The sequence below is a fragment of the Carcharhinus amblyrhynchos genome, chromosome 32 (genome assembly GCF_965287045.1).
Source record: "Carcharhinus amblyrhynchos chromosome 32, sCarAmb.v2.hapA, whole genome shotgun sequence".
Classification (NCBI taxonomy): domain Eukaryota; kingdom Metazoa; phylum Chordata; class Chondrichthyes; order Carcharhiniformes; family Carcharhinidae; genus Carcharhinus; species Carcharhinus amblyrhynchos.
Genome location: NC_137355.1, coordinates 11,220,583 through 11,364,761, shown reverse-complemented (window position 1 = coordinate 11,364,761; position 144,179 = coordinate 11,220,583). Strand labels below are relative to the sequence as shown.

The 144,179-nt window shown below is 47.8% G+C and overlaps 3 protein-coding genes and 1 non-coding gene across 4 annotated transcripts; 2 read left to right on the top strand and 2 right to left on the bottom strand.

The window, feature by feature from the left end:
* Positions 1-57,960: 57,960 nt before the first annotated feature.
* On the bottom strand, positions 57,961-63,350 carry LOC145360758 (zinc finger CCCH domain-containing protein 10-like). The gene is made up of 2 exons (XM_080216161.1): positions 63,151-63,350; positions 57,961-60,043 (listed from the first exon to the last, which is right to left on the bottom strand). Exon 2 carries the CDS (start codon positions 59,984-59,986, stop codon positions 59,069-59,071), a length of 918 nt encoding a protein of 305 aa, XP_080072287.1. The 5' UTR covers positions 59,987-60,043; positions 63,151-63,350; the 3' UTR covers positions 57,961-59,068.
* Positions 63,351-66,181: 2,831 nt separating this feature from the next.
* commd4 (COMM domain containing 4) lies at positions 66,182-86,164 on the top strand. The gene is made up of 8 exons (XM_080216162.1): positions 66,182-66,222; positions 70,774-70,845; positions 73,573-73,638; positions 74,499-74,538; positions 77,083-77,202; positions 79,350-79,430; positions 80,673-80,849; positions 83,138-86,164. Exons 1-8 carry the CDS (start codon positions 66,220-66,222, stop codon positions 83,176-83,178), a joined length of 600 nt encoding a protein of 199 aa, XP_080072288.1. The 5' UTR covers positions 66,182-66,219; the 3' UTR covers positions 83,179-86,164.
* A 6,394-nt stretch (positions 86,165-92,558) lies between these two features.
* neil1 (nei-like DNA glycosylase 1) lies at positions 92,559-120,482 on the top strand. The gene is made up of 9 exons (XM_080216036.1): positions 92,559-93,073; positions 96,721-96,840; positions 102,981-103,044; positions 106,423-106,522; positions 107,328-107,452; positions 109,431-109,458; positions 111,022-111,101; positions 115,899-116,115; positions 120,072-120,482. Exons 1-9 carry the CDS (start codon positions 92,601-92,603, stop codon positions 120,173-120,175), a joined length of 1,311 nt encoding a protein of 436 aa, XP_080072162.1. The 5' UTR covers positions 92,559-92,600; the 3' UTR covers positions 120,176-120,482.
* Positions 120,483-133,441: 12,959 nt separating this feature from the next.
* On the bottom strand, positions 133,442-133,513 carry trnac-gca (transfer RNA cysteine (anticodon GCA)). The gene has a single exon. It is a non-coding gene; the product is annotated as a tRNA-Cys (tRNA).
* Between the last annotated feature and the right edge of the window lie 10,666 nt (positions 133,514-144,179).

Here is a 144,179-nt window from a genome sequence, read left to right as displayed (position 1 = left end):
TTCTCCCCTATGTACTCTATGAACAGTATGCTTTGTCTGTACAGCATGCAAGAAACAATACTTTTCACTGTATCCCAATAAATCAAATCGAAAGACAACAGCTTTTTCTACGACTTAGGCACTCCATCCTCCATGCACCCCGCCACCCCCCCCCAGGGTTGGGGGGGGGGGTGCGGTGGTCACCATCAGAGGGACCAGAACATCCATCCGGCGGGAAGGATAGTGAAAGTTCAGCATAAATGTAACAAGCTTCGGGATTTATTTGCTCCCCGTCCCTGCATATTCTGGATTTGCTATTACACAGGGTGGCTTTCTTACTTGTAACGAGCAGCAGGAGGTATGGAGTCAGTAGACCCATGGTCCAATCTTTGCGTTGACACGTGGAGTTTCTGGAAGATAAGAATGGAATACCAATTGAATTTTTTGCTCAGCTCCATCAGTCCTTAAGGATGAACACAACCGAGAATGATGAAACACAAGGCAATCCTATGGAAGTTGGTAGATGTGCAACTTTGCAATGACTCAGTTTAATCACCTTTCCTTTCGCAAGCAATGGAACGAGGGTCTTGTTGCAATATCAGTTTTGCAACTGGGAAAAAAACAAATGATGCACCAGCTTTCACAATTTCTACAACTTGAATGTCATTCCCAGTTGTCTAACAGGTTTGTTATTGTTTATACACGGCAGCATCACGCAAACAAGAAACGGTTAGGGAAATAATAGAAATTTTGGGGTGGCTACAAAATGAATGTAAGCCAGTCCATCATGCAGCTTAGCCTCCTATAAGACTTAGGAGTAGAATTAGGCCACTCGGCCCATCGAGTCTGCTCCACCATTCAGTCATGGCTGATATTTTTCTCATCCCCATTCTCCTGTCTTTTCCCCATAACCCCCTATCCCCCTTATTAATCAAGAACCTATCTATTTCTGTCTTAGAGACACTCAGTGACGCGACCTCCACAGCCTTCTGCGGCAAACAGTCCTGGTGCGGAGATGCCGGCGTTGGACTGGGGTAAACACAGTGAGAAGTCTCACAACACCAGGTTAAAGTCCAACAGGTTTATTTGGTAGCAAACACCACTAGCTTTCGGAGCGCTGCTCCATCATCAGGGTGAGTGGGGAGTTCTGATCACAAAAAAAAATCAGAACTCCCCACTCACCTGATGAAGGAACAGTGCTCCAAAAGCTAGTGGTGTTTGCTACCAAATAAACGTGTTGGACTTTAGCCTGGTGTTGTGAGACTTCTTACTATGCAAAAAGTTCCACAGAGTTCCATCCTTGACTCTGACTACACTTCCCACTGCCTCAGTCAATATCTGTGTGGAGTTTGCACATTCTCCTCATGTCTACGTGGGTTTCCTCTGGGTACTCCGGTTTCCTCCCACACTCCAAAGATGTGCTGGTTAGGTTGATTGGCCATGATAAATTGACCCTTAGTGTTAGAGGGACTGGCAGGGTAAACAAGTGGGGTTACAAGGATAGGGCCAGGGTGGGATTGCTGTCAGTGCAGATTCGATGGGCTGAATGGCCTCCTTCTGCATTGTATGGATACTACGATTCTATTATTCCATCTACACTTCCTGCTGCCTCGGATAAACAGCCAGCATAATCAAGGACCCCAAGCACCCTGGACATTTTCTCTCCTACCTTCTTCCTTTGGGAAAAAGATACAAAAGTCTGAGGTCAAGTACCAACCGACTCAAGAACAGCTTCTTCCCTGCTGCTATCAGACTTTTGAATGGACCTACCTTGCATTAAGTTGATCTTTCTCTACACCCCAGCTATGACTGTAACACCCACTTATAGGAAAGGCGAGAGTGCAGAATGTAGTGTTAGAGTTATAGCTAGGGTGTAGAGAAAGGACAACTTCATGCGAGGTAGGTCCATTCCAAAGTCTGATGGAAGATGTTGGTCTTGAGTCAGTTGATACGTGACCTCAGACTTTTGTATCTTTTTCCCGACAGAAGAAGGTGGAAGAGAGAACGTCCGGGGTGCGTGGGGTCCTTAATAATGCTGGCTGCTTTGCTGATGCAGCGGGCAATGTAGACAGAGTCAATGGATGGGAGGATGGTTTGCGTGATGGATTGGGCTACATTCACAAACTTTTGCAGCTCCTTGTGGTCTTGGCCAGAGCAGGTGCCCATACCAAGCTGTGATATAATCAGAAGTATTGCTTTTTATGGTGCATCTGTAAAAGTTGGTGAGAGTTGTAGTGGACATGCAGAATTTCCTTAATCTTCTGAGAAAGTAGAGGCGTTGGTAACTATAGTATCGGCATGGGGGGGGGGGGGGGGGGGGGACCAGGACAGGCTGTTAGTGATCTGGATACTTAAAAACTTGAAGCTCTCAACCCTCTCCGCTTCATCCCCGTGATGTAGACAGGGCGTGTTCTCCTCAACGCTTCCTTTGTTTTGTTGACATCGAGGGAGAGATTATTGTTGCCGCACCAGTTCACCAGATTCTCTATCTCATTCCTGTTCTCTGTCTCGTCATTGCTTGAGATCCGACCAACTACGGTGGTGTCATCAGCAAACTTGACAATCGAGTTGGAGGGGAATTTGGTCAGAGAGGTGTGTAAAGAGTACGGTAAGAGATCACAGCCTTGTGGGGCACCGATCGTGAAGGAGGTGTTGTTGCCTATCCTTACTGATTGTGGTCTTTGAGTTAGGAAGTTCAGGATCCAGTTGGCAGAGGAAGGAGCCGAGTCCCAGGCCACGGAGTTTGGAGATGAGTTTCGCAGGAATAATAGCTAACTAATCCACCTAACCTGCACATCTTTGGGCACTAAGGAGCAATTTAGCACGGCCAATCAACCTAACCTACACATCTTTGGACTGTGGGAGGAAACCAGAGCATCCAGTGGAAACCCACACAGACACGGGGCAAACATGCACACTCCACACAGACAGTGACCCGAAGCTGAAATTGAACCTGGGTCCCTGGTGAGGCAGTAGTACTAACCCACTGCGCCTCCATGCTGCCAACAGTGCTTCCTAAAATCTCTTTGATCAAACTCTTAGCGTAGGGTTTTGAGGTTAGTGAGTAAACAGCACTTGCCATCCCCCGTGTCGGCCAACACTCGACCTCCCGCTGCCATTTCGGGCTCACTTCAGCGTTGGTTGGCAGTGGGCGTACTTGGAAGGTAGTCTCACCCATGAGAGCTTCCGCCAATCTGATTGGCCGACAGCTCTCCAACCGGGCCAGGCATAGCACTGCAGAGGCCAGAAGCAGCGCTGTCCCTGGAACTAAGTCCCAGGGGTCCCGGAATGGGACGTCTTAGATAGGAATTAATTGCAGAGTCGGGAGTGGGTGGGGGGGTCAGCTATTAGGGGAGTAAGTCAAAGCTTCAACATTCCAGAAGGGAGGGTGCCCCAAATCTGAGGAGGCCTTCAGACTGAGGATTCCTCCCTCATTCCCGACCCAGAGGGAGAAGTGTTTTAGTCCATTTCCCATCCTACTCACACCCGCTCTTGCCAACCTAAAAACTTCGGCTGGGCGGGAACACTTGAGGGCATTAATAGAGACGATATTTCTCAAAACTGGTGCCCCACAAGACTGTGTTCTCAGCCCCCTGCTGTACTCCATATACGCCTGTGAGACCACATTCCCCTCCAACTCGATTTTCAAGTTTGCTGATGACATGGCCATAGTGGGTCGGATCTCAAACAATGGCGAGACAGAGAACAGGAATGAGATAGAGAACCCGGTGAACTGGTGTGGCAACAATAATCTCTCCCTCAATGTTAACAAAATGAAGGAGATTGTCATTGACTTCAGGAGGTGTATGCCCCTGTCTACATCAATGGGGATGAAGTGGAAATGATCGAGAGCTTCACGTTTCTAGATGTCGAGATCACTAACAGCCTGTCCTGGTCCTCCCATGCTGGCACTATAGTTAAGAAAGCCCACCAACGCCTCTACTTACTCAGGAGATGAAGAAAATTTGGCATGTCCACTACAACTCTCACCAACTTTTACAGATGCACCATAGAAAGCATTCTTTCTGGTTGTATCACAGCTTGGTATGGGCTCCTGCTCTGCCCAAGACCGCAAGGAACTACAAAATGTTGTGAACGTAGCCCAATCCATCACGCAAACCAGCCTCCCATCCATTGAGTCTGTCTACACTTCCCGCTGCCTTGGAAAAGCAGCCAGCATAATCAAGGATCCCACATACCCCAGGCATTCTCTCTTCTACCTCTTCCATCAGGAAAAAGATACAAAAGTCTGAGGACACGTACTAACCGACTCAAGAACAGCTTCTTCCCTGCTGCCATCAGACTTTTGAATGGACTTACCTCACATTAAGTTGATCTTTCTCTACACTCTAGCTATGACTGCAACACTAAATTCTGCACCCTCTCCTTTCCTTCTCTATGAACGGTATGCTTTGTCTGTATAGCGCGCAAGAAACAATGCTTTTCACTGCATATTAATACATGCGACAACAATAAATCAAATCAAATCAAATTGAAAGGTCGTGATCTCTTGCCCGCGTCTATCTGTCCAAGTGTGAAATTGTGTCTGGGTTTGCATGGGTGGGTTCCCGCTGGGGTGGGGGAGTGCGGGCCGGGGGGTGGAGTTAGTTCCTGTCTATTCAATTTTACATTCCCCCCCCTCCTCAAACTTTACAACAGGAATGCGAGCTTACAAGCGGTCACACTTTGATCACAATGACAAGTTTCCTTTTAGCTTATCCTCACACATTCACACTGCTGGCATTTCCTAAACACAATCATGTATCTTGGAAGAAGAATTTCTTTCTAGCCTTGGTTCTGTATTTCCGGAAAAGGTGACATGTGAAGGAATTGGGCTGACAGTTCAGTTGGGGCGTGGGGGACGTGGCGGGGTGGGGTGGTGTGACTTTGCCAAGAGGAAACCAACTCAACCCCAGAAACAACAACCTGACCCGGAGTCGACCAGGTGAAGTGATAGGGCAGGTGTTGCGGTCTTTGACCTCAAGGTCATTGCTGCATCGCAAATTGGTCAGTAAAGCTGATTGATCCAGCACCAAACGGAATCACGTACAGCAACGTTGTCAGGTATATTAATCTCTGCAAGTCTTTGGTTCCGTTCCGCAGAAGATAGATTGTTTTACAAAGGCACGGTGTACCTATCACACCTTGTCACTCTTTTCCTAAGTCTACAATTAAACTTCACCACGGGAACGCCAGCTTACAAGCAGTCACGCTGTGATCACTATGACAAATTCCTTTTAGTCTATTCTCACATACTTCTTTTTCCCATCTGGGGGAACGGTGGCACAGTGGTTAGCTCTACTGCCTCAGAGCGGACCTGGGTTCGATTCCGAGCTTGTGCAGTCTGCACATTCTCCCCGTGTCTGTGTGGGCTTCCTCCCACAGTCTGAAAGACGTGCTAGTTAGGTGGATTGGCCATGCTAAATTCTCCCTCAGTGTACCCGAACAGGCGCCGGAATATAGTGACTAGGGAATTTTCGCAGTAACTTCATTGCAGTGTTAATGTAAGCCGAATTGTGGCAAAATAGATGAACTTTAACAGCTCCTTAAACAGCTTTGTGAGCACTCCTTCTATGTCCATCAGATCCTGGCATTAGTCTTGAACCCAAAGCTTCTGGTGATATCCCCTACGCTACAATATCTCCTGACAAATCAATGCATTATCAGACTTAATATACACTTTTCCTTATGAAATTATGTGAAATTCTAATATTGGTTACATATCCTGAATGAAAAAGTTAAAGTAAAGTTTATTTATTAGTCATAAGTGGGCTTACATTCACATTGCAATGAACAGTAAGAAGGCTCACAACACCAGGTTAAAGTCCGACAGATTTCTTTGGTAGCATGAACTTTCGGAGCGCTGTCCCTTCATCAGGTGAGTGATGCAATGAAGTTATTGTGAAAATCCCCTAGTCCCCAACACTTAGGGAGTTTTCATAATGCGCTCTGGCACCTATTCGGGTACACTGAGGGAGAATTTGGTATGGCCAATGCATCTAACCAACCTGTCATTCAGAAACCGGAGCACCCGGAGTAAACCCATGGAGACACGGGGAGAATGTGCAGCCTCCGCACTGACAGTGACACAAGCCAGGAATCAAACTCGGGTCCCTGGCACTGTGAGGCAGCAGTGCTAACCACTGTGCCACCGTGCCACCCTCACATGTACGCTGCCGATATTTGGTCAATTGCTAAATCAAAATATGCTTCAATTTAAAATTTACGTTGATATTCTTTTTAAATTGTTGATGGAAAAAGATAACACCTCTTACCTCAGCAGGCTAAATCCTTTCCAGACGTCCAATTCTGATCAACGATAAAGCAACTCTGCAAGCTAGGGACAGATCTCCAGTGCTATCTCTCCAAAATGATACCTGTTCCTTTGAGGAGGCTGGCTTATTATTTGCTGGAGGCTGAGTTACAAACAGGTATTGTCGGTGTCATGTTTCAGGCTTCATGACGTTGTCCTTTCTGGTCTTTCTCCTTTGGGCCTTTGAGATACACAGCTAATCACCTTGGAATGCCAGCGAAACTAGCCCCACCACTCCCTGATGTTGACTGACTGCATTTTCCTTTCTTTAACAGGGCCACCCAACTCTTTCAGAAGACATTTTCTCCTTCTCCTTAACCAGGTCTCCATCAGACCGCAGGAACCCTCCCCCCCCCAACTCATTGGGCGATGTATGGAATGTATAGTACCCTTCCAACATCTGACCTCTCTCCATTCAAGGTGTTTTGAGCATCGCCTAACACTTTTCTGCACCCCAACACCCCCCCCAAGTTATTTTGTTTGGATTATTACAAATCGGTGAACACGTAGCCCTCCCCCCATTATAGAATCCCTACGGTTCATCCTGTTGACCTGGGCGGCATGGTAGCACAGTGATTAGCACTACTGCTTCACAGCTCCAGGGACCTGGGTTCGATTCCCGACTTAGGTCACTGTCTGTATGGAGTTTGCACATTCTCCTCGTATCTGCCTGGGTTTCCTCCGGGTGCTCCGGTTTCCTCCCACAGTCCAAAGATGTGCGGGTTAGGTTGATTGGCCATGCTAAAATTGCCCCTTAGTGTCCTGAGGTGCATAGGTTAGAGGGATTAGCAGGTAAATGTGTAGGGATATGGGGGTAGGGCCTGTGTGGGATTGTGATTGGCGCAGACTCGATGGGCCAAATGGCCTCCTTGTGCTCTGTAGGGATTCTATGTTCAAAAGTGCTCAATTGTCACACACTCAGTTCCTCTCAGAGAGGTGTCATTTAGTTGCATCAAGGCTAATTGGCTACTGTTGTAACAATAAAAGGGAAAGGCCCAATAAAATGTTTCCTGTCTGATTGTATTGGCACTGAAATAGCTACACTGAGTGTCCCTTTAAAACGCTCCTTAAAATCTCACTCACCTGCTCCGCATATCTCATTCTGTGGCTGAATGTCAAATACTCTATGGTGACATTAGTACACTAAAGACGTATTTTAAATGTGAAGTTATTGCTGTTCAATTCCTCAAGCTTCTTCACTCTCACGTTAATGGATCAAAAACAGTATGGATTTCAATGCAATATAATGAGGACAATTAAAGGGCGGGATGGTAGCACAGTGGTTAGCACTGCTGCTTCACAGCTCCAGGGACCCAGGTTCAATTCCTGGCTCGGGTCACTGTCGGTATGGAGTTTGCACATTCTCCTCGTGTCTCCGATTTCCTCCCACAGTCCAAAGATGTGCGAGTTAGGTTGATTGGCCATGCTAAGAAATTGCCCCTTAGTGTCCAGAGATATGTAGGTTAGAGGGATTAGTGGGTATGATATCTAGGGATATGGGGATAGGGCCTGGGTGGGATTGTGTTCAGTGCAGACTCGATGGGCCGAAGGGCCTCTTTCTGTACTGTAGGGTTCAATGATTCTATGATTCCCCTCCAGCTAACGGGACCTTATAGACCCACCAAAGGCCATCCCCCCATCCCCACACCGCGTTCCCAGATGTGCAGCCAATAAACAACGTAAAAGGCCAATGACTTCAGCGAGATTGGTAGATTCATGTTTTTAGGTGTCCAGATCACCAACAACCTGTCCTGGTCCCCCCCATGCCGACACTATAGTTAAGAAAGCCCACCAATGCCTCTACTTTCTCAGAGGACTAAGGAAATTTGGCATGTCCACTATGACCCTCGCCGACTTTTACAGAAACACCATAGAAAGCATTCTTTTTGGTTGTGTCACAGCTTGGTATGGGCTCCTGCTCTGCTCAAGATCGCAAGAAAGGTCATGAATGTAGCCCAATCCGTCACGCAAACCAGCCTCCCATCCACTGACTCTGTCTACACTTCCCGCTGCCTCAGCAAAGCAGCCAGCATAATTAATGACCCCACGCACCCCAGGCATTCTCTCTTCCACCTTCTTCCATCAGGAAAAAGATACAAAAGAATGAGGTCACGTACCAACCAGCTGAAGAACAGCTTCTTCCCTGCTGCTGTCAAGACTTTTGAATGGACCTACTTCACATTAAGTTGATCTTTCTCTACACCCTAGCTATGATTGTAACCCTGCATTCTGCACCCTCTCGTTTCCTTTTCTATGATCGGTATGCTTTGTCTGTATAGCGAGCAGGAAACAATATTCTTCACTGTATGCGAATACATGTGACAATAATAAATCAAATCAAAAGCCCCACCTGCGACCAATGGCAAGCCATCTTCACCATGTTGTTATAGAACATTCTAGAAATGGTGGGGTGGGGTTTGGGGTAAAGCCATGAAAGGATTTGGAAACAAGGATGGGAATCTTTAAATAGAGGCTGACCAGATTGGGAATCAGTGTATGTCAATGGGAATCGGGGTTTTGGGTGTACAAGACTGGTCACTGAACACATACACCAGGGACAGCGCAGGGAGGAACCTTCGAACTGAACTCATAGGGTGGGGTTTTCCGGCCATGCTCAATCCGAAACCTGGAAAATCCTGCCCAAGGCCAACTGACCTTTCTACAGTCTGGCTCTCGTGAATTGCGGTGGGCGGAATGGGATAACTTGTCCCTTAAGCATCATGTATCAGAGTTAACAGAATCAGACCCCACAAGGAGAGGCCATTTGGCCCATTGCGATGGTTACAGCTCTTCAGTAGAACTATCTAATTGGTCCCATTCTCACGGTGGCACAGTGGTTAGCACGGCTGCCTCACAGCACCAGGGACCCGGGTTCGAGTCCCGGCTTGGGTCACAGTCTGTGCAAAATCTGCACATTCTCCCCGTATCTGCATGGGTTTCCTCTGGGTGCTCCAGTTCCCTCCCACAGTCTGAAAGCTGTGCTGGTTAGGAGCTAAATTCTCCCTCAGCGTACCCGGACAGGCGCCGGAGTGTGGCGACTAGGGGATTTTTTGAGTAACTTCCTTGCAATGTAAGCCTACTAGTGACACTAGTAAAATAAACTTACCTTAAAAACTCTTTCTCCCCAGTCCTGGAATGGGGTAAGATCAAATATGGACAAGGGGTGAACTTCCCGGGATGAATGAGGATTAAAAGAATGTAAAAGCTAACTGAAGAACTATCTTAAATCAAAGCATGGCAGTACAATGGATTCGAACAAAAGTTGATGCGATACCAGGAAATGTCACGCACAGGATGTGGGAAAATCCCAAGAAAAAAAGTCTTTAAAATAACTTATGTAAGAATGACTTTCCTTCTCTATAATCACCTGATGCTCATATGATCATGGGTGGCACGGTGGTTAGCGCTGCTTACCTCACAGTGCCAGGGACCCGGGTTCAATTCCGACCTCGGGTCACTGACTGTGCAGAGTTTGCACATTCTCCCCATGTCGGAATGGGTTTCCTCCAGGAGATCCAGTTTCCTCCCACAGTCCAAAGATGTGCTGGTTAAGTGTTTTGGCCATGCTAAATTATCTCTTAGTGTCCCAAAATGTGTAGGTTAAATGGATTAGCCATGGGAAATCTGTGGGGTTATTGGGTAGGGGGTCAGTCAGAGAGTTAGTGCAGCCTCAATGGGCAGAATGGCCTCTTCTGCATTGTAGGGATTCTATTCTATCCTATTCTATTCATGAATACCGCAAGCAAACCTGCCTCCAACACCCTCTCTGGGGACTCATTCCAGACTCTAACCAATTTTTTGGGTGAAAATCCATTTCCTTATATTGATTGCATCCTTGTCTTGTACCATTCCCTCTGATATCCGGAACCTCTTGTTGGAATGCCCACTATAAACTGCTTCAGGAACTGGATGTGTGATACCATCAGGGTGCTGCAGAAACCTAATCCTTTTCACATGCTTTAGTTTATTTATTCGTGTCACAACTTAAATTAACACTGCGATGAAGTTACTGTGAAAATCCCCTGGTTGCCACACTCTGGCACCTGTTCAGGTTCACTGGGGGAGAATTTGGCACCGCCAATGCGCCCAACCAGCACATCTTTCGGGCTGTGGGAGGAAACTCACGGAGACACGGGGAGACAGGCAGATGCCTCCCAGACAGTGACCCAAACCCGGGAATGAACCTGCCTCCCTCTCTGGCACTGTGAGGCAGCAGTGCTCATAGAGTCATAGAATCTACAGTGCAGAAGGAAGCTATTCAGCCCACTGAGTCTACACCGACCACAATCCCACCCAGGTCCTATCCCCGTAAACATATTTACCCTCCTAGTCCCCCTGACACAATGGGGCAATTTAGCTCGATCAATCCACTTAACCCGCGCGTCTTTCGAGTGTGGGAGGAAACCAGAGCACCCGACGGAAACCCTCGCAGACACGGGGAGAACATACAGACTCCACACAGACAGTGAACTAAGGCCGGAATCGAACCCAGGTCCCTGGCACTGTGAGATAGCAATGCTAACCACTGCGCACCGTGCTGCCCAACTGCTGTGATCTGGAGCTACGGGCACTGAAGGTCCAGACTCCAATTTCCTTCCAGCACACAGCTGACCAGGAATCTCTCTCCCGCCTGACCTTGCTATGCATTGGAAGGAGGTGTAAGTGGGTACTCACACACTCCTACACCCTGAAGAGGAACTAGAACCCTGAGCTTCTGTCTCAGAGGCAGGTCGGCAACCCACTGAACCCCAAACCCTCCCCGGGGACCGAACAATCCAAAAGTTAACAAAGGACAGGAATAGCCGTAAATCTGTAACAGAGCTTGCAACTGGGCTTGTATTCAAATTGCAGTGTACGTTACCAAATGAAATCGAGCACCTTGTCCGCTAATCTAGCGCTATTATTTATTTGTATAAATTCTGTGCCTGGAGACAAAGGTATATCTCCGATCTATGACACTGTTAGCACACACAATAGGTAAACGCACTCAAACTCTCAGTTTACACAAGGACTTGTACCGCTGCGTAAGACCTGTGCCTTGCAAAGCAACTCTCTAAGTGGCCAGCTTCTGAGGAGCGGTTCCCATTGCAATAGGCAGAAATTGCACCTTCCGATCGCGACATTTCCTACTGCCACGGGGGGGGTGGGGGGGTGTGAGGCTGCTGCGACTCTCTGAGCTGAGAATGCAGCCCCTCCCCCACACTCTACCCATCGCCCCCAACCCCCACAGATCCCCACGCCCACCCTTCCCACCCGTCCTCCCAACCCCCCACAGCCTCCTCACCCCAATCCCTCCATAGACTTTGCAGTCTATCAATAAGAACGGTCACAAGTTGAAGTAGAGCATAATTATTCTGTCACACATGGTAGGAAGGAGGTGGGAGAGTGTTTATCGCTCTATCTAATTTGCCTTTTTTCTGGTTTAAATTTATCTTATTAGTGTCACAAGTAGGCTTACGTTAACACTGCAATGAAGTTACTGTGAAAATCCCCCAGTTGCCGCACTCCGGCGCCTGTTCGGGTTCACCGAGGGAGAATTTGGCACGGCCAATGCACCCTAACCAGCACATCTTTCAGACAGTGGGTAGAAACCGGAGGAGACCCACGCAGACATGGGCATAGCATGCACACAGACAGTGAACCAAACACCCATCAGCCTAATCCACACACCTTTGGAATGTGGGAGGAATCCGGAGCACCTGGGGGAAACCCACAGAGATGTTTCATACAATCTCCGAAAGATCTCTTCCAGTGTTAGAGCAGGATTAGCAGGTGGTATACAATACTCAGAGCAGCAAAACTCTCTGACCCAGAGCTTCTAGGTGTCCAGATCACCAATAATCCGACCTGGTCCCTCTATGCTGACACTACAGATAAGAAAGCCCACCAACATGTCTACTTTCTCAGGAGGCTAAGGAAATTCAGCATGTCCGCTACGACTCTCACCAATTTTTACAGATGCACCATAGAAAACATTCTTGTGGATTGTATCACAGCTTGGTACGGCTCCTGCTCTGCCCAAGATCGCAAGAAACAACAAAAGATTGTGAATGTAGCCCAGTCCATCAGGCAAACCTACCTCCCATCCATTGATTCCGTCTACACTTCCCGTTGCCTTGGCAAAGCAGCCGGCATCATTAAGGACCCCTACACACCCCAGACATTCTCTCTTCCACCTTCTCCATCAGGAAAAACATACAAAAGTCTGAGGTCACGTACCAACCGACTCAAGATCAGTTTGTTCCCTGCTGCTGTCAGACTTTTGAATGGACCTATCTCACATTAAGTTGAACTTTCTCTACACCCTAGCTATGCCTGTAACACTACATTCTGCACTCTTTCCTTTCCTTCTTTATAAACGGTGTGCTTCCTCTGTATGGCACGCAGGAAATCATACTTTTCACTTTACCCAATACATGTGACAATAATAAATCAACTCAAAGCCCTCTGGCGGGGGGGGTGGTGGTGGGGCGGGTGCAGAGTAGGAGTGACTGGAGAAGGTTGCTTAAACAGGATGGGGAAACCTAATTGGGAAAGTCTTTTGGAATCCTTCAGGCTGTACAATTATCTGATTCCATCCATTAGCTCAAAGGGAGTTCCTCGAATCGGGCCAGGCTGCAGCTGATGACTCTTGCCTCTGACTCAGAAAGTTATGGGTTCAAATCCCACACCAGAAACCTGGATGTAGGTAGATAATCAGGTGCAGTGAAAAATCCTCTTGGAGGTGGGTGCCAAATTGTGATGACGGTCAAGGCGAAACAGGCAGCCATTATTCATAACATCGTTAAAGATTATCATTACGATAACCAATCTGATAATTGCCCCATTTCAGCACACAAATAATTACAATTCATTGCAAAATGCAGGTCTCCATAATTTATAGAACAAAGATCTGCTAACTCTCCAGCGCAGCGCAGTGCTGTCTTTCACATGAGGTAATAAACTCAGGCTCAGCTGGTGTAATAAAGATTCTCTTGCGCAGCTCAACTGGACGGTTTTCCATTGCGTCTCAACTGATCTTTGTCCCCTTGACCAGCAGTACTTAAAAGGACGATCTTGCCAACAGAGACTACATTCACGGGCGGCAGAGTAGCACAATGGTTAGCGCTGTTGCCTCACCGTGCCAAGGACACTGGTTCGATTCCGGCCTTGGGTGATTATTTGTGCGGAGTTTGCACGTTCTCTGCGTGGGTTTCCTCCAGGTGCTCTGATTTCCTCTCAAAGTCCAAAGATGTGCAGGTTAAGTGGATTGGTCATGTTAAATTACCCCTTAGTGCCCAAAGATGTGCAGGTTTGTTGGATTGGCCATGCTAAATTGTCCCTTAATTTTCAAGGATATATAGGTTAGGTGGATTGGCCATGCTAAATTGCCCCTTAGTTACAAAGATGTGCTGGTTAGCTGGATTGGCCATGCTAAATTGCCCCTTAGTGTCCAAAGATGTGCAGGTTAGCTGGATTGGCCATGCTAAATTGCCCCTTAATGTCAGGGGGATTGGCAGAGTAAATATGCAGGGTTATGGGGATGAGGCCTGTGTGGAATTATTGTTGGTACAGGCTCGATGGGCTGAATGGCCTTCTTGTGCACTGTAGGGATTCAATGACCTGGTTTACAGGTCACTGGGGATGAGTGGTGAGGTAGATTGAGGAAGCAGGAGCAATTACTTCCTGATAATTACAGGCTGGAAATTAGCCTTTCTTCGATTTGACCTGACTATTGACACATCTTTGCTCGTGACACTGATATTAATGTGTTCAACGCTGGACGGAGGAACGTAACGGAAACAAAACTGAAAGACTGGCATTGATATAGCGCCGTTCACGAGAATGGTTCCAACATGAAAATCTGAACAGTAGGGTCCATGCTCACTTTTCCAATCTCACCTCCGCCGCGTACTTTCCAAAAATATTACTCAGTTAGGACGGTGAGTTCTGTTCAATTCAACACTGGGGACAGACACAGCTGATTCAGTGTCAAATGCCACCTAACCCAAACCCAAAACAATCAAATCGTTCCCATTTCTCTCCCCCTCTGTGCCGAACCCCGATTCAGTGCTTCGAGCTTTTGCTGCTGTGGTTCCTGACATGATGTGGAGATGCCGGTGTTGGATTGGGGCGGGCCCAGTAAGAAGTCTCACAACACCAAGTTAAAGTCCAACAGGTTTATTTGGAAAGCACGCGCTTTCGGAGCACCGCTCCTTCGTCAGGTGAGTGACGATGAAGGAGCTTGAGGCTCCGAAAGCTCGTGCTACCTGTTGGACTTTAACCTGGTGTTGTGAGACGTCTTGCTGTGGTTTCTGACAACATCAACAGATGCAAAGCACAAACAAAAGTATCTGTCCACTGCCCAATATAACTGCGCTGTGAGAAATCTCTCATAATGGGTGGCACAGTGGTTAGCACTGCTGCCTCACAACGCTAGGGACCCGGGTTCGATTCCCGGCTTGGGTCACTATCTGTGCGGAGTCTGCACGTTCTCCCTGTGTCTGTGTGGGTTTCTTCCCACAGCCTGAAAGACATGCTGGTTAGATGCATTGACCATGTTAAATTGTCCCTTAGTGTACCTGAACAGGCACCGGAATGTGGCAACTAGGGGACTTTCACAGTAACTTCATTGCGGTGTTAACATAAGCCTAGTTGTGATACAAATAAACTTTAAACAATAACTCAGTTCACCTGGAGTGTGGCGACTTGGGAATTTTCACAGTAACTTCTTTGCAGTGTTAATGTAAGCCTACTTACAACATGAATACACAAATAAACTTTAAATCGACTAATTTCTCCCTCTCTCTCTCAAATGCTATCATTGCTTTGAGCACAATCCGTGACGAATAAGCAATATTATTTTAAATAAATAATTTCCAGTAATTATGCATAATTGTGCTTACCAACTAATTCACAAAAAGGTTCAACTTCAAATTAAGGTCAACTTTTTCTTCTCAAGAGATGTTGGCAAATCGATTTAGATCTCAGATGGTGCGACTGGTAAATAGCTCTCTGAGTGATACTCGCTTCTTATTCCTGCGTGGAGGGCTGTACTAATTGATTCCCTCTAATATTTATTTGGCAAGGTCCCATGTAATTTTGGGGTGTCAGGTTTCCAGTGACATCCTGCTCCACGCAGCTTAAGGTTATGTTTTGTCTTTGTGTGTTTGGTAATGTTTACAGAGTTCGTTGTTCACGTATTCTTTCATTGATTCTCACTCAGGGGAAGATTCATGGGGTCAAAGTTTCTCTCTTGTGAAACGATTAGTTCACATTTTGCACTGGATGCTTGAGGACTATCTGCTACCAACCAATGCGTATCCTGACCATGTCTAGGCGTTGCCTACTCAGACAAAGGAGGCAGCAGGTATGCTATGGTATGCTGTTAAACCTGAAATGCATTACTCACACCAAATCTCTGCTTGCAATCAGTTACTTACGCATCCTTCCAAACAAATTGATCACACACACACGGTTGAGAAGAAAACCAACTACATTCATTTTCCTTAATTCTCTTTTGCAGGCAACGCCTTAACACAACCAGACAAGGTCCAAGCATACATATACATGCGGATTAATGTACGCATATATACATGCGGATTAATGTACGCATATACACATGGGTGTTAATGTACGCATATACACATGTGGATTAGTACACGCACATACACATGTGGATTAGTACACACACATACACATGTGGATTAATGTATGCACATACACATGTGGATTAATGTATACACATACACATGTGAATTAGTACACGCACATACACATGTGGATTAATGTATGCACATACACATGTGGATTAGTACACGCACATACACATGTGGATTAATGTATGCACATACACATGTGGATTAGTACACACACATACACATGTAGATTAATGTACGCACATACACATGTGGATTAATGTACGCACATACACATGTGGATTAGTACACACACATACACATGTGGATTAATGTACGCACATACACATGTGGATTAGTACACACACATACACATGTGGATTAATGTACGCACATACACATGTGGATTAGTACACACACATACACATGTCGATTAATGTACGCACATACACATGTGGATTAGTACACACACATACACATGTGGATTAATGTATGCACATACACATGTGGATTAGTACACGCACATACACATGTGGATTAATGTATGCACATACACATGTGGATTAGTACACGCACATACACATGTGGATTAAAGTACGCACATACACATGTGGATTAGTACACACACATACACATGTGGATTAATGTACGCACATACACATGTGGATTAGTACACACACATACACATGTGGATTAATGTATGCACATACACATGTTGATTAGTACACACACATACCCATGTGGATTAATGTACGCACATACACATGTGGGTTAGTACACACACATACACATGTGGATTAATGTACGCACATACACATGTGGGTTAGTACACATACATACACATGTGGATTAATGTACGCACATACACATGTGGATTAGTACACACACATACCCATGTGGATTAATGTACGCACATACACATGTGGGTTAGTACACACACATACACATGTGGATTAATGTACGCACATACACATGTGGGTTAGTACACATACATACACATGTGGATTAATGTACGCACATACACATGTGGATTAGTACACGCACATACACATGTGGATTAATGTATGCACATGCACATGTGGATTAATGTATACACTTGCACATGTGGATTAATATATGCACATACACGTGGATTAATTTACGCAAAGCACATGTGGGTTAATGTACGCATATTCACATGTGCATTAATGTATGCACGTACACATGTGGGTTAATGTATGCACATGTGGATAAATGTACGCACATGCACATGCGCATTAATGAATGCATATACACATGTGGATTAATGTACACACTTTCACATGTGGATTAATGTACGCACATGTGATTTAATGTATGCACATGCACATGTGAGTGGACGCCATGGAGGGAACAGTGGTTAGCATTGCTGCTTCATAGCGCCACGGACCCGGGTTCAATTCCCGGCTTGGGTCACTGTCTGTGTGAGATTTTGTTTATGCAGAGGGTGGTGGGTGCCTGGAATTCCCTGCCCGAGTTGGTGGTGGGTGAAGAGACCCTAAACTCCTTTAAAAAAGTACCTGGATCTGCACCTTAAAGCGCCGTAAGTAAACTACAGGGCTATGGGGTGGGGTGGAGTGGGGATTAGAAAAGGCACCTGGGTGTCCTTGGGCTGGCACGGACCAGATGGGCCGAACGGGCTCCTGCTGTGCTTTCACCTTTCGCTGGTTCTATGGAGTCTTTACGAGTTTTCATAAAGAGGTCTGAAGTAGTCACAAGGATGTGGAATTTTATGCCTCCCACCTCCCCCCCCCGCCCCCCACCTCCCCCCACCCCTCCCCAGCCCCCACCGCAGTGTGTTTTTTTGGCAGGGATGGCGGTTAACATCATTGGTTGCCGGTCCTTGCCTCGTGGGGTGGGGAGGGGTGGGGGAGGGCGGGGGTTGGGGGGGGGGGGGACATGGTCATCACCGGAAAATCCCACCAGCTGGAAAATTCAACTCCAAAAAAACGACGGCCGGATTTCTCCGGTACTCCGCGCACCTCCCCCCCTCCCGGCCTCTCCGTCGCTGAACTTGGCGCTCAGCCAAAACTCCATTCGCTGCAGCGGGAACGGAGAATCCCGGGCGAGATCGGAGAATCCAGGCCCATTTTCCCTCTCCGCCGACGTTGCTGAGGTTTTTTTCTTTTCTCCCCAGCATTTTCTGTTCTTGCAATATCCTGTCGGGCACAAAGAAATATTGTCAGTGGATATTTCAAAAGGGTACGTGCAAACAATTAACCGTACACAGTCCCTTCAACTCGCCTAAGCCACATAAAGAATGCTTGCAGTGCGTTGGCTACTGGAGGCAGTATTGTTACAGCTTTTGCAATCAATCCCCAGGTAAAAATAACCATGCTTACGTCTGGGTGTGGGTGAGTAATTCTTGAGTTATGAAAAGAACTCGGGGAGAACCCAATGGAAGCAGAAATCAGAAAATTAGAATGTTATGAATTATTTCAAAGACCAAATGTAGGTAATAAAATTTATCCTTTTTGTGTTGATGACGTATAGAACTGTCAAGGAAACAGCTGAGGAGGAAGCCACAGGAGATAATGAGATAATCGGAAAAGCTGAGGTAAATGGGTGAATGAACGTAAAGAGTAAGGAAGGTTGCAAGTTTCTTCTCCTTCTATTTATTCGGTCATGGGGTGTGGTTATCGTCACTGACTGGGCCAGCATTTATTGCCCATCCCTAGAGTCAACCCCATTGCTGGGGGGGTCACATGTAGGCCAGGCCGGGTAAGGACGGCAGATTTCCTCTCCGAAAGGGACATTGGTGAACCAGATGGGTTTTACCGAAAATCCATAGAATAGAAATGGGCAAGCCACGTAAAACGTCCTGGCATCGGTGGGACTGGAAGACCCCACTGGTAGCAAATGGCAGTGCTGAAAAGCACGCTGCGCTGGTTGATGGTGGGGGGAGAAGTGGAGGAGGGTGTGAAAGGGGGGTGGGGGTGAGGAGGGTGCGGGGTGGGAGCTCTGGAACATCCCACCCAATGCTGCAGATCTCAGGAATTTAGAAGAATGAGGAGAGATCAAATCGAGGTATACAAGATGATAAAAGGTCTGGATAAAGTAGATGTGGAGAGGATGCTTCCCCTTGTGGGGTATTCTAGGACGAGACAATATCGTCTAAGGATAAAGGGGCAGCAAACTTAAAACAGAGTTGGAGGAGAAACTAATTCTCCCAAAGGGTTGTGAATCTGAGGAATTCGCTACTCCAAAGTGCGCTGGATGCTGGGACAGGGAGTAAATTTAAGGAGGCGTTAGACAGATTTTTAATTGAGAATGGGTTGAAGGGGAGAAGGCAGGAAAATGGGGACGAGGAGCATATCAATGGCGGAGTGCACTCATAGAATCCCTACAGTGCAGAAGGGGGCCATTCGGCCCATTGAGTCTGCACCAACCACAGTCCCACCAATCCCCATAACCCCACATTTATACCCTGCGATCTTTCTGATGATGGGGAGATGCCAGCGTTGGCCTCGAATGGGCACAATAAGAAGTCCCACAACACCAGGTTAAAATCTAACTGGTTTAAATTGGTAGCACGAGCTTTCGGAGCACTGGCCCTTCATCGGGTGAGTGTTGACTAACACCGCATCCACATCATGGCTACCACTGACACCACAAACTGCTGGCTCAAAGTGGAGAGGATCTCCAGGAGGATCAGGCATATCAACACAGACATCAAGTTTCACCTGATGGTGGGGCAGTGCTCCAAAAGCTCGTGCTACCAAATAAACCTGTTGGACTTTAACCTGATGTGGTGAGACTTCTTTCAATCCCTCTGACACTAACTGGGCAATTTAGCACGGCCAATCCACCTAACCTGCATCATCTTTTGGACTGTGGGAGGAAACCGGAGCACCCGGAGGAAACCCACGCAGACTCGATGGGCCGAATAATTCTGCTCCTATATCTTATGAATCTAACTGGGTGGCACGGCAACACAGTGGTTAGCACTGCTGCTTCACAGCTCCAGCGACCTGGGTTCGATTCCCGGCTTGGGTCACTGTCTGTGTGGAGTTTGCGCATTCTCCTCGTGTCTGCATAGGTTTCCTCCCACAGTCCAAAGATGTGCGGGTTAGGTCGATTGGTCATGCTAAAATTGCCCCTTAGTGTCCAGGGATGTGTAGGTTAGAGGGATTAGTGGGTAAAATATGTAGGGATATGGGGGTAGGGCCTGGGTGGGATTGTGGTCAGTGCAGACTCGATGGGCTGAAGGGCCTCTTTCTAAACTGTAGGGTTCTATGATTCTGTGACCTTTTGAGATCGATGACCTTTTGTGGGAGTTATTCTGAGCATAAAGTTATCTGGAGAGATCAGATCAGAACAGTGAAGGAATTGTACATTGTTTCAGCATGGTAAACATGTTGGTTTGCCTGAGAAGCGATGCGAACCGCATCACTAAATATGGAATTCAGGCATCACAGGTACAGCATTTCTGGTTTGACACCAATCTTTTTCTTGCTGAGGAAAAAAACGGTGTAGAAAATACTCCGGTTTTCAGACTTACGTGTTTAATGCAGACAAGTGTGAGGTGTTGCACTTTGGAAGGACAAACCAAGGTAGAACATACAAGGTAAATGGTAGGACATTGAAGAGTGCAGTAGAACAGAGGGATCTGGGAATACAGATACATCATTCACTAAGAGTGGCATCGCAGGTAGATAGGGTCGTAAAGAGTGCTTTTGGTACATTGGCCTTTATAAATCAAAGTATTGAGTGTAAGAGTTGGAATGTTATGGTGAGGTTGTATAAGACATTGGTGAGGCTGAATTTAGAGTACTGTGCGCAGTTTTGGTCACCTAATTACAAGAAGGATATTAATAAGGTTGAAAGAGTGCAGAGAAGGGATGTTGCCGGGACTTGAGAAACTGAGATCTTGAGAAATCTCGAACACCGCATCCACATCATGGCTACCACCAACACCACAAACTGCTGGCTCAAAGTGGAGAGGACCTCCAGGAGGATCACGCATATCGACACAGACATCAAGTTTCACCTGATGGTGGGGCAGTGCTCCAAAAGCTCGTGCTACCAAATAAACCTGTTGGACTTTAACCTGATGTGGTGAGACTTCTTTCAATCCCTCTGACACTAACTGGGCAATTTAGCACGGCCAATCCACCTAACCTGCATCATCTTTTGGACTGTGGGAGGAAACCGGAGCACCCGGAGGAAACCCACGCAGACTCGATGGGCCGAATAATTCTGCTCCTATATCTTATGAACCTAACTGGGTGGCACGGTGACACAGTGGTTAGCACTGCTGCTTCACAGCTCCAGGGTCCTGGGTTCGATTCCCGGCTTGGGTCACTGTCTGTGTGGAGTTTGCACATTCTCTGCATGGGTTTCTTCTGGGTGCTCCAGTTTCCTCCCACAGTCCAAAGATGTGTGGGTTAGGTCGATTGGCCATGCTAAAATTGCCCCTTAGTGTCCTAGGATGCTTAGGTTAGAGGGATCAGCGGGTAAAATATGTAGGGATATGGGGGTAGGGCCTGGGTGGGATTGTGGTCAGTGCAGACTCGATGGGCTGAAGGGCCTCTTTCTGCACTGTAAGGTTCTATGATTCTGTGACCTTTTGAGATCGATGACCTTTTGTGGGAGCTATTCTGAACATAAAGTTATCTGGAGAGATCAGGTCAGAACAGTGAAGGAATTGCGCATCTTTTAAGGCTCGCCCATTCCAAGCATGCAGCTAACGCACGGTAAACATGTGGCTTGTTTGAGAAGTGATGTGAACCACGTCACTAAATACGGAATTCAGACATCACTAATCTTTTGAGCTCGCAAATGTGGCACAGTGCCAGAAATAGCCCTGTCACATTGTATATATTACCAAGCTCCAACTTCCCCCAGGTATCATCACATTCCAGTTATCTCCCACAGTCTGAAAGACGTGCTGGGCGAGGTGCTAAATTCTCCCTCCATGTAACCCCAACAGGCGACTAGGGGGAGTTCACAGTAACTTCATTGCAGCGTTAGTGTAAGCCTTACTTGTGACTAATAAATAATCTCTGTCTCTGACTTACTAAAAAAAAATCCAAAATGTTATAGAACTATAGAACACTACAGCTCAGAAACAGGCCTTTTGTCCCTTCTTGGCTGTGACGAACCATTTTTCTGCCTAGCCCCACTGACCCTCACCTGGACCATCTCCCTCCACACCCCTCACATCCATGTACCTGTCCAAGTTTTTCTTAAATGTTAAAAGTGAGCCCGCATTTACCACTTCATCTGGCAGCTCATTCCATACTCCTACCACTCTCTGTGTGAAGAAGCCTCCCCCACAATATTCCCTTTAAACTTTTCCCTCTTAACCCATGTCCTCTAGTTTTTTTTCTCCCCTAACCTCAGTGGAAAAAGCCTGCTTGCATTTACTCTATCTATACCCACATTAATTTTATATAGACCTCTATCAACTCTCTCCTCATTCTTCAACGCTCCAGGGAATAAAGTCCTAACCTATTCAACTTTTCTCTGTAACTCAGTTTCTCAAGTCCCGGCAACATCCCTTCTCTGCACTCTTTCAACCTTATTAATATCCTTCTTGTAATTAGGTGACCAAAACTGCTCACAGTACTCTAAATTCAGCCTCACCAATGTCTTATACAACCTCAACATAACAATCCAACTCTTACACTCAATACTTTGATTTATAAAGGCCAATGTACCAAAAGCACTCTTTACGACCCTATCTACCTGCGATGCCACTTTTAGTGAATGATGTATCTGTATTCCCAGATCCCTCTGTTCTACTGCACTCTTCAATATCCTACCATTTACCTTGTATGTTCTACCTTGGTTTGCCCTTCCAAAGTGCAACACCTCACACTTGTCTGCATTAAACATGTAAGTCTGAAAACCGGAGTATTTTCCACACCGTTTTTTTGTCTCAGCGAGCTCAGCTCTCCAATCTTCTCACACTCTGTCAAATTTTTGACAGTCGGGTGGGGGGGCTTGCGGGAGGTGAGGGTGCTGGGGGAAGGTGGAACCAACGCACGCTGGTGAAACTGGTTTCAGATTGCTCGGGGAACCATTGCGCGGGGCGCCCTGTTCTCCCAGCGTAGGGGGAGACCTCCTGCCACCCCCTCCCCACCCCTCCCACCAGGGACATCAACCCCCCCCCCACCCCCACCCATCATTGGTAGCAGTGTAACCCACCCACCCACCCCATAGCAATCCTCCCAACGTGGCCCCCGACATGACCCCCCCACCCCCAGCTCACACACCCCACAACCCCTCCCTTTGCCAATCACCCCCCGACTTGCGTACCCCCTGCACAGCTCCCTCCACCTCCTTGCATGCCCCCCCTACCAGCCCCATCCTCAGTCAGGCCCTACCCCCTTGGCACTGTCCCGGCACAGTTATGGAGGCCAGTGGGCACTGCCAGGGTGCCTGGTGGGTGCTGCCAGAGTGGCAATGCCCAATGGGCAGTGCCCAGCCATGCCCTTGACCACCCCAAGACTTTACTGGCCTCAGGATGCCCCAGTATGGCCATGGCATCTGGTCCCTGCTATCGGGGGCTACCTCATCAGCAAGCAATCTTGCCGACAAGGGGGAGGTTGAGGCAGCTGTGAGGCTGGAGGGCGGTGAACCCAATAATGGAACTGAAATACAGTCAGTCCGAAGCAAATGGGCTTCATGCCTAAATGGGGGAAGCCAATCCCACTGGTGCAACCAAACCAGGGAGATGGCATGTGGGCATGAACTGGTTTTTAGCCCTGCACTCTGGGCATGATCTTACCAGTAAGAAGTCTCGCAACACCAGGTCAAAGTCCAACAGGTTTATTTGGTAACACGAGCTTTCGGAGCACTGTCCCTTCGCTCACCTGATGAAGGAGCATCACTCCGAAAGCTCGTGCCACCAAATAAACCTGTTGGACTTTAACCTGGCGTTTGTGAGACTTCTTACACTGTTTACCCCAGTCCAACGCCAGCACCTCCACATCATGATCTTACCAGCCGTTCATGCCACTGCAGCGAGGTCAGAGAATTTGGCAGCCGGCCAAATCTCCGTCCACTGCGGCGGGATGGGAAAATCTCACCGGTGTGAAGGCCGGTAAGATTCTGGCCGTTATCTTCCCGGCTCCCCATGTGGGCTGACCAGCATGGCGACCCAGCATGTTAGCACCATCAAAACATAGAACATAGAACACCGTGGCTGGCACAGTGGTTAGCAACAGCCTGGCGTAGTCACACTCACCGGATTGAACCTCACGGGGGATAACGTCCCAGACACCACCGTCCCGACACCAGTATCCCAATTCCTGTCCCACCGACAGGACAGACCCAGCAGAGATGGCGCGCAGCATCGAGTTGGGACGGAGTTGCCCTGGGGGTCCTGAACATTGACCCTGAATCTCATGAAGGTCAAACATGGGCAAAGAAACCACCTGCTGATTTCACAGCATGCTGGCACAGTGGTTGGCACGCCTGCTTCACAGCGCCAGGGATCCGGGTTCGATTCCCAGCTTGAATCACTGACCGTGCAAAGTTTGCACATTCTCCCCGTGTCTGCGTGGGTTTCCTCCGGGTGCTCCGGTTTCCTCCCACATTCTTAAAGATTCATTCCCTGTTTGCTGTGCTGAAGCTAGCCCCGTTTCCGATATTGCAGCAGCAACTGCGCTTACAAACAAATCCCCGATTGTAAAGAGAGTCCTTAAAGATGTGGATCATAAGATTATAGAATCCCTACAGGAGGCCATTCAACCCATCGAGTCTGCACCGACCACAGTCCCACCCAGGCCCTATCCCCGTCACTCTACTAATCTCTCTGACACTAAGGGGCAATTTAGCATGGCCAATCCACCCAACCCACACATCTTTGGACTGTGGGACAAAACCAGAGCACCCGGAGGAAACCCACGCAGACATGGGGAGAATGTGCAAACTCTGCACAGACAGTGACCCAAGGCCGGGGATTGAACCCAGGTCCCTGGCGCTGTGAGTGCTAACCACTGTGCCACCGTGAAGTTGGATTGAAGGAAGTCCTTCCTTTGGAGTAATTGTTTGCTTGGCTAAAAATGATGTGGCCAAAGAGATAGGCCGACAGGATTGGGAATTCTTGCCAAAAGTCTTTCCCTGGTTCACCAAATGTTCCGTCTTGCCCACAAGAAGTGGGCAAAATCCCACTCATAGGGCCCGATTTTACCATTTTCATTCTAAGTGCTGAATCTGGACATAATGCAGATCAGATTTAGAAATCTGCTTTCAGGAGCCCCCATCTCCAGTCCCATTCACGCTGCAGGCAGGGATTAGCACTGCCAGAACAATCGGAGCTCTGAACTGGGCATGCGCAGTTGGGAAAAAATCGGAAAAAGCGCGCACATGTCGGATCACAGAGAGCAGAGAAAGCAGCCCAGGAATGACAAACAGGAGTGATGGCCCCCACACACATCACTGTCCCCTTTAACCACCCATCCCCACTACCCACACACATCACTGTCCCCTTTATCCACCCATCCCCACTACCCACACACATCACTGTCCCCTTTATCCACCCATCCCCACTACCCACACACATCACTGTCCCCTTTATCCACCCATCCCCACTACCCACACACATCACTGTCCCCTTTATCCACCCATCCCCACTACCCACACACATCACTGTCCCCTTTATCCACCCATCCCCACTACCCACACACATCACTGTCCCCTTTATCCACCCATCCCCACTACCGACACACATCACTGTCCCCTTTAACCACCCATCCCCACTACCCACACACATCACTGTCCCCTTTATCCACCCATCCCCACTACCCACACACATCACTGTCCCCTTTATCCACCCATCCCCACTACCCACACACATCACTGTCCCCTTTATCCACCCATCCCCACTATCCACACACATCACTGTCCCCTTTATCCACCCCCCACTACCCACACACATCACTGTCCCCTTTATCCACCCCCCCACTACCCACACACATCACAGTCCCCTTTATCCACGCCCCACTACCCACACACATCACTGTCCCCTTTATCCACCCCCCACTACCCACACACATCACTGTCCCCTTTATCCACCCCCCCACTACCCACACACATCACAGTCCCCTTTATCCACGCCCCACTACCCACACACATCACTGTCCCCTTTATCCACCCCCACTACCCACACACATCACTGTCCCCTTTATCCACCCCCCACTACCCACACACATCACAGTCCCCTTTATCCACGCCCCACTACCCACACACATCACTGTCCCCTTTATCCACCCCCACTACCCACACACATCACTGTCCCCTTCATCCACCCCCCCACTACCCACACACATCACTGTCCCCTTTATCCACCCCCACTACCCACACACATCACTGTCCCCTTCATCCACCCCCCCACTACCCACACACATCACTGTCCCCTTTATCCACGCCCCACTACCCACACACATCACTGTCCCCTTTATCCACCCCCACTACCCACACACATCACTGTCCCCTTTATCCACCCCCACTACCCACACACATCACTGTCCCCTTCATCCACCCCCCACTACCCACACACATCACTGTCCCCTTTATCCACCCCCCCACTACCCACACACATCACTGTCCCCTTTATCCACGCCCCACTACCCACACACATCACTGTCCCCTTTATCCACCCCCACTACCCACACACATCACTGTCCCCTTTATCCACCCCCACTACCCACACACATCACTGTCCCCTTCATCCACCCCCCACTACCCATACACATCACTGTCCCCTTTATCCACGCCCCACTACCCACACACATCACTGTCCCCTTCATCCACCCCCCCACTACCCACACACATCACTGTCCCCTTTATCCACGCCCCACTACCCACACACATCACTGTCCCCTTTATCCATGCCCCCACTACCCACACACATCACTGTCCCCTTTATCCACCCCCCCACTACCCACACACATCACTGTCCCCTTTATCCACGCCCCACTACCCACACACATCACAGTCCCCTTTATCCACCCCACTACCCACACACATCACTGTCCCCTTTATCCACCCCCCACTACCCACACACATCACAGTCCCCTTTATCCACCCCCCACTACCCACACACATCACTGTCCCCTTTATCCACCCCCCCACTACCCACACACATCACAGTCCCCTTTATCCACGCCCCACTACCCACACACATCACTGTCCCCTTTATCCACCCCCACTACCCACACACATCACTGTCCCCTTTATCCACCCCCACTACCCACACACATCACTGTCCCCTTCATCCACCCCCCACTACCCATACACATCACTGTCCCCTTTATCCACGCCCCACTACCCACACACATCACTGTCCCCTTCATCCACCCCCCCACTACCCACACACATCACTGTCCCCTTTATCCACCCCCACTACCCACACACATCACTGTCCCCTTCATCCACCCCCCCACTACCCACACACATCACAGTCCCCTTTATCCACGCCCCACTACCCACACACATCACTGTCCCCTTTATCCACCCCCCCACTACCCACACACATCACAGTCCCCTTTATCCACGCCCCACTACCCACACACATCACTGTCCCCTTTATCCACCCCCACTACCCACACACATCACTGTCCCCTTTATCCACCCCCCACTACCCACACACATCACAGTCCCCTTTATCCACCCCCCACTACCCACACACATCACAGTCCCCTTTATCCACCCCCACTACCCACACACATCACTGTCCCCTTTATCCACCCCCCCACTACCCACACACATCACTGTCCCCTTTATCCACCCCCCACTACCCACACACATCACTGTCCCCTTCATCCACCCCCCCACTACCCACACACATCACTGTCCCCTTTATCCACCCCCACTACCCACACACATCACTGTCCCCTTCATCCACCCCCCCACTACCCACACACATCACAGTCCCCTTTATCCACCCCCCACTACCCACACACATCACAGTCCCCTTTATCCACCCCCACTACCCACACACATCACTGTCCCCTTTATCCACCCCCCCACTACCCACACACATCACTGTCCCCTTTATCCACCCCCCACTACCCACACACATCACTGTCCCCTTCATCCACCCACACTCCTGTCCAGACCGATTGCCACCCCTTTCCCTACCTCCCCGCGCGCCCCCCCCCCCCCAACCCCACGCCCCTCCCCCCCCACTGATCGCTCACAGACTGGCAGCAGGCCCCCCTGCCACCCCCACCCCCCCCCCGACCTGAGATACATCTTACCCGTCTCTCTCCTCCCCCCTCCCCCCCAACACCCCCCCCCCCCGCCCGTCCAACCCCCCTGACAACGATCTGGCCTCACTCATCCGCACCCCCACTCCTCCCCTAACCCCTCCCAGAGAATGGTCTGGCTGCACTGCCCTCCGTCCCCCCCCCCTCCTTCCCCCCCACCGCTGATCTGAGTCAGGGAGCCGTTGGAAACCCGGAGTGTGTTCTTCAGCAGCTGGAGTGTCCCGATTCAGGCTTTTATTCAGCGGGTCCGTTACGGCGCGGTTCTGGATCGGGAAACGCGGGGGTAAAGGGGGGAAATGCCGATAGAGTTGGGCGGGCAGTTCGTTAATTCAATTCAACGCGTTGAATTCGCCATTGCGCCCGTTTTGGGCTCGGAGCGAATCGCTGCCACTCATGCCGGGTTTCGGTACGGTGGTAATCTGTGCGGATCGGGTCAATGGCCTCACGCCCGACTTTGCCATATTTTCGCGCTCGTGCAGTGGTAAAAATCAGGCCTGTAGTGGTTTGGACCGTACACTGCCATAGATGTATGTAGAGATCTGTTGGTATATTTTCCAGTGTCGTTATGAATGTCGTTCTGCTCAGCTTATCTGAAAATCTATATTAAAATTCACTACCAAGTTAAAGGCAAAAGTTTTCAAAGCATTGACGCAGAGGAAGCAGGACAGATTCCTTCAAGAGCACGCACATACCAGAGGCAGGGAAATCCTGCCCACAACCCATCCACACCTCAATCGACTGTGAAATCCTGTCTGCTTTACACCACAGCCTTCCTGGTACAAATTGGCCTCTGCTCACCTGAGGAAGGAACAGCATTCCGAAAGCTATTTTACTACCAGGTAAACCCGTTGGACTTTAACCTGGCGTTGTGAGACTGTGTTTAACCCAGTCCAACGCCGGCATCTCCGCATCACGAGTTGGCCTCGGCAGCCACCTACGTCCCCACCAGAACACAACCAAGCTCCCTAGAAGCGCCGTCTCGAAGGATGAGCAAGGTCTATATGCAAATATTTCTTTTGCTGACAAGAACCCATGGTTCCTGCCTCCTCCCTTCACCCCCCCTGTCAATCTTCCCCCTGCTTTATAGGCGAGGGAATTCTAAATTCCTACTGGCCTTTGTGTGAAGAGAGAGCGAGCAGTTTAGGCCAAAGGGAGTTTCGAAGAATGAGGGGAGATCTTATCGAGGTTTACAAGATGATAAAAGAGATGGCTAAGTAGACGTGGAGCGGATACTTCCTCTTGTGGGACATTCTAGGACAAGAGGTCATCGTCTTAGGATGAGGGGCAGCAAATTTAAAACAGAAACTAATTCTCCCAAAAGGGGTTGTGAATCTGTGAAACTCGCTCCCCCAAAATGCTGGGACAGTGAGTAAATTTGAGGAACGGTGGATAACTCAGTGAGAAAACAGCCCCGTCAATGTGTGAACGATTTGTAAAGAATACTTATTAACTTGAAAGAAGGACGAAAACACACACACACACACACACACACACACACACGGACTGTCTCTCACTTGAGGACACTGACAGCGATACACTGTGGGGCCTGACTTCTACCATTTTCGTTCTAAGTGCTGAATCTGGGCGCAATTCAAATCCGACTTGGAAATCTGTTCTCAGGCGTCCCCGTACGCACTCAGCTTGGAAAAAGAAAATCGCAGGTCTGAATCGTGCTGTGGACAGGGCTCAGCGCACCCGGAACGATCGGAGCTCGGAACTGCGCACGCTCAGTTAGAGAAAGAATAGGACGGGCCGCGAAAAGCAGAGAAAGCGGCCCCGGGGCGAAAAGCGGGAGCGATGGCCCCCACACACATCACAGTCCCCCCTTATCCATTTAAATATATGCAAATACATTTAAATCGCCATTGTGCCCGATTTGGGTGTGAATCAGATGACGGTCATTCCCGGGTCTCGGTAAAGTGGCCGTCTGCACGGACGTGGGTGCGGATCGCGTTAATGGCCTTGCACCCGACTTTTCCATGTTTTCGCAATGGTAAAATAGGGCCCTGTGTTTTATACACCATCGTACTGACCACTCACCCCACACTCCCACTGCAGCGAGGTCGGAGAATTTGGAGCCCAGCCAACTCTCCGTTCCTTGCCGTGAGATGAGAAAATCCCGCCAACATGAACAGCGGTAATATTCCAACCATAATTCCAACCATAAAAAAGCCCAATCCATCACTCAAACCAGCCTCCCATCCATTGACTCTGTCTACACTTCCCGCTGCCTCGGGAAAGCAGCCAGCATAATCAAGGATCCCACACACCCCGGACATTCTCTCTTCCACCTTCTTCCATCAGGAGAAAGATACAAAAGTCTGAGGTCACGTACCAACCGACTCAAGGACAGCTTCTTAGAACAGAATCATAGAAACCCTACAGTGCAGAAGGAGGCCATTTGGCCCATCGAGCCTGCACTGACCACAATCCCACTCAGGTTGTATCCCGTAACCCCACATATTTACCCACCTAACCTCCACATCCCAGGACACTAAGGTGCAATTTAGCATGGCCAGTCCACCAAACCCTCACAACTATTGTCCAAAGATGTGCAGGTTAGGTTGATTGGCCGTGCCAAAAATTGCCCTTAGTGTCCTGAGATGCTTAGGTTAGCGGGATTAGTGGGAAATATGTCGGGATATGGGGGGGTCAGGCCTGGATGGGATTGTGGTGGGTGCAGACTCGATGGGCCGAATGGCCTCCTTCTGCACTGTAGAGTTTCTATGATTCTATTGTGTTGGACTGTTGGAGGAAATTGGAGCACCCAGAGGAGGATGTACGAGGAGAATGTGCAAACCCCATACAGACAGTGACCCAAAGCTGGGAATCGAATCCGTGTCCCTGAAGCAGTGCTAACCACTGTGCCAGTGTGCCGCCCATCAGACTTTTGAATGGGCCTACTTTACATTAAGTTGATCTTTCTCTCCACTCTAGCTATGACTGTAACACTCCATTCTGCAATCTCTCCTTTCCTTCTCTATGAATGGTATGCTTTGTATAGAGCGTAAGAAACAATACCTTTCACTGCATCTCAATGCACGTGACGATAATAAATCAAACTGAATAATTCTACATGAAATTATCCCTTGGTTCCCAAAACTACCCACGTTTTGTCTGAACTCTGAAACGCCCATTTTCCCAAACAACATCCAATGTTAAGTCCAAAAGATGTGTGGGTTAGGATGATGCAAAATTGACCCTAGTGTCAGGGGGATTAGTAGGGTAAATAAGTGGGGTTATGAGAATAGGGCCTGGGCGGGATTGTGGTTGGTGCAAACTCGATGGGCCGAATGGCCTCCTGTAGGGATTCGATGAATTCTCTGAGAGTGAATATTTATCACAACCGCGCTAAAGTGCTCACACTTGGGAAATAATGTTCCGGTTCAGCGTAATGGAAAATGACTGCTTCACTCAGGAGACTATAGCGTGCTAGTGTTGACTGTCTCCCTTCTTCTTCTTAATGTTCCACAGTTATACCATTTCTTTCCCCTTTGATTTTATCCCCCTGTGGAGTCGGCTTTTGGAGGTGCATTTTAATTCCCTTATGCCTCCACTTTGGACTTACCCTCACATATAGGACATAGAAACATAGAACATAGAACAGTACAGGCCCTTTGGTCCTCAGTGTTGTGCCGAGCTATGTCCAAACCCTAGATCAAGCTATCCCCTCCCTATCATTCTGGTGTGCTCCATGTGCCTATCCAATAACCGCTAGAAAGTTCCTAAAGTGTCCAACTCCACTATCACAGCAGGCAGTGCATTCCACACCCCAACCACTCTCTGAGTAAAGAATCTACCTCAGGCATCCCTCCTATATCTCCCACCATGAACCTTATAGCTATTTCCCCTAGTAACAGCTACATCCACCCGAGGAAATAGTCTCTACACGTCCATTCTATCTATCCCCCTCATCATCTCATAAGCCTCTATTAAATCGCCTCTCAACCTCCTCCACTCTAAAGAGAAAAGCCCCAGCTCCCTAGAATATATAAAGTTCTTGTTTCCCACTGATAGGCTAATTTGCATCTCTTCATTTCTCTTAGAGGTTATTTATTAGTGCCACAAGTAGGCTTATATTAACACTGCGATGAAGATATTGTGAAAATCCCCTAGTCACCACACTCTGGCGCCTGTTCGAGTACACTGAGGGAGAATTTAGCATGGCCAATGCACCTAACCAGCACATCTTTCAAACTGTAAAGTTTATTTATTAGTAACAAGTAGGCCTACATTAACACTGCAATGAAGTTATGGTCAGTCGCCACACTCTGGCGCCTGTTCGGGTACACTGAGGGAGAATTTAGCACGGCCAATGCACCCTAACCAGCACGTCTTTCAGACTGTGGAGGAAACCAGGGCACTCGGTGGAAACCCACACAGACACAGGGAGAACATGCAGACACCTCACAGACAACGACCCAAGCTAGGAATCGAACCTGTCCCTGATGCTGTGAGGCAGCAGTGCTAACCACTAAGCCACTGTGCCACTCTATCTCTCCAGCCACCTACCTCTAGCTTTGATTTTTTTTCAAATCTTACTTTCCCCAAGTCTTAGCGCCATACCCAGGGTGGCACTGTAGCAAAGTGGGTTAGAACTGCTACCTCACAGCGCCAGGTTTGATTCCCAGCTTGAGTCATTGTCTGTGTGGAGTTTACACGTACTCCCCATGTCTGCATGGGTTTCCTCCAGGTGCTCCGGTTTACTCCCACAGTCTGAAAGAAGTGCTGGTTAGGGTGCATCAGCCGTGCTAAATTCTCCCTCAGTGTACCCGAACAGGCGCCGGAGTGAGGCGACTAGGGGCTTTTCACAGTAACTTAATTGCACTGTTAATGTAAACCTTACTTGTGACTAGTAGATAAACTTTAAAAACTTCATAGCCTTTGGCCAATCTGTATAAACGTCACAGAATAATTGCTGTAGTTTTGCTGCATTATATGTAATTACAGGTTTTTTTTTTGTAATGCTATTTGGGAGCGTACGCTGAACCCTTTACAGGTATTTCTACCTGTGGGTGTGCTGTGTGCTCCTTTAACCATTAATCATCCAGGTTTTAAATAAAATGTGAGAGACAGTGAAGACTTGGGAATCACATTTGACATAATGGTGCATGAATGAGGGGAAAAAAATATCAGTTGTTGATTTGAATGCTTCATATCTCTGCCAGTGGAGGTGGGGGAAGCTCAAACACTCAAGGTGTATCTTGATGAATGGGAGAGGAACAGAGGGATAGAAGCCGTGAACGGCACAGGCTTGGTGGGCCAAAGGGCCTGCCCATGTGCTATATTGTTCTTTGCTCATTGAAACAAAGACGGAAGTCTGCCTTAGGTGCAGGAAGTTAGGACTAACACTCATTTCAAATTAAGAGATTAGAATGAGTCTTACTTCTGAGATTTGACAGTAATTGCAATTATGTCCCTGCAAAGTCACTGGAAGTTATGATTCACGACACAGTGATTTCACATTCAGACCAACATACCTACAGAAGGCTTAACTCTGCACGCACCCCCATTACACAACTGCACTGCGAACATGCACTTCTCCTGAACTGAACCCAGCTAAAACTGCAACCGGCAAACGCGCTTCACTTTGCCACCCCTGCTTTTCCAGGGTTGCCATGGGAAGATTCCCAGATGGAGCCAGGAATTCCGGATGTCAAGTCTTGCACCCCCCCTCCCCCACATTGCTCCTTTCCTATCCACAGGTGGTCCCAGAGCACTGGGACACCCAACACACTGGATCTGAAATGGCACAGCGGGTAGCGCTGCTGCCTCACAACGCGAGGGGTCCGGGTTCGATTCCCGGTTTGGGTCGCTGTGCAGAGTCTGCATGTTCTCCCCGTGTCTGTGTGGGTTTGTTCCATTTTCCTCCCGCAGTCCGAAAGACGCGCCGGTTAGGTGTATTGGCTAAATTCTCCCTCAGTGTATCCAAACAGGTGCTGGAGTATGGTGACTAGAGGATTTTCACAGTAACTTCATTGCAATGTTAATGTAAGCCTACTTGTGACACTAATAAAACAACTTCATCTCTGTGAACTAATTCTGGCAACGTACGTGTGCACATATCATTTTAAATTTTTATTAATTCCTCCACGGGATGTGGGTGTCGCTGGCTAGGCCAGCATTTATTGCCCATCCCTAATTGCCCTTGAGAAGGTGGTGGTGAGCTGCCTTCTTGAATGGCTGCAGTCCATGTGGTGTAGGTACACCTACAGTGCTGTTAGGGAGGGAGTTCCGGGATTTTGACCCCAGCGATAATGAGGGAATGGCCGATATATTTCCAAATGGTGTGTGGCTTGGAGGGGAAGCTTAAAGCTTATTTATTACTGTCACAAGTAGGCTTACATTAACACTGCAGTGAAGTTACTGTGAAAATCCCCAAGTCGCCACACTCCGGTGCCTGTTCAGGTACACTGAGGGAGAGTTTAGCGCGGCCAATGCATCTAACCAGCACGCCTTTGGAGTGTACATAAGAACATAAGAAATAGGAGCAGGAGTAGGCCATCCAGCCCCTCGAGCCTGCCCCGCCATTCAATAAGATCATGGCTGATCTGAAGTGGATCAGTTCCACTTTCCCGCTTTCTCCCCATAACCCTTAATTCCCTTGTCTATCAGAAATCTATCTACCCGTGACTTAAATATATTTAGCAAGGTAGCCTCCGCCACTTCAATGGGCAGAGAGTTCCAGAGATTCACCACCCTTTGAGTGAAGAAGTTCCTCCTCAACTTTGTTCTAAACTGCTCCCCCCCTGCCTTATTTTGAGGCTGTGCCCTCTAGTCCTGCTGTCCTTTCTGAGCGGGAAGAATCTCTACCTCTACCCTATCCATCCCCTTCATTATCTTGTAAGCCTCTATACGATTCCAACAACACCCCCCCTCCCCTCAGCCTTCTAAACTCTAATGAGTACAGGCCCAGTCTATTCAATCTCTCTTCATAAGCTAACCCCCTCATCTCCGGTATCAGCCTGGTGAACCTTCTCTGCACTCCCTCCAAGGCCAATATATCCTTTCGCAAATAAGGGGGACCAAAACTGCACACAGTACTCCAGCTGCGGCCTCACCAGTGCCTTGGACAGTTGCAGCAAGGCAAGGTGTAGGAGGAAACCGGAGCACCCAGAGGAAACTCAAGTAGACACGGGGAGAACACGTAAGTAGCAATAGCCCCCCCCGAGCCTTGAATCGAACCTGTGTCTGTGGAACTGTGAGGCAACAGAGCTAAACCCAGTGATCAACACCAACTCTGGGTGCAGTGATTTTTTTAAAAAATCTGTTCTTTAGTCATCCTCTTTTGAATTTGGTAAAAAAAACACACAACACATGCAATTAAAAACAGTTTCGTTGGTATGCAAATTAGGGATGAAGTATAAAAAACACCTCACTTTGATGCAAGGAAGTGCAGGTTTGAACTGCACCTTAAGTAAAGGGAAACATGTCACAGCCTCTCATGCTCAGAACTTTGTGTTCACCTGCTCTGTGTGTCTGAATGTCTCCCCACACCTGTCGTGACACAGAGCAGGAGCTGCGCCCATCGCCTGGAATGCCTACCGGCAAATTATACCTGGACAATGACAGACAGAAGCTGCTACTTCCTGCTTTGACACATTCCCCAGAGCAGCAAACTCACACCCAGTTATTTAGAGCACATTCATCGAGCTGAGTCATGGTCACAACGTTTCCAAAGGCATTTTCATAGAATCCCCCCACCGTCCCCCCCGTTTCGACCCATTGAGTCTTCATAAACTCTGAAAAAGATTATCTTACCCAGGCCTACACTCCCCACCCTATACCATGGCCAATCCACCCAACTTGCTCACCTTTGGACCCTAAGGGGCAATTTAGCATGGCCAATCCACCTAACCTGCACATCTTTGGACACTAAAGGACGATTTAGCATGGCCAATCCACCTAACCTGCACATCTTTGGACACTAAAGGACAATTTAGCATGGCCAATCCACCTAACCTGCACATCTTTGGACACTAAAGGACAATTTAGCATGGCCAATCCACCTAACCTGAACATCTTTTGGACACCAAGGGGCAATTTAGCATGGCCAATCCACCTAACCTGCACATCTTTGGACACTAAAGGACAATTTAGCATGGCCAATCCACCTAACCTGCACATCTTTGGACACTAAAGGACAATTTAGCATGGCCAATCCACCTAACCTGCACATCTTTGGACACTAAAGGACAATTTAGCATGGCCAATCCACCTAACCTGAACATCTTTGAAAACTAAGGCAATTTAGCATGGCCAATCCTCCTAACGTTCACATCTTTGGACACTAAGGGGCAACTTAACATGGGCAATCCGCCTAGCCTGCACACCTTTGGACAGTGAGAGAAAACCGGAGCACCTGGAGGAAACCCACACAGAAAGGGGGCCAACATGCAAACTCCGCACAGTCACCCGAGCCCGGAATCGATCCTGGGGCCCCGACGCTATGAGGCAGCAGTGCTAACCACTGCGCCATCAGGCGCTCCCTTGAACTGCATGGTTTACTCGGCTATTTCAGAGGGCAGTTGAGAGCCAACTACATTGCTATGGCTCTGGAGTCACATGTAGGCCAGACCGGGTAAGGGCGGCAGATTTCCTTCCCGAAAGGACATTAGTGAACCAGATGGGTTTTTCCAACAATTGATGATAGTTACCATGGTCACCATGAATGAGGCGAGCTTTATAATTCCAGATTTATTAATTGAATTTAAATTCTACCAGCTGCCATGCGGGATTTGTACTCATCTCTACAGAACATTAGTCAAGCTTTTGGATTACCGCATCAAAAAGAGAGAATAGAACCAACGTTTCGAGTCTGGATGACCCTTCGTCAGATTCGAAATGTTGACTCTATTCTCTCTCCACAGATGCTGTCAAATCTGCTGAGATTTTCCAGCATTTTCCCTTTTTGTTTAAGGTTCCATGGGGAGGGGCGATGGACTAGCGTATTACGGATAGACTATTAATCCAGAAACTCAGCTAATGTTCTGGGGACTCAGGTTCGAATCCCGCCACAGCATATGGTGGAATTTGAATACAATTTTAAAAGTCCGGCATCTGGGGTGGTGTGGTTGCACATTAGTTACCATTTCTGCCTCACAGTGCCAAGGACTTGGGTTCGATTCCCAGCTTGGGTCACTGTCTGTGAGGAGTGTGCACATTCTCCCCGTGTCTGCGTGGGGTTCCTGCGAGTGCTCTGGTTTCCTCCCACACTCCATAGATTTGTAAGTTAGAGTGGACTGGCCACGCTAAATTGCCCCTTAGTGCCAGGGGGATCAGCTAGGTTAAATGCGCGGGGATAGGTCCTGGGTGGGATTGTGGTCGATGCAGGCTCGATGGGCCAAATGGCCTCCTTCTGCACTGTAAGCTTCAATGTCTAAGAAACCGATGACCATGAAACCATTGTCGGAAAAACCTAACTAGTTCACTAATGTCCTTTCGGGAAGGAAATCTGCCATCCTTACCCGGTCTGGCCTACATGTGACTCCAGAGCCATGGCAACGTGGCTGATTTGGGATGGGCAATAAATGCTAACCAACTAGTGACGATTATGTCCCACGAATGAATAATAAAAAGCATCCACTGTATTTTGCCTTTGCCTCTGGATTATTAGTCTAGTGATTTTTACCACTGCACTGTCCAGCTGGTACGTAGGTCTTGATGCTTTTTTTCTGATGCAACAAGACTTAATAACTTGAGATTCCCAACAATAAAATGTAAATATTTCACAAGACACTCTCTGTTGTTGATTACACTGGGAGAGTGGGCACAATGTGAGGGGGAGAGAATTTAAATTTTAAGGTTTTAAACAGCCTTCAATATCATAAAATCCCTGCAGCACAGAAGAGGCCATTTGGCCCATCAAGTCTGTACCAACTCTGACAAGGTTATTTTACCCAGGCCCTCTCCCCGACCCTATCCCCACACTTTTAGCATGGCCAATCCACCTAACTGACACATCCTGGGATGCCAAAGGACAGCCAATCCACCAGGGAGTGTCCATTCTTCTGAATCAGGGTTCCAGTCCCCCCGAGGACCTTATGTCAAGCAGCTGAGGATCAACCTGTAAATCTGTCCATAAAATCACAGTGCAGAGGGAGGCCATTCGGCCCACCAACTCTGCACCAACTTTCCTCAGAGAGTGGTTGGGGTGTGGAATGCACTACCTGCTGTGATAGTGGAGTCGGACTCTTCAGAAACTTTCAAGCGGTTATTGGATAGGCGCACGGAGCACACCAGAATGATAGGGAGTGGGATAGCTTGATCTTTGTCTTGGACATAGCTCAGCACAACATCGAGAGCTGTAGGGCCTGTACTGTGCTGTACTGTTCTATGCTCTAAGTTCCAACAACAAACCCACCCAGGCTCTATCCCCATAACCCCATGTATTTACCCTGCTATTCCCCCTGACACTAAGGGAGAATTTAGCCCCGCCAACCCACCTAACCCGCACATCTTTGGACTGGAGCTTTGCTGGAGCTGCACTCATCCAGGCAAGTGGAGAGTAGAAGTTAAAGTTCATTTATTAATGTGACAAGTAGGCTTACATTAACACAGCAATGAAGTTACTGTGAAAATCCCCTAGTCGCCACACTCCAGCGCCTGTTTGGGAATATTGAGTGAGATTTCAGCATGGCTAATGCACCCTAACCTCCTGATTTGTGCCTTGTGGACAGGCTCTGGGGAGTCAGGAGGTGAGTTACTCATCAGAGTATTCCCAGCCTCTGACCTGTTCTTGTAGCCACAGTATTTGCATGGCTGTACCAGTTCAGTTCCTGATCAATGGTAACCCCCAGGATAAAGTTCATGGAGATGCAGTAACAATGCTGTTAATGGTTTCAGGTGGATTATTGCCATTGCTTTCTGAAGCTTTACCGCTGCCAAGATGGTCAATGGCCTTGTTTATGCCCCATAGGTTGGGCTTGTTCTCCAGCTCTCCCATGACAGGGAAGAGTGGATTGGCATTGAGCTTCTTTACTGGCAATGTTCTCCGTCACATACACTTCAAGGTAATGACAATAAGACCATAAAATATAGGAGCAGAATTAGGCCATTTGGTCCATCAATTCTGCTCCACCTTTCAATCACGGCTGATATATTTCTCAACCCCAACCTCCTGTAACCTTTGACCCCCTTACCAATCAAGAACCTATCTATCCCTGTCTTAAATACACTCTGGTTCCATAGTCTTCCGTGGTATTGAATTCCACAGATTTACCACTGTCTGGCTGAAGAAATTCTTCTTCATCTTAGTTCAAAAGGCCATTTGGCCCCTCGAGCCTGTTCCGTCATTCAAGAAGAACATGGCTGATCTTTCCGTGGACTCAGCTCCACTTACCCTCTCGCTCACCATAACCCTTAATTGCTTTACTGTTCAAAACTTTATCTACTACCCTTGCCTTAAAAATATCATATGAGGTAGCCTCAACTGCTTCTGTTGTGGTTCTCAAACCCATAACCTTCCGACTTAAAGCAGAAGAGATGTTACCTGAGCCATGACTGAGACCAGAAACATTCAAATACAAGGTGGTCCTAACAAAAATGTCAACAATAAGGGCATTTATTGCCTTTATTTACCTTAGACAGGTAAATGGTCATTGGATAAACATATGGATGATATTGGAGTAGTGTAGATTAGATGGGCTTTAGATTGGTTTCACAGGTCAGAGCAACATCGAGGGCCGAAGGGCCTCCACTGCACTGTAATGTTCTATGTCCTAAATTGCAATGCACGTCACTGAGTAAACAGGATGGTTCTCCAGATGGGTAGTGGCTGTGTGACTTATTGCTCTCTCTGTACCAAGTGTAACTTACAGGAGGTATTAAACATTTATGCATAAGAACTAGGAGCAGGAGTGGGCCATCTGGCCCCTCGATAAGATCTTTTCATGAACTCAGCTCCACTTACCCGCCCGCTCACCATAACCCTTAATTCCTTTACTGTTCTAAAATATATCTATCCTCGCCATAAAAACATTCAATGAGGTAGCCTCAACAGCTTCACTGGGCAGGGAATTCCACAGATTCACAACCCCTTTGTGTGAAGAAGTTCCTCCTCAACTCAGTCCTAAATCTGCTCCCCCTTATTTTGAGGCTGTGCCCACATCTTCCCCACCACATTCTATCCAGACCTAAAACCTGCAAAGTAATCTACTCCTCCCATTATTCCATCTGCTTAGCTATGTAAAACCTTGATTAGGCCGCATTTGGACTATTACGTGCAGTTACGGTCGCCACACTACCGCAGGGACATGAAAACTTTGGAAAGGGTGCAAAGAAGGTTCACCAGGTCCTGAGGGCGTTGACTATGAGGAAAGGTTGGATAAACTCAGATTGTTCTCACCGGAAAGACAGAGGCTGAGGGGAGACCTGATAGAGGTCTACAAAATGATGAGAGGCATAGTCAGGGTATATAGTCATAGAATCATAAAAACCCTACAGTGCAGAAAGAGGCCATTTGGCCCATCGAGTCTGCACCGACCACAATCCCACCCAGGCCCTAGCCCCGTATCCCTACATATTTACCCACTAATCCCTCTAACCTACGCATCTCAGGACTTGAAGGGGCAATTTTTAGCACGTCCAATCAACCTAACCCACACAACTTTGGACTGTGGGAGGAAACCGGAGCACCCACACAGACACGAGGAGAATGTGCAAACTCCCCACAGACAGTGATCCGAGCCGGGAATCGAACCCAAGTCCCCGGAGCTGTGAAGCAGTGGTGCTAACCATCGTGCTACTGTGCCATCAGAGGCTTTTTTTTTCCCCAGGGTGGAAGTGCCAATTACAAGGGGGGGGAGCAGGTTCAAGGTGAGAGGGGGAGAGTTTAAGGGGGATGTTGCGGGGGGGTAGTTTTTCACGTAGAGAGAGGTGGGTGCCTGGAACGCACTGCCAGAGGAGGTGGTGGAAGCAGGCACATTGGCAACATGTAAGAGGCATCTGGATGGGTAGATAAATAGGGAGGGATACAGACCGAGTAAGGGCACGGGCTTGGGGGGGCCTGTGCTGTACTTTTCTTTGTTCTCTGTTCTTTCATAATGAAAGGAAAATAGACGTTTATACATTCCAGGTCACATCAGGGAGGAAGGTGAGAATTAGGAAGGATTTTGGAAATCGCTCCTGCTGTCAATGTTAAGTGTTAATCTCTCCCTCAGGAACACCACAAAATAAAGCTCGCAAACTGTTCCACTTTCACCAGTGCTGCTTGCAATTTTAAGATGGATTGAAATTGTAACAAGATGCCTTTTGATTCCTGATTAGTACGTGACCTAAAAACAACACACAATACTTTGGATGAGCAGTGATAACGGCCGATTATATTAACCATTATGTTTAAGTCATAATTAGAGGATATTTGAGAGCGTAGCAGGTTGTTAAAAGTTGGCAGTCACACAATTGGGTGGCACGGTAGTGCAGGTGTTAGCACTGCTGCTTCACAGTTTCAGGGTCCTGGGTTCGATTCCCAGCTCGGGTCACTGTCTGTGTGGAGTTTGCATGTTCTCCTCGTGTCTGCATGGGTTTCCTCCCACAGTCCAAAGATGTGCACGTTAGGTTGATTGGCCATGCTAAGAAATTGCCCCTTAGTGTCCTGGGATGTGTAGGTTAGAGGGATTAGTGGGTATAATATGTAGGGATATGGGGGTAGGGCCTGGGTGGGATTGTGGTTGGTGCAGACTCGATGGGCCGAAGGGCCTCTTTCTGCACTGTAGGGTTCTATGATTCTATGAACCGGCCAACATCTTTCTGTTCTGTCAATGCGGGGAGAGTGTTTTTCATTCGCGATTAACTTACAACCAGGCCGAATGGCAATCAAATCAGCTCCCTTGCAAACAAAAACAAGTGTAGCCATCATTGAACCTAGTAAATTTTTTTCTTAAGTTTATCTATTAGCATCACAAGTAGGCTTACATTAACACTGCAATGAAGTTATTGTGAAAATCCCCACACTCCAACGCCAGTTTGGGTACACTAAGGGAGAATTTAGCATGGCCAATGCACCCAATCAGCACGTCATTACTCAGTATAACACCACCCTCACATGAGCACATGACTCACACCCAGGGTCAATCACATGTCCATGTACATTGGACAGAGACGTGTGCACCAGCCAGCACGGAGACGTTTCCTAGCTTGGACCCTATACTATAGACTTGTAAGTATTCTGAGAGTTAAGTTTAAGTTTGTTTTATTAGTGTCACAAGTAGGCTTACATTAACACTGCAATGAAGTCACCGTGAAAATCACAGTCACCACACTCTGGCGCGTGTTCGGGTACACCGAGGGAGAATTTAGAACAGCCAGTGCATGAGTTAACTAACACATCTTTTGGATTGTGGAAGGGCATCCAGAGGAAACCCATACAGACATGGGGAGAAAGTGCAGATGACATACAGACAGTGATCCAAGCCAGGACTCAAATCCTGGTCACTGGCGCTGGGAGGCATCAGTGCCAATCACTGTGCCACTGTGTTGCAACATGACTTTCCAACTCTTGTACTCAATTCAAAGAGGAAGAATTGTCAATGTATTTCTATTTCAATCCTAATGTTCCCTTTTAGAGCAATATCTATAATATTAAAAAAATCTTCAGGCTGCACGCTCCTCCGTTATAAAATTGCCCTAACTTCCCCACACTAAACTCCACCAGACACAGCTTTGGCCACCCGTTTAATCTGCTCAGGTCTCTTTGTAACTTCCTGCTCCAAACCTTCCTACACACCTTCCAAGATGTTAAGGAATTTAAATCTCTTGTCCTTTAAACAATTTTTAAAAACAATGCTGTGTTTAAAAAAAAGATCAGTGCTTGTTATTTCACTCTGTCTGTTGGTGTAAAGCTGAGGGTCATCATCACAGGATTAGTGCTCCATGACAGGCTTCACAACTTTGCATTATCACAGCAGGTTGCTTGTCAGTTCATGATTTGATTGACAGGTCCAAGTGGTTATAAAGGCTTTGAGGTGGGACTATGGATATAAATGCTTATTTTATAAGGGATAAAAAGTTAAATGTATTCATGTGTTTTTTGTCAATAAATGTTTTTTAAACTAATGAATTTAAAGGGATTTGCTTTGATTTGATTTATTATTGTCACATGTATTAACATACAGTGAAAAGTATTGTTTCTTGTGCGCTATACAAACAACATATACTGTTCACAAGAAGGAAATGAGAGAATGCAAAATGTAGTGTGACAGTCACAGCTAGGGTTTGGAGAAAGATCAACTTAATGCAAGATAGGTCCATTCAAAAATCTGACAGCAGCAGGAAGCAGCTGTTCCTGAGTTGGTTGGTATGTGACCTCAGATTTTTGTATCTTTTTTCCCAAAGGAAGAAAGTGGAAGAGAGTCTGGGGTGCGTGGGGGTCCTTAATTATGCTGGCTGCTTTGCCGAGGTAGCGGGCAGTGTAGACAGAGTCAATGGATGGGAGGCTGCTTTGTGTGATGGATTGGGCTACATTCACAACCTTTGATAGTTCTTTACGGTCTTGGGCAGAGCAGGAGCCATACCAAGCTGTGATACAAGCAAAAAGAATGCTTTTTATGTGCACCTGTAAAAGTTGGTGAGAATCATAGCTGACATGTCAAATCTCCTTAGTCTTCTGAAAAGAAGAGACGCTGGGGGACTTTCTTATCTATAGTGTCGGCATGGGGGGCACCAGGACAGGTTGTTGGCTAAAAACCTGAAGCTTTTGACCATTTCTACTTCATCTCTGTTGATGTAGACAGCCAGGACAGTATGAGTTGGCACTAAGTTAGGAGCATTAAAGAGTTGAAGGAAGGGTCAAAGGGCACAAGTTGGTATAAGTTCTATAAAGGGCAATGGGAACCATAGGTTGGAATGGAGTATACAAGGGGCAAGAATGGGGCATTGGGTGTTTGTGGGAGGTGTCATTCATTTTTCCATATCTTCAAAACTCCATAGCACCGACCTTTCACCCAGGCTGCCATCATGCCCAGTCTTCCCACCTTCCAACCCCTCTCCCCCAACCCCACAACTCCCAATTTCACCCACATCAACCTGAAAATCTGAACTTCCGGGATACTTTATTCCCAGGCCCAGTTTGCGGAGTAAGGAACTGTTCCAAGCTGGAAGCAGAACTTCATAGCATCATAGATTACAGATATATAGAATCATAGAATGCTTACAGTGCAAAAGAGGCCCTTCAGCCCATCAAGTCTGCAACAACATGTGAGAAAGACCTAATCCCATCTACCAGCGCTTGGTCCAGAGCACCGAATGTTCTGGCGTGCCAAGTGCACATCCAGGTACTTTTTAAAGGGTGTGAGGCATCCCGCCTCCACCTCCCTCCCAGGCAGCGCATTCCAGACCCTCACCACCCTCTGGGTAAAAAAGCTTTTCCTCACATCCTCCCTAAACTTCCTGCCCCTCACCTTGAACCTATGTCCCCTTATGACTTCAACTAAGGGGAACAGCTGCTCCTTATCCACTCTGCCCCTCATAATCTTGTACATCTCGATCAGGTGCCCCTCAATCTTCTCTGCGCCAATGAAAACAGCCCAAGCCTATCCAAGCTCCCCTCATAATTTAAATGTTCCATCCCAGGCAGCCTCCTGGTGAATCTCCTCTGCAACCCCCTCCAGTGCGATCACATCCTCGAGTTTTAGTATTGCTATTAATGTTTTGTTTGACACCTCATTGAATACCTTCTGGAAATCTACATAGACAACACCTAGATCACCTTAGAAGTTCTCTTGAAAATAAATTGCCAGAGCAATTAAACATTTTTTTTATTATTCATTTGTGGGACATGGGCATCGCTGGCTGGGCCAGCATTTATTGCCGATCCCGGATTGCCCGAGGGCAATTGAGAGTCAACCACATTGCTGTGGCTCTGGAGTCACATGTCAGCCAGACCGGGTAAGGATGGCAGATTTCCTTCCCTAATGGACACTAGCAAACCAGATGGGTTTTTTCTGACAATGGTTTCATGGTCATCAATAGATTCTTAATTCCAGATTTTTTTATTGAATTCAAATTCCACCATCTGCCATGGCAGGATTCGAACCCGGGTCCCCAGAACATTAGCTGAGTTTCTGGATTAATAGTCTAGCAACAATATCACTGAGCCATCACCTCCCCCACAGCATGTCATCTATGACTCTCACCAACTTTTACAGGTGCACCATAGAAAGCATTCTTTCTGGTTGTATCACAGCTTGGTATGGGCTCCTGCTCTGCCCAAGACCACAAGGAACTACAAAGGGTTGTGAATGTAGCCCAGTCCATCTCACAAACCAGCCTCCCATCCATTGACTCTGTCTACACTTCCCACTGCCTCGGCAAAGCAGCCAGCATAATTAAGGACCCCACGCACCCCGGACATTCTCTCTTCCACCTTCTTCCTTTGGAAAAAAAGATACAAAAGTCTGAGGTCACGTACCAACTGACTCAAGAACAGCTTCTTCCCTGCTGCTGCCAGACTTTTGAAAGGACCTACCTCGCATTAAGTTGATCTTTCCCTACACCCTAGCGGTGACTGTAACACTACATTCTGCACCCTCTCCTTTCCTTCTCTATGAACGGTATGCTTTGTCTGTATAGCGTGCAAGAAACAATACTTTTCACTGTATGTTAATATATGTAACAATAATAAATAAAATCAAATCAAAAGACTATCATCACAAAACTGCACCCTTCGAGAAGCTCGTATTTGTTCAAAAGCAGCATGATGGATTGTGGTAACTTTCTGGAACCGAGGTTACACCGATAGGGCTGACCTTTCCACGCTCCTCAATGAGTGACATTAGCAAATTCTCAGCTGTTTGCAATCGCCTAACCCGTATTTCAAGACTTCACGCACATGCTCATTTGTGACCTTTCCTATTATATATCCAGCTTTATAACATACCCTTGCTCTTGGGCCTGGTGTCGTGTTGGTGTGTGTTGCTGTCACGTCACACTTGGCCAGCTAGGCATCAAAACTTCATGTTGATGGTGAGGACGACTTGTATTTATATAGCACCCTCAAGGCAGAAGCCCTGAAGGTTTCGAGTCCAGATGATGCTTTGATAAAGATTTTACAGCATTCTTCTCTTCTGGTTTCAGATTCCAGCATCCTCAGTAAGTTGCTTTTATTAATCCCTGGCGCTGTGAGGTAGCAGTGCCAACCACTGTGGCACCATGCCACGCATCCACTGTGCTGCTCCCCCCACTCATTAAGGGAGGGCAATAAAAACCAGCAAGGCCCACATCCTCTGAATGAATAATAGAAATGGGATTAGTGTAGACCTGCCAGTGTAAGCTCGATGGGCCGAAGGGCCTCTTCTGTACTCTATACTTCCTCAACTGATAATAGCACACGGATGAAGGCATGTTTCCAAAGCATGTCACAATGACCAAGCAAAGTTGTTCATGTGAATCCGGCAACATGTCAACTATGCATTAAATTGGAGTTAGGATCAATTAGATAAATAATAAAGAACAATGGCATAATAGATGCAGCTACTTTTTTAGAATATGTTGTCTGACGGGTGTAGAATCATGCTTAGCATGTGCCAAAGGTTTATTTGTCTTCCAATCGAGATGGGCCCAACCTACACCAATTTCTTCAGAATCAACAACAGCACATTCCTTCAGAGCAAGCTTGAACAGATTTTTGTGACTTCTGCTCCCAGTGAGATTGTGTGAAGTCTGACACTGATTGTGCTGGTTTAGACTATGCCACCTGCGGATGATGCAAAGTCACTTTTTGTGCCAATCACAACTCAATTATTACAAATAAATCAAGCAACCTTAAAAGCTGGGGACCCGGGTTCACTTCCGGCCCCGGGTGACCGCCTGTGTGGAGTCTGTATGTTCTCCCTGTGTCTGCGTGGGTTTCCTCTGGGTGCTCTGGTTTCTTCCCACAGTCTAAAGATGTGCAGGTTAGGGGGATTGGCCGTGCTAAACTGGCGCTGTGAGGCAGCAGTGCTAACCATTGTGCCACCATGCCGCCCTAGTTAAATACCTCCTGTAAGTTACACTCGGCACAGAGACAGCAGTGAGTCACACAGTCACAATCCGTCTAGCGAATCACTCTCTTCAGTGAAGTGCATTGCAATTTGTTACCTTGTATTAGAATGTTTCTGGTCTCAGTCAGGGCTCAGGTAGTAAGTCTGGCACCTTGAGTCAAAAGGTGATGGGTTTGAGTCTCTCAACAGCAGCCAGAGCGCGAGACCCAGGCTGACACTCCCGGTGCAATACTGAGGGAGCGCAGCACTGCTGGAGGTGCAACTTTTCAGAACTGCCAGCTGGATATAAAAGATCTCATGTCACCATTTCTGAAGAGGATGAGGAGAGTATCTCCTGGTATCCCAGCCAATATTCATCTCAGCGATAATAGAGAACAACGAAAAGTACAGCACAGGAACAGGCTCTTCAGCCCTCCAAGCCTGTGCCGATTACAATGCCCTAACTAAACTACAAAAAAACCCTCCTGCCCTTACTATCCCTCTACTCCCTCCCTATTCATCTACCCATCCAGATGCCTCTTAAATGTTCCTGATGTGTCTGCTTCCACCACCTCCTCTGGCAGTGCATTCCAGGCACCCACCACTCTCTGTGTGAAAAATCCGCCCCAGATATCTCCCTTAAACTTTCCCCCTCTCACCTTGAACCTGTGCCCCGCTTGTAATTGACACTTCCACCCTGGGGAAAAAGCCTCTGACTATCCACCCTGTCTATGCCTCTCATCATTTTGTTGACCTCTATCAGGTCCTCCCTCAGCCTCCGTCTTTCCATTGAAAACAATCCTAGTTTATTCAACCTCTCTTCATATCCAACACCCTCGAGACCAGGCAACATCCCGTTGAACCTTCTTTGCACTCTCTCTCTCCAAAGCTTCCGCATCCTTCTGGTATTACGGTGACCAGAATTGCACACAATATTCCAAATGTGGCCTAACCAAGGTTTCCCAACTCTTGTACTCAAATAGTTCTGGTTATCACCACATATTAGCTGCATTTTCTACATGACAACAGCAAGTGTACTGGAAAAAGGACATCATTGGCTGCCATGTGAACTGTGACATCCTGAGGTTGTGAAAGGTGCTATACAAATGCAAGTCTTTCTTTGATACCTTACCATACACTTACTGTTTCAAACACCGGCTGAAATTCTCAAAAAAATGTGTATTGCAAAAAAATTGTGATTTTGTCCATGTAACTCCATGGCTTGAGAGACCAGCTGGCACAGTGGTTAGCACTGTTGCCTCACAGCACCAGGGAACCAGATTCGATTCCCGGCTTGGGTCACTCTGTGTACAGAATCTGCACATTCTCCCCATGTCTGCGTGGGTCCCCTCTGGTTGCTCAGGTTTCCTCCCACAGTCTGAAAGACGTGCTGGTTAGGTGCAATGTCCATGCTAAATTCTCCCTCAGTGCACCTAAACAGGCACCGGAATGTGGCGACTAGGGGATTTTCACAGTAACTTCATTGCAGTGTTAATGTAAGCCTACTTGTTATTAAAAAAAATAAAACTTTTAGCTCTGTTAGTGTTCTGTATTGCGATTAGCCCTTCACCTTTCTTGCAAATACCAACCAAACACCTTTTCATTTGCCTCAGATTTTAACACAGATGAACTAGCAAGAATGCAGAAAAGATTTACTAGGCTGCTACTGGGACTTGATGGTTTGTGTTATAAGGAGAGGCTTTTTCTCTGGAGCGTAGGAGACTTAGAGATGATCTCATAAAATAATGAGGGGCATAGATGAGGTAGATAGTCAACATCTTTTCCCAAAGGTAGGAGAGTCTAGAAGGCATAGGTTTAAGGGGACAGATACAAAAAGGGGCAGTTTTTTGACAGAGGGTGGTGAGTGTCTCAAACGAGCTGCCAGAGGCAGTAATAGAGGCGGGTACAATTTTGCCTTTGAAAAGCATTGATAAAGTTATGTGGGTAAGATGGGTATAGAGGGATATCGGCCAACCGCAGACAACGGGGATTAGCTCAGTGGTTAAAAACTGGGCAGCATGGACAGGTTGTGCCTGTTTCCATGCTGTAAACCCCTATGACTCTACGATGGACAATTAAACATTAACCTCTAATGATTACAAGGTTGTTTCCACTGGCAGGTGAAACCAGAACTGGGGGGCATGGCCTCAAAATAAGAGGGAGCAGATTTACGACTGAGTTGAGGAGGAACTTCTTCACCCAAGGGGTTGTGAATCTATGGAATTCCCTGCCCCTCTGCGCTCTTCTGTATCTTGCACCTCTCACCTTAAACCTATGCCTTCTAGTTTTAGACTCCCTTACCTTTGGGAAAAGGTGTTGACTACCTACCTCATCTGTACCCCTCATTATTTTATAGACCTCTATAAGATCACCCCTAAACCTACGACACTCCAGGGAAAAAAGTCCCAGTGTATCCAGCCTTTCCTGATAACACAACCATCAAGTCTCGGTAGCATCCTAGTGAATCTTTTCTGCACTCTTCCTAGTTTGTCTGTCTTAAATCTGAGGCAAATCGAAAGGGTTGTGGATCTGTGGAATTCCCTGCCCAGTGAAGCAGTTGACGCTACTTCATTGAGTGTTTTTGAGGCAAGGATAGTTAAATTTTTGAACAGTAAAGGAATTAAGGATTGTGGGGAGCGGGTGGGTAAGCGGAGCTGAGTCCACAAGATCAGCCATGATCTTATTGAATGGTGCAGCAGGCCCGAGGGCCAGATGTCCTACTCCTGCTCCTAGTTCTTATGTTTTTATGACTCTATATGCCTAAACATTAAATACGTCCTCTAAGTTACACCATACAGAGGCAGCAATGACGCACACAGCCACTACCTGTCTGGGGAACCATCCTCTTCAGTGAAGTGCATTGCAATTCGTTAGGGCCATCTTGTATTGAACGTTTCTGGTCTTAGTCGGGGCTCAGGTAGCAACTCTTCTGCCTTGAGTCATCAGCTTATGGGTTTGAGTCCATCAACAGTAGCTAGGCCCAAGCTGACACCTGCAGTACATTACCGTGGGAGTGCTGCACTGCTGGATGTGCAACTTTTCAGATCTTACCACCGTGCCAGGTGGATATAAAAGATCTCATGGCGCCATTTCTGAAGAGGATCAGGAGGGTTCTTCCAGGTATCCCGGCCAATAATCATCTCAGCGATATTAGAGAACAAAGTATAGCACAGGAACAGGCCCTTTGGCCCTCCAAGCCTGCTCCGATTATGATACCCTAACCAAACCTCTTTTCCCTCTCTATTTATCTACCTATCCAGATGCCTCTTACATGTTGCTAATGTGCCTGATTCCACCACCTCCTCTGGCAGCACGTTCCAGGCACCCACCACTCTCTGCATGAAAAAGTTCCCCCGCCCATTTCCCTTAAACTTTCCCCCTCTCACCTTGAACCTGTTTCCCCCCTTGTAATTGACACTTCCACCCTGGAAAAAGTCTTTGACTATCCACGCTGTCTGTGCCTCTCATCATTTTGTAGACTTCTATCAGTGGTTAAAAACTGGGCAGCATGGACAGGTTGTGCCTGTTTCCATGCTGTAAACCCCTATGACTCTACAATGGACAATTAAACATTAACCTCTAATGATTACGAGGTTTTTTCCCACTGGCAGGTGAAACCAGAACTGGGGGGCATGGCCTCAAAATAAGAGGGAGCAGCCCCCTTCTTTCCAGTGAAAACAATCCTAGTTTATTTAACCTCTCCTCATAGTCAACACCCTCGAGATCAGGCAACATCCGGATTAACCTTCTTTGCACTCTCTCCAAAGCTTCCACATACTTCTGATATTATGGTGACCAGAATTGCACACAATACTCCAAATGTGGCTGAATCAAGGTTTCCCAACTCTTGTACTCAAAATAGACCTGTTTATCACCACATGATGGTGAGAATATTAGCTGCATTTTCTACATTACAACAGACGTCATTGTCTGGAATGTGAATTGTGACATCCTGAGGTTGTGATATAATGCAAGTCTTTCTTTGATATCTTTACCATCCATTTACTGCGTCAAACACCTGAAATCCTCAAAAGTAAGTACGTATTGCAAAAAAAAATGTGATTTTGTCCATGTAACTCCATGTGTTGAGAGACCAGCTGGCACAGCGGTTAGCACTGCTGCCTCGCAATGCCAGGGTCTCTGGTTCAATCCCCGGCTTGTGTCACTGTCTGTGCAGAATCTGCACGTTCTCCCCGTGTCTGCGTGGGCTTCCTCCAGGTGCTCTGGTTTCCTCCCACAGTCCGAAAGACATGCTGGTTAGGTGCACTGGCTAATGCTAAATTGACCCTGAGTGTCAGGGGGACTAGTTGGGGTAAATGGGGTTATGGGGATAAGACCTGGTTGGAATTGTGATCAGTGCAGATTCGATTTTGGTTTTGTGATGTTGGTTGAGGGATAAGGTTAAATTTGAAAGCCTATTTATTAGTAGGCTACTGCAATGAAGTTACCATGAAATTCCCTTAGTTGCTACACTCCGGCAGCTGTTCGGGTACACTGTGGAGAATTTAGCACAGCCAATGCACCTAGCCAGCACATCTTTCAGATTGTGGGTGGAAACTGGAGCGCCTGGAGGAAACCCACGCAGACACGAGGAGAATGTACAAACTGCACACAGACAGTGACCGAGGCTAGAATTGAACCTGGGTCCCTGCCACTGTGAGGCAGCACTGCTAACCACTGTGACACCATTTCGCCCCATCTAAATAAATATTAATTATTTATAAATATAAAAAAGACACCAAATAATGTCATGGGATCCATCAGAGAAGACAAACATGGTTCCCGCTTGAAGAACGTATATGGAAAACTACACCTCATACAGCAATCCCTGAATACTGCACTCAACTCCTCATTAAGAAAGCCCACCAACACCTCTACTTTCTCAGAAGACTAAGAAAATTTGGCATATCCACTTCGACTCTCACCAACTTTTACAAATTCACCATTCACAACTCCTGCTGGAGGACTTGAACCCACTACCTTCTAAAACCATTGAAGGAGGAGCAGAAGTAGACCATTTGGCCCATTGAGTCTGCTCTATCACTCAATGAGATCACGACTGATTTAATGTCATAATCATGACACGTATAATTAAGGACCCCACTCATCCTGGACATTCTCTCTCCCACCTGCTTCCATCAGGAAAAAGATGCAAGTCTGAGGTCACGTACCACCCTCAAGAACAAGTTCTTCCCTGGTGACATCAGACTTTTAAATGAACCTACCTACGTTGATCTTTCTCTACACCCTAGCTATTTTTGTAACATTACACTGCACTCTCTCCTTTCCTTCCCTTTATATGGGATGTTTTATCTGTACAGCATGCAAGAAACAATACTTTTCATTGTATACTAATATATGTGACAATAATAAATCAAATCACATAATCAACGTCACTTTCCCACCTTATCTCTATAACCCTCGATTCCCTTACTGATTAAATCAGTATTTCAGCCTTGAATGTACTTCCTGATCCAGCCCACTGCAGTAAAGAATTCCACTGATTCACTCCCCCTAAAAAAGAATTTCCTCCTCATCTGTCCTAAATGGGCGACCCCTGTACTCTGAGATGATGCCCTCTGATCCGAGCTTCTGCCACAAGGGGCAGCACAGAGGCTAGCACTGCTGCCTCATACTGCCAGGGACCCAGGTTCAATTCTGGCCTTGGGTCACTGTCTGTGGAGTTTGCACGTTCTCCCTGTGTCTGCGTGGGTTTCCTCCGGGTGCTCCTGTTTCCTCCCACAGTCGAAAGATGTGGTTAGGTTGATTGGCCGTGATAAATTAATTCTAGTGTCAGCAGGGTAAAAAAGTGGCGTTACAGGGATAGGGCCTGGGTGGGGCTGTGGTCGGTGCAGACTCTATGGGCCAAATGGCCTCCTTCTGCACTGTACGGATTCTATGAAACAACCTCTCGATCTTCTGCCTCAGACAACAGTTCTCCCAACTGAGCATGGAACATAAACTCTACATTTCAAACATACTTAAAATGTAAATTATAAATTGGACATTTAAAATCAGTGGAAGTACATTGACACAGTGAAACATGGATATGCCACAGCCTCGTAAATTGCAGGTGTAATCCCTGGAAGCATTTGGTGAATAGCTCCAAACCACCCACCTCCCAACAACAGCTAATGAAAACTTATGTTTTACATTGCCATCTAGTGACCACACTCTCACACAATACGAAAGCAAAATACTGTGGATGCTGGAATCTGAAACAAAACCAGGTGTATCTCCTGCTCTGTCCCAAGACCGCAAGAAACGACAAAGCGTTGTGAATATGGCCCAATCCATCACGCAAACCAGCCTCTGGTCCGTTGACTCTGTCTACACCTCCCGCTGCCTCGAAAAAGCAGCCAGTATAATTAAGGACCCTACGCACCTAGGACATTCTTTCACCTTCTCCCATTGGGAAAGGGACAAAACTGAGGACATGCACCAATCGGCTCAAGAACAGATTCTTCCCTGCTGCCATCAAACTTTTGAATGGACCTACCTCGCACGAAGTTGATCTTTCTCTACACCCTAGCTATGACTGTAACACTACATTCTGCACTCTGTCCTTTCCTTCTCTATGAACGGTATACTTTATCTGTATAGCATGCAAGAAACAATATTTCTCGCTGTATGTTAATACACGTGACAATAATAAATCAAATCAAAATGCTGGAAAATCTTTTGCAATGTTCTAGTGAACCCCTATGCAAACTGGAGGAACACCACCCCATTTTCCAATTGGGCAATTTATGGCCTTCTGACAGAACACTGAGATCAACAACTTCAGAGCTTGAACTCACACCTCCACCCCGTTTCCACTTTTTTCCATGAGACCATAAGACATAGGAGCAGAATTAGGCCACTTGGCCCATCAAGTCTGTTCCACCATTCAAGCATGACTAATATCTCTCTCGCCCCCATTCTCCTGCCTTTTCCCCATAACCCCAGATCTCCTTATTAATCAAGAGCCTATCTCTGTCTTAAAGACATTCAACGATCTGGCCTCTACAGCCTTCCGCAGATTCCCCACTCTCCAGCTGAAGAAAATCCTCATCTCTGTTTTAAGGGATCATCCCTTTAGCCTGAGGTCATGCCCTCTGGTTCTAGTTTTTCCTACTAGTGAAAACATCCTCTCCAGATGCACTCTATCCAGGCCTCGGCAATATCCTGCAAGTTTCACTAAGATCCTCCCTCATCCTTCTAAACTCCGACGAGTACATACCCCAGAGTCCTCAACCCTTCCTCATCTTTCAGGCTGTTAATTATTGAGTCACAATGCTTACATTAACACTGCAATGAAGTTACTGTGGAATTCCCCCCGTTGCCAGAGTCTGGGTCAATGCACCTAACCGGCACGCCTTTCAGATATGGGAGCATCCAGAGGAAACCTACACAGATGCGGGGAGAACACGCAATCTCCATACAGTGATCTAAGCTGGGAATCAATCCTGGCTCCCTGGTGTTGTGGGGCAACAGTGTTAAACCACTGCTGCACATATCCCAGATTGTGAGGTGGAGGAGATTCCAGACATAGGAAGTGGTGAGGCAGGGAGGGATTTAAAAACAAAAGTGAGAATTTTAAATCAGAGTTGTTAGCAGATGGGAACCAACCAAGTTCAGTGGGCGCAGGGGCGATGGGTGAACTGAACTCAAGGGAGAGGACACAGGCAGCAATTTAGGATTCGCTCAAGTTTACAGAGAGTAAAATGTGGACAGGTAGACGGAAGTCAAGAGATGAGGGATACCCGCAGCAAATGAGCTGAGGAATGGTGACAAAAGGTGAGCCATAATACAGAGTTGGAAATAGCCAGTCTTTGTTAGCATGCAGGCATCTGGTCACAAACTAATCTCACGGTCAACTAGTACAGGAGGACAAGTTTAATTTTACTTATTATTGTCACAAATCGGTTTCATTAACACTGCAATCAAGTTTGCTGTGAAAACCTTGTAGTTGTCACACTCCAGGGGCACTGAGGGAAGAATGTAGCACGGCCAACACCTAACCAGCATGTCTTTTGGGCCGTTTCCAGAGTAAACTCACGCAGACACGGGGAGAACATGCAAACTCCACACAGTGACCCAAACCAGGAATTGAACCTGGGTCCCTGGCGCTGTGAAGCACTACTGCGCCACTGCGTCCTGTTCAAACTCGGGTTTTGAAATGCTGAGGCCTTATAAGTAACAATTTCAACTGAAGGCTTTAACAGACACACGGGACACTTCACTGGACAGTCCCAAAATCAGGATTTCAGTGCAAGTTTTAATTTTGTCCAAAACATTTCTCTATACAACAGAAATTTCAGTAAGAAGGAAAGTGAAGACAATATTCCCTCCTCCTGCCCACCAATACAGACTGCATAACTTGTGGGGACTGATGACACCAAGAACATAACCATTACAAGTTGTAAACCAGTGTTGGAATTTGACATGTGGATTCCCGTTGGAGCGTAATCTATTCATGGGACAACGCAGTTCAACAAAGCATAGATATTTCAACATTCAACAGAATGCCCGTATATTTTTCAAGCAGCATGCGCCTTGGAAATACTTTCAATTAGAAAGATAAAGCCCCATGACAGACTTGGTACTAATCAAATTGGGGAGGGAGGAGTCAAACACACTATACTTCCCTCTTCAATTACAACCATGGTCCAAGCGTTCAAGGGGAAAAACAAGATTTTCTTTCCAACTCTCTCTTCCTGGTAAGATTCAGTGCAGTTCCTGTTTTCAAAGTAAAATCACAGACTACAGCTTTGTTTCCTGTTTTTCTTTGAACCTTGCTGAGATGTAAACATCCGATTAATGCAAATGATCAGATTTCCCTAATGCCTAGTCCAATCAAAGCTGTTTTCAGTTGGGCAAAAATTATGACATAGATTCATAGAGGTTTACAGCATGGAGACAGACCCTCGGCCCAGCTTGCCCACGCCAGCCAGTTTTTTTTTAAACCACTAAGCTAGTCCCAATTGCCCACATCCCTCTATAGCCATCTTATCCACGTAACTGTCTAAATGCTTTTTAAAAGACAGAATTGTACCCGCCTCTCCTACTACCTCTGGCAGCTTGTTCCACTCACCACCCTCTGAAAAAATTGCCCTTCTGGCCTCTTCTGTATCTCTCAACTTAAACCTATGCCCTCTAGTTTTAGACTCCCCTACCTTTGGGAAAAGATGTTGACTATCTATACCCCTCATTATTTTAAAGACCTCTATGAAATGACCCCCATGCCTCCTACGTTCCAGGGAAAAGAATCCCAATCTATCCAGCCTCTCCTTATAACTCATCACAGCCAGGTAGCATCCTAATAAATTCTTTCTACGCTCTAATATACATCTGATGTAACTGTGAATAAATTAATGAAGACATGAGGTTACTGACAGGGTCATTAATCTGAAGCTCAGTCATCTTTCCCCTGGGCACTGAAATAAAGTTTAATTACTTCTTAAAGCATGTGAAAGTTTGAAGGACTTAAAGTAGACAGGCGCTTAAATGGAAAGGGACAACATTATTTTGAAGAATGGAGATATGTAGGAAAAACTGTTGATACTAATTTACCGCACACATCACAACGTACACCATTGAACCATAACACTGGGTAAGCTTTTCTAGTCACAAACATAAGAACTAGGAGGAGAAGACAATTCAGTCTCTCAAACCTGCTCTGCCATTTAATATGATCATCTCCACCATCCTGCCTGCTACCCATAACCCTGCATCCCACAACTAATTAAAAATCTATCTCCTCCTTAAATCTGCTTAGCGTTCCACTGTCCACCACACTCTGGGGCAAAGAATTCCATAGATTTGTGACCCTTTGAATGAAGTAATTCTTTAAAGATATTAAATTTTTGTAGTTTATTCATTAGTCACAAGAAGGCTCACGTTAACACTGTAATGAAGTTGCTGTGAAAATCCCCCTCCGGTGCTTGTTCGGGAGAATTCAGCATGGCCAATGTGCCTAACCAGCTCGTTTTTCGGAGTGTGGGAGGGAACCGGAGTACTCGGAGGAAACCCACACCGACACGGGGGAGAACGTGCAGACTCCGCATAGACAGTGACCCAAGCGGGAATCGAACCTGGGTCCCTGGTGCTGTGAGGCAACAGCGCTATCTACTTTGCGACCTGTGCTGCAAGGGGTGGTGGGGAAGAATTTGGGAGGTGGGGAGTGCATAGTACTGAAAACCCTGTCAACAGAAGTGGGAGCAGAAAATCCCCAATCTGGGCACCAGCAGGCCAGGAATGGAACCCAGGTCCTTGGTGCTGTGAAGCAGCAGCGCTAACCACTGTGCCACCGGGAAACATGTCAGTCAATTGGTGCACAGCAAGCTCCCACCAATGTCAAAATGACCAGATAAATCAGCCTTTTGTGGTTGGATTCCCTGTCACTGAGAGACAAGTGTACCGTCCAGGTCATCTGACCAGTTTGGTGTCCAGCTGGCACCGTGACTACAACAGGCAAACTCAGCACAGATTGACGATCGGATCTGATCCTTTCTGGTTCGTACATCTCTATTACCCCCTTGACAAAGTTACTGTGCTGTCAGGAAAGACACCCAGGCTCAATTTTATACAATTTCCACACCTGACAGTGTTTTTTCACCAGAAATCTGCAACGGTGTCGTGTGTTGTCGACTTGCTTTTCGCTTTCAGTGGCGGGCAATGTACTGTCACCTATTTCAATACAATCACCTCCCAATGCATCTTCCTGGTGATTAGGACATATGCACAAAACCTGAGCCAACAAAAAACACCATCAGTTAATTGCGCACTCACACAAAGACATCTGCTACGCCTCCTCCACAAGAGTTGGATCCATCAATTAGGTTGCTTAGAAAAACAACAATTAACCTCCGAAGCAAATTACATGATGCTTTATTTGAGAAGGGAGGAGCGGGAAGCGGGTGAAAGAAGTCTGCTGGTTGTGACTCTCAAATCTTTTGCCGAATCTGCAAGGTCGCCTCTCAAACCCTGAAAATCACTTTTGACATCAGCAAGCTTATAAGTCGTGGAACAAGTAAAAAGAACACAAAAGGTCACTCAGTCAAAACCCTTCACAAACACTCAAGGGAAACAAACGCTTTGCACATTAAAACGCACAGTTGAATTTTAAATTAAACTCAAAAGCTTGACAAAAGGATCTTCTCTCTTGGAAGACTGCATGCCAGAGATTGCATTTGAACTGAAATCTTCTAGGTTATGGGTTCAGTAAGAATCATAGAATCCCTACAGTACAGAAGGAGGCTGTTCGGCCCATCCAATCTGTCCCAATCATGATCTTGCCCAATCCTTATTCCAATAACCCCACACACGTGCCCTGTTAATCCCCTTGACACCAGGCTTAATTTAGCATGGCCAATCAACCTAAACCGCAGATCTTTGGAGCGTGGGAGGAAACCCACGCAGACATAGGAGAACGTGCAAACTCCACACCATCAGAGACACAAGGCTGGAATTGAACCCAGGTTCCTGGTGCTGAGAGGCAGCTGTGCTAGCCACTGTGCCGCCTCTGCTAAGTCATGACCCAGGGTTAGAATGTAGGGGTCAAGTGTGCACTGTTTAAAAGGAGAAGCAAGGGGAATGTGAGAAATGTACACCTCTTATCAGATTGCACACGTAACCTGCCTGTGGTGAGAGCAGAGGCTCTGGAGATTGGGAGCACTGGGCAACACTTTCTGATCTCCTGGCTGACTAGTGTCAAAGTGCTCATGGTGGCTACTTTGCCCCCAAACCAGGAGAGAACAGGCAATCTTGATGGCAACCAGAATGCAGTTTCGACCTTTACAAGCAGTGGAAAAGTTTAACTGGTATTAAGAGCAGGAATCAAACATAAACCTATCCCGCACAGTGGAAATCTATATATTTAATGTTGTGTGGATCAAAGTTTACAATCAAGCCTGCAAGCGACTGCATAAGAGTGAACACTTGACAAGAAGCTGGAGCAGGATTCTTCGCCGCCATGGCCCTTCAGTGGGGAATGGGTGTGATCCCCATGCTCTGTGATGCCAGGGCGTAGCTAACCATCGGTGTGGTGGCGTGGCTCATGGTGATGCCGGGGATTGTCTGCGTGATGGAGACGGTGACGGCCGCCATGGAGACGGGCGTGGCCATCCCCTGGGCGATGGTCTGGGCCAGGGCCAGCTCGGGGGTCAGGTGGGGCCCGGGTGGAGCCGCGCTAGAGGGGGGTGGGCCGGCGCTGGCTGGCACCACCAGGTCTTGCCGCGGCTGCAGTGCCTGGCTGCTGAGCGAGTTGTGGGCCTGCACGATGCTGTGGTTGTAGGCGGTGACAGCGGCCACGGTGGGTGGGGCCACCAGCTGCTCGGCCGTGGTGGTCAGCGTCACCACCTTGGGCTGGTTGCGGTAGTGGGCATTTTGCTCCAGGAGGATCTCGTTAGTGGCCATCAGGTTGGAGGCGTGCTTCTTGAGCTCCTCCACTCGCTTGCGTAGCATCAGGTTCTCCTCCTCCAGGTAGCGGTAGTCAATCGGGAAAGGACGCAGCACAGCGTGGTCGTAGGAGTCAGAGCGCAGGCAATCCACCCACCGTCTCTTCAATAAGTGGCCGTACTCATCGTATAGATCGGCAAAGGAGGGCGAGCAGGTCTTGTCGCGATGCGTACTGGCGCCGTCACCCCCAAAGTGGAGGAACTTGCACCTGGACCCCCGCTGGCAACCTCCGTACAGGTGGTCGCGGCAGACTGGCACCTCCCCCTTTCCCAGGGGCACCTCGCCGTTCAGGGCGCCGAGCTCCGTCGCTTCGCTCACCTCCGGGTGGTGGAATTTGCAACGCTTGCCCCGTTTGCAGACGTTGCGCATGAAGTCCCTGCAGATGTCGCTGGAGCTGTGGCCAGCCTTGTCGCTGCTGAAGGCATTGTCCTTCTCCGGCATCCTGCTGAACCTTTACCGCTGGAAAGAACAGCAGCGGCTCTTTGCAGATAAGGCAGTCTGGGAAAAGAAAGAGGAATGATTTAATCTGATTTGCCACACGTATTAGAATACAGTGGAAAGTATTGTTTCTTGTGCGATATACAGACAAAGCATACCATTCATAAAGGAAAGGAAAGAGTGCAGGATGTAGTCATAGCTAAGGTGTAGAGAAAGGTCAAACGTCATTTACTGCAGAGCTTACTGAAATAGGCTCGCATTTCATAGAATCCCTACATTGCAGGAGTCCATTCAGCCCATCAAGCCTGCACCAACAACTACCCCAGCCAGGTCCTATCCCAAATATTTACCCTGCTAATGCCCCTGAGACAATAATGGGCAATTTAGCATCATTGTAAAGTGCTTTTTACACCAGCAGACATTGCAAAGCGCTCCATATCTAAGAAAAGACTTGCGGAGTTTCCTCCCACAGTACAAAGATGTGCAGGTTAGGTTGATTGGCCATGCTAAATTGCCCCTTAGTGTCCCGGGGAGCTTAGGTTAGGGGGAGCAATGGGTAATACATGTGGGGTTACAAGGATAAGGCCTGGGTAGGATTGTTGTTGGTGCACATTCAATGGGCCAAATGGCCTTCTTCTGCATTGTAGGGATTCTATGCATTATCACTGTTGCAATCTAAGTTTAAGTTTTTTTTAGTTTATTTACTAGTGTCATAAGTCAGCTTACATTAACATTACAATGAAGTTACTGTGAAAATCCCCTAGTCGCCCCACTCTGGTGCCTGTTCGGGTTACAGAGGGAGAATTTAGCACGGCCAATGCACCTAACCAGCATGTCTCTCACTGAGGAAACCGGAGTACCTGGAGGAAACCCAAGCAGACATGGGGAGAATGTGCAGACTCCGCACAGACAGTGACCCTAGTGGGATTCAAACTAGGGTCCCTGGCGCTGTGAGGCAGCAGTTCTAACCACAGTGCCACCCTGCCACAAGAGGAAGCAGTGAAGGGGGTGCTGAGTGCTGAAAACCCTGTCAACAGCAGTGGGAGCAGAAAATTCCGAATCTGGGCTCCTACAGGCCAGCTCTGTGAAACACACCAGGAATTGAACCCTGGCGCTGCGACACAGCATTGTGCAGCCAGGAAACATGTCCGTCAATTGGCGCACAGCAAGCTCCCGCCAACAGCAATGTCAAAATGACTAGATAACCGGCCTTTTGTAACTGGATTAGGAATCAATACTGGTCTGGCTGCTCCCCTCTTCCTTCATCTCCCCACCCCCTCCCCTCTCACCCCCCCCATCCCTCCTCATCCCCGCTCCCCCACCCTCTTCCACCTCCCCCCTTTGCCCTCCTTCCCCCCTCCCTCTTCCCCCTCCTCTCCCTCTTCCAGCCCTCCTCTCCCCCCTCCTACCCCACCTTTCCCCTCCCACCCCCCTTTCCCCTGCCTCCTCCTCTTCCCCCACCCCCACCCTCCCCTCCCTCTTCCCCCATCCTTCTTTACCTCCCCTCCCTCCCCTCACCCCCCCTCCCTCCCTCCTTCACCCCCCTCCCTCCCTCCTCCCTCCCCCTTCCCCCTCCCTCCCCCTTCCCCTCTTCCCCCCTCCCTTCCCCCTCCTCCCCTCTCCCCTTCTCCCCCCTTCTTCCCCCCCCTCCCCTTCTTCCCCCTCCCCTTCTTCCCCTTCTTTCCCCCTCCCCTCTCCCCTTCTTCCCCCTCCCCTCTCCCCTTCTTCCCCCTCCCCCCTTCTTCCCCCCCCTCCCCCCCCTTCTTCCCCCCTCCCTCCCCCCCTTCTTCCCCCCTCCCTCCCCCCTCCCCCCCCTTCTTCCCCCTCCCTCCCCCCTCCCTCCCCTTCTTCCCCCCCCTCCCCTTCTTCGCCCCCCCTCCCCTTCTCCCCCCTCCCCTTCTTCCCCCCTCCCCCCCCCTTCTTCCCCCCTCCCTCCCCTCCCCCCCCTCCCCTCCCCCCCTCCCCCCTTCTTCCCCCCCCCTCCCCCCCTTCTTCCCCCTCCCTCCCCCCTCCCCCCTCCCCCCCCCTCCCCTTCTTCCCCCCTCCCCTTCTTCCCCCCCCCCTACCCCTCTCCCCTCCCCTCCTTCCCGTCTCCCTCCTCCTCCTACCCCTCCCCCTCCTTCCCGTCTCCCCTCCTCCTCCTACCCCTCCCCTCCTTCCCGTCTCCCCTCCTCCTCCTACCCCTCCCCCTCCTTCCCGTCTCCCCTCCTCCTCCTACCCCTCCCCCTCCTTCCCGTCTCCCCTCCTCCTCCTACCCCTCCCCCTCCTTCCCGTCTCCCTCCTCCTCCTACCCCTCCCCCTCCTTCCCGTCTCCCCTCCTCCTCCTACCCCTCCCCCTCCTTCCCGTCTCCCCTCCTCCTCCTACCCCTCCCCCTCCTTCCCTTCTCCCCTCCTCCTCCTACCCCTCCCCCTCCTCTCCCTCTCCCCTCCCCCTCCTTCCCCACTCCTCCTCCTACCCCTCCCCCTCCACTCCTCTCCCTCTCCCCTCCCCCCTCCTTCCCCACTCTCCTCCCCCTCCTTCCCCACTCCCCTCCCCCCTCCTTCCCCACTCCCCTCCCCCCTCCTTCCCCACTCCCCTCCCCCTCCTTCCCCACTCCCCTCCCCCTCCTTCCCCTCTCCCCTCCCCCCTCCTTCCCCTCTCCCCTCCCCCCTCCCCCCTCCTTCCCCTCTCCCCTCCCCCCTCCCCCCTCCTTCCCCTCTCCCCTCCCCCCTCCCCCCTCCTTCCCCTCTCCCCTCCCCCTCCCCCCTCCTTCCCCTCTCCCCTCCTTCCCCTCTCCCCTCCCCCCTCCTTCCCTCTCCCCTCCCCCCTCCTTCCCCACTCCCCTCCCCCCTCCTTCCCCACTCCCCTCCCCCCTCCTTCCCCACTCCCCTCCCCCTCCTTCCCCACTCCCCTCCCCCCTCCTTCCCCTCTCCCCTCCTTCCCCTCTCCCCTCCCCCCTCCTTCCCCTCTCCCCTCCCCCCTCCTCCCTCCTTCCCCTCTCCCCTCCCCCCTCCTTCCCCTCTCCCCTCCCCCCTCCTTCCCCACTCCCCTCCCCCCTCCTTCCCCACTCCCCTCCCCCTCCTTCCCCTCTCCCCTCCCCCCTCCTTCCCCACTCCCCTCCCCCCTCCTTCCCCACTCCCCTCCCCCCTCCTTCCCCACTCTCCAAGATGGCACCGTTATTTATTACCTCCAGGGAGGCCGATGGAGCCTCAGTTTTAGCCTCCTGTCCGAATGGGTGGAGGGAGGAGAGGGATTCCCAGTTACTGATGAAGGGGTGTGTGTGTGTTGGGAAGGGGGTAACCCGCCACCCCAGCACCTTCTCCCTCCCCTCGGTCGCTCTCCCTGTTCCCGGCCCAACTGCACCCACCGTCCCGGCCACTCCTCCAGCGACAACGAGCAGGCGGGGCAAACTGGTCCTCCCAGCCAAGAGGGGCCAGCGGAGGGGCACTCAGCTCCGCGCCGACAAGGAACGAGCCGGTCCTCCCAGCCAAGAGCGGCTGGTCCTCCCAGGAAAAGTGGTGGAGGTGGTTGTTGTTGTTGCCTGTGCTGTGTGTGTGATCGCAGCTCACTTTCCTCCTTTGCATCCCCCCTCCCAACCCCAGTCACCCCCACCTCTGCCCAAAACCCCTCTGCCCACCCCAATCACCCCCCTGCCATCCCCAGTCATCCCCCAATCTGCCCAATCCTAATCATTCTCCCTCAGCCCACCTCCAGTCACCCCCACTCAACCCCCACTCACCCCCAGCCACCTCAGTCACCCCCCCCCGATCACCCCAGTTACCCCCTGCCCACTTCCAGTTACCCCCCACCCTGCCCATCCCCAATCACCCCCCCTCAGCCACCCCAAACACCCCCTGCCACCCCCCCCCTCACCCCCCACTCACCCCGATCACCCCCTGCCACCCCAGTCATCTCCCGGCCACCTCAGTCACCCCCCCCCTCCATTCACCCCAGTTACCTCCTGCCCACTTCCAGTCAGCCCCCTAACTCTTGCCTGACTTTTCGATCAAAAATCTATCCCACTAAACTTTGAATACATCCGATGGTTCAGCTTCCACTGCTGTCCAAGGGAGAGAATTCCACAGACTATTCCACTGAGATCACGGTGGCACAGCGGTTAGCAATGCCGCCTCACAGCGCCAGGGACCTGGGTTCAATTCCTGGCTTGGGTCACTGTGGAATTTGCATGTTCGCCCCGTGTCTGCGTGGGTTGCCCCCAGATGCTCTGGTTTCCTCCGAAAGATGTGCAGGTTTGGTGGATTGGCCATGCTAAATTGCCCCTTAGTGTCAGGGGGACTAGCTAGGATAAATGCATGGGGATAGGCTCTGGGTGGGATTGTGATTGGGGCAGACTCGATGGACCGAATGACCTCCTTCTGCACTGTAGGAATTCTAAGAAAGTCCTCTATCTACCAGTGACCCATGAGGGAGAGAAAAAAATCTCCTTACTTCTGTCTTAAACATCACTCCTTTCCTAGCTCTGCCCTCCCCCAGAAATGGAAACATCATCTCCCATTAGATGATACATGAAACTGAGGCTTCATGAGAAAGATCCCAGGGCACTATTATGAAGAAGATCAAGCAGAGTTCTCCCCGGCCAATATTTATCCCTCACCCAACGTCATAAAAACCTGATTGTCTGCTCATTATCACATTGCTATCTGTGGGAGCTGCTGTGCACATATTCACTACTCCATTCCTTATAGTAGCAACAATACTTCAAAACTGCACTTTGAGTTGCCTAGTGATGGTTAAAAAAAAACACTTTTTAAACACAAATCTTTTTAAAATCCTCAATAAGTCACCTACTCCAATAGCTCCTTACGTGTCTTGGTTTCAACACTTTCATAGAATCCGTACAGTGCAGAACAAGACCATTTGGCCCAACGAGTCTGCACCCACTCTGCGAAAGAGCATCTTACCCACCACCCCCCTGTCCTGCTATCCCCCCTGAACACCATGCGTTTACCATGGCTAATCCACCTAACCTGCACATCTTTGGACACAAAAGCACAATTTAGCACGGCCAATCCACCGAAACTTCGCTATATATCTCTCCAGCGTGGCTTGTTATGTAAAAGTCACTGTATAAAAGCAGATTGCTGTTGGTTAGCCTTTCAAAAAACAAGTTCAAAGTTAGTTAAAATGATCAAATAAATGGATTAAAATGAAATTAAACAGTGTAAGCGGGAGAGCTACAAAGTGGTACAATACATGCAGTTTGGTTATAATTTAAAACTGGATTCTAGAGAACTCTGCACTGCCTTTTATATACACATAGACAGACAGAAGTTAAGTTTAAATTTTATTAGTGTCACAGGTAGGCTTACATTAACACTGCAATGAAGTTACTGTGAAAATCCCCTAGTTGCCATACTCTGCGATCAGTTCGGGTACACTGAGGGAGAATTTAGCACGGCCAATGCATCTTAACCAGCATATCTTTCGGACTGCGGGAGGAAACTGGAGCACGCGGAGGAAACCCACACAGACACGGGGAGAATGTGCCACCTCCACACAGACAGTGACTCAAAGTGACTTTGAACAACAACATGCATTTATATAGTATCTTTAGTGGATCCCAAGATGCTCTGCAAGAGCGTAATCAGTCAAAGATTGCTGCCAATCATTAATCATAGAATGGGTGGCACAATGGTTAGCACTGCAGCTTCACAGCTGGACCCGGGTTAGATTCCCAGCTTGAGTCACTGTCTGTGTGGAGTCTGCACATTCTCTCCATGTCTGCATGGGTTTCCTCCCACAGTCCAAAGATGTGCAGGTTAGGTGGATTGGCCCAGCTTAATTGCCCCTTCGTGTCAGGGGGACTAACTGGGATAAATGCACGAGGTTATGGGGATAGGGGCTGGATGGGATTGTGGTTGGTGCAGACTCGATGGGTGGAACAGACTCCTTCTGCACTGTCGGGTTTCTATGAATCTCTCCAGGCCATTCGACCCATCGAGCCAAATAAACAGTGACCCAAGCCGGGAATCGAACCTGGGTCCCTGGTGAGGCAGCCGTGCTAACCACTGTGCCACCCTATTAAATCAAAAAGTGTGAGCATAAGCGTAAGATTTGAACGGAAAGGTGGAGTTTTGGTTTGTGCTGCAGCTGTTTGTTTGAAATGAGGAACTCCAGGGAAGGCTATTGGCTGGCCAGCTGAGTACAGCAACCATTGGAAAGCTCACAGTTGGCCAGCTGCTGCTCAGCTGATTGAGAACAAGTTCCTGCTGGAGGAGGAGAGGTTGGAGTGAACATGGTGAGGGAGTGAGGGAGAACATGGTGAGGGAGTAAAGGGGTGAGGGTGGGAATGGGGAATGAGATTGAGATTGAGATTTGGGGGGGTGGTTTGAGGGTGAGGGGGGGGGTTTGAGGGTGAGGGGAGGGGATAAAGGGGGTGAGAGGAGGGGATAAAGGGGGTGGGAGGAGGGGATAAAGGGGGTGGGAGGAGGGGATAAAGGGGGTGAGAGGAGGGGATAAAGGGGGTGAGAGGAGGGGATAAAGGGGGTAGGGGATAAAGGGGTGGTGTGGAGGGGGGAGGTGGGACTGAGGGGGAGTGGGGTGGGGGTGGGGGTGTATTCCGTCACATTAAGTTCTCATTTTGGGTGGCACGGTGGCGCAGTGGTTAGCACTGCTGTCTCACAGCGCCAGGGAAACAGGTTCGATTCCCGGCTCGGGTCACTGTCTGTGTGGAGTCTGCACGTTCTCCCCATGTCTGCGTGGGTTTCCTCCGGGTGCTCCGGTGTCCTCCCACAGTCCAAAGATGTGCAGGTTAGGGGGGGCTGGATTGGTTGCCCTTTAGCGTTCAAAAAATGTGGAGGTTTTGAGGGGGGTGCCTGGGGTAAGATGCTGTTTCAAAGTGCTAGTGCAGACTTGATGGGCCAAATGGCCTCCTTCTGCACTCTAGGAATTCTGTTATTCTGGGAGATGGAGCAAAGTACACTGTGTATCTTTTGATGTTGAGTGCATATAGGGCAGTATGTGTCCATTTACAAAACTATCTTTGAGTTCAGGTATTTAAATCAGATGTTTGCCTGTGCGCGTCTGTGCATAAAAGGCAGTGCAGAGTTCTCTAGAACCTAGTTTAAAATCATTGCCAAAATGCCTGTGTTTGCCCCTCTCCCACTTACATAATTTCATTTTTAACCCATTTAGTTGATCATTTTAAATAACTTAGGAAAAGGAAGGTAACTTGGGAGTCCAAAATTTGACTATTCTGTCTTTAAAGGTGCACTGTCTCAATATTATCATTTTATTATGACTAATTCAGTTCCTTTATAATATATGGAGTGGCACAATGGCTAGCACTGCTGCTTCACAGCACCAGGGACCATAATTCCTGGCTTTGGTCACTGTCTGCGTGGAGTCTTGCACGTTCTCCCTGTGTCTGCGTGGGTTTCCTCCAGGTGCTCTGGTTCCCTCCCACAGTCCGAAAGACAAGCTGGTTAGGTGCACTGGCCATTCCAAATTCTCCCTCAGTGGGCTAGAGTGTGGCAACCAGGGGATTTTCACAGTAACTTCATTACAGTGTTAATGTATGTTTACTTGTGACACTAATGAATCAATTACAAGGACCTGTATCTTTGTGGTAGAGCCACATGGTTTCATGTGATGTACCATTTTAACACATTGTTTTGTGTTTTTGGAATGTTGCATAGAATCAGAGAATCCCCACAGTGCAGAAGGAGGCCATTGAGTCTGCACTGACTCCAACAGAGCATCTTATTCCAGGCCCTATCTCTGTGACCACATACATTAATCATGGCTAATCCCTTGAACTAGCGCATCTTTGGACACTAAGGGGGCAATTTAGCATGACCAATCCACCTAACATCTGGAGGAAACTGGAGCACTCCGAGGAAACCCACATAGACACAATATATGATCCAGTTCAGAAGAGAATTGAACATTTATTCGGTGGGGGGGGGAATTGCAAGCTAGCTGGGAAAGGGCACGAAAAGTGGAATTTAAATGGATAACTTTCAAAAGAGCCAGCACAAGCAATGATGGACTGAATAGCCTTCTATGCTTGAATGGTACATCTATCCCAAATGAGCTGACAATTTCCTTCAGCAACAGTCAGGAAGAACTCTAGCCGCCCTCCCTTCCTGCATTTGTAGACTGGCCATGATCAAAAGGGAGACCTTTCTGTAATGCCTTACCTGACCTCCGAGCTCCCTGGTGTGATTTACAGCCTTTAGAAGCCTTTTGAAATGCGATTGCTGTCATAATGGAGGAAATGTAGCAGCCAATTTTGGCACAGTAAACTCCCATTAGCATTTTCTTTTAGGCATTTGTGGGACATGGGGCAACGCTGACTGGCCAGCATTTATTGCCTATTCCTAGTTGCCCTTGAACTGAGTGGCTTGCTAGGCAGTTGAGAATCAACCACATTGCTGTGGCTTTGGAGTAACTTGTATGCGTCCATGGTCCACCCATATACAAACAATAGTTGACTGGGTATGGATGGTAGATTTCTTTCCCTAAAGGACATTAGCGAACCAGATGGGTTTTTCCAACAATGGACAATGGTTTCATGATCACCAGTAAATTCTTAATTCCAGAATTATTTCTATTGAATTCAAATTCTGCCGTATGTCATGGCGGGATTCGAACCAGGGTCCCCAGAACATTAGCTGACTCTCTGGACTAATAGTCTCGCGATAATACAGGGGCAGAGGGGTTTAGCTTACCATCTCAGCCTTGGGATGACATTGCTGACGGTGCAGCACTCCCTCCCCAAGAAGACAGACCGTTCAATCCACATCTCTGCTGCACACGAGATTCCATCTATCCTGCTTTTTAAAGTCCTATAAATTACTTTGACGTTTAATTTGGGGTGACGAGACAAAGTGTGAACAGAGACAGGAAGGCAGACCCGAGTCTACCTCATCCAGAATGGGAATCGAACCCACACTCTTGGCATCCTCATTCTGAATCTCATACTAGCCACCTAGCCAACTGAGCTAACCAGCTCCCACGCTTGAGAGGGATTTAAAAAAAGGGTTCTCTGAATGGGTCCATTACACGTTTGGTGCAACACAGAGGAGGGTTTATTAGGTAATAAAGCAACGCTTGGCAACCAACTGATTGAGTCACAGACAACCTTTACTTTCTGGACACAACAGATACTGGGTCTGCTCCAACTTCTGTCTTCTATCACCGGTGAAGGATTGTGTAGATGGCTAGTGCAAGGTTCAGAATGTAGATGGCAAGAGCACGGGGTCAATTCTCTTTCTGTCTGGGGTAGACTAAGAACAACGGAATCCCTATAATGCAGAAAGAGACCATTTGGGCCATTGAGTCGGCACTGATTCTCCGAAAGAGCATCTAACCGAGCCCCCATCCCGGTAACCCTGCACATTTACTATGGGCACCTGACCTACACATCTTTGGACATTAAAGGGTAATTTAACAAGGCCAATCCATCTAACCTACACACCTTTGAACACTGAGGAGCAATTTAGCACGGCCAATTCACCTAACCTGCATGTCTTTGGACACTAAAGGGTAATTTAACAAGGCCAATCCATCTAACCTACGCACCTTTGGAGTGTGGGAGGAAGCTGGAGCACCTGCAGGAAACCCACACAGACACGAAGAGAATGCGCAAACTGCAGACAGACAGTGGCTCAAGGCCAGCATTGAACCCGGTCCCTGATGCCGTGAAGCAGCAGTGTTTGCCGCTGTGTCGTCTTGCCCTGCTCCTGCAATTGTAAGGCAAGTGAAAGGACCAATGACAAAATGAACTCTCAGTGAAAGGAGTTCAGGACAATGAGCCACGGACCTGTTTCCTAACCGAGTTCTAGTGGAATGGAGCGCTGGTTCTGGATCCATACACCATTCGCAGTTGCGTCCATGGTCCACCCATTTACAAACAATAGCTACGCACGTCGTGGACTACAAATAATGAAGTTAATGTGCAAACATGATGTCGGAACAGAAGGCCATTGGGCCTCTCGACCTTGCTCCACCATTCAATCGTATGATGATCGAATGGTGGAGCTGGTTCGAGGGGGCTCAATGGCCTCCTCCTGCACTATAGGGAATCATAGACTCCCTACAGTGCAGGAGGAGGCCATTCAGCCCATCAAGTCTGCAACATCAACAATCCCACCCAGGCCCTATACCCGTAACACATATTTACCCTGCTAATCCCCTGACGCAAAAAGTTCCATGATGCCGGTGTTGGACTGGGATGGGCACAGTAAGAAGTCTCTCAACATCAAGTTAAAATCCAAAAGGTTTATTTGGTAACACGAGCTTTCGGAGCGCTGCTCCTTCATTGGGTGAGCGAACCTGATAAAGGAGCAGCGCTCTGAAAGCTCGTGATACCAAATAAACCTGCTGGACTTTAACTTGGTGTTAAGAGACTTCTTACTACGGAGACAATTTAGCACAGCCAATCCACCTAACCAGTACGTCTTTCGGACTGTGGGAGGAAACCGGAGCACCCGGAGAAACCCACATGGGGAGAATATGCAGACTCTGCACAGGCAGTGATGCAAGCGGAGAATGGAACCTGGTGCTGTGGGCAGCTGTGCCCCTCAACCTTCTCTTTTTCCTTTCACAACCTGTTTCACTTTCCTAATGGGTATAAGCTGATATATTTCTGTGGTATTTCTGTTATATGATATATAACCATGATATATTTCTGATTTATTTTCATGCTGTCTGTTCAACAAATTGAATTGTTAATGTGAAATGTTGCATTGTATATGTTTGCACAATCGTGCTTTAGGTTTTGTGTTCTAACTTGTGTGTGACCTCAGGAAGGCGATGACTAACACTGTAACCTTCTACTTTACAGAGGTTCCGTTTCTGCGGCGACCTGGATTGCCCAGACTGGGTTCTGGCTGAGATCAGCACCTTGGCAAAAATAGTTGAGTGTCCAACCTTCTGAATGTCATTACGCTGTGAACACTAACCTAGCAATTGTGTCAAGGGAAATAGCTGCTGTTCAAATGGAACTGACTCAATATTCTGCAAGGTTTCAAACTATCAGATATGCACATCAAACGGTTGACCTTTAGACATCATCTGCAAAGTGTTTTCACAATCGATAACATTGACAGTTATGTCTGACGTATTGGGGGCTGTTGAAGGAGAAGTGACAATTCCCTTCTTCTCAAACAGGAAAAAGTCACCTCCTCGGGAGTTCCCAAAGCATGTCACATTTGATTTATTATTGTCATGTGTATTGGGATGCAATGAAGAGTATTATTTCTTGCGCACTACATAGACAAAGCAAACCGCTCATAGAGTACATGGGGGGAAGGGGTGGAGAAAGTGCAGAATATAGCGTTGCATTCACAAGTAGAGAAGGAATTTTCCTGTCCAGCTCGCCACGGGAATCGTAGCGGGTGGGCCATGGAAAAGACCGTTGACTCCAGTAAAATTTTCCTGTCTTGCGGCGAGCATGGCTGGAAAATTCTGGCCAGCATGTAGAGAAAGATCAGCTTAACGTAAGGTGGGTCCGTTCAAAAGCCTGATGGCAGCAGGGAAGAAGCTGGCTTTGAGTTGGTTCATATGTGTTTCCAGACTTTTTTGTATCTTGCTCCCAATGGAAGAAGTTGGAAGAGAGAATGTCCGGGGTGTGTGGGGTCCTGAATTATGCTGGCTGCTTTTCCGAGGCAGCGGGATGTGTAGACAGAGTCCAGGAATGGGAGGCTTGTTTGCTTGGTGGATTGGGCTGCGTTCACAACTCTCTATGGTTTCTTATGGTCTTAGTCACAGGAGGAACCGTACCAAGTTTTGATGCATCTGGAAAGGATGCTTTCTAGTTTAGTTTATTTATTAGTGTCACAAGTAGGCTTACATTAACACTGCAAAGAAATTACTGTGAAAAATCCCCCTGGTCTCCAGCACCTGTTCGGCTACACTGAGGGAGAATTTAGCATGGCCAATGCACCTAACCAGCACGGACTGTGGGGGGGAAACCAGAACACCCAGAGGAAACCTACACCGACATGGGGAGAATGTGCAAACTCCACACTGACAGTGACCCAAGCCAGGAATCTAACCCAGGTCCCTGGTGCTGTGAGACAGTAGTGTTAACCGCTGTGCCACTGCGCCACCCACTATGGTGCATCTGTAAAATTCAACCAATGAAATACTTTTTGATGTATAATTGTTGTAAACAACATGGCAGGAAATTTGTGCACAGCAGGCTCCCAAGAGCAGCAATGTGTGATGACAATGAGTTGATCTGTTCTAACTGTTGGTTGAGGAATGAATGTTGACCAGGATGCCGGGATGGTGTTCCTCTTCATAATGATGCAGTGGGACATTTTAGCACCCACCTCGAAGACTAGATGGGCCCTCGGTTTAACCATAACCCAAGCAGACACGGGGAGAACGTGCAAACTTTACACAGACAGTGGCCGGAATTGAACGCAGGTCCCTGGCGCTGTGAGGCAGCAGTGCTAAACACTGTACTTAGGTCAGCTTAAAGGAGGAGGGCTCCCCCTCTGCGTTGTGTGGAGTGAAATGACGGATTATGTAGAAACTACAACATGAAAACCAACTGTTCAATCCTAGTCTACATTTTCCTTTTTAACCTTTGTTCCACGTGCCGCCCCAAGGCGTATGGTCCATGCACGACCTTGCCAGCCTTTACCCAGGTTGAATGCCAGCACGATATTGAGTACTTGGTGCATTGCAGCTAAACCCCCAAGAAAAACAGAAAAGACTCAGCAGGCCTGATGGCTCTATTCTCTCTCAATAGATGCTAACATTGCGAGCCAAGGTGACCTTTCATCAGAGCAGAATCCCCTCCTGCCCCAAATCCCACTCTTGCCTGATCATAAAATCCGTACAGTGCAGAAGGAGGCCATTTGGCCCATTCAGTCTGCATCAACTCTCCAAAAGAGCATCTTACCCAGGCCCTATCCCCATAACCTCATACATTCAGCATGGCCAATCCGGCCAATCCACCTAATCCACATATATTTGGACACTAAGGGGCAATTTAGCATGGCCAAACCACCTAACCTTCACATTTTTGGACACTAAGGGGCAATTTAGCATGGCCAATCCACATAACCTGCACATCTTGAGACATCAAGAGGCAATTTAGCATTGACCAATCCATCTAACCTGCACATCTTGGGACACAAAGGAGCAATTTAGCATGAATTGAACCCTTTAAACCCTGTGCCAGAGCTGAACATGGTAGTCCAGACCAAGGGCAGGATTTCATGACCTCACTCACCGTGAAACCAGAAAATCCCACCTGAGATCAACGGATCTTTCCATTGTCCGTCCTTCGCCCGCTCCGATTCCCGTGACAGAGCGGACGGGTAAAATTCCGACTCAAGGCTCCGAACAACTGAACAGTCATTTCCTCCCATTGGCTCTCCAGGTCTAGTTCGAGATTATGGTGAGGAAAATCAATAGTTAAAATATCAAACACTCTGTCAGCGTGATGCACAATTGCGCAAATAATAATACTGACAACTTTGTCTTGCTGGTGTTTATGGCCTGGATTGCTTCATTGCCTACTTTCTGGGTCAAAGGATTTCTCATTCATGGTACAATGTGTGTGAAGTGAATACAGGAATGATTTTTAAGGTTGTATTCCTTTTAATAGCACTGATTTCTCTTCCAGTCTTCAGTGAAGATGAAGTTGCTGTGTGTTCAGGTACTGAAAGACCTGCTGGGAGATGGAATTGATGTAAGTATCAATCTTAATATAGGACTTGTGTAGCTGAGGTCTTAAAGGGATAGCATCAGTGTGAGGGTCAGTTCCATTTTCCTTTTTAAGGCCTTCCGCCCACCTCTCAGATTGTAAACTCGCTGTGTTACACCATCATTTCCTGATCCTATAGCGAGAGGGATGGAGTATAAAAGCAGGGAGGTCTTGCTGCAATTGTACAGGACACTGGTGAGGCTGCACCTGGAGTACTGTGTACAATTTTGGTCCCCTCGTAAGAGAAAACTGTGGGTGTCTTTCAAAAAAAAAGCAGGAATTTACATGAGCACAGGCCCCTGATTCTTTCAGAAAACATGGATAATTCCTGTCTTTTGTTAGTAGAATAACAATCTTTATTCTTAAAGTATTTTGATTTATCCTTCAACAAAATGGGCATTCGGCTGTGATAATTTACAAATCCAATAGAATCCCTGCAGTGCAGAAGGAGGCCATTTGGCCCATCGAGTGTACCGCGACCGCAATCCCACCCAGGCCCTATTCCCATAGCCCCATGTATTTACCCCAGCTAATCCCCCTGACACTAAGGGGCAATTTAGCATGACCAATGCAGCTAACCCGCACATCTTTGGGAGGAAACCCGCACAGACGGTGACCCAAGCCGGGAATCAAACCCGGGTCCCTGGCGCTGTGAGGCAACAGTGCTAACCACTGTGCCACCATGCTGCCCCCCCAACCTCCCCACTTCTCCCCCACCTCATTGCGATTGTTTCTGAAAGAGTTGGTCAACGTATTGGGTTTCTGACAAGTTCCTTTGCATCTAGCATGTTTGAACATTCCTTGTGTCAGCTATTACTCACTGCCTGTCGGTTCTCTCCTGCCAGTATGAGAAGATTGCAAAGCTCACTGCAGATGCCAAGTTTGGTAAGTCCCGGCCAAGCTTTTTCATGTGTATTGTCCAGTTGTCTTTGCAATGCTCAAGTATTATTTGCCTTTTGCATTTGCATTCGTTCATTCAGTGCCGTGTAATGTGATATTTGCATATTATACATCATGCTGTTAAGGGAATATTATTCCGTGCAGAATGCAAGAGGCTCCCTTTGATGTGAACATGCAAAAAGAATGAAAATGTCTTGTGTTTTCGTTGTGTTTGACACGAGCACCAGATTATTTCAACGCTTTACAGCCGATGAAATACTTTTTGAAGTGTATAAAGAACAAAGAAAATTACAGCACAGGAACAGGCCCTTCGGCCCTCCAAGCCTGCACTGACCATGCTGTCTGACTCAACTAAAACCTCCTACCCTCCCAGGAACCGTATCCCTCTATTCCCATCCTATTCATGTATTTGTCAAGATGCCCCTTAAAAGTCACTATCGTATCTATCGTAGAGGTGGCACGGTGGCACCGTGTAACACAGCGCCAGGGACTCAGTTCAATTCCAGCCTTGGGTCACTGTCTGTGTGGACTTTGCACATTCTCCCTGTGTCTGTGTGGGTTTCCTCCGGGTACTCCGATTTCTTTCCACTGTCTGAAAGGTATGTAGGTTAGGTGGGTTGGCCATGCTAATTTGCCCCTTCGTGTCCTGGGATGTGTAGGTTAGAGGAATTAGGGGGATAAATATGTGGGGTAACAGGGGTAGGGCCTGGGTGGGATTGTGCTTGGTGCAGACTCGATGGGCCGAATGGCCTCCTGCACTATAGGGTTCTGTGATCCTATGACCTGTAACCTCTGTTGTACTGCACAAAGCGCAGCAGCCTGTTTGCACACTGCAAATGTGATGAAGATGGATCATTGGTTTTGTAATGTTGATGACATGTTGGCCAGGACACCAGATATTGTGGTGTGCTCTTCCTCAGACTAATACCAAGTGATCCTTAATATCCCTCTGAGCAGGCCAGTGGGGCCTTGCTTTAATGTCTCCTCCAAAAGCCAGTGCCTCCTGACAGTGTAACACTCCCTTCGTACTTCACTGGAGTGTCATCCATAATTTATGCGCTCAAGACCTTGTGACTCAAGAGGTGTGTACACTAACAGGCCACTGCTCGTGGTCTAAACTAGCAAAGGGCAACCTTGCCACATGAGTGGCCCCCCCCCCTCCGCAGTGGGCTGCAAGATTGAAATCGGGCTTGTTCACTAATCATGACCCCTGTGAATAAAATTAAATATAGAAACATAGAAAATAGGAGCAGGAGGAGGCCATTCGGCCCTGCTCTACCGTTCATCACAATCATGGCTGATTGTCCAAATCAACGGCCTAATTCTGCACTCTCCCCATAACCTTTGATCCCGTTCGCCCCAAGTGCGATATCCAGCCGCCTCTTGAATACATTCAGTGTTTTGGCATCGACTACTTCCTGTGGTAATGAATTCCACAGGCTCACCACTCTTTGGGTGAAGAAATGTCTCCTCATCTCCGTCCTAAATTGTGTACCCTGAATCAGACTGTGACCCCTGGTTCTGGACTCCCCCACCATCCTCCCTTCATCGACCCTGTCTAGTCCTGTTAGAATTTTATAGGTCTCCATGAGATTTCCCCCCTCATTTGCCTGAACTCCAATGTAAACAATCCTAACCTGGTCAATCTCTCCTCATACATCAGTCCCGCCATCCCCATAATCAGCCTGGTAAACCTTCACTGCGCTCCCTCGAGAGCAAGAACATCCTTCCTCAGAAAAGGAGACCAAAACTGCGCACAGTACTCTAGGTGTGGCCTCACCAAGGCCCTGTATAATTGCAACATGTATTTAATACCTGCCTAATACTTCATAACGAGTTATAGAAAATGCTTATTCATATATTAATTGAACTATCCATAACTCCAAATGATAAAAACAAAATAAATATTTATATCCATAGAATTCCTGCACTGCAGACGGAGACCATTTGCCCCATTCTGCACCGACAACAATCCCACCCAGGCTCTATCCCCATAACCCCACACACTTACTCTGCTAATTCCCCGACACTAAGGGGCAATTTTAGCATGGCCAATCAACCTACCCTGCGCACCTTTTGGACTGTGGAAGGAAACCGGAGCACCTGGAGGAAACCCACACAGACACGGGGAGAATGTGCAAACTCCACACAGACAGTGACACGAGCCGGGAATGGAACCCGGGTCCCTGGCGCTGTGAGGCAGCAGTGCTAACCACCATGCCACCCATATGGTGTCTTTCTCTTTAAGACGGTACAGCAGAATTGACGTGTGGAATTAATGGAAACTGAGAGCGAGAGCTCACACCAGAGGGTGAAGTTCTTGTTTTCTCTCTCTCTCTCTGTCTCAGGCAGAATCATCCAGAAGTCATGTTATCAGTTTGTACAGACTGGAGCATTTGCTTCACGGCAGCCTAGGGATGCAACTCCAGTCCGTTACAAAATGAAAAATCTTTGCAAAGTTGCACAAAAGGACAATTTAATATTGCCAAAAAAAAAATTAATCCTCGGATATTTATTTTTGAATTGCAGAAACCAGTGATATAAAGGCCACTATCGCGGTGCTAAACTTTGTGTTATCGAGTGCTGCCAAGTATGGTGTTGATGGCGAATCGTTATCTAGTGAATTGCAACAACTTGGTCTCCCGAAAGGTATTACTGCTTTCCGACCTGATACAACACAGCTCGAGTATCCTTCATCGAAACTCTGTCCAAAGCTCTGCCGATTGTATTCCTGGCTTCGGGTCATTTCAGCTATCAGATACTGCTTCCAAAGTGACGTGACGATAGTCTAAGCCTAGGCTAGCTACAGTCTAAAGGGAAAAAGAGCTAGAAAAGTAAGATGTATCACTGAATAATAAATACATGACGTGGAGATACTGACATTGGACTGGGGTTGGGCGCAGTAAGAAGTCGGGTGGCACAGTGGTTATCACCGCTGCCTCACAGCGCCAAGGACCCAGGTTCGATTCCTGGTTGGGTCACTGTCAGTGTGGAATTTGTACACATTCTCCCCGTGTCTGCATGGGCTTCCTTCGGGTGGTCCGGTTTCTCCCACAGTCTGAAGGATGTGCTGGTGAGGGTGCATTGACCCGAGCAGGTGCCGGAGTGTGGCGACTAGGGGAATTTCACAGTAACTTCATTGCGGTGTTAATGTAAGCCCTACTTATGACAAATAAATTTTAAATAAATGAAATAAAATTTAAGCCTCACAACACCAAGTTAAAGTCCAACAGGTTTACGTGGAATCACGAGCTTTCGGAGCACTGCCCCTTCATCAGGTGAATGGAGAGAGGTTCACAAACACGGCCCCTATGTCTCAGTGAACATGCGTCCACTCACTTGATGAAAGAGCAGCACTCCGAAAGCTCATGATTCCAAATAAACCTGTTGTACTTACTGTAATAAATACAAGGTATGGAAATATAGAGACTCATCTCTGTCACCTGTTCGGTTACACTGAGGGAGAATTTAGCACGGCCAATGCAGCACGTCTTTCACTCTGGGAGGAAACTGGAGTACCCGGAGGAAACCCGCGCAGACACGGGGAGAACGTGCAGACTCCGCACAGACAGTGACCCCAAGCTGGGAACCAAACCCGGGTCCCTGGCGCTGTGAGGCAATGGTGCTAACCACTGAGCCATCTTGCCTGCCGCCCCTAATACTGGTTTAAGAAAAACCCATCTGGTTCACTAAAGTCTTTTCAGAAATTTGGCACCCTGTAAGTGACTGTAGATCCGCATGTTCCTCAGAAATAGGCAAGCAAACCACTCCCTCGTATTTACCATCACCAGGGCAATCCAGCATGGGCAGTAAATGCTGGCCTTGTCTGTGCCGCTTGTAATGTTAGGAATGATTGTTCAATAATGTTTAAAAAAGAAAACAAAATCCCAACTCCTCTTGTAATTGGAAAAAAGCAGCAGAGGGATGGCACAGTACCCTAAAAATACTCTCACGTGTACATTTAAAAATAACATTTGCAGTAGTTAACAAGTCCCTGAGTAGTTATTAAAATGACTTGCTTTGCAATTGCTGTCTATTTTTCCTGAAATTTGAGCCCATTAAGTTTTAAGTCTGACCAAAACAATTCCGATCAAGTAATTATGTCACCAATTGTTTCAGTGTTAATACTGCTGTGTGTTCTTTTATTTTGCTCAATCCCATGCAGACCCTATTCCTGTAACCCTGTACATTTTACATTGCTAGTCCCCCTGACACTAAGGGGCAATTTATCACGGCCAATCCACCTAACCCATACATCTTTGAACTGTGGGAGGAAACCAGAGCGCCCGGAGGAAACCCACATAGACTCCGCACAGCCAGTCACCCGAGGCTGGAATTGAACCTGGGACCCTGACGCTGAGAGGCAGCAGTGCTAACCACTGTCCCACCCCAAATCATTATTAACTTGCAGAATTTTCTCTCTCCATTTTATAAACCGTAAACAGTCATTATTTAAGAGCCGTTTCGAATGATGTATCAACAGGAATCTCTGAACGTGATAGGTACTCACCTGATGAAGGGACAGCGCTCCGAAAGCTCATGCTACCAAATAAACCTGTTGGACTTTAACCTGGTGTGGCGAGATTACTTACTGTGATTACCCCAGTCCGACGCTGGCATCTCCACATCGTGTTTGGGAGTGTTTGTAAAGTAAAGTTTGATGAGTAAGCTGGTTGGTTTTGGACAGAGTGCTCCCAATACGAAGATTCCACCATATCCCCCCATTGACTTTTTGATAATATCTTCAGTACTGGGGCTGGAATCTTCCTAACTGGATCTCATGCTTAATGTTTCAGAACATGCTGCTGCCCTCTGTAAATCTTACGAAGACAAACAAACTGCCCTTCAAGACAGACTAAAGGAGAGCAGTCTCAGGTGTAAGTGGTGATATCTTTATCTCAAGGTTGGGCAATGAGCCTGGATTCACTCCAGTTTCGATCTGATTTATCATTGCCACATGTATTAACATACAGTGAAAAGTATTGTTTCATGTGCACTAAACAGGCAAAGCATACCATTCATAGAGAAGGAAAGGAGAGAGTGCAGAATGTTGTGTTACAGTCATAGCTAGGGTGGAGAGAAAGATCAACTTAGTGCAAGGTAGGTCCATTCAAAAGTCTAACGGCAGCAGGGAAGAAGCTGTTATTGAGTCGGTTGGTACGTGTCTCTGAAGGAAGAAGGTGGAAGAGAGAATGTCTGGGGTACGTGGGGTCCTTAATTATGCTGGCTGCTTTCCCGAGGCAGTGGGAAGTGTAGATGGAGTCAGTGGATAGGAGGCTGGTTTGCGTGATGGAGGTGGCTTCGTTTGAATCTTTTGTAGTTCCTATACAGACTAAAGGTACCATTCGTAGAGAAGGAAACAGAGTGCAGAATGTGGTGTTACAGTCATAGCTAGGGTGTAGAGAAAGATCAACTTACTGCAAGGTAAGTCCATTCAAAAGTCTGATGGCAGCAGGGAAGAAGCTGTTCTTGAGTCGGTTGGTACGTGACCTCAGACTTTTGTATCTTTTTCCCAATAGAAGATGGTGGAAGAGAGAATGTCTGGGGTGCATGGGGGTCCTTAATTATGCTGGCTGCTTTACCAAGGCAGCGGGAAGTGTGGACAGAGTCAATGGATGGGAGGCTGGTTTGCGTGATGGATTGGGCTTTATTCATGGCCCTTTATAGTTTCTTGCAGTCTTGGGCAGAGCAGGAGCCATCCCAAGCTGTGATACAACCAGAAAGAATGCTTTCTATGGTGCATCTGGAAAAGTTGGTGAGAGCCGTAGCTGACATGCCAAATTTCCTTAGTCTTCTGAGAAAGTAGAGGCCTTGGTGGGCTTTCTTAACTATAGTGTCAGCATGGGGCGACCAGGACAGGTTGTTGGTGATCTGGACACCTAATAACATGAAGCTCTCGACCCTTTCTGCTTCGTCCCCATTGGTGTCGTGGTGCATCTGTGAAAGTTGGTGAGAGTCGTAGCTAACATGCCAAATTAGTGTGAATGAAATGTTGCCAGATTCGCCAGAGAGGTTGCACGTTATGGAAACGGATAGGGATTTATTTTACCCCCTCCCTGTTCTTTTTTAAAAACTGTGTGGCCCTAACGGGACTTGTGGTATTTTACTCTCGTGTGCAGTAAACAAACTGGACTCGGTGTCGTGGAGGGTGGATTACACCCTGAGTTCCAGTCAGCTGAAGGAAGTGAATGAACCCCTCGTCCACTTGAAGATCAACGTTCGGAACGTTGACACGGGCACTGTGGAGCCCACGGTCGTCTCGGTGACATCCAACAAGTTCAGGGTCCTGCTTACAGGTCGGTCAAGTCCACCAACAAATGGGGGTGAGGAAAATTTGGGGGGGGTTGTCAGAAATTTGACAAAGCCCATTTCATGCTGTGTAAACCCTTGCTTTGTTTAACTCATTAAGACTAACATTTCTAACAAACGTGCCTGCGTTGCTGCTACTGCTTCTGTCCTCGGGTTACTCTTCCGCAGCTAGGTAGTCAACATCTTTTCCCAAAGGTAGGGGAGTCTAAAACTAGAGGGCACAGGTTTAAGGGGAGAGATTCACACAGAGGGTGGTGAGTGTCTGGAATAAGTTGCCAGAGGCAGTAGTAGAGGCGGGTACAATTTTGTCTTTTAAAAAACATTTGGGCAGTTACATGGATAAGATGAGGATAGAGGGATATGGGCCAAACATAGGCAAATTGGGACTATCTTAGAGGTTTAACAAAAAAGGATGGCATGGACAAATTGGGCCAAAGGGCCTGTTTCCATGCTGTAAACCTCTGTGGCTTTATAAAATCATAGAATCTCTACAGTACAGAAATAGGCCATTTGGCCCATTGAATCTACACTGACTCTCTGACAGAGTATCATAAATGGGCAGCGGAGTGGTTAGCACTGCTGCCTCAGCACCAGGGACCTGGGTTCGATTCCCAGCTTGGGTGGAGTTTGCACGTTCTTCCCTTGTCTGTGTGTTTCCTCCGGGTGCTCTGGTTTCCCCCCACAGTGTGAAAGACGTGCTGGTTAGATGCGTTGACCTGAACAGGTGCCGGAATGTGGCGACTTGGGGATTTTTGCAGTAACTTCATTGCAGTGTTAATGTAAGCCTTATTTGTGACTAATAAATAAACTTTAACTTCTAACTTTATAAACAATCACCACTCCCACATTCTAACCCCGTAACCCCAACCGTTTATGTTGCTCATCCCGCTAACCTACACATCGTGCAGGCCATTTGGCCCATCAAGTCTGCGCCAACTCTCAGAATATCTTACCCAGGCCTCACCCCATCCCTATCTCTGTAAAGTAGCTTTGGGACCTCTGTGTCCCTCGAACTCTGACATCTTGTACATTCCATCCCCACAACCACTTCCTTTTGCAACACAATTGCCTGACAAGTCTTCAACCATCCCCAAGTTCCCTTCCCAATAATCTTTACCCCTCCACCTCTCACATCTTTGCTCAGGCACTCCTTGAAACCTACGTCTCTGAGCAAACACTAGGCCGAGCAGCTTAGGGTGGCACAGTGATTAGCACAGCTGCCTCACAGCGCCAGGAACTCGTGTTCAATTCCCAGCTTGGGCCACTGTCTGGGTGGAGTTTGCACATTCTCCATTTATCCGCGTGAGTTTCTTCTGGGTGCTCCCATTTCCTTCCACACTCCAAAGATGTGTGGGTTAAGTTTTTGAATTTGATTTGATTTATTATTGTCACAAGTATTAACATGAATTGTTTCTTGTGTGCTATACAGACAAAGCATACCGTTCATAGAGAAGGAAAGGAGAGAGTGCAGTTGATTGGCCATGCTAAATTATTCCTTAGTGTCAGGGGGCTAGCAGTGTAAGTACATGGGCTTACGGGGGTAGGATGGGATTGTTGTTGGTGCAGACTCAATGGGCTGAATAGCCTCTAGGGTTTCATAGAATCCCTACAGTGCAGAGGGAAGCCATTCGGCCCATCGAGTCTGCACCAACCACAATCCCGCCCAGGCCCTATTTGCATAATCCTATGCATTTACCCTAGCTAGTCTCCCCGACACTAAGGGGCAATTTAGTATAGCCAATCTACCTAACCCGCACATCTTCAGAGTGTGGGAGGAAACTGGAGCACCCGGACAAAAAGCACGGAGACATGGCAAGAATGTGCAGACTCCACACAGACAGTGACCCGAGGCCAGAGTTGAACCCAGGTCCTTGGCGCTGTGCTGCCCATTCTATGATTAATGTTTGGTGCCAGTCTTTGTTTGATTACACTCTTGCAGAGCACCTTGGGATCCATTTAAGGCACTATGTAAATGCATGTTGTTCAGAGTTACTCTGGGTCACTGTCTGTGTGGTGTTTGCACATTCTCCCCGTGTCTGCATGAGTTTCCTCCGGGTACTCCACTTTCCTCCCAGTCTGAAAGATGTGCTGGTTAGGTGCATTGGCCCTGCTAAATTCTTCTTCGATGTACCCAAACAGGCGCTGGAGTGTGGCGACTAGGGGATTTTCACAGTAACTTCATTACAGTGTTAATGTAAACCTACTTGTCACAACTAAATAAATTTAAACTTTGAGTCCTCAAGGGTTTATGACCACTTTTGTCTTGTCCCCTCAGAACTCAAGCAAGCGCAGGCGCTGATGAATGCCTTGAACTAAACGACTTTATACAAAATGGTCAACTCTTCTGGTGAACTGCGAGTTTCCTGGATTTGCAGGAATTTGGAGGAAGAGAGGGCTAACGTTCAGATACAGTTTAAAACAAAACAGTGACTCTTGTTACCCTCTGGGCTGCAGATCCAATGGAGTTTGAACATTCCAGCAAAGCTAGCGTGAATGACATTTGTATATCTGAAAGATTAGGACCTGAATTCGTATCTTGATGAAGCACTTTCTGGAGAAGGATTTGTGTGTAATGATTTACGTAGAACCTAGAGGCAGGAGTAGGCCATTCAAGCATTTAGTAGCTCCTTCAGCACTGCAATGTCTTGGGGATATCAAGGGTACAAGCAAAATTACCACCGGGAAATCGCAACGAGGAGTTAATGTCTCTACCTGGCTGTCTGAGTCTTGTCATTGGGGCATTTTATACGGCGAGGCTGACTGAACTCTGCCCTCTGACCCAACGATTGCACGCCAGTTGACTGACCAAGTAGGTGCAGTGGTTTGGAACATTCTCCAGTCGCCCCTGGAGATCTTGGCTGGGATTTTACTGGCACGCCCGCCCCGAGGCTCGTAGCGATCGCGCCCGAGGCCAACAGAGAATGCCATTCTGCGAACCTCGGGGCGGGCGTGCTGGTAAAATCGGGGGGCCCTTGGTTCGAACCTGCCTAAGACAACTCGGGTGAGAAGCTTCCTCTCAGCAATGACTGTTTAACTTACAGAGATGGTCACCCCAGGTTGTTTGAGGCCTCCTTAATTTACAATGTCTGAAATTTAACAATGTTTACAAGGACACCGGGGCTGGGAAGTGGAAGCGTTACTAGCTGGATGTGGAATTGGGACACAGATGTAGCCTCTTTTGTTTAATGACACGCATTACCTTTGAGAAGGTGACACTAGTCAGGAGCGCGAACAATTTATTTCATTGCCGGATTGTTATTTGACCTCTTAGCGGTTGATAAACAAGGAGGCTTGGCCCAAGTATCTTTGCATTCGAGCTAATTGTATCTTAAAACCTGTGAATTCAGGGCAGCATCCGTCACTGGAGTTTCCCAGAGATGTGGAGCCACTTGAAGGAGCAGGGTTAATCTCTGATTTGAAGTGTTTTTTGTTTCTGGAAGGCTGCAAAAGAATTGCGGCCAAGGGTATGAATGAAATGGTGTTGTCGAAGGGTCGGGGGTGGGGGTAGGGGGTTTGTTTCACTCCCCCCCGGCTTGAAATGACCACCAGCCTTTTTCCTTTTTGCTCAGGTCTTGACCACTTTGGTAAGTTGCAGGAGATGAGCCAGTCAGTAAATTCTTCCCACACTTTATATTTTAAAAAGAGCTTGTGTCTGTCCTCATTTATAGCAACACAGCAGGTTACCATATTGACCATCCAGTATCCCTGTGAGTGGGCATGGTGGTTAGCACTGCTGCCTCTCAGCGCCAGAGACCTGGGTTCGATTCCCGGCTTGGGTCATTGTCTGCATGTTGTCCCCATGTGTTTCCTCCGAGTGCTCCAGTTTCCTCCCACAGTCCAAAGAGGTGCGGGTTAGGTGGATTGGCCATGCTAAATTGGTTGGGGTATTGGCACGTTAAATATGTGGGGTTATGGGGACAGGGCCTGGGTGGGATTGTGGTCAGTGCAGACTCAATGGTCCGAATGGCCTCTTCCTACACTGTAGGGATTCTATGTCTTTTGAACCCTTGCAACCTGGCTTCAGAAGCAGCTAGGGCATTGATAGCTGTGCTATCACCTGGCTGTGTTAGGTTGAAATGCCTCAGATTTGGCTGCTGTGTAAATTGGTATATCTCTCTCTCTCTACTCTCCCCCTCCTCCTATTTTCTTCCGGGGCAGTGGGAACATATGAGTGAAGCTTTGGCCGCTGTAAGAATGTTAGATTCAGGTACCGGTTACAACAAAATGCTCCAGTTCCCGCTTTTGCCTTGAGCGCAAAGGTTCAGAATCATTCTCGGGCTGCAAAATGAAATAAAACCTTCATGAGGTTGGGCTCGGAACGATTGAGATTTCTTGGGTGGATTGAGAGTTTCCTGATACCTGGGGGTGCTTTTCATTGCTGGCTTCCTCTTTACGAGGTGGTCCAACTGGCAGCACGGTGGTTAGCACTACTGCCTTGCAGCACCAGGGGATCCAGGTTCAATTCCGGCCTTGGGGTCACTGTCTGTGTAGGGGGGGGTAGGGTCTGCATTACGTCTCATACTGCTGAACCAGATAGGGCCGTCTTGCGTCCTGTTTTGAGTTGAACTTGGAATCATTGGCCCTGTTTATAAAAAAAAATCTAATCTAACTAGCAGAGACAATCAGAATGGGAGATGTCCCTGTATGTTTCGTGGACTGGGTAACTCGGGAGTGTTTGAGTTCCCAATGTCCAAGGGTTTCCGAGTGGTTTGTAATCTCAGTTTCACCTTCAGTGTCAGAAATGTCACCAAGAGTGTCTATCCCCAAACTAGTGTGCGCGCTGTGGGTAAGTGTTTACATATACGTGTCCAATAAAGATTAAAAAAAGAAGTGTGTCTCGGAAAAAGTTAACTCGGATTCAGTTTTATAATACATTCTGCTTCCTGTAGATATCCATGTGATGTTATAGCAAAGTGACATTCTTAATCAGGGTTGGTAATTCAGTATTGTGACTGGGTGGTATTAACTACCCAGTATTTGTGTATGGTCACATTTGGTCACGGCAAAGATCTTTAACTACTTTACCAGTGGGTTAATATGCTACGTACAGATTTTTTTTGGGGGGGGAATTTTGAGCACTGAGGGTGGAATTGTCCCTTCCCGCCTGTTGCGGGAATCGTTGCGGGAGGGACATGGACCACGCAACCGTGACCTCGGGTGGGACATTCTGGCGAGCCCAGCTGGAAAATCCCACCCAAAATTTGACTGAAGTTTCTTTAGGGTTTTTCGTACGCATGCGTGAAATAAATACTGTCCAGCCACTTAATGGCAGTTTGTAAATTTATAAATTGTGAAAATAAAATTGCAGGCTTATCTGAATGGAGGTCTATCTGTTTGGTCATTCCTGCATGTCAATGGCTGAAATGTGAGCCAATTAGAATCCGTCACAAGAAGTAAGAGCTGCTATTGGTCATCTTGCCGCTCATTTAACAAGGTCATGGCCAATCTTTGATCCCTATCCCGTCTCCCTACGCTCTCCCGTCTCCCTGATTCCCTTCTGTGTCCATAATTCTATTGAATTGAATACAACCAAATGTCGTTTGAGACAGGAATCCGATAGGCACTTCCATCCCTGGATTTCTCAGAGCAACGAAACCCGTTCGTAGAATTCCCTAGAGCACTCAGCTTTGGACTGTGGGAGAATTGAACACTATATTCCAAGTGCAGCCTAACCAAGGTTCTATAAACTGCAACATTGCTTGCCAATTTTTAATGATGAATGGTAAAACGCCCTCCCTGAGCTTCTCTGCCTCTTTCTACTCTAAAACACTCCTTAAAACTTATCTCTTTACCCAAGCATTGAGTTCCGTTATCTTTCTGTCAAATCTTGATTAATAATGCACCTGTGAAATTCCTTGGGAACCGTAGGCAATGGTAAAGGGACAATAAAAGAGCAAATGGTTCTCTTACACTAAAATCAAAAGACCAGATATTTTGGTATTATTCATTTGTGGGACATGGGCATCACTGACTGGCCAGCATTTATTGCCCATCTCTAGTTGCCCCTTGAGAAGGCGGTGGTGAGCTGCCTTCTTGAATCGCTGCCATCCACGTGCTGTGGGATTGACCCACAACGCCGTTACGGAGGGAATTCCAGGATTTTGACCCAGCCACTGCAAAGGAACGGCCGATATATTTCCAAGTCAGGATGGTGAGTGGCTTGGAGGGGAACTTGCAGGGGAATTACAACACAAAAAAAAGTTGTTTAGTGGATATTGTCAGTAGGATAAATCCACTATACAATGCCTCAAAATGGATGATTTCTGGTCAACATCTCCAACATCCTGAGCCTGCAGATGCACAGTACAAACACTTCTAAAACTGTTACTCCAACCATGAATTAATGCTGTAATAAGTCTTCAGAGGCAGAAGTCCCTTCACCAGAATCCCTTTGTTTACAATTCCACCAGCAGAGTGCTATCAGTCTACCTTCCGGAGAGCTGGAGGAACTCCCGGTTAAATAAAAAGACTCACTGATTGGACCATCAATTGACTCCTTAATCAGGTTTATTTTTGTTCAGGGTCTACACTGTTCAATTTCACTACATTGAGAAGCAACAGTTTTTGGTCTCTTCTTGTACACTGTAGCCATCACCACCAGCAGGCACAGGGACACCATCATGAAGCCAAAGGCTACTCCTTACACAGCGCAAGTAGGAGATTCAGCAGCACCACTTGCTTCATGGTGTTTCTTGGACTGAAGACCTCATCTTCCAGGATCACTCACTCATGTTCTCCTTAATCAGGGAGCACTTTTTGTCTGACCAAATAAACAAAATTAAATTAACTTAGGGATTCAGGGAGTTCACACTCCAATAAACCAACCTCAGAGGCCTGATTGAAGTCATTACAATTGCCCACCCATTTGTGAATCAATTTATAAAGCACTGATCTTTCTCTACACCCTAGCTATGACTGTAACACTACATTCTACACTCCTTTCCTTCTCTGTGAACAGTATGCTTTGTCCATATACCGCACAAGTTACAATACTTTTCACTGTATCCCAGTACACGTGACAATAATAAATCAAATCAAACTCTAGCTATGATTGTAACACTACATTCTGTACTCTCTCCCTCTGTTGTAGATGTTGTATTCTCTGTAAATCATGGACAGGAACTAATGTGATATGTGTAAGTGTTCTGTGGGGCCACATTTCACAGCTGCACTGATGTGATGAACAACCTGATTTGGCTTCTCAACTGGCAAAATTAAATAGAGTCTCTGAGCTGTACAGACTTTAAAAGTGCGATTGTTAACAAGAGCCACGTAGCAGCTCCCCACTGGTAAAAGATCCAGTCTCATTACTTTGAAGAGAAGGAGCTGTCCTGGGACCCTGGTCAATATTCCTCAACCAACAACACAGGCACAGATTGTCTGGCTGTTCTGATGTTGCTGTTTATGGGATCTTTCTGTGCTCCTGACCTTACAATCGTGGTTACACTTCAAACCGACTTCGGGATCTCCTATAAAAGGTTCTTGTTTTCATCGAATCCCTACAGTGCATCGAGTCTGTACCAAGAACAATCCCACCCAAGCCCAATCCTGTAATCCCACATACTTACCCCACTAATCCCTCTAACCTATGCATCCCTGGACACTAAGGAGCAATTTAGCACAGCCAATCCACCTAACCTGCGCATCTTTGGACTGTGGGAGGAAACTGGAGCACCTGGAGGAAACCCATGCAGACATGGGGAGAATGTGCAAACTCCACACAGACAGTGACCCAAGCTGGGAATTGAACCCGGGTCCTTGGCGCTGTGAGGCAGCCGTGCTAACCACTGTACAGCCACTCCGCCTTTCATTCCTCAAAGTTTGAAGCAATCCCACTTTTGGACTCAGAACGGTTTGATTTATTATTGTCACTTGTATTAACATACAGCGAAAAGTATTGTTTCTCGTGTGCTATACTGACAAAGCATACCATTCATAGAGAAAGAAAGGAACAGACTGTAGTGTTGCAGTCATAGTGTAGAAAAAGATAAACTTAATGCAAGGTAGGTCCATTCAAAAGTCTGACAGCAGCAGGGAAGAAGCTGTTCTTGAGTCGGTTGGTACATGACCTCAGGCTTTTGTATCTTTGTCCCCAAAGGAAGAAGGTGGAAGAGAGAATGTCCGGGGTGTGTGGGGCCCGTGATTATGCTGACTGCTTCTCCGAGGCAGCAGGAAGTGTAGACAGAGTCAATGGATGGGAGGCTGGTTTGAGTGATGGATTGGGTTACATTCACGATCCTTTGTAGTTTCTTGCGATCTTGGACAGAGCAGGAGCCGTACCAAGCTACACCAGAAGAGGATTCAGGAATTATTGCACTGGCTTTCATATCTCCTCTGGTCATAAAAGATGCTTGTTATGTTTTTTTGCTTTCCGAATCACACTTTTTAAGACTCAAAATGCTGAGGCTAGGAGCAACCTAGTGACACAATGGGGAGTCTGAGCCAGAAGCTCCCAGTTCGATTCCCGTAACTTGCAGCACAAGGAAAGTGCATTCATAACACAGTCAATCAGGTCTGGATGCAGGGATTTTGTTTCCTTTGGCTGAGTAAGGGTCTGGAACAAGAGGCCACAATCTCAGGATACAGAGTTGGCCATTTAGGACTGAGATGAGGAGCTGTGGAATTCTCTACCACAGAAGGTTGTGGCGGTCAAGTCACTGAATATATTTAAGAATATACGGGCGGCACAGTGGTTAGCACTGCTGCCTCACAGCGCCAGGGACCCGGGTTCGATTCCCGGCTTGGGTCACTGTCTGTGTGGAGTCTGCACATTCTCCCCGTGTCTGCATGGGTTTCCTCCGGGTGCTCCGGTTACCTCCCACAGTCCAAAGATGTGCGGGTTAGGTTGATTGGCCGTGATACATTGCCCTTTAGTGTCAGGGGATGAGCTAGGGTAAATGCATGGGGTTATGGGGATAGGGCCTGAGTGGGATTGTGGTCGGTGCAGACTCGATGGGCTGAATGGCCTCCTTCTGCACTGTCGGGATTCTGAGAAGGAAATAGGTTTCTATGTTCAAGGAATATGGGGAGAGTGCAGGAGTAAGGTATTGTGATAGTGGATCATGTTGCAAATTTATTTACAAGTCGGCTTACATTAACACGGCAATGAAGCTATTGCGAAACTGTCGAATGGCAGAGCAAGCTCGACGGGTCGAATGGCCTCCCAAAAGGAAGGGACAGTAAAACGGGAAATAAAAATACTGGTCTGAACTGGTCTTATGTACTTTAAAAATGAATACCCAGCAAAACAGGGAAATAAGGATACTGGTCTTGTACTAATTCCTGCTCCTTTTTAACTACGTTTCTGTGCCAGTGACAGGTGGGAGAGTTGGCTGCACCCGACAGGGAGAGAGTTTACCACCACAGCTCCGGAATACAGCATGCCGGTGACCACAGCCCCTCTTATTGTGTGAGTGAGCAGCTCCTACCAGTGCACAGCCTGGCACAGGCAGAGCCTGCTCCTTTAAGGCTGGCACAGGCAGAGCCTGCTCCTTTAAGGCTGACACAGACTGAGCCTGCTCCTTTAAGGCTGGCACAGACAGAGCCTGTTCCTTTAAGGCTGACACAGACTGAGCCTGCTCCTTTAAGACTGACACATGCAGAGCCTGTTCCTTTAAGGCTGACACACGCAGAGCCTGTTCCTTTAAGACTGACACAGGTAGAGCCTGCTCCTTTAAGACTGACACACACTTAGCCTGTTCCTTTAAGGCTGACACAGGCAGAGCCTGCTCCTTTAAGACTGACACATGCAGAGCCTGTTCCTTTAAGGCTGACACACGCAGAGCCTGCTCCTTTAAGACTGACACACACTTAGTCTGTTCCTTTAAGGCTGACACAGGCAGAGCCTGCTCCTTTAAGGCCGACACAGACAGAGCCTGCTCCTTTAAGGCTGACACCACTACAGTGAGAGCAGAGACTACAGATCCCAGCTTGCTCCATTTCAGTGAGTGAGGAAGTGAGAGGCAGACTGGCCAAAGGAAGGAGCATTGAGAGAGAACCCGCGGTTGGTGCACACTGAACTTTCCATTGCATTGCAAAATCTGATTGTAGCAGCCTTTTCTTTCTGTGTGATTTGTCCCACAGCATTCTGATCTTGCTGCATTTCTGTTGCAGTTTTATTCTGATCCTGTTGTAAGCCTTTGTACTTTCCACTGGGAAGGCCCAGCTGTTTTGTAACAGGATTTGCTCTGGAATCGGAAGCAGCAATGAATCTCCCAGTGTGTGTGGGTGTCTGTGTGTGTGTGTGTCTGTGCATGATGTAGAGATGCCGGCGTTGGACTGGGGTAAACACAGTAAGAAGTCTCACAACACCAGGTTAAAGTCCAACAGGTTTATTTGATAGTAAACCCACGAACTTTCGAAAACGGTGTTCCTTCGTCAGTTGTGTGGAAAGTTCTGATCAGAGAAAGGCATGTAAAAACACGCAGTTTACATAATACTGCGTGTGTGTGTGTGTGTGTACAAAGAGTAGCTGAGCTGCAAACGCTAGGGTTTTATTCTCATCTGGAAGGATAGCATTGAGCTCCAAACTGCTTTTGTGCGTCCCCCACCCACTAAGGGGTAACTAAGGGGCAATTTAGCATGGCCAATCCACCTAACCTGCGCATCTTTGGACACTAAGGGGCAATTTAGCATGGCCAATCCACCTAACCTGCGCATCTTTGGACACTTAGGGGCAATTTAGCATGGCCAATCCACCTAACCTGCGCATCTTTGGACACTTAGGGGCAATTTAGCATGGCCAATCCACCTAAACTGCACACCTTTGGACACCAAGGGGCAATTTAGCATGGCCAATCCACCCAATCTGCGCATCTTTGGACACTAAGGGGCAATTTAGCATGGCCAATCCACCTAACCTGCACATCAGAGTGTTGCCGACAGGGGGAGGGTCATACTGGGCAGCGAGCACAGGGGTTGGGTGATTGGGACACTGTGTGCGATGGGACCCGGTCATCAACATGTTATTCATGTTGAGGTTTGTGGAGGTCAAGGTGAAAGTCCAGGAGGCAAAGGTCACGAACCTTTGGAACCTCCTTCCCCAGAGCAGTTGGAGGCAGAGGCAGTGACTAGTTTTAAGGCAGGGATGGGGAGACCTTTGACTACGAAGGGAGACAAAGGTTACCGGGAGGTTGGCGAAATGTGCAGTTGAGGCCACAATTAGCCATGATCTCAGTGAATAGCAGAGCAGGCTCGACGGGCTGAATGGCCTGCCTCTGCTCAGAATTTGTACGTCCCTATTAAAGTATGAATGCAAGTTTCAGAGATTGGGTCACGTACCAAATTGAAGATATCATTTTTAAGGTGTGATGTGGCCTGTGTCACCTTGCGGCTAGAATTAGCACAAAGGGAACAGACCCACGTCAAAATTAAAACGTCACTTGATGTTACAGCGAACGGGATGGAAATGAGAGAAAGTCTGCTCCTTGCTGGAATCCCCATTCAATTCACACCACTTACCTGATATCCCAAGAGGTCAGAGCCTTTTTTTAGAAAGAATATTAGATTTTCGATTGGATGTACTAAACCCTCGTCACTGCAAGTCCAAATTTCTCATTCTCAAACTACGTGTACAGCTATTTTGGAATGGGTGGCGCAGCTGACTGCTTAGCCAGCCCATGCCCCAAGAATCAATAAACAAAAGAATCTTGGAATTGCTTCTTTAAGATTAGTTTTCCATACTCCAATGTCTTTGGTCCTGATAAACTTTTATCTTCATTTCTAGATTGAATTCTAACATGCCTGAAGGACCCGAGCTCCACTTGGCAAGCCAGTTCGTTAACCGGGTCTGCAGCGGCACTGTGTTTTCGGGGAGAGTGGAGAAATCGGCGGTGAGCAAAAACTGCGAGGTGCCTTTCAGCTGCGCCGCCTATCTCATCTCCGCGGTGTCCAGAGGCAAAGAGGTCAAGCTGACCCTTACCCCCATCAAGGAGGAGGATGGGAAGGAGGACACCAAGCTCGACGCGGCGGAGGGCGGGAACACCTTGCCGGCACCAATGGACATAACCTTCCGCTTTGGAATGTCTGGGTCCTTCAAGCTGACCAGTGAGGATGAGGTCCCCAAGCACGCTCACCTCAAGTTCTTCACCAAAGGGAAGCCCGTACAGGTGTTGTGCTTTGTTGACCCGAGGAGGTTTGGGAGCTGGGAGGTCAACGGGACCTGGCAGTTGGACAGAGGACCATGTGTGCTGCTGGAATATGAGAAGTTCAGGTAGAAGTGTCCCTTCTGTTTTCTCGCCCGCTATCCAGTGGGTGTGTGTCGTGAACTGTAACGGCTCCAGTGTATCTGCTTAACCCTTCAGAGGATCATAGAATCCCTACAGTTCAAAAGGAGGCCATTCTGCCCATGGGGTCTGTACTGGCCACAATCCCATCCAGGCCTTATTCCCGTAACCCCACACATTTACCTGCAAATCCCCATGACACTAAGAGGCAATTTAGCATAGCCAATCAACCTAACCCACACATTTTTGGACACTAAGGGGCAATTTAGCATGGCCAACCCACCTGACCCATGCATCTTTGGACACTAAGGGGCAATTTAGCATGGCCAACCCACCTAACCCATGCATCTTTGGACACTAAGGGGCAATTTAGCATGGCCAATCCACCTAATCTACACATCTTTGGACACTAAGGGACAGTTTAGCATGGCCAATCCACCTAATCTACACATCTTTGGACACTAAGGGACAGTTTAGCATGGCCAATCCACCTAATCTACACATCTTTGGACACTAAGGGACAGTTTAGCATGGCCAATCCACCTAATCTACACATCTTTGGACACTAAGGGACAGTTTAGCATGGCCAATCCACCTAATCTACACATCTTTGGACACTAAGGGGCAATTTAGCATGGCCAATTCACCTAACCCACACATCTTTGGAGTGTGGGAGGAAACTGGAGCACCCGGAGGAAACCCACGAAGACATGGGGTGAAAGTACAGACTCCACACAGACAGTGAGCTGAGGCTGGAATTGAACCCACGTCCCTGGCTTGGTGAGGCAGCAGTGCTAATCACTGTGCCGCCATCATCGTTGTATATATCTTTGAACGTATTCCATTCAATATTAGCACTAGACAGGGTAGATGGAGGGAGAATGTTCCTGATGGTGGGGGAGTCCAGAACCAGGGGTCACAGTCTGAGAATTCGGGGTAGAACATTTAGGACGGAGATGAGGAGACATTTCTTCACCCGGTGAGCCTGTGGAATTCATTACCACAGGAAGTAGTTGATGCCAAAGCATTGAATGTATTGAAGAGGCAGCTGGATATAGCACTTGGGGCGAACGGGATCAAAGGAGAAAGCAGGATTAGACTATTGAATTGGATGACCAGCTATGTTGATCAGATGTGCGGGTTAGGTGGATTGGCAATGCTAAATTGCCCCTTAGTGTCAGGGAAAGACCAGAACTCGAGGGCACAACCTCAGAGTGAAGGGACACTCCTTTAAAACAGAGATGAGGAGGAATTTCTTCACCCAGAGGGTGGTGAATCTGTGGAGCTCATTGCCGCAGAAGGCTGTGGAGGCCGGGTCATTGAGTGTCTTTAAGACAGAGATTGATAGGTTCCTGATTAATAAGGGGATCAGGGGTTATGGGGAAAAGGCAGGAGAATGGGGATGAGAAAAATATCAGCCATGATTGAATGGCAGAGCAGACTCGATGGGCCGAGTGGCCTAAATCTGCTCCTATAGTGGCTGGGCATTATGTTCATATGTATGTTTTGACTATGAATGTTGGCAAATCTTTCTTATCCACACACACGTGTGTGCTCGCACCTGGTGTTACTGCTTCATAGTTAAGAATTGGTGTCTTCCTTAAGGCAGCTGTGCTGAGGTTACAGACTGTCCTGACTGAGCTCCTGACTCGATCCCATCCGGAGGTTGAACATGTGGCCATTGTGATGTGTGTGTGCGCACGTGTGAACATGGGTGTGTCCATTTCCCGGAACACGGCTGTCGCCGGGGGGGTTTATAGTTTGAGGGGGCACCACTCCACATCAAGGCTGGCTGACCAGGAGCCTCTCCCGCTCTTGCACGCCAGCCAGTGGGTTTTTTTTGGAAGGATTTTGCAGGTTGACACTCGACCTGTTTGGCTGCATTATGAACACATCTTCCTTGGCTGTCTCATCCTGAGGTTGGACTCAAACCCGGAGTTTCCGGCTCAAAGGCAGGGACGCTAACCCCAGTGTACCACTAGAAGTTCTCTGCTGTCTGGTACACTGTGTGTAATATTGGCAGACTGACCTCTTACAGTGACTAAACCGAATGATTGGCATTTGTCTGACCTTCATCTCAGGCTCTGTACGCTTGGTTCTTGTCTTTTCATGTCTAAATTATTCCCACCCCTATCCCCAGCGTTAAGTAATGTGGTCCCGTCCATCCAGCCTGTAGTGAGGTCCAGCTCTGCTGGTTCAAGTCTCTTCCTTGTAGACCATTTGTTCTGAAATGTCCATCCACAACAGCGTACATGAGCTCTGCACCACTGCATGGCCAAATGACAATCTTTAAAAGCACTTGGACCACTGACATGCTCCTCTTGATCGCTGTATCTCCAGTACCTGGATCCCAGACTATGAAATTCCCTCCGTAATTCCCTCTACTCTCTCCCACCCCATCTCTGAGAATTCATTTTAACCCAGCTGGTATGTAGCCTACTCATCGCCTCTCCCTTGTTGCGCATCCATTTACCTTGCTTACAGCACGGCCATTCAGCCCATCAAATCAGTGCTGTTGTTTGTCCACATCATGGTTTTCCTGCCTCTCCCCTTCATCCGACTCCATCAGAATTTTGTTGTTCCACTGTTTTGCCCCCTCCATATTTACCTCGCCTCGCTTTAGGTTGGATCTCCGCTTTGCCTGGATGAGTTAGGGTTTGGTCTCCAATGACACTTTGAGAACTTGACTCCATTCAGGGCAAAGCAGCCCATTTGATTGGCATCCGTTCACCACCCTCCACTCCCAATACCATTGGCAGTGGCAGCATGGTGTGTGCCAACCACAAGATCCAGGAACTCACAGGGCTGTCTTGATGGCACCTTCCGAACATATGAACACTACCATCTAGAAGGACAAGGGCAGCAGATACATGGGAACACCACCGCCTGCAAGTTCCCCTCCAACCAACTCACCATCCTGACTTGGAAATATATCGGCTGTTCCTTCACAGTCACTGGGTCAAAATCCTGGAACTCCCTCCCTGACAGGATTAGTGCTGTAACAGTTAGCAATTTATTTATTTTTACTTATTCAGGATGGCACAGTGGTTGGCACTGCAACCGCTCATAGAGTACAGAGGGGAGAAGGAAGGAGAGGGTGGTTGGCAATGCAGCCCCACAGCACCAGGAACCCAGTTTCGATTCCCAGTTTGGGTCACTGTCTGTGTGGGGTTTGCACATTCTCCTCGTGTCTGTGTGGGTTTCCTCCAGGTGCTCTGGTTTCCTCCCACAGCACAAAGACGTGCGGATTAGGTGGATTGGCCATGCTAAATTTATTATTGGGATAAATGGGGTTACGGGAGTAGGGGCTAGGTGGGATTGTAGTTGGTGCAGATTCGATGGACCGAATGGCCTCCTTCTGGGATTTTATGAGTCTACTTTTTCCTTTGGTCATGATTTTCCAGCCCTTCCTGCCAGTGAGATCTTCCAGTCCCGCTGAAGGCGACCCCCACCCTGATGGACTCCTTGGCGAGTCAACAATAGACTTCGGATGGACTGGAAAATCCTGCCAATAGTGAGTTGCCTCTACTGCCGGAAAACACAGGAAAATCCCGGCCAAGGCTTTCCATCTGAGTCCAATTTAGTTTCTGCGGCGATCAGTTTAATTTTTATCCTTTCTTGTCATCTCTGTCAGGTCAAACGTGCTGTCAAATCTATCGGACAGAGCCTTTGACAAGCCAATCTGTGAAGTGCTGCTGAATCAAAAATACTTCAACGGAATCGGGAATTACCTTCGAGCAGAGATTCTGTTCAGGTGAGGAAGCGGAGATCTATGATTCTATTCGTTCATGGGATATGGGCACCGTTGGCTGGATCTGTATTTCTTGCCCATCTCTGAGGGCATTTAATTGTGAACCGCATTGCTGTGGCTCTGGAGTCACATGTAGGCCAGACTGGGTAAGGACAGCAGATTTCCTTCCCGAAACCTCGCATTAAGTTGATCTTTCTCTACACCCTGGCTATGACCATAACACTACATTCTCCTTTTCCTGCTCAATGAATGGTATGCTTTGTCTGTATAGCGCGCAGGAAACAATACTTCTCACTGTATTATTAATACATGTGACAATAATAAATCAAATCAAAAGGCAGAAACTCTCATGTTAAAGATGCTTGGATACGCATGGGGTGTAGTAAGCTGTATAGTGGACAGACCAATAGCTGGAAAGTGAGTTTAGCTGGATGGCACCTTGTTGGCACAATGAATGGGCAGCGCTCCCAAAGTTTGTGGCTCGTTCTACCAAATAAACCTGTTGGACTTTAACCTGGTGGTGTGAGACTTCCTACTGTCACCTTGTTGGCCAGCATTAACATGATATTTTCCTTCTCTATCAACAGTATGCTTTGTCTTTATAGCGCGCAGGAAACGATATTTTTCAGTATATACTATAGATGTGACAATAATAAATCAAATCTAAATCATAAAGGATGTAATCATAAAGAAGCAATTTCAGGATTTTTTTATGTTGGTTCATGGGGACATGGGTATCACTGGCTGGGCAGCATTTATTGCCCATCCCTATTTGCCCGAGGGCAGTTGAGAGTCAACCATATTGCTGTGGCTCTGGAGTCACATGTAGGCCAGACCAGGTAAGGACGGCAGATTTCCTTCTCTAAAGGACAGTAGTGAACCAGATGGGTTTTTCCGACAACTGTTTCATCAGTAGATTCTTAACTCCAGATTTTTATTGAATTCAAGTTCCACCATTTGCCGTGGTGGGATTCGAATCCTGGGTCTCTGGATTACTGGCCTACACCACGATGCCACTGATATAAAATACACATTTTATACTGACCCAATGTCCACTTCAGTCTTCAGTAATTGATGGGCATGGTCGAGGCTGGTCAGGTCTCAGGTGGGCACCGGGCAAACCTGACCAGTGTCCCACCCTTCCCACATGGAAGAACCTTTCTTACGGAGCAAGTGGTTAACGGGCATCCAATTGCACCAGCGGGAAGGGTCAGAGAATCCCACCCATCATTTTGGGAAGAGTGGAATGTGCAGAGGGATGTTTTGGTTTGAGGGGTTCGCTCCAGAGGAAAAGTTGAGGGCCCCTTTTGTTTTGGAGGTTCTGAGGAACCCCAATTTCAGCTTTTTCCAGAATGAAGAGTTACGGTAATCCCTACAGTGCAGAAGGAGGCCGTTCGGCCCATCGAGTTTGCACCAACAGCAATCCCAACCAGGCCCCACTCCCGTAACCTCACACGTTTACCCTAGCTAATCCCTCTGACACTAATGTAGTGTGGCCAATCCACCTAACCTGCATATCTTTGGAGTGTGCGAGGAAACCGGAGCACCCGGAGGAAACCCACGCAGACACGGGGAGAACGTGCAGAATCCACGCAGACAGTGAGCCAAGCCGGATGTATCACAGCTTGGTATGGCTCCTGCTCTGTCAGGATTGCAAAAAACTACAAAGGGTCATGGGCGAAGCCCAGTCCATCACGCAAACCAGCCTCCCATCCATTAACTCCGTCTACACTTCCCGCTGCCTTGGCCAGCATATTCTAAGACCCTACGCAACCCGGACATACTCTCTTCCGTCGAGAGAAAGATACAGAAGTCTGAGATCACGCACCAATCAACTCAAAAACAGCTTCTTCCCTAATGCCATCAGACTTTTGAATGCACACATCATAAATTGAGTTGATCTTTCTCTGCACCCTAGCTATGACTGTAACACTACATTCTGCACTCTCCTTTCTTTCTCTAAGAACGGTATGCTTTTTCTGTATAGCACACAAGAAACAATACTTTTTACTGTATCCCAATACATGTGACAATAATAAATCAAATCTAATGTGCCCTAAGTGTTCCCTAATTAGTCTGAGCTGCTCTTAATGTCAACTAAAGCATGCACTCAATTGTTACGGCATTCATACTATTAACACGAGCTATATATCTGAAATTAAGAATCTACTGAGGACCATTGTTAGCAGGAGAGAATCTCAAAGAAATCACTCAATGCTCAGGGTTGGTCCTCGCATCAAACGGTTTATTTTCGCCAGCAGGGCGATGTCTTCTGTTAAACCCAGTGCCTCTTTCCGACGAACAAAGAAAGAACATCCATTCGTATACATTTTTCAAATATCTATACAGCCCACCACTGGACATTATCCAAAAATAATTGATTACAGATTACATACAGTAGTCACATATCCAATGAAAAAGGCATTATGTAAGGTGGGCTTGTGCATGATCAGGTCTGGTCCCATGGATACATTATCAATATTATCTTTCTTTCTCCCATCTGGAGTCCTTGAGTGTACAATACTCCGTGTCCAGTGGGTCTCCTTATCATCTCCCGAGACTGTCCTCCCTAATCCTCCGTGTCTGGTTTTCATCTGAGACCTCAGGTCATAGACTGGTACCAGTCACCAGTATCTGTGGTCTATTGTACACGAGCTTGTGCTCAAGCCAGTTAATGGTGTTCAGGAATGTGGCTAAAAGCTAGCATCCATCTTGTGTTGTTTTAATATCCTGAGCTCCTGTTAACATGGTAGAGTTTTTATGCATGTCCTTTATGATTGTATAACGGTAATAAAGGCGACGGTGCAGAGGGACCTCGGGGTCCTTGTGCATGAGTCGCAAAAACCCAGCCTGCAGGTGCAGCAGGTGGTCAGGAAGGCGAATGGGATGCTGGCCTTCATAGCGAGGGGGATTGAATATAAAAGTAGGGAGGTCTTGCTGCAGCTGTATAGGGCATTGGTGAGGCCGCAGCTGGAGTACTGTGTGCAGTTTTGGGCGCCGCACCTGCGCAAGGATATTTTGGCCTTGGAGGGAGTGCAGAGGAGGTTTACTAGGCTGATACCGGAGTTGAGGGGGTTGAGCTATGAGGAGAGGCTGAATAAACTAGGCTTGTACTCGTTGGAGTTTAGAAGAATGAGGGGAGATCTCATTGAGACGTATAAGATGATGAATGGGATGGATAGGATAGAGGTGGAAAGACTCTTCCCGCTCAAAAAAGACAGTAGGACTAGGGGGCACAGCCTCAAGATAAAGGGGGGGCAGTTCAGAACGGAGTTGAGGAGGAACTTCTTCACTCAAAGGGTGGTGAATCTCTGGAATTCTCTGCCCGTTGAAGTGGTGGAGGCTGCCTCGCTAAATATTTTTAAGAAGCGGGTTGATGGGTTTTTGATAAGAGAGGGGATTAAGGGTTATGGGGAGAGGGCGGGAAAGTGGAACTGAGCCACGACAGATCAGCCATGATCTTATTGAATGGCGGGGCAGGCTCGAAGGGCCAGATGGCCTACTCCTGCTCCTATTTCTTATGTTCTTATGTTCTTAAATTCATACATTTTTATTATATACTATTTATTCCTACTAGTATAAATTGCTGTACAGGTACATTTGAAGATAAATTGTTATACAGGCACCTAAACCAAGGATATTGTTCCCTCTAAACCTATTCTTAAAATCTCCCTTCAACAACCATTAAACCATTGTTGATTGTCGTAAAAACCCATCAGGTTCACTAATGTCCTTTAGGGCAGGAAATCTGCCATCCTTACCCGGTCTGGCCTACATGTGACCCCAGAGCCACAGCAATGTGGTTGACTCTCAGAAAGGTAGGGGAGTCTAAAACTAGAGGGCAGAGAACGTAGAACATTACAGCACAGTAAAGGCCCTTTGACCCTCGATGTTACGCCAACCTGTGAAACCAATCTAAAGCCCATCTAACCTACACTATTCCAATATCATCCATACGTTTATCCAATGGCTATTTAAATGCCCTTAATGTTGGCGAGTCCACTACTGTTGCAGGCAGGGCATTCCATGCCCTTACTACTCTCTGAGTAAAGAACCTCCCTCTGACATCTGTCCTATATCTATCACCCCTCAATTTAAAGCTATGATTAGTTTAGGTTAGAGGGTCATTAGATTGGTTCCACTGGTCAGCGCAACATCGGGGGCCGAAGGGCCTGTACTGCGCTGTAATGTTCTATGTCCCCTCGTGTTAGCCATCACCATCCAAGGAAAAAGGCTCTCACTGTCCACCCTATCTAATCTCAGAGGGGAGAGATGCAAAAGTGTCCAGAGGGGCAATTTTTTCGCACTGAGGGTGGTGAGAATCTGGAACAAGCTGCCAGAGGTAGTAGTAGAAGCTTTTAAAAATCATTTAGTTAATTAACAGGGGCACAATGAGGATAGGGGATATGGGCCAAATGCAGGCAATTGGGATTAGCTTAGGGGCTTTAAAAAAAAGGCGGCATGGACAAGTTGGGCCAAAGGGCCTGTTTCCATGTTGCAAACCTCAATGACTCTATAACCGCCCTCGGGCAACAAAGGATGGGCAATAAATGCTGGCCAGCCATGCCCCATGAATAAGAACATAAGAACATAAGAAATAGGAGCAGGAGTAGGCCAACTAGCCCTTCGAGCCTGCCCCGCCATTCAATAAGATCATGGCTGATCTGTCGTGGCTCAGTTCCACATTCCCGCCCTCTCCCCATAACCCTTAATCCCCTCGCTTATCAAAAACCCATCAACCCGCGTCTTAAAAATATTTAGCGAGGCAGCCTCCACCACTTCAACGGGCAGAGAATTCCAGAGATTCACCACCCTTTGAGTGAAGAAGTTCCTCCTCAACTCCGTTCTAAACCGCCCCCCCCTTTATCTTGAGGCTGTGCCCCCTAGTCCTACTGTCCTTTCTGAGCGGGAAGAGTCTCTCCACCTCTATCCTATCCATCCCATTCATCATCTTATACGTCTCAATGAGATCTCCCCTCATTCTTCTAAACTCTAACGAGTACAAGCCTAGTTTATTCAGCCTCTCCTCATAGCTCAACCCCCTCAACTCCGGTATCAACCTAGTAAACCTCCTCTGCACTCCCTCCAAGGCCAAAATATCCTTGCGTAAGTACGGCGCCTAAAACTGCACACATGAATAAATAAAAAAATAAACAGCCTTGTCAACATGTACGATCTATATGGGGCAGAGAGAGGAGATTTTTAAGAATTTTCTCCCAGTTCTTGTTCCAACTTTTTCACTCATCCGTACAAGTTTATTACTGGCACCAACAATGTAAGGATTTGGTCTTTATAACAATGGCAGGTCTGGATTTGGTTAATGCCAGTAAATGCAGGACTTTGTAGATGCCTCTCATTGCAGCGGTGTGTGGATTGCAGTCAGGGGAATGGGGTATCCCATTCGGGGCATATCAACGAAGAACAGTACAGCACAGGAACAGGCCCTTCGGCCCTCCAAACCTGTGCTGATCATGATGCCTGCTTAAACTAAAACTGGATACACTCACAAAGTCCGTATCCTTCCATTCCCATCCTATTCATGTGTTTGCCTAGCTGCCCCTTAAATGCCGCTGTTGTACCTGCTCCCACCACTCGGGGGCAGCGCGTTCCAGACATTCACCATCCTCTGTGTAAAAAAAACTTGCCTCGCACATCTCTAAACTTCTCCCCAGGCACCTTAAACCCATGTCCCCTGGTACGTGATTATTCTACCCTAGGAAACAGCAGTTGACTATCCACTTTGATCTTGCCTCTCGTAATATCAGGTCGCCCCTCAACCTCCATCATTCCCAGTGAGAACAAACCGAGTTTATCCAAACGCTCCTCACAGCTACTACGCTCCGAACCAGACAATGTCCTGGTACACCTCTCCTGTACCCTCTCCAAAGCCTCCACATCCTTCTGGTAGTGTGGCGACCAGTATTGTACACAATATTACAAATGAGGCCTAACTAAGGTTCTGTACAGCTGCAGCATGACCTGCCAATTTTTGTACTCAACGTCCCAACCGATGAAGGCAAGAATGCCGTATGCGTTCGTTACTACTTTATCCGCTTGGATAAGGTACTCAAGGTAGAAGGGTTCTGTGAGATGGGCAAATGCTCAGAATAATTAATCTCTTTCTCTCTCCAATTTTGCTTTAGGTTGAAAGTTCCCCCTTTTGAAAAGGCGAGGACTGTGCTGGAACCTTTATTGTGCAAAGAAGTGGTAAGCTTTCAAATCTACCTGCACTGGTGCAATCCTAAGTTGGAGTGTTTGTGGTTTTGCTGTGTACTTTCACCATACAGTCACAATTCAGATAGTGCAAAGGCTCCATTGATCTCATAATAGCCAAAGCAGCACAAGTATAGAGAAGTGGGCTTTTAAAGGAATGTGCATCTGCTTAAGAAAATAAAATCCGCAATAGAAACTCCAAACTTTATATTATTTCATCTCAGCATGGATCCTGAGGTCTGCCCACGCTGGATACTGAGCGGTTTAGCATGGCGAGTGTTAGGGCAAGGGGTGGTAGTGGTAGGAAGGCGTGGGTTAGCATAAGTTGGCATGGTGCTATAAAGAGCCTTGGGGAGCGGGTGTAGGGACATAGATTGGCCTGGGGGACGTGAAAGGCATTCGGGAGTGGGGAGAGGGGCATAGGTTGGCAAGAAGGGTATGAGAGGTCATTGGAAGTGAGGAGAGGGCATAGGTTGGCGTGGTGTGTAGGAAAGGCCATTGGAAATGGGGAGAGGCCATAGGTTGGCATGGAGGGTAAGAAAGGCTAACAGGAGTGGTAAGGGAGCATAGCTTGGCATAGAGGGTATGAGTGACCAATGGAGGTAAGTAGAGGATCACAGGTGACATAAGGGTCCATCAAGGAGACACGAGGTGGCATGGGTTAGCATGATTGGGACATAAAGACATGCGGGGGGGTAAATGTGGTGAGGTTGGTAAGGGTTATTTTATTTTGCACTTTGGACTCATGGCACTTTTGGACAGTTGTGCCACACCCAACACCCAGCCTAGCTGGCAGCCTCTGGACCATTTCCACAGTGCATCCCCCTCCCCAACACCCCCCCCTCCCCACCATCCAAACCCCACTGCTGTCATTTCGCCTACCCACCCCCCACCGATCGAACATCCACATTCCAGAGCACGTCCTCCCGGCTCAGCTTTGTGGAGTGAGGAAGTCTTTCCCCCTTCATGCCCCCAGCCTGTGGGGAGTGAACGATCGGGCCACAGAATACTCTTGAGTTACTGGCCGATAGTGGGAAGAGCAGTTTGGGTGGAATACGGAATATCTCAGTCAATCGGCCTGATTCTATGGATGAATTGTAAGTCGGACATTGGGAGAGGTTGGTGGATATATCAGCCAGATTAAATTAGAATCATAAACTCCCTACAGTGCAGGAGGAGGCCATTCAGCCCGTCAAGACTGAACTGACAACAATCCATCCGGGCCCTATCCCCATAACCCCATGTATTCACCCTGCTAATCCTCCGACACTAGAGTAATTTAGCATGGCCAATCCCCCTAACCCGCACATCTTTGGACACTAAGGGGCAATTAAGGGGCGGAATTTTACTAGCATATCCACCCGAGGTTTGTACGATCCTGCCCGAGGCTAAGGAATGTCGTTCTCCGATTCTGGGGGCGGGCGTGCCAGTAAAATTCCGGCCTGTTTCTACCACACAAACGATACATTATGTGTTGGCGAGGGGCGGGTTTTTAAGTTGCTGAGTTGATGTGTTGATCCATGAATGATGCTGTTTAGCCTCAGCAGCCCTGCTTAAACTTGACCACCCCCTCCCCCGCCCCCTATCCAGCAGCGACCAAAATCCAGAGTCGGACTTCAAAGGTGAAAGCCATCTGCCACTCGTGCTTCTTTCTGGCAAGTTCTAACCCATTTTGCGCCCGTGTTTGTCCCACAGAATGTAGTTGTTTTGATATTTCATTCTCTCACATCTCGCTGCGGCATTGGACTCCACGTAGTTGCCTTTTGAATATTTCATATCCCCATCACTTATTGTCGGAATGTGAGGAATGGAATGTCCCATTGCTCTGGGGGAGGGGAGGAGCGATGTGTCTTATGCAGTGGCAAAACATCTAATTTTTAAAGTCTTTTAATTATCCTCAAGGGTACAATAGCTACAATCCTTGTGTTGTTTGGCTAGTCTGAAAGACGTGCTGGTTAAGTGCATTGGCCATGGTAAATTCTCCCTCAGTGTACCTGAACAGGCGCCAGAGTGTGGCAACTGGGGGATTTTCACAGTAGCTTCACTGCAGTGTTATATACGCCTACTTGTGACACTAATAAATAAGCATTTTAAACTCTTTTTTAAAATTCATTCATTTAATTTGGGTGGGGTTGACTGAGCCAGCGCTTATTGTACATAAAGTTATTGTTGGTATACACGAATATTGTAATGAAGTTACTGTGAAAAGATCACAGTGATGTGATGATACTGTGCCTTTGAGAAATATATTTTTGCCATGTTTCTTGTTAGGGGTAGGTTTAAAATTCAGTGCTGTTTCACACGTTGTCAATTTGTCTGCACCACACAGTTCACATGCTGAGAATGCAGGCTAATCATTGATTTTAGCTGGGGATGTGTTCGTTTGAATCCGAGTTAATGCATCTTTGTTTATTTCGGGTTTTTTTCCCCCCATGGGATTTCAGAGTAGGATTTTGACCAGGTTCATTGAGAGAGATAGCCATATGTTAGTAGGCGGAGCTGAACTTGCAGGAGAGATAGTGGATGTGATGTTACAGGCCATTTACAGCCCACTGCCACTACAAGCGAGGATGGAGAATTTGATGCTCAGCCAAATCTCCGTCCACTGCAGAGGGATATGACCGGCGCAACTTGTGGGCAGAAGGGCCTGTTTGTGCCCTAGTTTTTCTATGTTCTGTGGGACCGGAAAATCCCGTTGACGTGAATAGCTGGAATATAGTGTTCTTAAAAGCAAGAGCAGTTTCTTCCTGGTCCTTAAAGAATCACGAGATGTCTCTCTATCTGAATCTCTCTCTGGAGACTGCTATTTAGGGCTGTCAGAAGACCAGTGTCTCTCTGTCTCTGCCTCTCTCTCTCTCCCTGCCCCGCCCCCAAAGGCTCCAGGACTGTTAACAAGTAGCAGCACGTAAGTCTATGTGTCTCTAACTGATCTTGAAGTAGCGTTTAAGTCTATAAGAAGAATATTGTTTAAATTGGAGCTCATAGAGATGGGTTAGCAGTTAAGAAATGTATTTTGTTATGTTTAAGTATTTCAGTTGGTAAAAGTTAAGCTAATTCATTTGTTATAGCTAAACTGCATTGTTGAATAAAGTTTGTTTTGATAAAAGCTTCCTGGTGTGCCAATAGAATCACACCTGGAGTGAATCACCTTATCCTCACACTAATACTAAACACCAAAGCAGGATAGATTGGGATAGAAATTTGTTTGACAAGGCGAGATGACAAGACAACCTGAGTGGGAACAGACCTAACGTAGCTTTTTTAAGTCAAACAATTTTATTGTAAATCAACCGATTCCTTCCAACCTCGTTGTTGCTTTGAAGCAGTGTCAACATGTGTCTCTTAATATCCTCCCCTGCCTCTCGATTCCAGGCTGCTGAGCTGACTCTGAGCAAGAAACTAAAGTTGAAACTGGAGAATCCTGATCTTCTCGAGCTTTGTCACATGCTTCCGATGGAGGTCATTAATTTGGGTGAGTCGCTGTGTCTTTATGCACTCCTTCCCGTATCTCCAACACAAATGATACCACATCCATTGAATCCCTACAGTGATGGAAGAGGCCATTCAGCCCATTGAGTCTGTACCGACTCTCTGAAAGAGCCCACCACCACACCCACTTGCCCTATACCCATAAGCATGTCTATTTAGCATGGCCAATCCACCTAACCTGTACATCTTTGGACACTAAGGTGCCATTTAGCATGGCCAATCCACATAACCGGCACATCTTTGGACACTAAGGTGCCATTTAGCATGGCCAATCCATCTCACTTACACATCTTTGAACACTAAAGGGCAATTTATCATGACTAATCCAGCTAACATGTACATCTTTGGACACTAAGGGGCAATTTAGCATGGCCAATCCACCTAACCTGCACATCTTTGGACACTAAGGGGCAATTTAACATGGCCAAAAAGCCTAACTTACAGATCTTTGGACACCAAGGGACAATTTAGCATGGCCAATCCACTTAACCCGCATTGTCTTTGGACTGTGGAAGGAAACCAGAGCACCCGGAGGAAACCCATACAGACATGGGGAGAACGTGCAGACTTCACACAGACAATGACCTGAGGCCATAATTGAACTATGAGGCAGTAATGCTAACCACTGTGTACTGGAGCCACAGTTATAGATTGTAAGCAAGGTTGTGATTGTTGATTTGATGGCCTTTTCTGTCCCTCATTGAGAATGCCTGTTTTAAAGGAAGCTGTGATTTACCTGACACAAATGGAACAGTTTAACGCCCTCTCTGCCTCTCGCCCCACCACAGACGGCAAAGGCTACGACCCAGAGCATTCAGACGGCTCCTCTGCCTTTGAAAAGTGGCTGCGTTGTTATTATGTTGATGGGATGCAGTTGCTGCGTGACAGTAACGGGAGAACCATTTGGTTCCAGGTAAGTGGAGCGGTTTTACTGCCAGTTCGAAAGCTCTGTCTCACGTCAGCCACCTCTCCCTGCCCCGCGACAACCTCACAGGATGTGTTTCACACCATTCTGTGGCAGGTCCAGACTGTCTACTGACATGTTTCTGTGTGTAGTACCAGGTGAGATGAAAAATCATGGGAGGAGGCCATTCAGTCTGTCAGATTTGTGCCAGCCCTTAGAGCACTCCAATCAGTCCCACACTCATCTCTGCTCTTAGTGTTATAGAGTCTGTAAAGCTCAGAAGGAGGCCATTCAGCCCATCAAGTCTGTATCGACTCTCTGAAAGAACATCTTACCCAGGCATGTCCCCTCCCCATCCCCTGCCCCATCCTGTTTACTCTGCACATTTGGCATGGCCAATCCACCTAAACAACACATCTTTGACCACCAAGGGACAATTTAGCATGGCCAATCCATCTAACACAGTAAAAAGTCTGACAACACCAGGTTTTAGTCCAACCTATTTATTTGATAATATACTCACAAGCTTTCGAGGGACACCTACCCACATCAATCCATCTAACCCATACATCTTTGGAACTAAAGAGCAATTTAGCATGGCCAATCCGCCTAACCCATACATCTTTGACCACCAAGGGACAATTTAGCATGGCCAATCCACCTAACCCATACATCTTTGGAACTAAAGGGCAATTTAGCATGGCCAATCCACCTAACCCATACATCTTTGGAACTAAAGGGCAATTTAGCATGGCCAATCTTTCGGACTGTGGTAAGAAACAGGAGCACCTGGAGGAAACCCACGCAGATACAGGGAGAATGTGCAGAGCCTGCACAGACAGTGACCCAAGGCTGAAATTGAACCCGGGTCCCTGGCGCTGTGAGGCAGCAGTGCTAACCACTCTGCCACTTGGGTAAGACAACTTTCAGAGAATCAGTGCAGATTCAATGGGCTAGAGAGCCTCTATCTGCACTGCCGGGAATCTATGGTCCAAAACTCCTTATGACTTTGAACATATGATGATGATGATGATAAGGCAGTCCAGAGAAGGTTTGCTAGATTGACCCTGGGTATGGAGGGATTTTCTTATGAGGAGAGATAGAGTGCGTTGGGGCTGAACTCTTTGGAGTTTAGAAGAATGGGTGGCGACCTTATTGAGACAGATCGGATTCTCAGGGGGTTTGACAGGGTAGATGAGAGTTGTTTCCTGTTGTGGGAGAGTCTACAAGAGGAACCACTTCAGAGTAAGGTGGTTGCCTGTTCAAGATGGAGATGAGGAGGAATTTCTTCTCTGAGTGGGGAGTGAATCTGTGGAATTCTTTGCCGCAGGGTGCTGTAGAGGTTTAAGTATATTCAAAGTTGAGATAGACAGATATTTAATCAGCAAGGGAGTCAAGGGAATGGGGATAAGGCGGGAAAGTGGAGTTGAGGATTGTCTTTTCAGATCAGTTGTCATCTCATTGAATGATGGAGCAGACCTGATGGGCCAAATGGCCTGCTTGGGCCCCTATATCTTATGGTGCGAGGGGAACCACCTCAATGTTACATTTCTAAAGCTGACTAGTTAGAAAGAGGAATAACTGTTGTGAGTGAGCAAGAAATTGAGACTCAACTAAATGGCACGGTGGCACAGTGGTTAGGATTGCTGCCTCACAGCGCCGGGGACCCGGGTTCAATTCCAGCTTGGGGTGGCTGACTGTGTGGAGTCTGCACATTCTCCCCATGTCTACGTGGGTTTCCTCCCACAGTCCAAAACATGTGCAGGTTAGGTGGATTGGCCACGCTAAACTGCCCCTTAGTGTCAGGAGGATTGGCTAGGGTAAATACATGTGGATACGGGGATAGGGCCTGGGTGGGATTGTGGCCAGTGCAGGCTCAATGGGTTGAATGGTCTCCTTCTGCACTGGGCTGAATGGCCTATTGCTGTCCTATCCCATCCTGTGCTGTGGTTTAATTTAACAAACTTGTTTCTTGATTTTATTCCAGGGTAACCCAGGACCAATGGCACCAAAAGGTGAGAATGACTCGATTCTTTAAGTTCCTTTTCAGTTCCAGACTTATTATTTAAGAAAGAGAGAAAGACACGTGTTTGAGGTTCTCCTGAACCTGCCTCTGCTGCCGTGGGTACTGCTGCTGAGGTCCCGTTGCTGTTCTCACCTTTTTGTGGTATCTCCCCCACCCAGGCTCCTGCCCCCTGGCCCCCCGGTGGTGCAAATTAATTCTCATTTAGTTTATTTATTAGTAACATAAGTCGGCTTACATTAACACTGCAATGAAGTTACTGTGAAAATCCCCCAGTTCCGCGCTCCGGCGCCTGTTCGGGTACACTGAGGGAAAATTGAGCACCCAACCAGCATGTCTTTTGGACTGTGGGAGGAAACCGGGGCACCCGGAGGAAACCCACGCAGAGACGGGGAGAATGTGCAGACTCCATACAGACAGTGACCCGAGCTGGGAATCGAACCAGGGTCCCCGGCGCTTTGAGAACATCTTTTGCCTGGGCACTTGATGACTACCTTCTTCCCCTTCTCTCCATCCTCACCCTCAACCCACACCTCCAATCATAGAACCTCTACAGTGCAGAAGCAGGCCACTCAGCCCATCAAGTCTGCCTAATCCCTACAACCCCACGTGTTTACATCACCAATCCCCCTAATTTACTCATTTTGGGGCAATCTATCATGGCCAATCCACCTAACCTGCACATCTTTGGACTGTGGGAGGAAATAGGAGCACCCAGAGGAAACCCACTCAGACACGGGGGGGGAACGTTCTCCCTGTTGGAGCGACAGGGTAGCACCGTGGGTTAGCACTGCTGCCTCACAGGGTTGGATTCGCAGCGTGGGTCACTGTCTGTCTGGAGTCTGCACGTTCTCCCCGTGTCTGCGTGGGTTTCCTCCGGGTGTTCCGGTTTCCTCTCACAATCCAAAGATGTGTGGGTTAGGGTGATTGGCCGAGCTACATTGCCCCTTAGTGTCCCAGGATGCGTTGGTTAGAGGGATTAGCGGGGTAAATATGTCGGGTTAAGAGGATAGGGCCTGGGTGGGATTGTGGTCGGTGCGGACTCGATGGGCCGAATAGCCTCCTTCTGCACTGTAGGATTCTCTGATTTTCGCCTTTTTGTTCCATTGTGCTTGTAAAACCATTGGCATCAAATGCTTTGATTGTCCGTCAACTCCCATTTAGTCAGTTCAGTGTGTGTGGGGGCTGGACCCCTTCCTTAGCAGTGAGGCTCCACTTGTGACTGTATTCTTTAACACCAAATCTTCTCCCTTTCTCTCTCTCCTCCTCCCCCTCTCTCCCTCCCCCTCACTCCTTCCCCCTCCCTCCTTCCCCTCCCTCCCTCCACCTCGCTCCCCCATCCCTCCACTTCCCTCTACCTCCCTCTCCCTCCCTCTCCCTGTCTCTCCCTCTCCCTCCCACTCCCTCTCTCCCCCTTCCTCTCCCTCCCTCCCTCTCCCACTCCCTCCCACTCCCTTCCTCTCCCTCCCTCTCCCTCCCTCCCCCTCCCTCTCTCTCCCTCCCTCCCCCTCCCTCTCTCTCTCCCTCTCTCCACACCCCTCCCACCGGCTCGAAGCATCTAAAACTCCCAAAGCCAAGTCGTGGAGAAGGAAGGCAGTGGATGAAAGTGGAGAAAAGTCATTATTATCACCTGAGGTGAGGTTCATTTCAAGTTAAAGTTTATTAAGTAGGTTTTCATTAACGCTGCAACGTTCCCTAGTTGCCACATTCCGGCTCCTGTTCGGGTTCACTGAGGGAGAATTTAGCACGGCCAATGCACCCTAACCAGCACGTCTTTCGGACTGTGGGAGGAAACCGGAGCCCCCGTTGGAAACCCACGCAGACACGGGGAGAATGTACAGACAGTGACCCGTGGCTGGAATCGAACCCGGGTCCCTGGCACTGTGAGAAAGAGTACATAGCATAATTGGTCCCAGCCATATTAATGTGATGAGTGTTTATAAATAACCACGTCTGACTGGAATTCTCTACCACAGAAGGGTATGGAGGCCAAGTGACTGCATGTATTCAAGAAAGAGATCGATTTTTTTTCAGATTGAAATAGCACCAAGGGAGATGGGCAGATACAGAGACAGAGCATCTGCCATGATCATAACACCGTGACACAGCGGTTAGCACATCTTGGGACACTAAGGGGCAATCTAGCATGGCCAATTCACCTAATCTATACATCCGGTAACACAGTGGTTAGCACTGCTGCCTCACTGCACCAGGGACCTGGGTCTGATTCCTGGCTTGGGTCACTGTCTGTGCAGAGTTTGCACATTCTCCCCGTGTCTGCATGGGTTTCCTCCGGGTGCTCCAGTTTCCTCCCACGCACAGTCCGAAAGACATGCTGGTGAGGCGCATTGGCCGTGCTAAGTTCTCCCCCAGTGTACCCGAACAGGTGCCGGAGTGTGGCAACTAGGGGATTTTCACAGTAACTTCATTGCAGTGTTAATGTAAGCCTACTTGTGACGCTAATAAATAAATTTTATAAAGAGCAGGCTCGGAGGGCCGAATGGCCTACTCCTTGTTTCTATATTTTATTAACAAGAGTTGTCATGAGTCCGCTTAAAAGTTTATTCATTGTCACGAATACTGGTTAGAATGTGAGTCTTTACAGCTAACCAAGTCTGAAAGGTACAGACAATGTGAGTGTCAGTCTAACGCCGGCATCGCCACATCCTGAAAAGCAGGATGGGAGAACTGCCCCCAGGATGGATGAAGAGTTACATTTTTTATTTCCAGACCAAAAACCCTGGGGCGGACTTTTACACAAGTTCAATTTTTCCACAAGTGTACAGGGTATCCCTATTCCTCAGCTCTGACGCGTCCTATCGAAGGAATCCTGCGTGTCGAGAATTATGTGGTAAATGGGATGACTTCATCTTAGGCCTGAGGTTCCTGGTTTTCTCAAATATTTCACACCGATCTAACCCAATTGTTGAAAATAGATCCCAGACACTGTTCCCAGCCAGTTCCTTACCGAAACCAAGAGGTCCCACATGTCTATAAATTAAAAATGCACAGAAAAAAATCTCGTTACAATGTGAAAGCTTATTTAACCCCTTAGTTTGTCTTGTGCTGATGGAAATGTACTGGTTTCTTAAGACAATTAAACAAAAAAGTCAATCTTGGGCATCATTGGCATTTAGAATCATAGAAACCCTACAGGGCAGAAAGGGGCCATTTGGCCCATCGAGTCTGCACCGACCACAATCCCACTCAGGCCCTACCCCCATATCCCTACACATTTACCCTCTAACCTACGCATCTCAGGACCCTAAGGGGCAATTTTTACCACGGCCAATCAACCTAAGTCTCTCATCTTTGGACTGTGGGAGGAAACCGGAGCACCCGGAGGAAACCCACGCAGACACGAGGAGAATGTACAAACTCCAGACAGACAGTGACCCGAGCCGGGAATTGAACCCAGGTCCCTGGAGTTGTGAAGCAGCCGTGCTAACCACTGTGCTACCATGCCACCCTGTGTTGGCAAGACTGGCCTCTTGGCAACACGGAAAGCCATGGGTGTATTGGGGACAGGGCATGATGAAATTGGATATGGGGTGGAAGGCAGAGTTCAGTCTAATGGTTACCTTTCAGCAGGTGGTGTTTGCAAGAGGATGTCAGAGAGTCATAGAGATATACAGCACAGAAAAAGGCCCTTCGGCCCAACCCGTCCATGCTGACCAGGTTTCATAGAATCTTACAGTGCAGAAGGAGGCCATTCAGCCCATTGAGTATGCACTGACCACAATCCCACCCAGATCTATTCCCCATAACCCCTTACATTTTCCTTAGTTAGTCCCTCTGACAGTAAGGAGCAATTTGGCATGGCCAATCCACCCTAACCAGCACCTCTTTCGGACCGTGGGAAGAAACCAGAGCACCTGGAGGAAACCCACGCAGACACAGGGAGAATGTGCAAACCCCACGCAGATAGTGACCCAAGACTGGAATTGAACCCGGGTCCCTGGCGCTGTGAGGCAGCAGTGCTAACCACTGTGCCACCCCTAACCACTGTGCCACCGTGCAGCTAATTTCAAAGATTTCAGATGATGCAAATCTCAAGAATATAGTGAACAATGAGGGAGATTGGAACAGACTTTAGGAGAACACACAGGCTGGCAAAGTGGGCGGATGCAATTTTAAGTTTATTTATTATTGTCACAAGTAGGCTTACATTAACGCTGCAATGAAGTTACTGTGAAATTCCCCTAGTTGCCACACTCCGGCGCCTGTTCAGGTACACTGAGGGAGAATTTCGCACGGCCAACGCACCTAACTAGCACGTCTTTCGGATTGTGGGAGGAAACCGGAGCACCCGGAGGAAACCCACACAGACACGGGGAGAATGTGCAGTCTGTGCACAGACAGTGACCCGAGGCTGGGATTGAACCCAGGTCCCTGGCGCTGTGAAGCAGCAGTGCTATCCAATTGGCCTGCCAATATCTTTGGCAGGCTAAGTAGAGAAACCTGTTTCAAATAAAGAGCTTCAGGCATCCGTGCCTTTATTACTCGTGGAATTGAATCGAGGAGCGAGGAAGTGCTATCTGATAAAGCATTCATTAGAAAGCATTGCTCTGCCTTTAGCTGGAGTATTGTAGAATCATAGATTCAGAAGATTGATATAATGCAGAAGGAGGCCTTTCGGCCCACCCAGTTTGCACAACCAACAATCCCACCCAGACCCTATCCCCATTATCTCATGTATTTACCCTGTTAATCCCCCTGACAATAAGGGGCAATTTAGCATGGCCAATCCACCTAACCTACACATCTTTAGACACTAATGGACTATTTAGCATGGCCAATCCACCTAACCTACACATCTTTAGACACTAATGGACTATTTAGCATGGCCAATCCACCTAACCTACACATCTTTAGACACTAATGGACTATTTAGCATGGCCAATCCACCTAACCTGTATGTCTTTGGACACTTGCAAAAGAAGGCAACGTGAAGAAATACTATTTAACACAGTGAGTTGCTGTGCAGCCTGAAGGGTGGGAGAAGCAGATTCAATAATAACTTTTATAAGAAGCTTGGATAAATACTCGGAAGGAAAAAGTATTGTAAAGTTAAAGTTTATTCATTAGTGCCACAATTAGGCTTACGTTAACACTGAGATGCAGTTACTATGAGAATTCCCTAGTCATCACACTCCGGTGCCTGTTCGGGTTACACTGAGGGAGAATTTAGCATGGTCAGTGCACCCTAACCAGCACGTCTTTCAGACTGTGGGAGGAAACTGGAGCACCCAGAGGAAACCCACGCAGACACAGGGAGAATGTGCAGACTCCACACAGACAGTGATCCAATCTGGGAATCGAACCCGGGTCCCAGGGGCTGTGAGGCCACAGGGCTAACCCACTGTGGGGTTGGGAGAAAGAATGAGACTTATTGGATTCCAGTACCAAAGACCCAGTGGAGACATGATGGACCATCTAGGCTCCTTTTGTGCAGGGTCATTTTTATTGCCTTTGGGAAGGGGGGGATGACCTTCCCCCTTGTGCCATAGTGTGGATAAACCCACAGTGCTGGTCGGTGGAAAGTAGTCTAATCATATTGTCACTGGACTAGTAACCCAAAGACCCAGGGTAATGCTCTGGGGATTGAGGTTTAAATCCCACCGTGGCAGATGGTGAAGTAAAAATCAGAAATTAAAAGTCTAATGATGACCATGAAATGATTGTCGTTAAAAACCCATCTGGTTCACTAATGCCCTTTAGGGAAGGCAATCTGCCCTCCTTACCCGGTCTGGCCTACCCGTGACTCCAGAGCCACAGCAATGTGATTGACTCTTCACTGCCCCCTCGAGGGCAACTAGGGATGGACAATCTGTGCTGGCCCGGCCCATAAAAGAATTAATTTTTTTTTTTGAAAGCAGCGACAAAGGGGAACAGTTAGGTATGTTATATGTGGGATCTTGCTGTGCGCTGTTGGCTGCTATGCCGCCCCCATCACAACAGTGACTGCATCACAGCAATGCTGTGTAACACTGTGGGGGCATCCTCGGGACGTGAAGGGCGCTAGATAAATCATAGAATCTCTACAGTGCGGAAGGAGGCCGTTCGGCCCATCGAGTATGCACCAACCACAATCCCAGCCAGGCCCTATCTCATAACCCCAGGCATTTACCATGGCTAGTCCCCCTGACAGTAAAGGTCAATTTAGCACGGCCAATCCACCTAACCCGCACATCTTTGGACTGTGGGAGGAAACTGGAGCATCTGGAGGAAGCCCATGCAGACACGAGGAGAATGTGCAGACTACACACGCAGTGACCCAAACCGGGAATTGAACCCGGGTCCCTGGTGCTGTGAAGCAGCTGTGCTAACCACTGTGCCACCATGCCACCCAAAATGCCAGTTATTTCCTGGTAATGTGCTAGGCCTTGGTCCCCCAACTGTTGACCATGGGATTTTTTCTGTTGTTGCCAGGACTCTAAACCCAGGAAAGGGAAAGTGAAGCCGGAGCGGCAGAAGACTCCAAAGGTCCCAAAGGATCTTCCCCAGAAGCGGCCTCGGAGCGCCAAAGCGGCTAAGGAGCAAATCGCGGAGGGGCTGCAGACGGACGCGGGAACAGGGAAGAGGACAACTCGCCGCAGCAGGAAGAGAATGGCAGCAGAACCATCGCCTCCAGCAGAAGCTGCAAAAGGTAATAGTGTGAACAGTCAGGCGACAAGGCAGAAAACCCTGGAGTTATAGCCAGAGGCATCAGGATGGCACAGTGGTTAGCACTGCTGCCTCACAGCAACAGGTATCCGGGTTCGATTCCCAGCTTGGGTCACTGTCTGTGTAGAGTCTGCACATACCCCAAGTGTCTATGTGGGTTTCCTCCGGGTGCTCCAGTTTCCTCCCACAGTCTGAAAGATATGCAGGTTAGGTGGATTGGCCATGCTAAGTTGTTCCTTAGCGTCCAAAGATGTGTAGGTTAGGTAGATTGGTCATGCTAAATTGTCCCTTACTGTCCAAAGACGTGCTGGTTAGGTGGATTGGCCATGCTAAATTGTCCCTTAGTGTCCAAAGACGTGCTGGTTAGGTAGATTGGCCATGCTAAATTGTCCCTTAGTGTCCAAAGATGTGCAGGTTAGGTGGATTGGCCATGCTAAATTGTCCCTTAGTGTCCAAAGATGTGCAAGTTAGGTGGATTGGCTATGCTAAATTGCCCCTTATTGTCCAAAGATGTGCAAGTTAGGTGGATTGGCTATGCTAAATTGCCCCTTATTGTCCAAAGATGTGCGGGCTTGAGGGCTTGGCCAAGCTAATGCATGGGGTCATGGGGATAGGGCGGAGAGTAGGCCTGAGTAAGATAGAGGGGAAATATTTCTCTCCAGCCCGCCCCTGGATTGTAGCGGGGGGGTGGGAGGGTGGGGAGCATGCATAGGTCCACTAACCTCGAATGGGATTTTCCGATTTTGGCCAGAAGAGCCTGCCCAGAGAATCAGTGCAGGATTGATGAGCTGAATGGCCTCTGCTGCACTGTAGGGGTTCTATGATTTGAACTGCATTCCCTGTGGAAAATTTAGTAAACAAACACCGGGGTGGGGGGGGGGGGCAAATCTTAACTTCACTTATAAATCAAATGAAAAATCAGATCATTTCTTATGTGAGAAATAAAAGAATGACCAGGAGGTAACTAAGCATGTAGATGAAGGTAGAGCAGTTGATGTTGTATACGTGGATTTTAGTAAGGCGTTTGATAAGGTTCCCTGTGGTAGGCTCATGAAGAAGGTAAGATGGTGTGGGATAGAAGGAAATTTGGCCGATTGGATAAGTAACTGGCTGTCTCATAGAAGACAGAGGGTGGTGATGGATAGAAAATTTTCAGACTGGAGGCCAGTTACTAGCAGTGTACCACAGGGATCAGTGCTGGGTGCTCTGCTTTTTGTGATTTTTATCAATGACTTGGAAGAGGGGGCTGAAGGGTGGGTTAGTAAATTTGCTGATGACGCCAAGATTGGTGGAGTAATGGATGAGGTAGAGGGCTCTTGCAGGCTGCAAAGAGACATTGATAGGATGCAGAGCTGGGCTGAAAAGTGGCAGATGGAGTTTAACCCTAATAAATACGAGGTGATTCATTTTGGTAGGACAAACTTGAATGCAGATTACAAGGTCAATGGCAGGGTCTGAGGAATGTGGAGGAACAGAGAGATCTTGGGGTTCATATCCACAGATGCCTGAAGGTTGCCACTCAAATGAATAGAGCCGTAAAGAGGGCTTATAGTGTGTTAGCGTTTATTAATAGGGGGTTAGAGTTTAAGAGCTGTGGGGTTATGCTGCAACTATTACCAGACCTTGGTGAGACCACATTTGGAATATTATGTGCAGTTCTGGTGACCTCACTATAAGAAGGATGTGGAAGCATTGGAGAGAGTGCAGAGGAGATTTACCAGGATGCTGCTTGGTTTGGAGGGTAGGTCTTATGAGGAAAGATTGAGGGAGCTGGGGCTTTTCTCTTTAGAGTGAAGGAGGATGAGAGGCGACTTAATAGAGGTTTATAAGATGATGAGGGGGATAGATAGAGTGGACGTGTAGAGACTGTTTTCTTGGGTGGATGTAGCTGTTAGTAGGGGACATAACTATAAGCTTCATGATGGGAGATATAGGAGGGATGTCCGAGGTAGATTCTTCACTCAGAGAGTGGTTGGGGTGTGGAATGCACTGCCTGCTGTGATAGTGGAGTCGGACACTTCAGAAACTTTCAAGCGGTTATTGGATAGGCACATGGAGCACACCAGAATGATAGGGAGTGGAATAGCTCGATCTTGGGTTTGGACATAGCTCGGCACAACACTGAGGGCCGATGTACTGTTCTATGCTGTGTCACCCCCTAAAGTAGCCATTAATCTCGATAATGCAATGGGTTTGAACCTGTTTGCGTTTTGAGCAGACGCCTCCTCCCAGCTTCAAGGCAGCTTTTGAAGCGAGCTTTCATTGAACATTTCGGTTTATTTACAGTGACTCTTGACAAGAGTCTTTGGTGACCTAGATTACTGGGGAGCTCAGCGGGTTAGAGATCTGTGCTTTCATCTGCGACGCTGACAGCGACTTGGCACCTTCCTCAGAAAGAGAGACGCGGCTCCGACACACTCGAGACGGGAGTGAGGTCAGATGGGTTGGTTCCTTTTGGCAGGTCGCTGAGGATCTGTGGGACCAAAATACCTGGAAGTCTTTTTAATCTCACCCCCTCCCCTCAGAATATCATTCAGATTTTCTGTGATTGGTTATTTAGTTTATTTATTAGTGTCACAAGTCAGCTTACATTAACACTGCAATGAAATTACCATGAAATTCCCTAGTCGCCACACTCTGGCACCTGTTCAAGGACCCCACACACCCTGGACATTCTCTCTTCCACCTTCTTCCTTTGGGAAAATTATACAAAAATCTGAGGTCACGTACCAACCGACTCAAGAACAGCTTCTCCCCTGCTGCCAACAGACTTTTGAATGGACCTACCCTGCATTAAGTTGATCTTTCTCTGCACCCTAGCGATGACTGTAACACTACGTTCTGCACCCTCTTCTTTCTTTCTCTATGAACAGTATGCTTTGTATAGCACGCAGGAAGCAATACTTTTCACTGTATTTTAATACCTGTGACAATAATAAGTCAAATCAGTACACTAAGGGGCAATTTAGCACGACCTAACCTGCACGTCTTTTGGACTGTGGGAGGAAACTGGAGCACCCGGAGGAAACCCATGCAGACACGGGGAGAATGTGCAAACTCCACACAGACAGTGACCCAAGCCAGGAATTGAACCCGGGGCGCTGTGAGGCAGTAGTGCTAACCACTGTGCCACCACCCTCTCCTTCCTCCTCCCCTGTGTACTCTATGAGTGGTATGTTTTGTACTTTTAACTGTATCCCAAACCAAATCAAAACTTGTTCTGTTAGCCGCACATGTTAAAGGCTTCTGTCTGCCCAGATTATTGGATGGAATAGACTCAAAGGAAGAAAGTAGAGCCTGTGACTGAAATTGGCTTGACTGCTTAAGATCTCTGATGAATGGGCAAATTGGAAGCACGTTTTGTCATCCTGAACGCCGTCTGCGACAGAACTACAGCATCTACAACCCGATACAGTGATCGAAGCAGATACCTACCCAGCCAAACTCTCTGCCCTGGTCAAATTTCTATTACTTTACAGATGATGATTATTTTTATTTATAAAATTTTAAAGTTTTTATTTTATTAGTCACGAGTCGGCTTACATTAACATTGCAATGAAGTTACTGTGAAATTCCCCTAGTCGCCACACTCTGACGCCTTTGGGGACACTGAGGGAGAATTTAAAGTTTTATTAGTCACAATTAGGCTTACGTTAACACTGCAATGAAGTTACTGTGAAAATCCCCTCGTCGCCTGTTCGGGTACACTGAGGGAGAATTTAGCATGGCCAATGCACCCTAACCGGCACATCCTTCAGACTGTGGGAGGAAACCGGAGCACCCGGAGGAAACCCACGCGGACACGGGGGGAATGTGCAGACTCCGCACAGTCACCCAAGCCGCGAATCGAACCCCGGGTCCCTGGCGCCGTGTGGCAGCCACTGCACCACTCAGGTGTGTTGCTCCTGATGTTATTTGTCTCTCTCTCTTGTTCCGCAGAATCCGAAATCCCAAACAAGCGACCGAGGAAATCCAGGACCAAATCGGGAAAGGGACAAAAAGCCCCACTCGAAAGGACAAATCCTGGGGAATCCTTGGATTGAATTGGTTTTATCAGGATACAGACAGAAAGGGATTGGATGAAGATGAGTAGAGAGGGTGGACAGTACCAACAGACAGTGGACGGGGACCTCTTTGACCCAAGATGGCTGTTGGGGTTCAGTGCCTAGACAATAACAAAGCCTGGAACTTTCCAAAACTGTAGCATCCTATCCCTCCTGTCTCAGAATGCACAGGTTAAGACTGACCTCAAAAAAGGAACAGAAATGTCTTTTTTTAAAAAGTATATTCTATTTTTTTAGTGTAAGCCTAGTTGTTTTTTAATCGTAATAAAATCAAATCAAAAGTTTATTTATGAGTGTCACAAGTAGATTTACACTGCATCGGACAGAGACGTGTGCACCAGTCAGCACGGAGACAGTCCCTAACTTGGACCTTTTACTATAGATTTGTAAATAGTTCTGAGAGTTAAACTTAAATTTGTTTTATTCTTGTCACAAGTAGGCTTACATTAACACTGCAATGAAGTTATTCTGAAAATCCCCTAGACGCCACACTCTGGTGTCTGTTCGGGTACACTGAGGGAGAATTTAGCACCTAACCAGCACATCTTTTGGACCTCAGAAGAGAAAATGCTGGAAAATCTCAGCAGGTCTGGCAGCATCTGTAAGCAGAGAAAAGAGCTGACGTTTACTAGTCCAGATGATGCTTTGTCAAAGCTACATCTTTCAGACTGCGGGAGGAAACTGGTGCACCCGGAGGAAACCCACGCAGACACGGGGAGAACGTGCAGACTCCGCTCAGACAGTGACCCAAGCTGGGAATTGAACCCTGGTCCCTGGTGCTGTGAGGCAGCAGCGCTAACCGCTGTGCCATCCACTAATTGGAGAGTTTAATGAAGGTTACAGTCCATATATGAATGCTCTGTCTGCTTAAAGTCCTCCTCTGGGGAGGATAAGCAAAGGTTTTCGTCACAAACTTTTAGTGGGCCTGTCGGATCTTGGGGTTATCACACATCGAAGCCTGCAGAGTGTAATAAAAATATATTTTCTTGGCAGTAACCTCTTAGTTTTGCTCCTTCCATCTCGAGGCAGGCAATCCAAGAAGGTTCAAGAATATCTCTTCACATGAGGACTGTGGTGTTTCTGGGAGAAGAACTGTCACTAATATAAGGGCCTGGCACATGTAGGATTAACGTGTGACTCAGTATAGTACCACCCACAAGACAGCACGTGTCACACATCTCTTGTGTGTACCAGCCAGCACGGAACCAATGCCTAGCTTGGACACTTGACTGTAGAGTTATAAATAGTTCCGAGTTATGTTTAAGTTTATTTTATTAGTGTCACAAGTTGGCTTAAATTAACACTGCAATGCAGTTACTGTGAAAACCCCCTAGTCTCCACACTCCGGCACCTGTTCGGGTACACTAAGGGAGAACTTAGCACGGCCAATGCACCTTAACCAGCATGTCTTTCGGACTGTGGGAGGAAACCAGAGCACCCGGAGGAAACCCACAGACCCTGTGCAGACAGTTACCCAAGCTGAGTTCACAAGAGCGGTTGAGAGTCAGCCACATTGCTGTGGCTCTGGAGTCACGTTGCTAGACTGTTAATCCAGAAACTCAGCTCATGTTCTGGGGATCCGGGTTCGAATCCCACCACAGGTGATGGAATTTGAACTCAATAAAAAAAATCTGGAATTAAGAATCTACTGATGACCATGAAACCATTGTTGATTGTGGGAAAACCCATCTAATTCATTAATGTCCTTTAGGGAAGGAAATCTGCTGCCCTGACCTGGTCTGGCCTACATGTGATTCCAGAGCCACAGCAATGTGGTTGACTCTCAACTGCCCTCCAAGGGCAATTGGGGATGGGCAATAAAAGCTGGCCAGTCAGCGACACCCATGTCCCACAAATAAATAAAAAGTTTCCAAAGGGAGAGCCACAGCCAGGCTGGCTAATCCAAGTGGATAAAAGCAGGCAATGCACCTTTGGAGTCAGACTCGATCCCACGCCTGATCTCAGCTAGAGGGCCTGGGAGATGGTACATAGACTGGTGGGTGGCACAGTAGTTAGCACTGCTGCCTTGCTGCATCGGCGACCTGGATTCGATTCCCCACTTGGATCACTGTCTGTGCCGAGCCTGCACATTCTCCCCGTGTCTGCATGGGTTTCCTCCCACAGTCCAAAAGACGCGTTTGTTCGATACATTGGCCGTGCTAAATTCTCCCTCAGTGTAACCCGAACAGGCGCCGGAGTCTGGCGTCTAGGGGGATTTCACAATAACTTCATTGCAGTGTTAATGTAAGCCTCACTAGTGACAAATGAATAAATAAACTCTTGGGAGCAGCCGCACTTTGCGTCGCCCCCACCCTCTCCGCGTGGGAAGGAGGGAGGGCACGACACATTATATTTTTGTCGCAGCAATAAATTCAAAGGGTTTGTTCACAACTTCCGGAGATGAAGCAGCTTCTTTCTTATCCTCTCGAGATGAATGTGGCTTGACTCAGTCAGCAATTGGACACTTCAAAGATCTCAGCAAGGCTGCAGATTGCTGTGGAGCCTTTCAAATGCTAATGCTGTGCCAGTTTAATATACAGTGCCACTCAAAACATCACTGCCTGCAGAAGGTGGATAACAGGATAAGTACAACTACTAATGACTGCGCACCTCCAGAGCTAAACAGCACTCATTGCTGAGGGAAGCTGAAGGAAACTCTATTGCTGAGCTCTACCTCGATAGAGAAAAAAACCCCACCCCAGACACTCAAAGGTCACCTGGCTGGACGCTGTTGGTGCGATTTGACAGAATTACACTCCGGGTTTTCCACACATCAGGAGATGTCAAAGCTCCCTGCAACTAATGAGGTCTAGTCACTGCAGCATCGCACAGCAAGGGTCCAGAACACCACAGCACTGAGCTAATGATGACATCGGCCCTGGTGTGATATTGGTTCAGAGATAAATGTTGGCCTAAACACTTGGGAGAACCCGAGTCACCCCCAGCACAATTACACACTCACTCACACACACACACACAGACACACACGTGCAACATTCACACGCAACACTCACACTCATACTGTCACACACACACATAACACACACACATTCATACATATTCACACCCACACACAAACTCTCATTCACTCCCACACACACATACACGCGTTCTCACATCACACACTCACATACACACGCACACATTCATATACACACACTCATACAGACACACACACACACTCTTGCACACACACTTTCTCACACACACACACTTTCTCACGCACACTCTCTCGCACTCACACACTCATACAGACACACACACAAATTCACATAGACACTCACGCACACTCTCACACATACACACACTCTTTCTCACAAACATGTACACACGCACTCACACACTCACTCTCACACACACACTCACACAAACACACGCTCACACGCGCACACCCTCACACAAATACACATATGCACACACACACCAACTCATACGCACACTCTCACATCACACACACATTTACATACTCAGAAACACATTCACACACACGCGCACATTCTCGCACATACACTCTCACACACACAAACACACACTCATATACACACCCGTATACTCACATACATTCACACATACTCATACACACACTCTCTCACACACACACACTCACACACACACACACACAATCATACATATACTTTTTTATGCACACACTCCTTCTCCCTCCCTACCTTCCCCCATTCCACTCTCCGCTCTTTTTCTCTCTCCTCTCGCTCCCTTCCTTCCGCCTCTCTCCTTCTTTCCCCTCCTTTCCTCCCCCCTTCCCTTCCTCCCTTCTCTTCCTCCCTCCCTCTCTCCCCTCATTTCTTCTCTCCCTTCCCTTTCTTCCTTCCCTCCCTCTCTCCCACCCTCCCTTTCTTCCCTCTATCCCTTCCTCCCTCCCTTCCCTTCCTCCATCCCTCTCCTCTTTTCCTCTCTGCCTCCCTTCCCTCCCTCCTTTCCTCCCTTTCCTTCTTTTCAAATCTGCTCCCAAAACAAAAGAAATCTGCAGCTAGAAGTTAGATGTGCCGGCCTGGTTGCACAGGTATGAAATGGGTGACCTTAATGGGTGATCACTCAAAGCCACCTGAACATGTAGACATCAAGAAATTGCTTGAATAATCCATAACAAGTGGGTCTGTACTGAGAGTCGGAGCTTTAGAGGTGATTCAAGGAGAAATGTATTCATCTAGAGGGTGGGGGGGCATTTGAAGTTCACCCTTGTAGAAACTTGGCATGTCCGCTACAACGCTCACCAACTTTTACAGATGCACCAGAGAAAGCATCCTTTCTGGTTGTATCACAGCTTGGTCTGGGCTCCTGCTCTGCCCAAGACCGCAAGAAACCACAAAGGGGGTTGTGAATGAAGCCCAATCCCTTATGCAAACTAGCCTCCCATCCACTAACTTTGTCTACACTTCCCGCTGCCTCGGGAAAGCAGCCGGTATAATCAAGGACCCCACACACCCGGGACATCCTCTCTTCCACTTTCTTCTTGTCGGGAAAAAGATACAAAAGTCTGAGGTCACGTACCAACCAACTCAAGAACAGCTTCTTCCCTGCTGCCGTCAGACTTTTGAATGGACCTACCTCACATTAATTTGATCTTTCTCTGCACCCCAGCTATGACTATAAATATAGGACGGATGTCAGAGGTAGGTTCTTTACTCAGAGGGAAGTAAGGGCGTGGAATGCCCTGCCTGCAGCAGTAGTGGACTCGCCAACTTTAAGGGCATTCAAATGGTCATTGGATAGACATATGGATAATATTGGAATAGTTTAAGTTAGAGGGTCATTAGATTGGTTCCACGGGTCAGCACAACATCGATGGCTGAAGGGCCTGTACTGCGCTGTAATGTTCTATGATCAGATCACATGAAAAATAGTCTGGTCCATAACAGCTGGACTCATTCTGCCTTCATGTCTGTTTATAATTAGGTGATGCTATGGCAACATATTAAGCTTGGAATCAAGAAAACAAAAAAGCGACAAGACCCCCCCCCCGCATCTTTCAGTGTCAGCCCAGCTGTGTGTCAACGTGGAGTAAGTAGTTTGTAATTCCTGCCTCGGTGTGCCTGACAATGTGTGGGGAGGAGGATAGACCCCCTACAATATTCAGGAGAGAGGGTACAGAAATTCTAATCTGGGAGGAGGCTGATTACAATGTGATGAGAGGGGAACCAGCCAGGGGTAGAACAGAACCAGGTCACTGACAGTCATAGACTCCCCACAGTGCAGAAGGAGGCCATTCGGCCCATCGAATCTGTGCTGACTACAATCCCACCCACCCCTTGTCTACATATTAACCCTACTAATACCCCCAGACTCTAAGAGGCAATTTGTCAAAGCTAATCAACCTAAACCAGCGCAGTTATTTAAGAGTATAGTTAACATGTATAGTAAGAAAATTAGCAAGAAATTTTATCAATTACAAACAACAACAAACACCCACTGTAATGTATAACCCTTAATGAATATATATATAAGCAGTCCCAATCAAAACCACCCTCCATAAATAACCCCTTTAAACAGTTTCAAAACATCATAGACTAAGGCTCACGTGACACTGGAAATTGAGTCCTTTGGTTGAAGTCCACAGTTCTATGGATTCACTCCAAACAGTTTGAAGAAAAGACAGCTTCCCAAAACACCAGAGAGATTCTCGTCCAGCCCCCAACAACACCCTTCAGGAAGACAAGGCTTGTTTGCAGCTAACCAACAGAATTTTCCAAAAACAACAGGGAGAGAGGGAAAACACTACTTTTTAGCTTGCTGTCCCTTCCAAAAACTTCAACTCTAACTGCAGCCAAACAGAAAATGAAACCTTAAACTCAACAAAACTTACTGCCCAAAACACATGACCGTCCTCCTAACAATGCAGGACCATAAAACTAAACCCAGAGTAAACACAGACAACCCCATTTAGGCCACTTCGGTAGCAATAAGTAGCTTAAATAGGGTCAGCCCGGCAACATAATGACATCAGCTAAGGCAGTGAACTGAGGAGCACTGACTGTGAGAGCTGCAGAGATCACGATTTAAAAAAAATCTCTTAAAGGTACACTAGCGTCACAACTGGCAGAACAGTGGGTGATCATTAAGGAAGAACTGCTTCAGGTACAAGCCATGTATAGTCCAATAAATCCCAGAGGTAGGCTAAAAGGTAGACTATCTAATTTGATTTGGTTTGATTTATTATTGTGACATGTATTAGTACACAATGAAAATATTGTTTCCTGCACGCCATAGAGACAAAGCATACCATTCATAGAGTTCATAGAGGACAGAATGTAGAATATAGTGTTATAGTTGTAGCTAGGTTGTAGAGAAACACAGAAGCCACAAGCAGGAGTAGGCCTTTCTGCCCTTCCAGCCTGCTCTGCCATTCATTTTGATCATGGCCGATCATCAAATCCTGACCCTCCCCTTCCTCCATATCCTTTGACTCCTTTAGCCCCAAGAGCTATATCTAATTTCTTCTTCAAATCAGAAAAGATTTTGGCCTCAACTACTTTCTGTGGCAGTGAATTCACCCTCTGGGTGAAGAAATCTCTCCTCATCTCAGTTCTGAAAAGTTTAGTCCTTATCCTCAAGCTATGACCCCCTAGTTCTGGAAAAATCAGCTGGGAATCGAACCCGGGTCCTTGGCACTGTGAGGCAGCAATGCTAACCATTGTGCCACCATGCTGTCCCCACTAGTGGTTGACTGAACAACCCATCCCAATAAGATCTTTTGATATCAGTTGTTGCTAAGGAAAAGGAGTCAGTCGAAATATAGCTTGGTGTAGCTCCTGCTCTGACCAAGATCGTAAGAAAGTACAAAGGATCCTGAATGAAGCTCAGTCCATCACTCAAACAAGAATCCCATCCATTGACTTCCCACTGCCTTGAGAAAAGCAGCCAGCATAAGCAAGGACCCCACACACCCCAGACATACTCTTTCCACCTTCCACCGGCACAGTGGTTAACCCTGCTGCCTCACAGTGCCAGGGACCCGGGTTCAATTCCTGACTTGGGTCATTGTCTGTGTGGATCTTGATGTGGAGATGCCGGCGTTGGACTGGGGTGGGCACAGTAAGAGGCTTCAACAGGTTAAAGTCCAACAGGTTTATTTGGAATCACGAGCTTTCAGATTGCTGCTCCTTCATCCTGTGAGGGTGTAATGAAGGAGCAGTGCAGAGCGTAGTGCTAACCACTGTGCCACCGTGCCGCCCGCAATCAATCATAGAATCGCTACAGTGCAGAAGGAGGCCATTTGGCCCATCGAGCCTGCACCAACAACAATCCCAGCCAGACCCTATCCCCATAACCCCACGTAATTCCCCTGACACTAATGGTCAATTTAGCATGGCCAATCAACCTAAACTGCACATCTTTGGAGCGTGGGAGGAAACCGGAGCATCCGGAGGAAACCCACGCAGACATGGGGAGAATGTGCAAAGACAGTCACCTGAGGCTGGAATCGAACCTGGGTGCCTGGTGTTGTGCGGCAGCAATGTTAATCACTGTGCCACCACGCCACCCAAGTAGGGCAAAAGTATTTAAGTTATCTACCTAGAGCAAGCTGCACTCTGAGGTGCTTCAATACAATTGGGATACAGGTAATATTCACTGTATACATTCATGAGTCAAACAGGCCAAGGGGGTTCTATACAATTCCACTTTCCTCAGCTCTCTGTGGCTGAAAGGCCTCTTACCCAAGCTGGGAATCGAACCTGGGTCCCTGGCGCTGTGAGGCAGGAGGGCTAACTATTGTGCCACCCTGCTGTCCCCACTAACTGCCCCAAGCCTTGATGTGTAGTCCTGGGGTTTGAACTACAACACATCGGGGGCAATTCCTCACTCTGGAAAAACAACAAGTTCCGTGCCATGCAACCTGTCCCTCGTAGAAAAATTTAAGCAGAGAATTTAATTTTGATTGATTTGATTTGATTTATTATTGTCACAGGTATGGGTATACAATGAAAAGTATTGTTTCTTGCGCGCTATACAGACAAAGCATACCGTTCATCGAGAAGGAAAGGAGAGAGTGCAGAATATAGTGTTACAATCATAGCTAGGGTGTAGAGAAAGATCAACGTAATGCAAGGTAGGTTCATTCAAAAGTCTGACAACAGCAGGGAAGAAGCTGTCTTTGAGTCGGTTGGTACGTGACCTCAGATTTTTGTATCTTTTTCCTGATGGAAGAAGGTGGAAGAGAGAATGTCCGGGGTGCGTGGGATTATGCTGGCTGCTTTCTCAAGGCAGCGGGAAGTGTAGATGGAGTCAGTGGATGGGAGGCTGGTTTGCACGATAGACTGGGCTACATTCATGCTAGTTGGCCAGAAGTCCACCGGCAATGGTCTGTACGTAACGTCCTAGGGAGTCCTATGGGAGAAGGAGATGGTGGATCCTATCAAATGGTTCCCCTGAGCAGGACGTCAAGGTCAGATATCTGGACACTTTGTCACCAGAATAACCTTCAGTGGCAGATTTTACAAGGCGTAAAAACACAAGAGGTGCAAATGGATAATATTCAAGGGGTGTAAATGGGAAAAGTGAATCTCCGCCTGCCTTCTGTCACTTATCCTTGGGGGAAGGACACGGCCGAGATGGTGCTTAACACACGGCCTGGTTCCAATTGCTGATAAGACCGTTCTAAACTGTAGTGACCTCCATAAATAAGTTTGTGTGACTGCTCCATTGGCAGTGAGGAGGAATATCTGTGTGTTTACATTGGCTGCAGTTCTCCTTGCACATAAAACCCTAGATGTGCCATAAATGAGTCTCGCCTGGTCCCTCATCAGTCCTCATTCCGAGACCACTATCTTTCTCCACCGATTTCTGTTCTCCACTGACCTCCCCCCCCCACCCCACCCCACCACCCCCACTACCACTCTCAAAGAGAAGTCAGTCCACATCCTGATGTTATCTATCCAATCATTTTGGAGCTTGCATTATCTGTTTTTTCCAAATGTTCCCCCCCCCAACACCTATTCCCAGATAGTCCAAGATATCTGACCTTAGAATAGAATAGAATCCTTACAGTGCAGAAGGAGTCCATTCGGCCCATCGAGTCTGCACCAACAACAATCCCACCCAGGCCCTATCCCCCTAACCCCTATGCATTTACCCTGTTAATTCTCCCTGGCAATTTATCATGGCCAGTCAACCTAACCCCAGCATTTTTGAACACCAAGGGCCAATTTAGCATGGCCAATCCGCCTAATTTGGAGTGTGGGATGAAACCCACACAGACACGGGGAGAATGTGCAGGCTCCACACAGACAGTGACCCAAGGCCGGAATTGAACCCGGGTCCCTGGCGCTGCGATGTAGCAGTGCTAACCGCTGTGTCACCACGGTGACGCCACTGGATTAATAATCCAGAATATGAATTCAAATCCCATTTTATAGAAATTGAATTCAATTAATAAAATCTGGAATCTCAAGCTAGGCTCAGTAATGCTAATCATGGAACTGTAATTGATTGTAATGTTCTATAGAGCAGGAAATCTGCCATCCTTACCCAGTCTGGCCTACATGTGACTCCAGAGCCACAGCAATGTGGTTGTCTCTCAGCTGCCCTCTGGAATGGCCCAGCAAGCCGCTCAGTTCAAGGGCAATTAGGGATGGATAACAAATGCCAGCCTTGCCAGTGATACCCACGTCACACAGACAAACGGCAGCACAGTGGTTAGCACTGCTGCCTCATGCCAGGGACCTGGGTTCAATTCCAGCCTCGAGTCTGTGTGGAGTTTGCATGTTCTCCCCATTTCCTCCGGGTTCCTCCGGGTGCTCCGTTTTCCTCCCACAGTCCAAAAGATGTGCCGGTTAGATGAATTGACCATGCTAAATTGTCCCTTAATTAGCAGAGGGACTCTACTTTCTCAGAAGACTAAGGAAATTTGGCACGTCCGCTAGAACTCACACCATCATTTACAGATGCACCATAGAAAGCATTCTTTCTGGTTGTATCACAGCTTGGTCTGGGCTCCTGCTCTGCCCAAGATCGCAAGAAACTACAAAGAGTCCTGAACGAAGCCCAGTCCATCACACAAACCAGCCTCCCATCCATTGACTCCAACTACACTTCCTGCTTTCTTAATTAAGGATCCCTCGCAACCCGGACATTCTCTCTTCCATCTTCTTCTGTTGGGAAAAAGATAAAAAAGTCTGAGGTCACGCACTCAAGAATAGCTTCTTCCCTGCTGCTGTCAGACTTTTGAATGGACCTGCCTTATTAAGTTGATCTTTCTCTACACCCTAGCTGTGACTATCACGCTACATTCTGCACTCTCTCCTTTTCTTCTCTATGAATGGTATGCTTTGTCTGTATAGTGCACAAGAAACAATACTTTTCACTGTGTAGTAATACATGTGACAATAATAAAATCAAAGCAAATCAGGATCAATATGTGTGGTTATGGGGAGAGGACCAGGTGGGATTGTTTTTGGTGCAGACCCAATGGGCTGAATGGCCTCCTTCTGCACTGCAGGGATTCTATGAGTCTATGAAAATTCCGTTCTGTCTGTGTTAAATGATGTTTTGTACAGATTGGAAGAACTTAGGCAATGAACCTTAAATGAGTGTATACATCAAAATGATTACAACAGAGAAAAATATTGGCTCGCAACATTTAACACCCTCAGTGCTGTTAGGGAGGGAGTTCCAGGATTGTCACTGGATATCAGTCAGTCCATGTAGTGTAGGTACACCCTCGGTGCTGTTAGAGAGGGAGTTCCAGGATTGTCATTGGACATCAGTCAGTCCATGTAGTGTAGGTACACCCTCGGTGCTGTTAAGGAATGAGTTCCAGGATTGTCATTGGACATCAGTCAGTCCATGTGGTGCAGGTACACCCACAGTGGTGTAGGTACACCCACAGAGCTGTTAGGGAAGGAGTTCCAGGATTGTCATTGCATATCAGTCATTCCATGTAGTGTAGGTATGCCCTCAGTGCTGTTAGGGAGGGAGTTCCAGGATTGTTATTGGATATCAGTCAGTCCCGTGTGGTGTAGGTACACCCACAGTGCTGTTTGGAAGGGAGTTCCAGGATTGTTATTGGACATCAGTCAGTCCATGTGATGTAGGTACACCCACAGTGCTGTTAGGGAGGGAGTTCCAGGATTGTTATTGGACATCAGTCAGTCCATGTGGTGTAGGTACACCCACAGTGCTGTTAGGGAGGGAGTTCCAGGATTGTTATTGGACATCAGTCAGTCCATGTGATGTAGGTACACCCACAGCGCTGTTAGGGAGGGAGTTCCAGGATTGTTATTGGACATCAGTCAGTCCATGTGATGTAGGTACACCCACAGTGCTGTTAGGGAGGGAGTTCCAGGATTGTTATTGGACATCAGTCAGTCCATGTGATGTAGGTACACCCACAGTGCTGTTAGGGAGGGAGTTCCAGGATTGTTATTGGACATCAGTCAGTCCATGTGATGTAGGTACACCCACAGTGCTGTTAGGGAGGGAGTTCCAGGATGGTCATTGGATATCAGTCAGTCCATGTGGTGTAGATACACCTCAGTGCTGTTAGGGAGGGAGTTCCACTATTGTTTAAGACGGGAATTTTCACAGTAACTTCATTGCAGTGTTAAGGTGAGCCTACTTGTGACTAATAAATAAACTTAACTTAAGCTCAACATAGAATTTTCCTCTAATTTTCTGTTCCGTGTTGGCGTGGTTAATCAGAGGGTGATTGTGCGTTGCCGATGCCCTATTCAAATGTTTGAAATCATAACTGAGGGGGTAAGCTGATCCCAAACGAAACTGTCCTCTTAATAAAAACCAGGTGAAAGAGTGTGCTTATTATTCCGAGCGGAGTGCCTCTTACTGCCTCCTGCACCCTGAGCGAGGTCCTGTCAACTCGCCAACGAGAACCATTGATCACAGTCAGACTGTTCGATGTCAAAGTTCACTGGGACCTCTGATGTCGCTCGAAAATAGGTTACCAGAGAGGGACGGGACGGGGGAGGAGGGTGCTGGGTTCTCTCTGCTCGCGGTCAAAGTTCACGATAATGTTTCCTGTCACCCATAAAAGGCGGGGGGGGAAGAAAATGGACTTTGAGTCAGTAGGGAGGAAAGCGGGAGGCAGGTAACAGCTACGCAAGCAGGATTCATTCCCGGTAAAGCGAGGTCCGACTTTCGATTTAGTGCAAAAGAGAAGCTTGTCAGGATTCCCGGAATGGAGTTGGAAATGCCTCTGTGGTTCCTGGGAGGCGGCTATTTTTGGGCTAATTTGCAGCCTTCAGAACTGAGATAAAGCCACAGGAAAGAACAATCGTGCATTTAATTCGGAGTGGCTCGCTTTAGCCGAGGGGCGGACAACTACGTTTGATAACTTGGGGCGGGATTTTGCGAGCTGGCTCGACTCGAGACTGGAAGATCCCGCCCGAGGTTAATGGACTATTGTCCGCCCCTTGCCCGCTCCAATTCCCGTGGCAGCCGGGGCAGTAACATTCCAACGCTTATCCGAATATTTTCCATTCGAAGATTGAGACGGGTACAACACAAGCAGAATATTCCTTTAGGGAAGGAAATCTGCCGTCCTTACCGGGTCTGGCCTACGTGTGACTCCAGAATAATGCGGTTGATTCTAACTGCCCACAACTGTAGCTGGGGAAGGGTAATAAATGCTGGCCAGCCAGCGACATCCATGTCCCACAAATAAAAGAAAAAGAAAGTCATTCTGTAATCATAGGATCCCTACGGTGCAGAAGCCAATCGGCCCATCGAGTCTGCACCAACTCACCCAGATTCTATCCCCGTAACTGTATTTACTCCGCTATTTCCCTCTAACCCACACATTGTGGGACACTAAGGGGCAATTTTAGCATGGCCAATCCACCTAACTGCACATCCCTGGGAGGTGGAAGGGTAGCACAGTGGTTAGCACTGCTGCCTCACAGCGCCAGGGACCCGGGTTCGATTCCGGCCTCGGGTCACTGTCCGTATGGAGATCTCCCTGAATCTGACCACAATCCCACCCAGGCTCTTTTCCCGTAGCCCCACATGTATTACTCTGCTAATTTAAGAGCCATTTTGCAGGGCTAATCCACATCTTTGGACGGTGGGAGGAAACAGGAGCACTCGGAGGAAACCCACGCAGACACAGGGAGAACATGCAGACTCCACACAGACAGTGAGCTAACTAGGAATCGAACCCGGGTCCCTGGTGCTGTGAGGCAGCAGTGCTAACCATTGTTCAGTTTGATGGGCCAAATGGCCTCCTTCTGCACTGTAGCTATGGGAGAAAACCAGAGTACGCAATAAAGACACCAAAGAGAGCACTGGGATTTGAACCAGGGACCTTTTGATCTGCAGTCAAACACTCTACCACTGAGCCATATCCCCTCAGGTACAGACTGATAGTAAAATACTGGGGTGAGTGAGTGCTGGAGTTTATTCTTCCACAGACTAATTCAGGAGAATTCCAAGATTGCCCCTTCAAGCTCAACCTGTCTTGTCCGAGTTTCATAAGCTGGACACCGCACTCCATATGGGATCTCCTGTAACATTGAAGAATCGCTTCCTCAGCTCTGCATTCCAAACCTCTCGAGATTTCCTTCCATTAGCCGCTGAAATTGCTTTTCTCTAGTGCTTGTGTAAATGGACTCCTTGGTCCCTTTCACAGCTCTCTGTCTCTCACCATTAAAACGTACCCAGACCCCAGGACGGATAATCTTGCACTTCCCCTGAACTGAAAATTATCTACAATACATTCACTGCGCCTGTCCTTGTCACTTTGTGACTTATTTCCTGCTCTCGGCTGTACTTAACGGAATCTACAAACCTCTCCTCCACCCAGATCATGAATGTTAATGCTTTTAAATTCATTTAAAAGTCAGTTGTGGGGTGAGGAATTTTGATACTGGCAGTGCGCTGGAAAATAGCTTTTCACTGATTGCCCTTGAACTAAGTGGCCTGTTCGGTTAGAGGGCGTTTTAAGGGTCAACCACCTTGTTGTTGATCTGTAGGACAGTGAGAAGTCTCACAACACCAGGTTAAAGTCTAACAGGTTTATCTGGAATCACCAGCTTTCGGAGTGCTGCCCCTTCCTCAGGTGAGCACTCCCTGAATGAAGGAGCGGCACTCCGAAAGCTGGTGCTACAAAATATATCTGTTGGAGTTTAATCTGGTGTTGTGGGCCCTCTTACTGTGCCCACCCCAGTCCAACACCAGCATCTCCACCACGTCTGTAGGCCAGACCAGGTAAGGATGGCAGATTTCCTTCTGTAAAGGACAAAAGTGAACCAGATGGGTTTTCAAACAATTGGCAATGGTTTTGTTAGAGTTTTCCCCATGGTTCTGCATCTTGAGACACCACTGGGCAATTTTTAAAAGTCTAACAAAGATTTTTAGTGAAATTTGAATTTGAACCCGGGTCCCCGGATCATTACCCCGGGTCTCTGGATTACTAAAAGCTCCGCAGGCCTGAGCACTGATTCTCTGATGGACTGTTTGTATCCCTCCATTCCCAGTCTGTTCATGTGACTATCCAGGTAAGTCTTAAACCATCCCAGCGTGCCCGCCTCCACCACCCTACTTGGCAGCGCATTCCAGGCCCCCATCACCCTCTGTGTAAAAAACATCCCTCTGATATCTGTGTTAAACCTTGCCCCTCTCACCTTGAACCCGTGACCCTTTGTGTTCATCACCTCCGACCTGGGAAAAAGCTTCCCACTGTTCACTCTATCCATACCCTTCATAATTTTGTACCCCTCTATTAGGTCCCCCCTCATTCTCCGTCTTTCCAGGGAGAACAACCCCAGTCCACCCAATCCCTCCTCATAGCTAAGACCCTCCATACCAGGCAACATCCTGGTAAACCTCCTCTGCACTCTCTCCAAAGTCTCCACATCCTTCTGGTAGTGTAGTGACCAGAACTGGACGCAGTACTCCAAATGTGGCCTAACCAACGTTCTATACAGCTGCAGCTATATATACCCAAGGGGCAACTTTTTCACACAGAGGGTATATGGAATGCAGTGAAAGTGTTTGAGGCGGGTACAATTACAACATTTAAAAAGTACACGGATGGGAAAGGATTGGAGGGATATGGGCCAAACGCAGGCAATTGGGACTAGCTGGGCAACATGGATCAGTTGGGCCAAAGGGCCTCTTTCCATTCCGAATTGCTCTATGTCTCTTTGGCCTGTATGCCCCAAGACCGGAAAACCTCATCCGAGATTGACATGGTCTGTGTCCCATCCGCTACGATTCTTGTGGCGGACAACATGGGAAAATTCCTACGATTTCATCTCTTTTTTAATTTGGAACCGATACAACAACCCGGGGACACATTGAACCACCAAGAACTCAACTCCTTGTTATTCTTTGAAAGGTTTACTGTCATCAAGAAGCAATCATTCCATCATCTTCTGTCAAATATCAGCCTTAGAGCAGGCCCAGGGATCACAGTGACACTTGTCAGCCTCACTAACTGCTGCTGTGAGTACAAATCAGAGCTCTAAAAAAACAAATTCCCAAAGGAAATTAAAAGTGTACATCTTATCGTTTTAAAAATACCAAGAGTGAGGTAGACTGTCATCCAATCTTGTCGCTTAGAGTCACAGAGGGTTACAGCATGGAAACAGGCCCTTCGGCCCAACTTGCCCATGCTGTCCTTTTTCTTAAACCGCTAAGCTATTCCCAGTTGCCCGCGTTTGGCCCACCTCCCTCCATGCCCATCTTACCCATGTCACTGTCTAAATCCTTTTTAAAAGACAAAATTACAGGGTGGGGAGGCATTTATAAATGATTGGAAATGATGCCTCAGATCGCCCTCAAAATGATCACAGAATGGAATCCCTACAGTGCAGAAGGAGGCCATTCTGCCCATCGAGTCTGCGTTAACCCAAAAAGTCGCTGGACCGTGGCGACTCGGGGAATTTCACAGTAACTTCATTGCAGTGTTAATGTAGGCCTTACTTGTGATTAATGAACTATAAGGACTTTTGAATGGACCTACCTCGCCTGATCTTTCTCTACACCCTAGCTATGACTGTCACACTGCATTCTGCACTCTCTCCTTTCCTTCTCTATGAACGGTATGCTTCGTCTGAGAAGTGCGCAAGAAACAATACTTTTCACTGTATGTTAATACACGTGACAATAATAAATCAAATCAAATCAAATAAATCGTATCAAAAGTGATCTTTCTCTTGTGCTAAAGGTGTTGTAACCTCTATAATCAGTTGTCCCACATTTGGAACTCATTGACTTATGAACCATTATTGTTGGTTTTCAGTTCTAATCTGGAGGCTCATGTGATGAATGTGCCAGATTGTTCAAAACACTTCAATAAGTATTTCACACAGTGTGGATCCCAATCACGAGATTTGGAAGGTGTAGACAACCCCAAAATAAACACACCATCCTGCTGATAGAAAACATTTGGGGTTAAACGATGACATCATCCAGCGAAGACATACATACATTAATCATTTAGAACTAACAGCAGCTGGTGGGGGGGGCTGCGGACAGACAGACTGCTAAATATACAGAGAGAATCTTCAAAGGAAACCATAATATAATTGGCCACCTTTCCACAGAAGCAGGAGGGGGTAGATTCCACCAAGCAAACCAGTCTTAACCTGGGCAGAGAAATGGCAGATGGGAGTTTAATCCAGACGAGTGTGAGATAATGCATTTGGGAAGGTCCAATGCATGTTGGAATTATACAGCAATTGGTAGAACCCTTAGCAAAATTAGCAGGCAGAGGGATCTGGGCGTACATGTCCACCGATCACTGAAATTGGCAACGCAGGTGGATAAGGTAGTCAAGAAGGCATATGACATGCTTGCCTTAATTGGTCAGGGCATTGAGTATAAAATTTGGCAGGTCATGCTGCAGCTGTACAGAACTTCAGTTAGGCCTCATTTAGAATATTGTGTACAATTCTGAACACCACACTACCAGAAGGATGTGGATGCTTTGGAGAGGGTACAGAAGAGGTTTACCAGGATGTTGCCTGGTCTGGAGGGTATTAACTAAGAGGGGAGGTTGAATAAACTCAATTTGTTCTCACTGGAGCATTGGAGGTTGAGGGGGCAACCTGATAGGGGTTTATGAGTCATGATGTGGATATGCTGACGTTGGATTGGGGTGGGCGCAGTAAGAAGTCTCACAACACCAGGTTAAAGTCCAACAGGTTTATATGGTTCGGAGCACTGCTCCTTCATCAAGTGAGTGGCTTCTAATCAGTGCCCCTGGTTAAAAGGGATTGATTGTATTAGTGTCTCAAAATTAAAGCAACTTTTATCGAACTGCGCCCTCAGTATTAGAAGCTCAGTGCTTTCCCAAGTGTTACTAGTTTAAAGTTTATTTATTAGTGTCACAAGTAGGCTTACGTTAACACTGCAATGAAGTTACTGTGAAAATCCCCCAGTCGTCACACTCCGGCGCCTGTTCGCGTACACTGAGGGAGAATTTAACTAATCCACCTAAGCAGCATGTCTTTCAGACTGTGGGATGAAATCAGAGCACCCAGAGGAAACCCATGCAGACACAGGGAGAATGTGCAGACTCTGCACAGACAGCGATCCAAGCCGGGAATCGAACCCAATGGCGCTGTGAAGCACCAGTGCTCACCACTGCGCCACTGTGCTGCAGTGGTGGCAGTTTTCAAAGGAGAACAATGATATAATTAAAATTAAAGATTTATTTATTAGTCATAAGTAAGTAATTAGTCACATTAACATTGCAATGAAGTTACAATGAAATTTCCCAGTCGCCACACTCCAGCGCCTGTTTGAGCCAATGTACCTCACCAATAAGCCTTTCAGAATGTGGGAAGAAACCAGAGCACCCAGAGGAAGCCCATGCAGACATGGGGAGAATGTGCAAGCTTCACACAGACAGTGACCCGAGGCTGGAATTGAACCCAGGACCCTGGCAACCAGTTTGTGGAAGCAGGGTGAGATTCCCCCTAGCAGCTTGTAAGCTGGCCCTAGCTAGCAGACCAGAAGCAAGAGTGTAGAAACCTTGGGGGAGGCAGTTAGAGCCACTATCTTCACTGACCCAAGAACAGACATTTCCCAGAATAACTACTCAATTAAACACAGTGTGGCAACTATACGCTGGCCTTTATTTGTAGATCTAATGGATAGGATGTTATTTGGCAGGAGTTCAGATGTTACAAATGTACTTTGGATCAGAAGGGTAATTCCTGCTGAATCCTTGGCCCCAACTCACTTCCTGAACCCATTCACGTGGTTTTGTTGAAGAGAGCAGCCATCAACTTAAAATGATTAGTGAGTCCTTTGGAAAGTGTACCCATGGAAACAATTTGTATCAATTAGGCACAGCATGATGCCAGGATCAATAACAAGCCTACTTAATTTGAACCAGGGAGACATTCGTATCCTTTGAAGGGGGAATACCCGCTGTTGGTACGATTTACTTTAGAGCGATATAGACTCAGAAACCACCAGACTAGAGTTGCTGAGGTAGAACATAGAACAGTCCAGGCCCTTCGGCCCTCGAGCTATGTCCGAACCCAAGATCAAGCTGTCCCACTCCCTATCATTCTGGTAGGAATGCTGGTTGACAGATGCTTTCCTGTTTGATAGACTGGGAAGGACTGGGACTGGGGGAGGAGGTCTTTGCCGGAATGGGACTTTGAACTGGGCAAATGTACCACCCGCTTGCTGGTACTCCTCTTCCCAGGGATTAGTGAGCCCCTGGAATATTTTGGATACTGACTCCGTTCGTTCCCTTAAGTGGGACCATCAGGTCCCAATTCCTCCCTATAGCAGAGATCCCATCATATCGGAAGGAAGCAGATATACTTTGGCCATTGGTCTCCCACCCTTTCCTCCAATCGTTTATGGACTTCAGAGGGGAATTTCCCAGGGCATTTTTTTCTCTTATTGCCCCTTCTTTGCCTCTACCAGGAAATTACACAGCTCTGCGGGGGGAATTAGAACCATAGAATCCCAACACTGCAGAACAGGCCACTCAGCCCATCGAGTCTGCACTGACTCTCTGACTGAGCATCTGATCCAGTCCCCGTAACCCCACGTATTTACCCTGCCAATCCACCTAACCTGCACATCTTGGGACACTAAGGGGCAGTTTAGCATGGCTGATCCACCTAACCTGCTCATATTTGGACACTAAGGGACAATTTAGCACGGCCAAGCCACTTAGCCTACACATCTTTGGAGTGTGGGAACAAACTGGAGCACCTGGAGGAAACCCACGCAAGCCAGGAATCGAACCCGGGTCCCTGGTGCTGTGAGGCAGCAGCACTAACCACTGTGCCACCAACAAATTATCTATCTCTTCCCTGATTGCCAAGGACATTTGGCAGCGATGAGATATCTGGAACCTTAATGGGAGGCACAGTGGCACAGTGGTTCCCCTTAAGCGCCAGGGGCGAGGGTTCGATTCCTGACTTGGGTCACTGCCTGTGCGGAGTCTGCATGTTCTCCCCGTGTCTGCGTGGGTTTCCTCCGGGTGCTCCGGTTTCCTCCCAGAACCAGAAAGACATGCCGGTTAGATACATTGGTCGTGCTAAATTCTCCCTCAGTGTACCCAGAGTGTGGCGACTAGGGGATTTTTCACAGTAACTTCATTGCAGTGTTAATGTAAACCTACTTGTGACACTAATAAATAAACTTTAAAGCTTAATTTCGCAATAGCAGAAAGGACAGTCCGAATAATCATCCACTCAACTTATTTCCTACCAGGGAGAATGAAGTAATCTCAATTATTTGCTTTCCCAACCTTATTGCTTTGTACTGTGTTCAGTCTGTTTATCTACGCTCATTTGCATTCCCTATGTAAACTATTGCTTGGAGACATGACTTGCTATTTTACTTCAAAGGTTGCTGCTCATGATTACTAACTGTCAGTCTGTTTAATCATCATTAATTGGGGAATGTCTCGCAGTCACAAAGTAAAGCTTCATAGATTTAATTGATTCATTTTTATTCCAGTCCACCAAACGATATTCAAGCTCCCAAGAACCAGATTCATATCACAGGACAGAATCATAGAATCCCTGTGGTGCAGAAGGAGACCATTTGGCCCATTGGGTCTGCATCGACTACAATCCCACCCAGGTCCTATTCCTGTAACATAACTTGACATTTTTACCCTACTAATCCCCCCGAGTAGACAGAAGGATTGGAATGAGGCACTCACTGAGTGTTAAAATGGGCGGCGTGGGCTAGTAGGGCGGAAGGGCCTGTTTCCTGTGCTGTGTTGTTCTTTGTTCTTTGATACTGAGGGTCAATTTAGCACGGCCAATCCACCTAGCCCGCACATCTTTGGACTGTGAGAGGGAACCAAAGCACCCAGAGGAAACCCATGCAGACACGGCGAGAATGTGCAAACTCTACACAGACAGTGACCCAAGCCGGGAATCGAACCCTGGCCCCGGCGCTGTGAGGCAGCAGTGCTAACCGCTGTTACCCACTAACCACTAATCACTGTTCATAACGGTGACCATAAAACTACCATCTTTTGTCACAAAATCTCACCTGGTTCGCTAAGGTCCTTTAGGGATGGAAATTTAACAACAACAGATTAATTTTGCGAGATCTGGCCTGTATCAAGTACAAACTGAAAGTAGAACAGCAGACTGTGCAACACCCTAATGACATCACCCTCAAATCATGTGATCAGCTCTTAAAGCAACCTGCAACCCTTTTAAATATATAACATATTGACTCTTCTTTGCCCTTTGAAATGTGACATTCATGGGCAAGTAGGGATGGGCAACAAGTGGCCACACCCCTGAGGGAATAAAGGGAAGCAAAATCCTCCTTACCTGAGCAGGCAAGTGTGTGGGAAGGACGGACACGGGATCAGAGGGAAGCCCAAAGATGTGTGGGTTAATTTGATTGGCCACGCTAACTTGACCCTTAGTGTCAGGGGGATTGGCAGGATAAATATGTAGGGTTATGGGGATAGAGCCTGGGTGGGATTGTGGTCACTGCAGACTTGATGGGCCAAATGGCCTCCTTCTGCATGCAGAGATTCTATGAAGAAGGAAATTAGGGGATTAGCAGAGTAAATATGTGCGGTTACGGGGATAGAACCTATCGGTGTAAAGTCAATAGACCAAATGGCCTCCTTCTGTACGCTAGGGATTCTATGATTATGAACTTCTCACCAAGTTTCCAGGACTAGTTTCCCTCGGGCAGTTCAAATCGGAACAATTAATTGTCCCTTTAGGAACAGAACAGATCATTAAAGCCAAGGAATGCTTTTAGTGCAACACTTCACTTGGTCTCCAGTCGGAGAAAGGTTAACACACTGCCCTCACACAGCCTGGGATGTGGGCCAAGGGGATTTTCACAGTTACTTCATTGCAGTCTGAATGTAAGCCCACTTGTCACTAACAAATAAACTTTAATTTTAGACAACTAACGTCATGGATTCTGAATTTAGTGATTTAAAAAATAGGGAAGATAAAATCTAACTGAGCTTTTGTTGCAAGTTTTAATTGATGGGCTAATATTAGTTCGGAGGACAGTTGGAGTGGACGAGGCTTTTCCTTTCTGAGGGAAAGGCCAAACACCAGGCAACAGAAGTTTACTTATTAGTGTCGCACTGCATTAACACTGCAATGAAGTTACTGTGAAAATCCCCTGGACGCCACACTCCAGCACCAGTTCGGGTACACTGAGGGAGAATTTAGCACTTAACCAGCATGTCTTTCGGACTGTGGGTGGAAACCAGAGCACCCAGAGGAAACCCACGCAGACATGGGGAGAACATACATAGATAGTGGCCTAAGCTGGGAATCGAACCCGGCACTGTGAGGCAACAGTGCTAACCTCCATTCCACCGTGCTGCCCCAAGAAAGTATTGAATAAGAATTTAATTCACCATCTTGTCAGGCAGTGAAGGGCAAATGATCCTTTGACCTGACCCTGAGCAAACACAGCGCAGATACAAATGACTTAAATCAGTGGCACAGTGGTTAGCACTGCTGCCTCACAGCGTCAGGGACTCAGGTTCAATCCCGACCTTGGTTGACAGTGTGTAGTCTGCACATTCTCCCCGTGTCTGCATGGGTTTCCTCCCTCAGTCCAAAGATGTGCGGGTTAGGTTGATTGGCGGTGCTAAATTGACCCTTAGTGTCGGGGGGGGATTGGCAGGGTAAATGTGTGGGGTTACGAGAATCGGGCCTTGTGGTCAGTGCAGGCTCGATGGGCTGAATGGCCTCCTCTGTATCGTAGGGAATCTATGGGTAACAAAGGTGCTCCCTAGAGAATATAAAGCAAAGTCGGGCGCCTCGAAACTTGGCAACATCGCATGGCAACCTACCACTCAGCTGGTTAGATGTTGCCTTGAGTGCCCAGTTCCACTCCCCCTATACCCCCACTCTGATGAGGGAGCGAGCGCTAAGCTGATGAGGTGTAACTTTTGTTCCAGTTGGCATGTCACGGGTCGGGGTCACGCTGCCAGCTCACACATGGATCAGTGAGGGACTTACCCTTTAAGACAAAGTTTGTGTTTGACAGACCATTATGTTGTACAACAAAGATTTGCACTGAGATTAAAGGATTTTCCACCGGCGCAGTATTTAATACTGCCACCAGAGGGCAGTTGGCCTTTCATGAGGTGAATAGAACAAGTCAGGAGTGTCCTCCCCACTTGCCTGGGGTGGGTGCAGCTCCAACCACACTCAAGAAGCTCGACACCATCCAGGACAAAGCAACTTGATTAACACCCCATCTTCCAACTTAAACATGCACTGCATCCACCGTCGATGCACAGTGGCAGCCGTGTGCACCATCTACAAGAAGCCTTAAGTCGTCAAGGTTCCTTCATCAGCACCTTCCAAGTGTGTCACCTCCGCCCTCTAGAAGGATAAGGGCAGCAGATACATGGGGGACACCACCGCCTGCAAGTTCCCCTCCAAGCCTCTCACCATCCTGGCTTGGAAATATATCGGCCGTTCCTTCGCAGTCGCTGGGTCAAAATCCTGGAACTCCCTCCCTAACGTCAACACGGACTGCAAGAAGGCAGCTCACCCCCGCCTTCTCAAGGGGCAACTAGGGATGGGCAATAAATGCAGTCCCGGCCAGGGACACCCATGTCCCACGAATGAACTTAAAGAAGCCATTGACGGGGTGATTGCCAATAGTACGGGGGCTGTCACATCATCGTTTGCTCAACACAAGTCCTGATATTGAAGACATCTATTTCAGACCATTCCAGTCACATCGCCGTTACACAGCGGCAGCACAGTGATGCTGTTTCTCCGATATCGAAATCTCTGGATCACCATTCACCGAGCCTCGTGATTCACTGAGTCAAATGCTTCTGTTACATTGGTAAATCCTGGCATTGCTCCTTGCAGTTTTCCAGCAACAGTTTAAAGTTTATTTACTGGTGCCACAAGTCGGCTGACATTAACACTGCAATGAAGTTACTGTGAAAATCCCCTAGAAGCCCACATTCCGACGCTGAGGGAGAATTTAGCACGGCCAATGCACCCTAACCAGCACGTCTTTCGGACTGTGGGAGGAAACCGGAGCACCCGGAGGAAACCCACGCAGACACGGGGAGAATGTGCAAACTCCACATGGATAGTGACCCAAGCCGGGGATCGAACCCTGGTCCCTGAGGCAGCAGTGCTAATCACTGTGCAACAATCTGTGGTGGGAATTGAGCTCTTATACCCAGAGCATTACCCCTGCATTGACTCTGGGTTTGATTCCGGTCTTGGGTCACTGTGTGGAGTTTGCATGATCCCCCCGTGTCTGCATGGGTTTCCTCCAGGTGCTCCAGTTTCCTCCCATGGTCCAAACATGTGCAGATTACGTGATCTGGCCATGCTAAAATTGCCCGTTAATGTCTCAAGATGTGTAGGTTAGGTGGATTGGCCGTGCTAAATTGCATCTTAGTGTCCAAAGATGTGCAGGTTAGGTGGATTGGCCGTGCTAAATTGCATCTTAGTGTCCAAAGATGTGCAGGTTAGGTGGATTGGCCATGCTAAATTGCATCTTAGTGTCCAAAGATGTGCAGGTTAGGTGGATTGGCCATGCTAAATTG

Excerpts from the sequence above, each read along its gene's own strand:
- neil1 (XM_080216036.1), top strand. The coding sequence starts at position 92,601 with ATGCCTGAAGGACCCGAGCTCCACTTGGCAAGCCAGTTCGTTAACCGG. Across the intron at positions 106,523-107,327 it reads GATGGAGGTCATTAATTTGG|ACGGCAAAGGCTACGACCCA; the intron begins GTGAGTCGCTGT and ends GCCCCACCACAG. Across the intron at positions 109,459-111,021 it reads AGGACCAATGGCACCAAAAG|CATCTAAAACTCCCAAAGCC; the intron begins GTGAGAATGACT and ends ACCGGCTCGAAG.
- LOC145360758 (XM_080216161.1), bottom strand. The coding sequence starts at position 59,986 with ATGCCGGAGAAGGACAATGCCTTCAGCAGCGACAAGGCTGGCCACAGC.
- commd4 (XM_080216162.1), top strand. Across the intron at positions 73,639-74,498 it reads TGCTGGGAGATGGAATTGAT|TATGAGAAGATTGCAAAGCT; the intron begins GTAAGTATCAAT and ends CTCTCCTGCCAG. Across the intron at positions 74,539-77,082 it reads CACTGCAGATGCCAAGTTTG|AAACCAGTGATATAAAGGCC; the intron begins GTAAGTCCCGGC and ends TTTGAATTGCAG.